The following is a 132,053-nucleotide window of genomic DNA, read 5'->3' as shown; positions in this document are numbered from 1 at the left end:
AAGTAGAGGTTGCAAGGACTCTGACTCCCACTGAGCAGGAAAGTGCTATCAAATTCAATCAAACTCAGTAAATTAATTTTCACTTTCTTGAAGTACTCATCTCTATCGAGACATAAGAAAGGACTAAAATCCCAACAAAATTAAAATCTTCTGATAAAGAAGCAACTCACCATTAGAGAGAGGTATTGCTGGCTCTTCTGAGGAACGCAATGGAAGTCTGTCTGTGTCACTTTCCCCAGGATCACTGCGCCAGTGTGCAAGAATGCATGTTCTTCATAAACAAAGAAATATTACTAGCTGCAAAGAGAAGAAACTGTTCCAGGGTGTACAAATCCCACGCCAACATCCAAAATAATGGCAGATACTGTTCTGATCTTAGCCACCCAAAGTAACCTTTATGCAATTTATTTATTCAACACATATTTCTTGAGCAACTATTAAGGGCCAGACAATTTATTAGGGGATATAATCATGATCTCTGCCCTGAAAAAGCTTCACCATCCGTATCTCTGGAATAGAAATGTTTTTGGAGTAGAACCGAAGTTAACATAATGTTGATTTCAGCTTCTGTATTCACTGGCACAGCCATCGGTACCATCCAGTTCGGGGAGCTGGAACAATTGACAGTAGCTGTCATCTTTGCCAAGTCTACATTTTTGGCCTGATAACTCGAAACTCAGCGTATGACAATAACATAAACCAATGAGATCATCGGCCGTAAGACTAAGTTGTTTGGACTTCTCTGTTAAATTCTTATGGTCAACTAGATAATTTTTCCAGAATCAGAATTTTTATTGTAAAAAAAAAAAAGATGTCCTTTTCTTCTCTTCCCTCACCATATCCATGTAAGGGAAAGAAAAAGTGCCCAGAGAGTCAATGAGACATTCACAAAACCATGGCCTTCCGCTGCCCCTTTAGCCAGAAATCCAGGTAGGAGAGTCTTGCTCTTGCCATTCTGCATACCCTACCTCTCTGCCTTAGAGGCTTTAGGCTTTGGGGCCTTCCTAACTTTTTTTTTTAATATATCTTTATTGATTTCAGAGAGAGGAAAGGAGAGGGCGAGAGAGAGAGAGAAACATCAATGATGAGATGTTTCTATCAATGATGGGGCCTCCTGCACGCCCCCCAACTGAGGATCGAGCCCACAACCCGGGCATGTGCCCTGACCAAGAATCGAACCCCGATCGCCTGGATCCTAAGCAGGCGCTCAACTGCTGAGCCGCGCCCAGCCGGGCCTTCCTACCTTTTTAAAAATATATATATATATTTATGTTTTTACTGATTTTTTAGAGAGAGGGAGAGAAACATCTATGTGAAAGAGAAACATCCATCTGCTGCCTCCTGTATGCCCCCTACTGGGGATCGAGCCCAGAACCCTGGCATGTGTCCCCGCTGGGAATCAAACCAGCGACCTTTTGGTACACAGGATGACGCTCAGCCAACTGAGCCACACAAGCCAGGCTGGCCTTCCTACGTCGGGACCAGCCAGGCTCCTTCTCAAACTCCTGTCGTTGGGACCATACCTTCTGTGGCAAACCGATGACTCAAATATCTGCAGATTACAATCTATGTACAAGCCGTATTTTTGCTAAACAGTTACACTCGGCTGCTCTTTTTCACTAAAGACGAGGGCATAATGATTTGCAAAGGCAGTTAGTGTTTGCCCAGTCCCCAGGCTCATCAGCAGAGAAGCTCTGAAGCATGAAGGCTCACACCCTTACTTTAGGCTTTCACAGTGAAAGAAAAACCAAACGGTATACACAGGGGAGAAAGGTCATAATTGTGCACGTGTCTTACTATCCCTATCAGCTTGTGGCACCATCCGTATCCTAAATAAGTGTCTTACCAAAAACAAGTGCTGTAAAAACACTTGCTGAAAGAGAAATGGCCCTTGGTTTGACCAAATTTGTTGTTATTTAATAAGGTTTTGCTATTTGTTTCTCCACCTGGAATACTTTGATATTTCTTAGTTATTCTAACACTTCAGATTTTATTCAGCACCTAGTATGTGCCAGTTACTGCATTAAGTGCTGGAGACACAGCAGTGAACACACTAGACATGATTCCTGCCTTGTAATGAGCACAAGGTATTATGCCTGTCGCACGGCTGACTCCTGCTTATGGTTCAACCAGCCTAAGTTCAGCTTAAGTGTCCTCAGAGCCACTTTACCTGGGCAGCCTCTGTGACCTTATCTAGGTTAAATAAGGCACCCCTATTCCCCAGGCCTCTGGCATCTTGCCCACTTATCACATTGGCGACTTCCCCAAAACTAAGATCCTCAAAGGCTATACCCTCAGGGGGAGAACAAGGAGACAACCTGACCTACAGAGGGAAAATGTAAGGACATCTGACTGTCTTCACTTTAACTGTGGCTTGAACAGAAGAAAACAGCTCTCCTCTGAGAATTCCTAAACAGGTTCACAAGTGTATTATGGGGAGCCAGAATTTCACACTACCTGCGTGACCCAGAAGACCCTGAGCTGGAAACTATAAAGGTGATCACTTTAGCGCTCCCAGGCACCCTGTCTACGCAAAAATAATTCCTCTCAGGAAATCCTACAGGTAAGGTTCCAAGAAATATGACCTCATAATAAATTATCACCAAAAACACAAGGAAATAGTGAATGTCAGGATACCTGCAACGACTGCAAGCATTCTAGTTCAGATACAGAATATAAAGAAAGTATGTATGATATTGTGATGTGATATAATAAGAAATATATATTCTGTCTTCGACCTGGGTTCCTAGCGCGGAGCTTCTAAAAGCCTTGTGAATTACTGCGTGATATGGGGTAAGAGGAGTATATTTTGTTATTCATAACAAGTTTATGCTAATGAGGTAACTTAAAGTGTGGCCCTAGATAGCCTCAGGATGGGGCCGATGCCAGAAAAAACAAATGATTTGAGGGTTGTAACTTTCAGCCCCACCCTTGACCTCAGTGAAAGGAGGAGAGCTGAAGGTTAAGCTCTATAAAAACAGCCTCCCATAAGCTAAATAAAAAGGCAAAGAAATGGATTCTTCCCTGAAAGTCCCTAGGTTTTCCCCTAGAGCCCTGATTTTGAGACCTAAATTAGACAGAGTTCTCAGATTCCTTTAATGCTAGTACTTAAGCCTTTATAAAAAAAAAATACTTTAGAGTCCTTAGCTGGATAGCTCAGTTGGTTAGAGCATCGTCCTGATACGCCAGGTTGCAGGTTCGATCCTCGGTGAGGGCACATACAAGAGGCAACCAATGAGTACATAAATAAGTGGACCCAACAGAATGATGTTTCTCTCTCTGTCTTCCTCTGTCTCTCTCTCTCTTTCTCTCCCTTACTCTCTCTCTAAAATCAACAAGTAAAAGAAAAAAATAGACTTTAGAGCAGTTTTAGGTTCACAGCAAAAATGAGGGGAAGGTATAGAGACTCACCATATATTCCCTGTCCCCATATATGAATTTGTGTTGTTTTAAGCCACTAAGTTTGTGGCAGTTAGAGCAATACTAAAAACTAATACAATGACAAATGGCACTTTTAGGAGGAGAAAAAGAGAGGTAGATGATTTAGAAATACATACATATATAATAAAATACCAACAAAAAAAATGAGAGAACAACAATTTAATCCAAAATTCAGTATAATTGTTAGTTCTAGAAGGACATGGGGCACATAGGTGGGACCCCACAGGACAGGACTGCACTAGCTTTTTTTTTTTTTTTTTTTTTTAATATATCTTTATTGATTTCAGGGAAATAAAGGGAAAAGAGAGGTAGAGAGAAACATCAATGATAAGAGTCATTGATCAGCTGCCTCCTGCACACCCCCTGCTGGGGATCCAGCCCGCAAACCCGGGCGTGTGCCCTGACCAGGAATCAAAACCATGACCTCCTGGATCACAGGTCGATGCTCAACCGCTGAACCACGCCGGGCTGGGCTGCACTAACTTTTAAGTTGCCTCTATGGAGCTAGAAAAAGGATCGTTCTCTGGGCAGATGATTAGAAAACGACAGCCCAGGAGGCCCACAGCCTAGCAGCAGACAGTCTTTGTACCCAAGGGAAAGACCCATCCTCCAGGAGGAGATCTCCCTCTGCTTGGCAAGGACCTCTGTGCAGTGCACAACTTGCACCGCGGAGCTGGCCCTTCAAGGGCCTTCGGAAGTTTTGTAATACTCTGCTTCTCAAGCTGGGTGGACACACGGATCCGTTTTCCATAATTATCCTTCAAGCTGTATTACGTACTCTTATATAGATATTACTCACAATTTTAAGTGTTAAAATATTTAACAGTGGTGAAATGTAGTACCATTGCAGCCCATGGAGACCTTTGCCAGTACTTTGGAGCCATTTCCCTCTGTGGACAATCTAAATATCAGCGAGTTCTGAAGGATATTAGAGTGATGATTTTTTTTCTTAACTCCATGTAATCTCTTTTCAGAGTTGGGGCAAGTAACCCTTGAACAGGAAAACAGGATTCCCCTTTTTTTCAGCCCATCCTATCTTTTTTATTTATTTATTTTTTAATCCTTACTGAGAATATTTTTTCCATTGCTTTTCAGAGAGAGTGGAAGGGGGAAGAGAGGGAGAGAAAAACATCAATGTGAGAGAGACACATCAAATGGTTGCCTCCTGCAATCGAGGCACGTGCCAACACTCTAACCACTGAGCCAAACCGGCTAGGGCAGCCCATCCCTAGCTTAAATAAGAGGTTGTGTCTGCAGACAGTAGTGTGGTGAAGGCCTAGGGGAAGGGCTACAGGGAGGAGGGGATCAATGAGGAGAAAAGAGAACATTTGTAATACCTTCAACAATAAAGATAATTTTTTTTAAAAAAGAGGTTGTTTTCTCACCCAGATATTATACACAGTGATAGGAGCTGAACGTGCAAACTCCAGAGAAGTTGGTGGGCCCCTGTAATCCAAGAAAGCTCCCTGAGACCTAAAGTGGAATTTCATTATTAGGAATATGACATTTCTGATAAAATCGGATATGCTGACTCAAGAGGAAAGAAAGAGACAAAGAAATGGACAGATAAACTTGGAAGATTCTCTGCCAGCCCAGGAGTCTTAGATTCTGAGATATTGCAACTCTTAAGTTAACTTTGACTCTTCCAAAGAAGCCCAGGACCTTTCTTTCATTTTATTTTTTTAACAGAGCACCTTGGGTAGGACAGCAGGCTACTGAAACACCCCTCTCTTGCTCCCATGCAGTCCTGCCATCCTCAGAAGGGTCACTTGAGTTCACTGGTCCAACAATCCAAGCCCCAAACCATGAAGAGGAAGTTTTGCTCCTTACATATGAGCTCTTCCCACCCTTCCAGACCTAAGAAGTGCTTGGCTGTACCCAACTGTGATGTTGGATCTAAACAAGTACTCAGAGAGGGGCTGAGAGATGTCTAATTCACATGACCACCCTTTAAAAAAAATTTTTTTTTCAAATACAGTAAGTCCTCACTTAACATCATCAATAGGTTCTTTAAGCAAAATTATGTATAATGAAACCAATTTTACCATAGACTAATAATTGACATAAACAAGAGTTAAATTCCTATGGCTATTTCTGCTCACAAAAATATCACCAAACTTCTAAATAAAGACCCAAAACACTTCTAATATTAAATACTGAAATAAATGTGAGCTATACATACATTTAAGAAAGACTAACAAAAACAAGTAAGATCATTGTTTTCCAACCTGCTGTTCCAGTTTAAGGTCACAAATGGTCAGAGCCCATCACAGCAGATCAGGGTGCAAGGTGGGAAACCCACCTTGGACAGGACACCCTTCCGTTGCAGGGCCACTCACACCCAGACACGCACTCAATCAGATGGGAACAATGTAGACATGCCAGTTCACCTCATGTGCTCATCTTTGGGATGTGGAAGGAAACTGGAGAGCCCAGAGAAAAACCATGCAGACATGGGGACATCTGCAAGCTCCACACATGCAGTGGAATCCATTTTTTTCTCATCAACATTATAATAAAATGACATTGAACAAAATGATGTTATTTGAGGACCTGCTATACGAAATAATATATAGTCATCAGGAAAATTTTAAAAAATGTAGAAGACTAAAGAGTAAAAAGCAAAATTCTCTCTTTACTCTGTAGTCTTACTCCCTTCCCTAAAACTGAACCTTATGAGATATATCTTCCCAGATATATCACACAATTATAAAATGCACACTCACACAATTATTTTTCTTAACATAAGAAAAGATCATACTACAATGTTCTATAATATGCTTTTTACACATAATATTCCATAGAAATATGTCCATATTAGTAAATTCAGGTTGTTACTAGTTTTCTATATGAAAAACAGTAGTGCGATAAGTGCTTGTACACCCATGTATATTTGTGTTTAACAGGTTCCAAGAAACAAAAGGACCGAGTTAAAGAGTAACACATCTAAAATTTAATAGGTACTACCAAACTTAGCTCAGAAGAGGCTTTGTGAACACTGTAGGAGAATGACTGTTTGCTTAAACTTTCACCAACCGTGGATATTATGTATATTTTCACTTTTTGTAGCTTTGATGAGCAAAAACAATAGTACACATTATTTAACTTGTATTTTCCTAATTACAAGTGAGATGGTTTATGTGCTTCCCAGTCAGCTGTATTTCTTATTCAGTGAATTACCTATCCATTGCCATTGCCTATTTTTCTGCTTACAACTTCCTCATTTTGATCATAAGAGCGACTACTCTATATTGAGCACTTGGTTGTGTGCTAGCCACCGCTCTAGGTGCTTTAAAATATTTTTTTTCTTTAAACAACCCATTTTGTACATGAGAAACATGAGAAACACATGGAGATGAAATTCAGGCCCTAGTCTTTTTTACTGGCCCTTCTACTCTAAAGGCTGCACTTTCTCCACTGTATCACTGCACCAAAAACCTTCATTTTACTCAGACGCGGAAACCCCAAACGGAAGTGACTTACCAAAGGCGCACAGTCTCGTAGCTACATGCCCATCTCAGCCTGGACCACTGGAAGGCTTTTTACCACCCTGGTCTTACCAGAAAACAAAGTTGAAAACTGCCAAAAGACTGTTCGGGCAAATTTATCAGTCTTGACTGCCTATAATATGTGTCCTTAGAGATAAAGAACCAACCGCAGGACAAGGGTCGAAGATAAAATAAAAACACCAAAAAACATGGAGACCTTGGCCCCATTCCTTCCATATCACAGTCAAAGCAGAGAGTTGATGGCCAGACAAGTCAGCACTAGAGACTCGTGTGGTTTCCAGTCACCTCCCAGCACACACCGGCCTTGATAAATTTGTTTTTTTTAAATTCTGAGGCTGGACAAACTATCAATCACAGGTATGAATAGCAAATAGTTCGAAGTTCTGTTCTTTAAAATATCAACATGCTTATCTTATAACCCTTTTATTAACCCAGAATGAAAAGTGTCCTTAAGAATTTCACCCCTGTTTTTCTCAAATGTGATTAACCTAATTAGAGGTACAGGAAATGTAACTTTCTGATTTTATTGTTCATATTGATCATAATCTTCTAAAGAAAAAGAGGGTGGGTAAATTACGTCTGAGAAGCTGCCAAACTTCCCTCCTTCCAAAAGCATTAATTAAACGCCTATGTAATAAGTTGATAACAGTTTAAAGTGGGGTATGTGGAGGTACATTAAACAAGTCTTTCTACCTTTGTATAATTAAACCTTTCCAATAATATATATTTTTTTTAAAGACCTCTGTGCCAGGCACTGGAGGTCCAGCAAAGAGAACATAGTTCCTATTCTCCTGAGGAGCAAAGATCTCTTCCACTATTCTGTCAACATGTTGCAAAGTACTTTCACATGTGTCACGAGTCACCCTATAAACGCATTATGATCGCAAATTCAACCTGGAAGCCTCGTACTTTTCATTCTTTTCTTCCTGGTCTTTCTTTGTTCTCTGTGATAAATCTGACCTAGGGAGGGCCAGAACTCTAACTGGCAAGATTGTGGTTGTGGGGCTGGGAGCGGCGGGTGAGGCCAGGATGGGGAGACCTTTAGTCTATGGACAGCGTTAGTTTCAGGATGCTCCAGACAATCTTATCAGAATCTTAAATACCATCTCCACCCTTTTAAATACTTAGGGTGAGCCTTTCACTCACAAAATCTTCCTTTAAATTCAGGGTGATTCTCCTATTTCAAGACAGTTAAACTGGGTCACAGAAAAAGAGCCACTTTTCCAGGTTTGGATAGCAAAATGGAGTAAAATTTCATTCCCTTCACCTCCCAGAATCTCACTCTGTGAAGCTCAATGGTGAAGTTAAGAGGACTGATGGTTACAACTAAATTATGTTGGAAAAATCAGATCGATGAGTGCTCCACAGAGCTGCCCTACTAAGTAACTCATTTACCTTTAGAATTCTGTCAGCCTCAGCTCTCAGAGTCCACAGGATATGTTCTGCTTCAATTCTCTTTCAGAAGTTTCTACCTCCTGATTTTCCCCATGTGATTGTAGGGTCCTACTCATGTGTACAAATGTCCATTTCTTAAGGCCATGAAAAATTTCTCCAGAGAGGTCAGCCATACTAGCTATACCCTCTTGCTTCTTTGTTTTCTAATTCTTGGAGGTGTTTTGCAAACATTTTTTTGAATATGTTTTCATTAATTTGAGAGAGAGAGAGAGAAAAGCATCAATGTGAGAGAGAAATATTCATCAGTCCAGGAATCAAACCAGTGACCTTTTGGTCATATGGAGCAACGCTAAACCAACTCAGCCGCACCGGCCAGAGCTGTTGTTTAATTCTTAAGTGTGAGTAAAGGAGTTTATGCCCAAAGACTAGCCTGGTTGTCAGAGACAAGCACTTTTCTATTATCCCCACCTCACCCACAATTACTTCACCTTTCAGCCTCAGTTTCCCTATTTGCACACAACCTAGAATTGGATGCTTCCTTCCTCCCAGGAAACTTAGACAGATTTTGATGTATAAGCAGTGCCAAGGATTCGCCAGCTTCTTTCAGAGGCACAGCTGAGCAATTGTTTGTCAAAAGATCTGCACCAGCCACTACAGCACAGACACACAATATTCCAGAACTGAGGTGGGCAAAAGTAAAAGGCAATGGCCAGACGTGAGATGGCTGGAAGGGAGCCCCAGTTTCCCTAATCATCACTCCTTCTGCTTTGTGGGGAAGCTGTCGAGGCGCTTGCCTGACTCAGCCACACCACTGCTCCCAGGTTAAGAAGTGAAACACTGCTGGGCCCCAAGGTCGCAGGACGGCAAACACTGCGGGATTATATTTGTCCTGGGACTGGCTGGCTTTTCTCTCAGCTCCTCAAAGTTCAGTGCCTGCCTCATCTCACACATGTTCTCCATGCTGAGAATCCTAGTCGCCGACAAAGGGATTGGGACAAAAGACCAGACTGGGAAACACCCCTACAGCCCAAGTAGAAGAGCTGGCTCAAGCTGCAGGGCACCTAATTGCGCCAGAAGGGGAACCTGAGGTTTTCCGCTCTGGCTCGTAAGCACTTCTCCCAGCACAGCCTGTTCTCAGCACCGCCCTGCACCAGCCCTGCAAGATTCGGTGAAGCCCAGCGAATGGCCCGAGGAAAAAGCTCCCATTATCCCTAAGACAAGCCCACCCCGCTTTCCAGCCTCTGCGGGAGCACCAAGGAACCAGAGCAGCGGCCAATGGCGCGCGGGGAAAGAGCATTACCTCACCAGGCTGAGGCCCCATTGGCCGGCACTACCCTGGGCCCGCCTTGCGCCGAGTCAATCACCGCTCGGCTCCTCCCCTCCCCTGCTGCTCCTTATTTTCAAATTTAAAATAGGGAGGGATGGGGAACAATAGGCCTTTTCCTAACATTTTTCTTAAGCACATACAGTTATATAATGGTTCATGAGACGGTTTAGGTCTCCTCTTCCAAAAAATTATTATTTGGTGACTTTTAGACGAAAAAGGAGATGTTTGTAGCAAACCGTTAAGGGGGACTCAAGAGGAGGAGGCAGTCAGCCTTGCTCTCAACCTGCAGTGGAACTGTCAGAGGGACAAACACCAAAAAGAACGTTAAAAATCCAAACACTTTGGATCTCCTGGGTGGTAGGTCGATGCTCACCTGCTGAGCCAGGCTAGCTCGGCTGGAGACTCCTCTTGATTCAAGCTTGGCTCCCACCACTTCCAGAAATATGCTATAAGAAATAGCTCAGTGTTCCCTTGTGGAAGGTTCCTTAATAATTTTTAACATTTGTTGAGCACCTACTGTGTGCCAGGTACCTTCCATATATCAGAGATTCCCAAACTGTCTTTGTTCACAGAGCCTACGTCTCAGTAAGTTTTCCGCCATTCCCTCAGGCCTAAGAAATACCTAACAGCTCCATGTATTAAATAATTAGATCCAAACCACTTAAAGCAGTTTATTATATATGCTAACAGTTAAGTAGCTGTTTGGAAAAAATGTTAACTGTACATTAAAAGAAAAATATTAGTTGTATTTTATCCTGAAATAACCATGATTACTTCTTAATGGGGTGTGTGCACCTACGGCAGGCTGCTCAGCTGCTTCATCGGACTGCGCACTGTCCCCCTCATTTCGTGTTCCATGTTGATTTTCACACGGTTCTTGCTTTTTATCACACTGAAAACCAGTGTGAAGATACGCCATAGGCATCAAGGAATGCAGCACACTCAAGCGTGGAGCCCGGCCGGGCGTGGCTCAGTGGTTGGGCATCGGCCTAGGATCCAGGAGATCACGGTTTGATTCCCCATCAGGGCACATGCCCGGTCGGGGGCATGCAGGAGGTAGTCAATCAATGATGACTCTCTCATCACTGATGTTTCTATCTCTCTCTCTCTCCCTTTCCCTTCCTCTCTGAAATCATTAAATATATATATATATATATATATATATATATATATATATATATATATTTTTTTTTTTTTTTTTTTTTTAATGTGGAAACTGTGACCTACCTCTAGTACCCAACAGATGTCACTGAGTTTCCCTCAAAAATTTGAAATATCCCATGTTGGTACCCATGTGAGTTCACTGCAGAGCCTTAGGGCAACCCAACACAGTTTAGGAACCATGGACACACACTGTTTCCTTTCCTCTTTACAACAAATCTGCTTTGTAGGTATTACTCCAGTTTTATAGATCTGAGAATTAAGGCTGGGATGATTAAATAATTTACAAAGTTCACAAAGCTAGTAGGTCGTGCTGCTGGGATCTAAACCTAGGTCTGCCCGACTCAGCATCCACATGCTCTCTCTGTTAGCCACACTATCTTTATCACCACCTTTGCAGGATATTTGAATCACAGACCATCAGAGCTGGAAGGGATCTCAGGGGTGATCTAGTCCCAGCACTGTGTTCAGGGTTTTATGTTAATTATTTTATTTTAGTATAATATTTTTAAAATAATTAATTCTAAAATATAACATAGAAAATGGCATAAAGCATATATATACATGTGTGTGTGTATTACAATAGTTCTTCAGCAAACACCCATGTACCCATCACTCAGATCAGGAAACAAAACATTGCCAGCACCTCAGAAGCTCCTCCCCTGTCACAGCACCCCACTCCTTTTTAGAGGTGACTTCTGTCCTGACTTTTATAATCATTATTTCTTCATTTATAATTTTATCAACTGTTGCCATAGCCATAAACAATATATGGCTTAGACAATAGACAGCGTCCCTCAGGGCCCAGCCTCCTGCTCCAGGCACCCCTGTTGCTCAGAGGCTTTACTCAAACTAACCTTCACATCTTCCTGGCAGATCCTCTACTTCCTGGGTCTCTCATCCAGTTGCTTCTTGAGAAAACAGTACATGGGAAGTAAAAAGAAAAAAGTCAAAACTGTGTATCTTTATTTTATCTTCAAATTTGATGGCTAGTTTGGCTCAGAATAGAATTCTAGGTAGAAACCAGTTTCCATGGGGTTTTGTAAGGTGTTTCTCCACTGCCTTCCATCTTCTAATGGCACTTTTGAGAATTTCGATATTTCTTACTCCTTTCCCTTTGTGGATGTCCTGTTTTTCCCCTCTGGAAGCTTTCAGGATCTTTGCCCTTTTTTTTTTTTTTTTGTTAATCCCCACCTGAGGATATTTTTTTCCACAGCTCTTTAGAGAGAGTGAAAGGAGGGAGGGGGAGAGAGAGACATGCGTTGGTTGCCTCCCACATGAGCCCCAACTGGGGCTGGGGATCAAACCTACAGCAGAGATATGTGTTCCTGACCGGGAATGAACCTGTGACTCTTCTGTGCACAGGCTGATGCTCTAACCACTGAGAAACACCGGCCAGGGCATGCAGGATCTTTTCCCTATACCGGGTTCCGGAGCTGGGGAGTGATGGATGCTGTGCTGCACTACCTAGATCCCCCTTCAGGACAGGACTTACTGCCCAGCTTCTGGGAATGCTGCTATGACCCTCAGCTGTCAGCCCTCTTTGGCGAATGCCTCAGCTGAAGAAAACTTCCAGGACCAGCCTATACCCAACAACTGACAACATGGGGGTCTAAAGGCCCAGCTCCCTCACCTCAACTGGCAGCGATTCTGAAGGCCCCTCCAACTCTAGAGCTCCCTGTGGGTGGTCACCTGAGGTCTTCACTGGGCCTGCATCACAGCCCAATATCTTCCTCCACCCAATCTGGTTTCCTTCTTCTTCCTTCCACAGGTGTTGATCCCAAAGCACTCTCTTGTAAGCGTCCTGCCTGCAACTCTCCATCTCAGAGTTTGCTTCCCAGAGAACCCAACTTGCAGCTACAACATGCTTTGCTGTGAGTCTTGTTTGCATTCACCATGCTGAATAGTCAAATCGGTAGGCCCCATATAAATGCCACTGTTCACCTCCACTGCGAGTATGGTGGCCTTATGCCCTTTTTATAGATGCACAAACTCACGCTATGCAAACAAAATGACTTGTACAGAAAAGTCAAACAGGTAGTAAGTGGTTGAAATGGGATTTGAAACCAGGTCTGTCTTAGGGCATAATCAGTGCAGTGTTCATTTCTGGAGTTTGAGCTACACACACTGAGTCCCAGGCTTTCCGAGGAAGGAAAGAAGAGCAGACATCAGAGGGAGTAGAAACACAGGAGCCAAGGACACAGCATGAACACAGTTATCCGTATTCTCTCAGTCCAAGCCATTTTGTTCCGTGGGAGGATGCTGATCCTGCCTGCTGCAATCAGTGGGCATTGTGCCTCCAGATACCCTGGCATCCACTCCACTGAATGCTGAATGTTTCTGCACAAGAGGTTCTGATAAATACTGGGACAGAAACAGGTGGAAAAAAAGAAAGAAGGAAAGAGGAAAGAAAGAAGAAAGAAATAAAGAAATAAAGAAATAAAGAAATAAAGAAATAAAGAAATAAAGAAATAAAGAAAGGAGGGAGGGAGGGAGGGAGGGAGGGAGGGAGGGAGGGAGGGAGGGAGGGAGGGAGGAAGGGAGGAAGGAAGGAAGGAAGGAAGGAAGGAAGGAAGGAAGGAAGGAAGGAAGGAAGGAAGGAAGGAAGGAAGGAAGGAAGAGAAAGAGAGAGAGAGAGGAGAAATGGATTCTGTCTAGTGCTTTTCATTTCTGATAAAGATTTGGTATTTAATTTTATTGCTAGCAAAGCTCATGTCACATTGGGAAGATGTCTTCTCTCTGGGCCTCAATTTTTCCTTTGTACAAATTAAAGGGTTAAAATAGATAAATCCCATGGGCTTTAAAAAATTCATGAATAACCACATATTGCTTTGGCATATACTTTCATTCTATAAATATTTATTAAACGCCTGCTATGAGTGAGGCACAGTCCTAGGCACTGAGATATATAAATGAACAAAACAAATGAAAATGCCGGGCTGCAGGGCCTCACGTGGAGCTAGAACATTTACGCAGTGTTTCCCTTGTGCCGAGCGAAGGGCTGAGCACTTACACATACCGACTCATTTAGCCCTCATGATATCTCCGTGGGGTACGTACCATCAACATCATCCCCACTTTACAGATGGAGACACATGAAGTTATACTAAACAGTTACAGACCTGAGGTGTGAACCCAGCTGGGCAGTCTGACTTCAGGGTCTAGGCTCTTATGTTATGCCACTGCTAACTCTGGAAAAGCCCAATGGACCTACATTCAAAATTAATTGGTTTTGGGTTTTTTTGTTTTTTGCTTGTTTTTTAAAAAATATATCTTTATTGATTTCAGATAGAGGAAAGGAGAGGGAGAGAGAGATAGAAACATCAATGATGAGAGGATCACTGATCGGTTGCCTCCTGCATGCCCCCGACTGGGGATCGAGCCCGCAACCCGGGCATGTGCCCTGACCAGGAATCAAACCCCGATCCCCTGGATCCTAGGTTGACGCTCAACAGCTGAGCCACACCCGGCTGGGCCAAAATTAATTGGTTTTGAATTTCTTGCCAAAAGATGATGAACTTATAAAGCTGGCATAAAAGGCCAATTTCGAAACAGTATGCACTTAGAAAATTTTCAGCAGAGAGAAACATCTTCTATTCGATATTAATACAAATTGATAGACAGGAAATCATTCTTTTAGTAGCCAAGTAAAATTCTAAATAGAAATTATAGCCACATAAAATTCCAATATGATTGTATATGCTATAATTTAATTTTTTAAAAACCCTCACTCAATGATATGTTTTTATTGATTTTTAGAGAGAGAGGAAGGTAGGGGGAGATTGAGAGAAAGAGAGAGAGAGAGAGAGAAACATTGCAGTGAGAGAGAAACATCGACCAGTTGCCTCCCCTATCTACCCGACCGGGGATCAAACTCACAACCTTTTGGGACAACACTCCAACCAGCTGAGCCACTGGCCAAGCAGTATGTGCTATAATTTCAGTGAATATAGTACCAGCTCAGAGCTCTGAGAAATTTATTTTTCATGACTACGTTTCTTATTTTTGGTTTACATATTCCTTGAAACAATAACAATTAGAAACAGTCATCTTCACGTTATTTTGTAGGTGACAACTAATAATTATGATACACTATTTGCTGATATTAACTAAGAAAGGATGGTCTGGCCTGGCCGGCGTGGCTCAGGGGTTGAGCATGACCTAGGATCCAGGAGATCCCCATTCGACTCTCTGTCAGGGCACATGCCCAGGTTTCAGGCTCGATCCCGAGTTGTGAAAGTGCAGGAGGCAGCTAATCTATGATTCTCTCTCATCATTGATGTCTCTGTCTCTCTTTCTCCCTCTCCCTTCCTCTCTCTAAAAAAATCAATATATTTAAAAAGAAAGAAAAGAAGGGTGCGCTATTATAAGAACTTTCCGTCCCTGAGCCTTTGAATGCGCCCTCTGGTGGTAAGATTGGTTCTGCCCAAGCTCAGGGCAAGCTCCAGGAGAAAGTCTGGATGTCGGCAGCCTGGGCAAATTTCCAGATTGTTCACTTAGGACTGGAAGAGCTCTTTGATATCATCTTGTCCAGGTACCCTACTTTACAACTGTGGAGGAAATTCAGGCTCAGAAGGAAAGGGAGTTAATGACAGATGCTGAGCTAGAGTCCAGGCCTCCTGATGGGATGATCAACTGTCCCAGTTTTTCCAGAATGTGGGATTTACGGTGTTAAAATTGGGCAAGTCCAGGGAAAAATAGGATGCCTCTTGGTTCTGGCTTCCCACTGCTTTTTAAAAATATCTTCAGGAAGCTGCATCATTTCCTGCTGGTCCCAATTTCAGGAAGAACCTTTATCTGTTCCCTTTGCCTTTCCTTTCGAGTTTTACATAGAATTTTAAATTTTTATTATTTTTTATTTTTATTTTATTTTTTATTTATTTTTTAATATTTTTATTGATTTCAGAGAGAGGAAAGGAGGGGGAGAGAGAGATAGAAACTTCAATGATGAGAGAGTCATTGATCGAGCCCGCAACCCGGGCTCGAACCGGGACTCGAACCCTGATCTCCAGGATCCTAGGTCGATGCTCAACCACTGAGCCACGCCCGGCTGGCTATTTTTTATTTTTTTAAATCCTCACCCGAGGATACTTTCTCATTGATTTCAGAGAGGAGAGGAGAGGGAGAGAGAGAGAAACATCTACCGGTTGCCTTCCATATACACCCCAACCAGGAATGGAACGCGCAACCTGGGTATGTGCCCTGACTGCGAATTGAACCTTCCACCTTTTGGGGTGCGGGGCAGTGCTCCTGCAGGCCAGGACACACACAGAATTTTTTAAACTGTATTCTCCTGCCTATTGCTCATTTCTCTTCATTCTCTCTCCCTTGTTTTCTCTGGGAAAGATGAGTTTGCAGGCCAAGCAGGGTTATAGTCATTCAGGAATTAATAGGAAGTGATTTCATCTCTAGAAAGCCAAGAATTCCGACTTATGATCGAAATGATATCCAGAGAGTGAAGCAGTGTCCCTCACATCAAATGGAAGGTAAGAGCTGGCCTCTGAGTATGTAGATAACTCCAGAAAGGTGTGATTTTAGAGGCAGGGATGGCTCTGACGGCCTTCTCTACGCCAAATACCTCTTCTTCCTACTGATTCAAGCCAATAATTCCATCATCAGAGTTTCTTTTGAAATGCAAATTCCCCTTGCAAAGGTTAATGAATCAGCCATCAGTCTCTCCAAAAGAATGGCTTCCTCACAAACTGACCACTTCCCTGACTTTCCAATGCATTCTTCCTAGCCTGTGTGTACACAGCTCAGGCTCACATGTTCATGCAGTTGTTGGAGACTCAGCTCTTCAACAGTCTGCATTTCCTCTGCATACTTTCCCTTCTATGACCCCCACAGGCTGGGGACATCTCTCCATCCGTTATAGGGCCACATGAGAGCAATATTGCACAGGATAAAGTATAAACTGCTCTGCTTACTTGTGGCCATCTGTCTGATTTGCTAAAGGATATGCTCTGGAGGACAGGGTCTTGGTCTCTTGGTTGACAGGTATAGTTCCAGCACCTAACCTCGTACCTGGTACACATGGGTGCTTAAATATATAGACAGATGTTGATCAACTAACTGATTCAGCTCCCTCTACACACATTTATCACCTAAAACTTCCTGGCTAGAACCCTCCGCTCACAAACTTTAACAACTCCCTGACTTTGCACCTATACTCAATGGTCAGAATTGTCTATTGCACCTTGGTTCTTGTGCTTTTTCCTCTGGAAACTTCCTTCCTTCATCTCCACTCCCTAATCTGTCCATCCTTCAAGTCCTGTTTCTCCCAGGAGCCTTCCTGAGTATGCCAGGCGACATGACCCCTTTTGCCACACAGATACTATATCATCCCTCAGCTGGCACTCCACCGCTCAGCTTAAATTGCCTGAGGTTCTGCGCTGCTTGGTTCTGCAGCCTGGCTCTCTGTTATCCCCCTACCTCCTTTGCTGGTGTTGCCTCACTGAGGATCTGTCTTTGGCCCTCTGCTCTTTTCTCTCAATTCCTTCTCTCTGGTGCCTCCTACAGTCTCACAGCTTCCACTGTTTCCTCTCCACAGTAGATTCCCAAATCCAGACCTTTAGAATTCTGTTCTTTCTCCCCAGCTCCTGAGCCAAATTTCCAACTACCAATCAAACATTCCCATTGGGCTCTCTGCCGTCATCTTTCTCACTAAATGAAGCTCTGACTTTCCAGGTGATACCATCACCTTTCTCCCCAGTCACACAGAATAGAAATGCTGAGGTTGAGCTGCAGATTGGGGACAAGGGAGAAAGGTACCAAGACCGTCAATTCTTCTTGAGAGAGAACTCTCAACCTCTCCCCCACCCCCCATCCACTGTCCACACAGCAGCCAGAGTGATCTTTTATTTTTTTATTATTATTATTTTTTAAATGCATTTATTTTTAATTTTTTTTCTTTTATTTTTCTTTTATATCTTTATTGATTTCAGAGAGAGGAAAGGAGAGGGAGAGAGAGAGACAGAAACATCAATGATGAGAGAGTCATTGATCAAGCCCACAACCCGGGCATGTGCCCTGACCGGGAATAGAACCCTGATCACCTGGATCCGAGGTCGACGCTCAACCACTGAGCCATGCCCAGCCGGGCCAGAGTGATCTTTTAAAAATGGGAGTCCGCCCTGCCTGCGTGGCTCAGCGGTTGAACATCAACCTAGGATCCAGGAGATCGAGATTGGATTCCTGGTCAGGGCACATGCCCCGTTTTCGGGCTCAATCCCCAGCAGGGGGTGTGCAGGAGGCACCTGATCAATGACTCTCTCATCATTGATGTTTCTCACTCCCTCTCCCTTCCTCTTTCTGAAATCAATAAAGACATATATTTTTTAAAATAAAATAAAATAAATAAAAATGAGTGAGTCCGATTCCCCCCACTCCCCACACATACACTTAGAGCCCTGCAATGACTTGTCACTGGCTCTAGAATGAAGGGCCGGCGTGATCTGGCTCCTGCTGCTTCCCTCAGCTTTCTCAGCTCTCTCCCTCCTGGACTCCATCAAGATCTCAGAGCATTTGCCCTTGGGGTTCCTCTGCTAGGGAGCCTTCTCCTCCTACTCTCTTCATGGTTGACTTGTCTTTAAAAACCTGCTTCACTTTGAACCTAACTCCAAAGTATTTTGAGAAATATCAGAAGGGCTACTTTTTATCTCCCACATACAAGGTTATACTTGAGGTTGTACCTAAAGTGACCCGTGTCCTTCTCTCTACCCTGTCCCTGTTTGTCCTTCAAAGCCCAGCCAATACCTCCTCCTCCCTGAGGCTGAGGCCACCAAAATCACTCCCTGCCATGAATCCCACAGAGCTTAGGGTCAGATTCATATTCAGTACTTATCAGATCCTCTCCTTATTTCAGTGTTGTCAGTTTTAAAAAATGTTTCATGTATATTGTTCCATTTTCGAGATATAAAATTTCTTCTAAGAGCAAGAACCATTCTTTATATCCTGAATTGCAGGAAGCCCACTATATTTGACTTAACATTTGTTCAGCCCTTTAAAGTACTTAAAACACTCTTTTTAAGTTATTGATTTTAGAGAGAGACATTGATCTGTGTTCTACCCATCCATGCATTCATTGGTTGACTCTTGTATGTGCCCTGACCGGGGCTCAAACCCACAACCTTGGCGTATTTCGACGACACTCCAACCAACTGAACTTCCTGGCCAGGGCCTGTCACTTTTCTTATCAAACCTTATAGAATTATTAACTCTTATGAGAATGTCTTATTTTGATTTAATATAAAAATTAAGAGAAAACAAGTTATATTGATATGTAGTGTCACAGAAATATGTCCATGATATAAAAGTTTAAAAACCAAATTGAGGGATAACAGCACAATTTTGTCTTTAAAATCACATATACAGGCAAAAAAAAAAAAAAAATCCACACTAAACTGTTCATAATGGATACTTACAAAGGAGTGGGGTGAGGAAGACTCACATTTTTTACATTACATGTTTCTGTGTTAATTTTTTTTGGTAACAAGCGTGAATCACATATTTTTCTAAAAGATCATTTGTGCACATCAAGTATTTGTTGTTTGGTTTGATAACTCTCTCAATTATGTCTTATGTCCATAAGTTTTTCAAGGACAAAATCATCTTAGAAGTGTTACTCTATGCCCACCACAGTGCCAACTCTGAGCCGGCTACCCATCAGGAAGGCGCTCAGTCAAGGCTGAAACTGCAGCGCTGAATCCCACGCCGTCCACAAAGAGCCGGTGGTAGCACTCACTGCCACCAGGTGGCAGGTCTCTATCAGAAGTGCCCTTCCCGTGAATTGTCTCATTACCCTCACACCCCCTCTAAACTTTTCGTAGTACTTTATTTCACTGTACTATTATTATAAATTGTTTATAGCTTCCTCTCTCACACCAGACTGAGAACTCCTTCAGGATAAAACATAAACTAAGGATAATTTATCCTAGACCCATAAGTGTTGGGTACTGACCTGAACTCAATAGGTAAATATTTTTAGAATGAATAAATGGATGCATATTTCTCTGAAAACTAATAAAATCCCACAATTACCTCTGTGCTTTCTATCCCAACAATCAATCAAGAAACAATGGGGAATTTCTGTGCACTACCAGTGTCCAGAGATGGGAGTTTAGAATGGTGAAAGAATAAAAGATATAATTAAGGGGTTTTCTCCAGCTGAAATCTCTCCTTGGAGGAGCCCCTCCAAACCTTCTTAAGCTAATGGTGAAGAGGTAGCTTCTGCCATAGGGGCACCTCAGTCCGATGGGAGAAAGTGCTATCCTTGGAGAGAGCCTCGAGTAGTTGGGATTGACAAGGCCTGGCCCTAGGGAGCTTCCAGACTGATGAAGGAAACACACCTTCGAACATGAAACAAATCTAGTCATGGCTTGCAGACTTATCTCCCGTAATGTACCCCAGCCCTCCAGCCCACGAGTTCAACAGACCACCAGCTGCTCCCGTTTTCTACACTGGAGGGCCTCCTCTCCTCCCCATACCAGGAAAGCTGGATCTGAAAGGGAAACAAGTATTCCCCTCTTCCTTCTCTGGGCATACTGTTGAGGAACTTTGCAAGTCATTGAGGCTAAATTGAGGGCCAAAGGGAGGGTCAGGAGCTCAAGCAGCTGTGGCATTTGGACTAGGAGTCAAGTATCCCCAGGGGGTAGGAAGAGACAAGCTTCCATGGAGGAGGGGTGGAGACCAGAGATTGAAAATTCCTGAGCTCTGCTCAATGTCACAACTCAGTAGAATATGCATGGAGGCTCATTCTCCCCCTTCCCACCCTCCTTATCTAATTAGCAGAGTAGTGTAAAAAGTCAGAAATCCTATCTCTTTCTCTTCTGGCATTCTCCAGCCATTCTCCACCCTCCCACTCCACACCCACCCCTACCCCCAATTGCTCTGCAGTCTAAGCAGCCCCTATAGGCTCAGAGCCCTGGAAGGAGCCTGGAAAAGAAAAGTGGGGGAACAAGGGATTTGGGGAGTTCAGTAAAAGTGCACGTTTGAAAAGTATTGGCCTGGGATGCGCACCATCATCATCATCAGGGTGACCAACCATCCTGGTTTGCCCAAGACTGTCCTGGTTTAAGCACCTAGAGTCCCACACCACAGGAAACCTCTCAGTCCTAGGGAAACCAGGATGGGCTCTCTTGGCCCAAACTCACTGTGTAACCCTGAGTAAGTCCCCTCTCTGGACTTCAGTTACTTCCTTGAAAAATGGGACCCTCTAGCTGAGACACCCTATGGTTCTGTGAGTGGCCTCTAGATCTCCTGAAGCTGGGCACAGCAAGGCTGACTCTGGCTTACTCGTTATTGATTACAGCCCCCAGTCCTTCCTTAGGACTCCTGGAATCCCAACATTTTGGAACACTGAAGGTGGAAGGGAACATCAGGATTATCTGAGAATACCTCCTTTCTAGCTCCATGAGTACCTTTTGAGAGGTACATGCATTTATTCATTGTATTCTACTTACCTCTGTCTACCCTACATTATAGTAGACACATACCTTACCTCCTACTTGAGTCTAAACTCCTTGAGGGCAGGTAGCAAGAACTATGTCTCAGCAAGGACTAAAGCCTTATACATGATTGTGATAGTGTTGTAATTAACCTAGTTATTAATGACAGGGAAGAAACAAAGGGAAGATAGACACATGCCTGGTAAAGTTGGGGGGCCTAGCGAAGGTGCTTGGCTGTCAGTCACACCTGGGAAGGGGTCATTGGCCAGAATAGGCGTGGCCACAGCAAAGGCACAAAATTTGGGATATTTAATCCCCTAGACACAGGAGTTTACTCTCTTGGTTTCTCTTGGTTGCTCTTGGTGTGTTGCACATGACTCCTGGCTTGCAGGGCTCTCTTGCTCCTGCTCCCCTGGATGCGCCCACATGGCCTATGGCCAAGTGGGCCCCTATACACAACGGACTAATGGACTAGCTAGCCTGATGCTGAATCGGACCTGGCTGCAACATGAAACGGAAACTCTGGACACTGGCTTTGCTTTTAGCTCTACTGAAGGGATATAATTCCACAGAAATTACACTTTCTACCATAGCTCATCCTCCCATGGGGGCCTCTGGAAATGCTTTCTCCAGCATTACCCCAAGAACCCCCACTCCCACTCACAACGGGGAAAGACCACCCACACTTTTCTTCGATATCATTTGGAACAAAAAAAATATTTTGTGTTAAAGTCCACAAAATGTTTTGCATTTTACCTTTTGGTGGCCTACAGGGAAGACCCAGGGCTCCAATGGTGTTCTGGGAGGTGGCTTCTGGCTTAGAGAACCGATTGTTAAATTTTCAGGAATTTTGCAAACTGGTTATTAAATACAGTCATTATTAAAAATTAAATTGTAGTGGCGGGGGCTGGGTGGAGGGAGGCAAAGGGGTAAAATGGGGGACATCTGTAATACCGTCAACAATTTTAAAAAGCTGGAAAAAATTAAATTGTATAAACTTACAATTAAACAAATTATATTAAAAACAAAGATAACAAGTACTCAAAATTCATCACTTTCTAATTATTTTACATTTTACTTTATCTGTACTCGAGGCTAGTTGCATCTATTGTTTCTACTATATGATAGAAATACTACATAGTGATGTGCTATTGTTCATCTCTTCCCAAGTCCATGTTGGTAGTTTAAAATCAGCCACAGTGAGAGTGTACCATGAAAATCAGCAAACACTACCAATCACGGCTTCTGTAACACCAAAGCCGGTGGTTAAACATCTACCACCACACCACTGGTTCAGAGACACTATTTTGTCTGTCTTGTCATAGGCCCCCTCTATCTCTACTGCCATCTTCCGCTCTAGTCTTCATTCCAGATTTCCATTCCAGAAAGAGAGAAACCAAGAGTTGGATCATCACTTAAAAACTAATGAGATAATAGAGCTGGGGTTAAGGAAATGAAGGCACAGGTTGGCTGCAAATGATTTGTAGACTCTAGAGTGAAGTGCCTGTCTCTGGCTCTCCTCTCCTTCCAGGAAGCCCTCTGTCCACAATGAAGAACTTTGACATTCAGCACAGAGGTCTCATGTAGACAGAGCCCTAAAGGACCTGAAGAAGGCATCGGTTGTCCTCCAGGTGTCTATCTTACAGGTCTATCTTGGTGGCCAACTGAAGGATTCACGGATAACTGAGATGATTCCCATGCTGACAGTTAGAAAAGACAATACTTCCCCCTTCCTGGAAATCTTAAAATCAGCATTAAAGCAAGCAAGAGAGCAGAGAAAATCTTTAGAGGTCGTTCAACATTCAACATTTTCCCTACTCTCTCGTTTTTACGGATGAAGAGACTGAGTCCACACAGTAGTTAATAGCTTGCCCAAAGTCACACAAGAGATTAGTGGCCAAAGCCCAGGGCTCCCAACACCTGAAGCACAGGCCTTTCCTTAACATCTTAAATTCCTTTTAAAGAATTCATATGATCTCTAGAGAATCAGAGCAGGAGCGAGCAAGCACAAAGTTTGAGCACAAAAAGCACACTAACTTCCCCTCTGCTTCCTAGGAAATAAAGGAGTATCTTTATAGAACACTAGCTGAATGCTGGGGGGTAAGGGGGGACAAAGAAAAATAAGACCCAGTCGATCAAACACGGGAAGTGAATTTGGAGTCACCCCTAAAACTCTTTCAAGGAGTGTGAGGGGACCCCCTCAGAGCTACTGCTAACCCTGAGCTGACCCCACAGTGAGGGGCATGGAAATCAACCCTGCTGTCTTAAGAAGTGAGAGTTAGACACTAGAATCTCGATTGGGAATAGTAGGAAACTGGGGGAAGGGCACCAAGGCAAACTCAGGGGGCTTTTCCCAAGTGACGCAAGTCTCCCAACCTCTTCACCCCAAGGAGAGAAGCCCACAAGCAAGCAGAGGAAGAGCTTGCTGGGCCGAGGCACAGCTTTAGTCCATTAAGGACATCTGGCATTTTGTGATATTTGTACCCATCCTTCTAAACCAAAAAAAAAAAAAAAGAATACATAAAAACAGGAGTTCAAATTTCTTATTAGAGTCAACATATCTAAAATTACTCCATCAAATAACTATAAAAATTCCTAAACGCTTTTATTTCTGTACTTACCTTCTCAGAAGGATAACAGCTTGCAGACCGACACCAATCCTAACCCATACTTTGAGTGCATTGCCCTAAAAAGGTCTGAGGGCCCTGGTCAAGCAGCTCAGCTGTTTATAGAGTGTCATCCTGATACACCAGGATTGCAGGTTCGATCCCTAGTCAGGGGACATACAAGAATCAATCAGTGAGTCCTGGCCAGGGTGGCTCAGGTGGTTGGAGCACCGTCCCATACACTAAAAGGTGGCAGGTTTGATTCCTGATCAGGGCACATACCCAGGTTGAGGGTTTGACCCCCAGTCAGGGCATGTACAAGAAGCAACTGATGGATGTTGCACATCATTGTTTCCCTCTATCCCTCCCTCTCTCTCTCAAATCAATAAGAAAAAATCATGTTCTCAGGTGAGGGTTTAAAAAATGACTAAAAGAAAGAAAGAATCAATCAATGAATGCACAAATAAGTGGAGCAACGGGTCAATGTTTCTCTGTCTCTAAAATCAATCAATGAATAAAATTTTAAAATTAAATTAAATTAAAAGCCAGCTAATGCAATGTTCTGGAAAAGAACATAATAAGTGTAGAAATGGATCCAAATTTTAAAAATAAAAAGGCCTGGGGACTCCCCGAGACTCCTTTGGTGAGGGGATGTCTGAGCTGCTTTTCTTACCCAGTCAGGTCTGGGAGCTGGGGAGTGGTCTGGGTGTCCACAGTCATGGGGCAAGGAGTCAGGACTGTGACTTCTTATTTGTATTTCTTCTGAATCTCTCTAGTCTGCCTTCCCCAGCCTTAGGAAAGTGCTTCACCAACCAAGGAAAAACTACCCTTCACTGTAATCCCCAGTTCTACCTAATGGTGCCTCCAGTCCTTATTAGAGGGGCCAAAATCTTTCATTCATTCATTCATTCATTCATTCATTCATTCATTCATTCATCCAGACATCTTCTTAAGCACTAAGAATACAAAGTGAATCTAAAAGACAGATTCCTGACTAAGGGGCTGATGTCCATGAAACAAAGTGGTATCAGAAAGAAAGCCATCAGTCTTTTCAAATACAGCCCTGGGTGGTCCAAAGGTTGATTCCCACACATACAAACAGCTAACAGACTGGAGATCTAACCCTCAAATACAAAATGACAGACCTGTTGAGAATGAAAGAAATTCACCAGAGCTTACTTTGGTAGAATGTGCTAGAAGGGACTGTCGCAAAGATGATCTCTGCAGAGTTTCTGCTTCCTGGTCCCACAATTCCATGACTTTACAGTCACTAAGGGAGAAGGTAGGAATAGTGTATCCCCTCATTTGGGTAAAGCACAAAATTATTAACACCTTAGAGAGGAAGGCAGGGCAAGCGGTAGGGTCTTATTGACAGATAAGGGCACTGTAGCTCCAAGGGATAGGTGACCTACCTTCAGGGTTAGGAACCTCGCCTGCTCCAGGCTACAAGATTCTGAGAAATGAGCCCTCAAGCAGGAAGAGACATAAGTGACTTACAGAAGAAAGATACTTCCAGGGTATGGAAAGACTATCAGCAGGGAGGGAAGGGCTGGAGGGGCTAGAGGGGCGGGGTGGGGTGGAGCAGGGCGGGGTGGGGCGGCGCTTTCCTTGAGGCTTTGGGCTGAGTCCCTCCTCCCTGGTCCCCCATTGGGTCAGTGGTTCCAGCAGCTCTGCCAGTGAGGGACAAATGGGAAGAGCTGTTGATTTCCCCCCCTTGGTCATTCAGAATTTCCCCACATATATACTGAGAAAGACCCTGCCCTCTCTTCACTTTTTCTCTGGACTTGTCCCTGGGTTGAATCTGGTCCCCTAGGTGTGGGCAGGGCCATGGGGGACCTGTTCATGCTCAGGGTGGCTATGGGCATATGCTATGCCACCTTCAGTGCCTCTGCCTGGTAAGTCCTCTCCCCCACCCCTCACTCTCTGCCAGGGAAGCTCCCTTCTCTCAGCCCTGTTCACCAATGCCTCAATTTTTCTCCGTTTGGTAGGTCAGTGAACAATTTCCTGATAACAGGTCCCAAGGTAGGACGGCCTCTGGCTTCTGTTTTTACCCATTCAGCTCCCTACGTGAACTCTTGTGGGGAAGGAAAAGAGGGGAGGGGAGAGAGTGCCCAGAAGACCTTCACCCAGAGGAACCCATGACTGCTCCTTAATGGAGAGCTAACCCGTTTGAGTCCTGCCTGCCCCCCACACCCCAGATGACCTGATCTGAGCCAGGGCTGAAGCTCATGGCCCTTTTCTCTTTGCAAGGCCTATCTGACCTACACTACCAGTGTGGCCCTGGGTGCCCAGAGTGGCATTGAAGAGTGTAAGTTCCAATTTGCTTGGGAACGCTGGAACTGCCCTGAAAATGCTCTCCAGCTCTCTACTCACAACAGGCTGAGAGGTGGTAAGTTTGCGCACCTGTACAAGGAGGTATGTGTGCATGGAGGTGGGCTGGCAGTGTGTGTGTGTGCATAGCATATATGTGCACAGTGGAATGAAAAAGTTATCCATGATCTGCTGACCTGCCACTTCCTGGCTGTGTGACCTTGAGCGAGTCACTTACCCTCTCTCAACCCCAATTTTGTTATTTTGTCATAAGGCCAGCTCTGTTCAGCTGATCAGGAGTACTGTAAGGTTTGAATGAGGTGAATACAAAGATATTTCTATACAAATGTATAAATTACTCTATTTTTTTAATGCATGCCTATATTTGTGTGTTTGTACACACTTATTTTACACTGATTTGAATGAAATAAAAATGGGGGGAAAGCGCCTGAGGGAGTTTCCCATCTTCCCAGTTGTCATAAAATCCCAACAGCAGAGAAGCTGAGAGGTCACATTGAGCTGTGCTTCCGGTGGGGGGGTGTATGCGTGTGTGTGTACCTGTGCAGCTGTTTGTAACTGTGCGTAGTAGTTTGCGGCATTTACATAGGAACTATAAAGAGTTGCCTGAGAAGAGTTGGAGAAAGAAGTAAAGAAGATGAAGACAGAAAGAAATATCTCCTGGGGGGTACACAGAAAGAATGGGGAGTGTATGGAAATGAAATGGGACAGTATTTATAGAGTTAATAAGATACAAGCTCAGTAAGTGGTAGCCACGATCATTATGATTATTACATGGCTCTAGTTTCACGTCAGAAAGAAGAAAAGGTCCTTCTGTTTTTCCTAAGACAGCCTCATGGCCCTGAGTCCTCACTGCCCGAGGACCAAAAGCAGTGGCTAATGCTCAGAGGCCTAGGCTGGACTTCAGGAGAGAATAGCCCTGGTCCCAACACCACAGCTGGTGAGGAAAGTGGCCTTGGTCTCAGCACCCTTTTATATCTGGGTTTTACTTTCCCTGTCTGTGGCATGGGGATGCTCATTCCTGCCTGAATGAAGTATAGATGAAGTAGAAGGGCATCCTCTTAAACCCAAAGCAGGCAGGGGACAAGAGAGAGAAACAGCATTGCTTTTCCAAAGCCTCTGATTTGGGTCATCAGAGTCCAAGTTTCCAGTCCCTTTTCTCTCTCCAAAGCCACCAGGGAGACTTCATTCATTCATGCTATCAGCTCTGCGGGAGTCACTCACACAATCACCAAGAACTGTAGCATGGGTGACTTTGAAAACTGCGGCTGTGATGAGTCAAAAAATGGAAAAACAGGTAAGCTGGGCTCTCTCGTGAGAGGTGAGGGGTGCAAGCTAAAGCCTTCCAGGGAAAGTCTGAGGGACACAGCTCCAGCTCCCTCAAAACCTGAGACTCCAACAGCAACTTTGTGGGTGGGATCTCTTGGACCTAGACTCTCCTGAGAGTTGAGCCTGGGTCCATGATTCCAGGAACAGCATGTAGCACAGAGCTCTAAAACTAATCTATGATGAAGAAGCCAAAGAGAGTTTAAAGCTGACCCTTCTATGTCAGGTTTAGAATGGCTCATCCATAATCCAGAGCACTCAATTATTTGTCACCTAAGAAACTCAGATTTGTCACTAATGAGGGAAGAGGTGACTCTAACAAGACTATTGTAGGATAAAAGTGGAGAATTCCAGAATGTATGACCATCGATGAACCTTTGAGGTCATCTAGGCCATCCTCAGTATGCCTAATTTTACTGTGGGTATGGAGACTAATTGCCTAGATCTGGGAAGTACCTGGAGGGTGGACAGTTGGCTTTGGGAACAGAACTTCCTCCCACCTGCCTCAAGTACCTCCATTTTCCTGTCTCACCTTCAGCTACAGCGTCACATGCTTCTAGGCTCTTGGAGGTGGCTTGGCTGTGTCTGCCAAGATGACCAGGACTCTTCTCCTGAAACTTAGTAGGAAACTGTATGCAGAACTTATTCTTTTCTCATGTGTAGGAGGCCATGGCTGGATCTGGGGAGGCTGCAGTGACAATGTGGAATTCGGGGAAAGGATCTCCAAACTCTTTGTGGACAGCCTGGAGAAGGGAAAGGATGCCAGAGCCCTGATGAATCTTCACAACAACAGGGCAGGCAGGCTGGTGGGTATAGGAGTTGGCCAGTCAGCCGTCAGGCTTGGTATTGGCAACAGCTTCATATCTGTACAGCCCTTCACAACTTACCAAGAGCTGTCTCCTATCCATGTTTCACCCTCACACCACCCAGCAGGACTGGGATGGCTACCCCCATTCTCTCACCGATACCAAGGCCCTTAAACTCTTGAACATTTTAACTGATAAGATCTGAAGTAGGACCCAGGAAAAAATATTTTTTATGGGCTCCCCCAAGTAATTCCGAGGCTCTTCTATAATTTGACCTTCTCTGTCCAGAGCAATTCTCTCATCTCTCTCCCTCTCTCTCTCTGAAGGCAGTGAGAGCCACCATGAAAAAGACTTGCAAATGCCACGGCATCTCAGGGAGCTGTAGCATCCAGACATGCTGGCTGCAGCTGGCTGACCTCCGGGAGATAGGAGACTATCTAAAGGCCAAGTATGACCGGGCACTGAAAATTGAGATGGATAAGCGGCAGCTAAGGGCTGGGAACAGCGCCGAGGGCCGCTGGGCACCCAATGAAGCCTTCCTTCCTAGTGCGGAGGCTGAGCTGATGTTTTTAGAGGACTCACCAGATTACTGTATCCGCAATTCCAGCCTGGGCGTCCATGGCACAGAGGGTCGCGAATGTCTGCAGAACAGCCACAACACATCCAGGTGGGAACAACAGAGCTGCAGGCGCCTGTGCACCGAGTGTGGCCTGCGGGTGGAAGAGAGGAGAACTGAGGCCATCAGCAGCTGTAACTGCAAATTCCAGTGGTGCTGTGTCGTCAAGTGTGACCAGTGTAGGCATGTGGTGAACAAGTACTATTGCTCACGCTCCCCGGGCAGTACTTGGTCCCGAGGCAGGGGCAGCACCCGATAACAGTCCACACGAACTTGCTTAAGTGAATGATAATGGAGGGGGACACAGCTTCTTTCTTGGAGAGAGTAGATTGGAAAACAATTGGAAAATCACAGGATTGGTCTATGGTCCTCTTGCTATCTGCTACACATGGGACAATTAAGGCTCAAGATTATACAACATACTCTTGACAGAGCTGAAATTGGAGCCTGGGCCTCCTAATTTGGACAGACCCCATTTCATCTTCCTACAAGTGACTTCCCGGTCTTCGTGTCCGTACTTTTGCAGCTTCTTTGGTTTGGGATCCATGTCCACATAGGCCTTCAAAGTACTTTTCCCTGTTAAGTTTCAGGCCACCTCCAACCTAGCTGTGCTGCTGAGAATCAGAGGGGATGGAAGCAAAAAATGAAAGAGTTCTGTCTGGACTCCTGAAGGAGCAACCGTAGCCTACTGTGGCTAGCTCCAAAAAGACCAGCTAAAAGTTCATGCAGATGAGTGGGGCAGAGACCATATACCTTCCTAGTGGGAGGCTTTTAGGGTGTTGAATTTTTCACCTGAGTATGCACTTTTGAGAAATTCTTCCCACCCAACCCTGGGGAAACCAGGACCCAACATAACCTGAGGACTTTTCCAGTTCAGAAACCATCTCTGGAGCTATGGAGAAGTAATAATGATCCCAGTAAGTGGACAGGTGACTACAGCTTATCCAGACAACCGCCAGCCCCCTAGAGAAAGGCCCCCCCAAAGAGCTGTATAATGACTCTGTTTTGTTATTTTCCCAGATTGGGAACTCAACTTTATTTTGCAATAAATGCTTCTAGAATATATATCCAGCTGAGACCTTTTATTTCTCTCTTTGGAAAACTCAGGATCAGGCCCGGCTGGGCGTGGCTCAGTGGTTGAGCGTCAGCCTCCCAGGCGATCTGGGTTCGATTCCCGGTCAGGGCATATGCCCCGGTTGCGGGCTCCATCCCCAGTCGGGGGTGTGCAGGAGGCTTCTCATCGTTGATGTTTCTCTCTCTCTCCCTTCCTCTCTCTGAAATCAATAAAGATATATTAAAAAAGAAAAGAAAACTCAGGATCAGAAAGGGAATGATGTGTTCCAATTATGCACAAGGCTAAGGAAGAAACTAGAACTATCCAATCACCTTGTTATCAGTGTTTGATAATAATAAATAAATAATAAATAATAAAACTGAGACTGAGGACCTAGCCAAGAGAAAAACAACCCAGACTCCCAGATTTAAAAGGTGTTATTTTAATGCAATCTAAGCAACTTGAGGAACAAGGAAGCCCTTTGAACTTGGACTATATTCAAAGTGTGTTTACTCTCTTAACTTGGGCTTCCTGGGGTGTCTGTACACCAAGGACCTGGGCCCCAGGGCAAGGGACTAGGAAAGTTGTGGATTCTACATTCCTCATTTGCACTTCTACATCTTCCCTTGGCAATCTTTGGGGGAGGAGGGGTTTCCCTAAAAGAGCCACTGGTCTCCTAAATATGAGCATCTCAGCCTTGGGGGAGTCTCTCCTCTCTGCAAAGGCCAAGCGTAAGTTATTGTTTAAAATGCCAACAGGCTGTTGAGCCACCGTTGTCATACCAGCCAGGGGTGAAAGCAATTTAGCTACCGAGGGATTGAATGTTCTGAGGACATTCTCCACAATAGCTTAGTTCTTTTTTCAGGCTCATTTGCTTTTGCTTTTTTGTTGAATGATTCCAATCGTAAATAAAGCTTTTAATAATTCTGTGGGAAAATAAATAAATAAATGAATAAAATGCCAACAGGAAATAATGAAGTTGTTTTTTTTTTTTTGAGTGAAAAGGAAGGTGAAATGTTCATTAAGGAAGTTGGCATCTCAGGAGAAACCATAAGCAGGTGCCTTGAGAGTCCACTCTGGTGCATTTAAAACTACCACAGATGCCAGAGACCAGAGACAAGAAGTCCATAAAAATTTACCCTACGTCAAGAAAAGGAGAAACATTTCCTCTACCTCCCTTTTTCTAAGGAAGGTCAAAAACTATAGTTAGCTACAGAGAAAGGAAGTGGCATGTGTGTGTTTGTAGAGGAGTGGAAGGGGGATTGGAAGAGATACTAGCTAAGCACAAAATTGTGGTGAAGCAATAGGCAACCAAAAGATTATTTCCCCATGACTCAGAGAAAAACAAAGCAAAATTATCTGGTCTTGAGGTTAAACCTTCAATAAACATAGATGCCAAAGTACCCGTCATGAAGCCTGAGCTGTGATGCTGTGTAGGAAAGTGAACAACCTGGATTTTCTCCCTTTATTCCGAACTAAATCTCCATCCAAAGAACCAGATACCAGATGCTTTGACATTTTCCTCTTGCTGACATTCCCAAATGATCTTAGGCGGGATTTTCAGAAACAAAACCACCCCTGCTACGCTGTACAAGCTGTCATTCTGTGTTTTCTGTGGGTTTATATCTGAGGTTTTCACTCATGAAACCCAGAGTAATTGGAAATTCCATGAAAAGTTTGTCAACTTCCCCCAAAAGCGCACAGTCCCACTCCTCCCAAGCCTCTTCCATCCTCATTCATCTTACCCTCGTGGCAATCAATCACATCGACCAATCTTCCCACATAGACCCTGGGCCAGAAACGAAAGGAATTCGAATTTCGCTACATCCATCACCTTCCTGTCAGGGATTTATCCCAAGGCATTGCAGTGTCATTCAGATTCATTAGTTACCGCCCTACACCCCTTCCCTTTTGGCTCATCCTTAACAAGCTGGCTATCATTAAGGTGACGAACAGTGAAACCCCCATGTTCAACAGGTTCAGGACCCATGACAGGAAGACTGGCCACCATCTGGTGACGGATTTGAAATGCTGCAGAAAACGGAATCAACTCAGTGGTGGAGACCTATCCCTGAGCCTATTCTCCTATCTCAGGAAACCCAGGCACTGTGCTTCACATCACCTGCAGAATAGGAGCCTGTACTTTCTCGGTCTAAGTTAAAGAGGAAAATATGTGTATGCTTGTCAGGCCCCTCCAGAGGCTGTCCGCCCTTGCCCCCTCCCCTTCTTCCTTTGTCCCATCTGACTCTTGCTGTGAGTAGAATGAGAGACTCCTAGGAAAATCCCGAGGTCTTTCCTGGCGTTTCCTATCGCCCCCTGCCAATCGCCTCAGGGCTTGCTGGTGGATTATCATACAGGTAAGGGTTAAAAGGGAGTAACTGAACACCTACTAAGTGCCACGTGCTTAATATATATTATCTCCTTTAGTCCTCACAACTATCCAATTAAAATGTTACAGTTATTCCCCTCTAACTACTGAGGAAACTGGCTCAGAGAAGTTAAGCACCCAATGTAAAATTAAACACAGGGAGAGGGATTTGAATTCAGACCTGCTGCCAACACTGCGTATGACTCCACTGACACTCTGGGAGCCCAGATAACCTTAACTGTCTTGACAGCTTTGTAGAGTGACTGCCATTCATATGCAGTGAAAGGTGTCCTCTTCCTCCCTCTTCTGCAAATAGAAGAGTCACGTTTCCCAGCCCTTCTCCAGAAGGAAGAAACCTAACTTTTGACTTGCAAAGGCCTTCCTTAGAATGATAAAGCAGATAGCCTGACTCCTGCTGACTTGGGAGGGCAGAATCCTGGTTCTCAGAGGATACTCAATGAAAAAGGCTAACCATTACGGTCTATATTGGAGGTCAAAGTTTCAAAAGGAATGTCAAAGGAGGGGTGTTTGTTTTAGAGAATAAAGGAAGAAAAAACAGGATCCAGAGAAAGACAAATTTCTAGCCTCAGATCACAAACTACTTATAATTCGTGGTCACAAAAGACAGTGACTTAGAGCCCAGATAAAGATGTTTGGGTTGGGAGAAAATGAAATGAAAGCAAGGACCAGAGCAAAGACTTCCTGAAGAGGTTAAAGACATTTGGGTAGGACTCGAGCTCTAAACCACCTAATTCTGGGGCATTCCCTACCACAGGAGGAAAGCTGGGTTTAGAGGAGGAAAGTACCCCACTCAGTATCACCAAGTGAAATAACTGAGGACATAATACTAGACTCAGGGGCCTGAACACTCTCCATGACTGGTGCTCTGTCCACCCTGTCAGGCTGCCCTTTTCATCAGGAAAGGGATGCACTGGGACCAATGGGAAGCATTAAGGAAATTAGGCCAGGGCTATAGGAAGCTTCAGACTCTACTTGGCCACTGAGGGAATAGGGAAGCTTTGGGTAATGAAAGAGAGGATGTGGGTCGGAGGTGGGTGGGATGTGGGTATGGGAAACGTTCAGTGGTACACCAGGAACTCAGCGATCCTGAGAGCTCTTGTCATTTCTTCACCAAGAACCTCCTTTTTTTTCTTTTAGGGGATCCAGCCTGCAACCTAGGTACACGCATGCGCCCTTGGTCAGAATCAAACCTGGGACCCTTCAGTCCATGGGCCGACCCTCTAACCACTGAGCCAAAAATGGCTAGGGCACCAAGAACCTCTTGCAGTCTATGCCAGATCACTTGATTCCATCACCCGGTCCTTAACAGGAGGGTTCCTAAGTCAAGGCTGAAGGAAGAGAAGCACATTGCACATGTTCTGAAAGGCTGTCAGAAAGACTGTCGGGGAAAAGGAAGCCAGTCCTTCCCGACTTGGGAGCGCTTATTAGGATATTTGCTGCATGTCTAACTGCAGTCAGCATTGCTATATTTTTAAGCCTAACAAATCTTCTAGGACCTCTCATGGGTTCAGGCCTTCAAACACTTCTTTTCTCCAAGCTAAGTAACTCTAATTACTCCACTTTTTCACTAGTTCTCTCTCATATTCTCTTTCTTAGACTGTCTTCAATGCACCTACTTTGAGTTTCTATACGGAGTTAAGTGGGGTGTGTACGCTTCTCAAGCCTCCACTGCCATCACCTCTTTGCCCTCAAGTGTCTGAAGAATCTACCTACGCTTGACTGTCATAGAATTTTGATTGCCCTATCAGGCTCCAGTTGCATTTCTCCCTTTTCAGGTTCATTTCTAACCTGTAAGAATTTTTATGAGTTTACTTGAGCCAAATTGACAACAATTGCTGGGAAGCAAAACCTCAATGGATTGAGAAAAATGCTCTAGAGAATGGCAGTTTTGTGCCTTATTTTATAGATTACAATCAAAGGAGAAGGCATACGAAGGGTTCCGTGAAGTTCATTAGTGATAGATGCGGAGGCTGTGCCCTGAGGGGCCTGGAGGAGGACAGTACTCTGACATTTCAAAGGTACGTTATCAGGTAAGTTACCTTAGATGCAACAAGTCAACAGACAGGCTCAGTTAAAGTAAAGAATGACCTTTGTCAAGGAACATACCATCCTAGGATATGACTACTTGCCATCACTCGCTTTTAGTTAAGAAGTTTTCACTTCAGACCATCTATGTGGTTACTTTTGGTCTGTCATGCAGGCTTCCCCTGAGCTTGTTAGGTTTAGAATGCAGCTCCTTTTTCTTCCACACTTTCCCCTTATGGTCATAAATCAATCCAAAGGACGAATTGGTGACCAACCTTTTGGTTGGATAATGTGATCCCACGGTGCTAGGAAGGCTCACTCCTAGGAAGTCTTAGTGTCAGCATATGTCTTACTGAACAATGGACCATAGGGATGGGACAAGACCATAACCTTGGGTGGAATTCAAAGCCGAAGTTTTCTCAAAAATGAAAAGCAGGTAAATGGGAGGCAGTGAGGTCTTATGGGCCTTCACTAAGAAAAACACTTTGGGTCATTCTAACCTATAAGCTATCATGCTCCAATTATTGTTGTTTGTCTCACGTTTCTATATTTTGTATCTAGTATAATATTTACTTATAGTTTGAGGGCATACTATACACCTCTTCAGTTTTCATAATCTGACCATGAGATGAGTTCCCATTTACTATGGTCCATCTACTTCCCATTGGAAGCAGCACTCAAGTGCTGTTATTAATCTGGTTCCCATTAATTATGCAATTGGAAGCTGTAACCTTAAGGTTTCATTAGGGCCGAGGCCATAAGAACACAATGCTATAATACATTTACCATCTAAAATTCGAGGGGCCAGCTCTGCTGGTGTGGTTCAGCGCCGGAGCACTGACCCATGAACCTGGCGGTCACAGTTGGATTCCTGGTCAGGGCACATGCTCAGGTTGTGGGGTTGCAGGCTTGATCGTGCAGAAGGCAGCCAATAGATAATTCTCTCTCATCATTGATGTTTCTCTCTCTCCCTCTCCCTTCCCCTCTCTGAAATCAATAAAAACATATTTTTAAAAAATGTTTAAAAATAAATAAAAGCCCTGGCTGGTTTGGCTCAGTGGCTAGAGAGTCAGCCTGTGGCTGAAGGGTCCCAGGTTCGATTCCAGCCAAGGGCACGTACCTCAGTTGCAGGCTCGATCCTCAGCCCCACTGGGGGGTGTGCAGGAGGCAACCAATCGATGTCTCTCTCTCACATTGATGTTTCTCTCTCTCTCTCTCTCTAAAAAGCAATGGAAAAATATCCTCTGGTGAGGATTTAAAAATAAAACAAAAAAAATGTGTCATAATAAATAAATAAATAAATAAATAAATAAATAAATAAATATAAAATAAAATAAAATTCCAGAGGCCAGAAGGACAGTGAGTTTTATAAGTAAATTTCCTGTGCTTCAGCAGCAGTTATAGAGGGACATGTCTTTATAGCCATTTCAGCTTCCATCTGAATTAATATAGTTAGGAGTCCTTGTTGGGGTAAGTGCAGTCCCATAATTATGTTCTGGTGTTTATAGATACAATTTATTTCTTTTTTCTTCTTTTGTTTTTTCCATCTATATCTTCTCCCACCTACACCCACCCCTGCCCATAAAATTCCTTTCTTAATATTCCTTGTCCACTAACTTTCTACAACTTCCCTGTTCTTCTTAATGTGTCTCTTTTTACTCATTCAGAAATAACCAACTTATTAGGGCTAATTACTTCCTTTTAACTTCTCTTAATACACACAACCCTTTCCTTCCTTTTGCAATAGCATTTCTTCTAAATTTCAAAGTAGACTTTGGGTGGGGAGCAGATGTGGGGTGCAGGGGATCAAAGGGGTGGGAAATAGGGACATCTGTAATACTTTCAACAATAAAGATAAATTAAAAAAAATAAATTTCAAAAGAGAAAACATAAAAAGAGTATTATTGATAATACAATAGTTATCTTATGTACCTTCAGCAATTAACTATTGGGTTATACACACAAGGTTTGAGAAAGCTTAAAGAACAAGTATAATTATTATTATTATTATTAATATTAGCAGACAGGTAAAGACAATCAAACAAATAAAGTTCAACATTAATTTATAGGTATACAGGCCTTGTCAATAACTTAAGGTAGCTATCTATCTCTGATGTAGGAGGGCTTCTCATCTTTGAGAAGTCTTTGATCTCCGCTGTAGGTGGAGGCAAGTATCAGAGACAGGGGCAGATGTCCATTCACAGGCATCTGATAAGGTCCTTTCCAATAATGTTGGAGGGAGTCTTTATTTTATTGTTATTATTATTATTAATCCTCACCCGAGGATATTTCTTTTCCATTGCTTTTCAGAGAGAGTAGAAGGGAAGGGGAGAGAAACATCATTGTGAGAGAGACACATCGATTGGTTGCCTCTTGCATGCCTGAACCTTGGCTGGAATTGAACCCGGGACTCTCCAGTCTGCAGACCGACGCTCTAACCACTGAACCAAATTGGCTAGGGCAAGAAATTCTTTAATTAATGTCTTTTTCAATGGACAAAATTCTCCTGGTTGTAAGTTGTGGTCTTTGGAGTCTTAGTCTCCCGGGAACACACTGTGAAATCAGTGTTACTAATTTATCAGTCCCTATAAGCTGGTTTTTAAGTCCTTGATAATAATGCAGAATTTCATCCAGCTGGTGTGCCTCAGTGGTTGAGCATCAACCTATGATCCAGGAGATCAAGGTTTGATTCTTGGTCAGGGCACATGCCCAAGTTGCAGGTTAGATCCCCAGTAGGGGGCGTGCAGGAGGCAGCCAGTCAATGACTCTCATCCTTGATGCTTCTATCTCTCTCCCTCTCCCTTCCTCTCTCTGAAATCAGTAAAAACATATTTTTTTAAATCTCTTAGATACTTTAAAATAATAATAATAGTGATGATGATGCAGAATTTCTCCTTTTAGTAAGGTTGGTTGATATGCCCCTTCATCCAGATTCATAGGGCAGCTGGTGACTATTTCATAGGAAAAAAGCTTTGTCTACCAAAAGAGGTACATTTCAGGTTGACGATCAGTATATGGAGAGCTTTTGGCCAAGCGAGATTAAAAGCTTCTGAAAATCTACTTAGTTGAGTTTTAATTATACCATTTGTATGTTCCACCAGTCCAGAGAACTGGGGTACAACAAAAATACTATAGAATAGGCAAAATATTACAAATGGATTTACCCAGTAAAATGAGTCCCTCAGTCACCGTAACTCAGAGGGAATTTCCCAATTGGGACTTAATTTTTTTCTTTTTTCTTTTCTTTTTTTTTTTTTTAATATATCTTTATTGATTTCAGAGAGAGGAAAGGAGAGAAAGAAAGAGAGGTAGAAACATCAATGATGAGAGGGTCATTGATCGGCTGCCTCCTGCACGCCCCTGACTGGGGACCGAGCCCGCAACCCAGGCATGTGCCCTGACCGGGAATCGAACCCCGATTGCCTGGATCCTAGGTCTAGGTCGATGCTCAACCGCTGAGCCATGCCCGGCACGGCAAGACTTAATTTTTTTCTAATAACTTACCTACCTGCAAGGGAATGCCCCAATCCATACAAATCATAGCTAACACATATTTGTATTCTTGAGATGGTGGCATAAAACCCAATTACCATACCTCAAATGGATCTAAAGGAAGTGGGAAATGTCCTGGGGACCCATGGAATGATTTTCCAAGGTTGTATTTAGACAGATAGAACATCTAGCTATACACTTTATGAGCTACAGTAGCAATACTATTGTTTACTCCATGAAATCACCTTTTAGGACTCTAATGTTTTAGCTCATATACATGTTAAAGTATAGGCAATTAAGCCCTATAAGTAAAATTGGTTTCTGATTGGGTCCAAGCCATATCTGTTCTCCTGAGAATAAGATTTCCCCTTTTTGTTGCCATATCCTCTTTTAATCTGCAGCTGTCCATTGAAACTATAAAAGAAAGTTTTTTTAAGTAATTCAATAGGAAGTAAGAAGCATTCTCAGATCTGGATAATTTGGCTGTTTAATGTTGCCTGTCTAGCTGCAGCATGGGCTAAATAATTTTCCTTGGCCTCCATAATGGCAGCTTTATAGTGTCCTGGAATCTTTAGAATTGCCAACTGTTTCAATTTTTGTATGACATCTAATAACTCTGCAACCTATTTTCCATTCTTTATGGGCTGCTCTGAAAAAATCAAGAGGCCTTGCTACTTCAAAAACATTCTAGAGCCTCACCAAAGGCATAGCTATTATCAGTGTAAATTTTGGCTATTTGGTCTTTGACCAATTGACAAGCCCAAGTTAGAACAATTAATTTGGCTTGTTGGGCAGATCTTTAGAATCTTCAGTTATGTCCACCATGGAGATAATTGCATATCCAGCTCTGTAACATTCCTGTTCATCTTTCAAAGATGCATCTGTAAACCAAATTAAGTCAGCATTATCAATAGGAATTTCTAGTAAACTAGGAAAAAGAAAGTGGTCAGTAAGCAAAACACAATCGTGGATGTCTTCATCCTGCAAAGAAAGTAGCAAAGTTGCTGGGTTAAAACTGCTATGTGGGCCTGGCCTGGTAGCTCAGCTGATTAGAGCATCCTTCCGATATGCCAAGGTTGCAGATTCATCTCTGGTCAGGGCACATACAAGAATCAACCAAAGGGAATTCCATGATAGGTGGAACCACAAATTGATCTCTTTCTCTTTCCCTCTCTCTCTCTCTTTCCCTTCCTCTCTCTTTCTAGAAATAATAATAATAAAAACAACAAAAAACTGTTACATCAAGTTCAAGTAATATTAGGTGCAGAAGGCAAGAGCGAGTTGACTGACAGAAGTGTTGAATGTGATGAGATTTCAGTGGAGATTCAATAGAATGAGGAACATAAACAAAGGAAAGCCCACAGTTACCTTTTCTGTTTGTTTGCATAACACAGCTATAGCAGAGATGGCTATCATGCAGGGAGGGAGCTCTTTGGCTACTGAGTCTAGTTGCTGACTATAATAGCCTCTAGGTCTATGATGATCTCTATGTTTCTGAGTTAAAACTTCTAAAAGTATTTCCTTTATTTATTTATTTTAATATATGTTTAGTGATTTTTAGAGAGAAAGGAAGGGAGAGGGATAGAGAGATAGAAACATCAATGAAAGAAACATCATCAGTTGGTTGCCTCCTCCACACCCCTACTGGGGATTGAGCTCATAACCCGGGCATGTGCCCTGACCCGGAATCAAACGGTGACCGTCTGGTTCATGGGTCAACCCTCAATTACTGAGCGACACCAGACCGGGCATCCTTTATTTTTAAGTATAAGAAGTTAAAAAGGTTATAATTAAGGTGTCCCAGAGTGGGAGCTTTAGTTAATTCTTTAGAGATTTTATAGCTTGGTTCCCTTCTGGGTTCCATTGAATTGGATCAGGTCAATTTGATTTTAATAAGACATATTGAGGATGGGCCATTAATAAAATTTGGAATCCAGTTGTGACAATATCCAGTCAAACCCAGAAACCCTTCAAGGTTTGTTGTTGTTTTTCAGGTTCTCAGAAAGCAATTCCAAAGTTAAAAACCAGCCACCCATTTTTCCTCCTGCCCCGCCACAGCCTGGGTTCTCTCAACCTTTAAAGTGCCTTTGGTTCCACCTTGAGGACTTTTTAAAAACAGCTCAAATAAAATCATGGCTTCTTACCTTAAAACAGGGAAGTCCAGAAATGCAAGCCAACCTACCCAAGTTCACCCAATGCAAAATGAGGAGCTGGTGGGGCACAATGGGCCCCTGCTGGCACCTAGCACGGGTCCAGGTCTTGCAAGTGGGCCCCGGGTGGGCTTCTTTGGAGTCCTGCCACAGTTGCCAAGTAAATGCCAATATAAGAAACGTCCAAACCTAAGAATTTTTATGAGTTTATTTGAGCCAAATTGACGACAATTGCCGGAAAGCAAACTCTCAACGGACTGAGAAACTGCTCCAGAGAATGGCAATTTTGCACCTTATTTTATACATTACAGTCAAAGGGGGAGGCAGAAGAAGGGTTACATGAAATGCATTCGTGATAGATTAGGGAGGCAGGAGAAAGCAAAGCAGGGAAACCTCTGGGACTGGATAACGAGTAAAATGAAGAAGTTGGCCTGGCCAGTTTGGCTCAGTGGTTAGAGCATCGGCCCGTGGACTGAAGGGTCCTGGTTCGATTTCCGCCAAGGGCACGGAGCTTGGTTGCAGGCTTGATCCCTGGCCCGGGTCAGGGTGCATTCAAGAGACAACCAATCAATGTCTTTTTCTCTCACATTGATGTTTCTCTTTCTCTCTCTTCGAAAAGCAATGGAAAAAATATCCTCAGGTGAGGATTAAAAATTTTTTTTAATTAAAAAATTTAATTTAATTTAATTTTTAAAGAGAGTAAAATGAAGGGACAAATACTTCTTCTACATTGATGAGTATAGGACAGTGAACAATTAACATTGACAGCACATAGAGATGGTGTTCGGGAAACAAGATAGCAATGGGGGGTCCATGGACGCCCGTTCTGTGTGGAGATTGTGCCCTGAGGGGTCTGGACGACGACAGCACTCTGCCATTTCAAAGGTATGTTGTCACTTATGTTGCCTTAGATGCTGACAGGCTCAGTTAAGGCAAAGATTGACCTTTGTCAAGGAAGATACTGGCCTAGGACATGACTACCTGCCATGACTTGCTTTTACTTAAGAAGTTTTCATTTCAGACCATCTATGTGGTTATTGAGTATGTAAGGCCATCATGCAGGCCTCCCCTGAGCTTGTCAGGTTTCGTATGTGGCCCCTTTTTTGCCCACGCTACCCCCCCAACCCCCCTTTTCAGCCCAGCAGTCTTGATTCTCAGCTCCACTATCTGGGACCTCAGTCATCAAGGTCCTCCTGTGCTAGGGGCTTGAGGTGCTGTGGGGGCAAGAATATGAACCTGACAGTCAGGACACTCTTTCTTCTCTGCTCTCACCTGTGGAGAAGTTACATACTCTGAAATTCCAGTTTTATTTCTCCGCTGCTGACTCCCAAATCCCCATCCCTATGCAGGCTCTAAGCACCACACCCCTCATGTTTCGCTGGCCATTTCTACTCAAGTGACAGAACTGATTTTCTCTTATGACTTCTCTGCCTCCACCAGTGGTTTAACGAAGCTTTCAGCAACTGAGGCTTACTTCTGAGTCATCCCTGATTCCTCCCGCTGCTCTACTTTTCATATTTAGTCATTTCTTTGATTTGTTCTGCAAACCTATCCCCTCCCTCCATTACCTCTGCCTCCACTCTGAACTGACTACTGTACCTTATACCTGAATTTCGCACTAACTCAATAACTGGTATTTTGCCTCTCAACTCTCCACCTAACAGTGTTACCATACTTATCTGACTAATCTTGAAATGTCCTGGAGAATAAAATCCTAATTCTTTGGCCAGACATTTAAAGTGTCCTAAGCTTGATACTATCCTACAGTAAACATTAAAAAATGTTGTTCTATCAATATATGTTCTCATAAAAATTCAAACAATTTAGAAGAAAACAGACCAAAAAGTGAATCATCATCTTCATTCCACCCTTCCTGCAGCCCACTAGCCTTTCCAGAGGTAACTGCTCCTTGCTTGCTCTTCCGACTTTATTTCTTGCTGCCTCGGCTCCAGGCAGACCAGGTTACGACAGTTCCTTGCATACACCATTCCCACATAACTTCTGGAACCCACTTGAGACAGTTTCCCTCTCTGAAACATCTTTGCCCTACCTACCGCCTCTCCAGCTCCAAACACCTCCTCCTTGAGGTCTATCTACTACTCCTTGACATTGCCTCTCTTTTGTTTGATAGAATACAACTATCACTGCCTTTGATCTCTAGGCATTATGCATTTTTCTGTCTCAACAATAGGGCTGACAGGTCTCCTCCTTGGAGGTAGGGCCACGTTACCCCTCTTGGTGCCTCTGCAAGCCTCTTACAACACTCTGCAGGTGGTGGATGATTAGTGGTCTCCTGACATTAAAGTCTTGCCCAAAGGTGGTGTGAGTGTACAAGTCATGAAATCTCAGAGAAGAAGGAAGCCTTAGAAATCATCTCCTACAATCTTCTCACCTTACAGAAGAGGGAAAACAATTTGCCCAAGGTCATTTGACTAGTTAAAGGTTAAGTTGAGGACAGATTTCAGGTTTCCTAATTCCAAGTTCAAGCAACCCCTAGGTCCTCTGCTTTGGGGGCTCCATACTACTCTTAGGACCAGCCAGCTGGGCAGTAACTCAGACAGGTACCTGATGGGGGAGGGCTTGGATGTGTTATATTAATAAAAAAAAATTTTAAAAAGGAAGAAAAGAGAAGAATATATGAGGTTCCCAAACACACCATTACCATTTAAGCCCTAGGCAAAGGAAAAGGTCTGCGCATTCCCCCAACTACACTACTCTTCACTGCATGTATCCATTTTTCCCTTCCTTGATGTACACCTTAACTTGGCTTCACCTGAAAAAAATGTTGTAGGGCACAAAGTCAGAGTCACCTTGACTTCTGATATCTCTGGAAACCCAGTGTTCTTTCTATTACTTCATGGTTTATGCCTGTTGTCCAAGTAGAACTGTAATTGTGCCTCCTTCCATTGTGAAAGTTGATAGCTATATGGTCCCCCTATTTATAACCTAATTCATCATCCATATATATAATAAATATTTATTGAGAATCTGCTCAATAAATAGGCATAGAGATATATAGGCATAGATAGCTCTAATGTAAGGGGTGAGGAAGTTCATGACATACATAAGGTTTCTGCCCTCATGAAGGACATATACAATGAACAAGTAAAAAAATAAGTTATTGCCTGCCCGGGCGTAGCTCAGCGGTTGAGCGTCAACCTAGGATCCAGGCAATCCGGGTTCGATTCCAGGTCAGGGCACATGCCCAGGTTTCGGGCTCAGTTCCCAGTTGGGGGCGTGCAGGAGGCAGCCGATCAATGACTCTCTCATCACTGATGTTTCTCTCTCTCTCTCTCTCTCTCCCCTTCTCCCTTTCTCTCTCTGAAATCAATAAAGATATATTTTAAAAAATAATAATAAAATAAATTGTTGCCTGGCTGGACGTCGCTCAGTGGTTGAGCATCGACCTAAGATCTAGGAGATCACGGTTTGATTCCTGGGCAGGGCATATGCCCAGGTTGCGGGCTCAATCCCCAGTCGAGGGCGTGCAGGAGGCAGCCGATCAATGACTCTCATCATTGATGTTTCCATCTCTCTCTCCCTCTCCCTTTCTCTCTCTGAAATCAATAAAGATATATATATATATATGTATTTTAAATTATTACAGACTGAGTTAAGTGTCATGACAAAATAAGTGGGGTTCTTATAATAAGGCAGCAGCATCTTTTTTTGTTTGTTTTTAATCCTCCCTCGAGGATATTTTTTCCATTGCACTTCAGAGAGAGAGGGGGAGGGGGAGAGAGAGAGAGAGAGAGAGAGAGAGAGAGAGAGAAACACCAATGTGAGAGAGACACAGCAATTGGTTGCCTCCCACACCCTCCCTGACCGGGGCCTGGGATTGAGCCTGCAACTGAGCTACATGCCCTTGGCTGGAATAAAACCCAGGACCCTTCAGTCTGAGGGTCAGTCCTCTAATCACTGAGCCAAACAGGCTAGGGCAGCAATATCTTTAGAAAAAGTAGTCAGAGGCTCTCTGTAAAGTTGACATTTAAGCTGATACCCAAAGGATGAACAGAAACCAGTTACAAGAGCTGCAGGGAAGCATATTCCAGAGAGAAGCATTAATAAGCAATAAGACCCAAAGCAGAAAAGAGCTTGGAAAATTCCAGGAAATGATCAAAGTCTGATGTCACTGGAGCATGGTTTGCAAGTGGTGGCATGAGATGAACTTAGAAAATAAAGCAGGGCCAGGTTATGCAAGATCCAGTAGGTCACAGTAAAAAGTCAGAATTTTGTTGTAGAGAAATGGGAAGCAATTAAAGGATTTTAAACAGAGTGGTGATAGGATCCTATTTATTTGTAAGAAAACTCATACTGGCTGCTTTATGGAAAATGGACTGGAGAGAGGCAAGTGTGGAGACCTGAAGACAAAGATGCTATTGTATTAGGCCAGGCAAGAGCTGATGGTGGCTTAGACTAAGGTAGAGACAGTGAATGGAGAGAAGAGGAAAGATGAACAGTATGTATGTATAAAGTAGGTGGAACCAATAAAATTTGTTGATGGATTGGATGTGGTGGTTGAGAGGAGGGGGATCTAGGGTGACTTCCAGTTCCTAGCTTTAGTAACTGAATGGCAGGTGGTACCATTTATGGACATAGGCAAAATGAGAGAGGACCAGGGTAGGAACAATGGAAAGAAGGGAATCAAGAGTTCCATTTTAAGCATATTAATCTGGAAATTTTTCTGGGACATGCAAGTGAAGATATCAAGCAGGCACTTGGTTATAAAGTTTGGGAAAGCTGGATAACAAATTAGAGAAGAGCTTTGAGATGGAGATGCAAATTTAGGAGTCACTAATATAGAGATAATTTCTGAAGCCATGGTAGTAAATGAAATTCCCTAAGAAGAGTAGGGAGTAAAAGGAAGAGGGCACAGGTCCAAGGCTTTAGAAACACCGCACCTCTCTCATTAATATCCACAAGTGCCCAATGAGGAAGCTGAGCAACTGAACCTCAGTTTGATTGTGGGAATCGATAGGTACAGACTTCTGGCAGGTAGGGAAATAGATGAGCTAAGTGTTGGGTGGGGCGCTCCACCATTCTATTCATTCAATGAATGCCTTCGATGGGTCAGGGACTATGCTAGGTTCCTGCTGGGGACATAAAGATGAAGGGACATAGGCCTCCCAATCAAGAAGGAAAACACGCCTGTGCCCATAAGTATGTGGTGTGATAAACGTTCTGATGAAGGTAGGTATACAGGGGCAGTGGTAACACAGGGATCAAAGCAACCAGTGTCTGTCTGGCCCAGAGCTGAAGCGAAGCTCATCCAAGTAGTGAGAGGAGCTGAACATTACAATGGTGCTCTGAAGCCAGAATGGCTCCTCTCCACACACACTCTTGTTTGTTTGTTTCTGTTTTGTTTAAACAGAACTAGAATTACTGTAAAACCATGACAGATTGGTGGGGATAAAAATGAAGGCTTTGGTTTTCTGGCCATTGACAATAGAGAACTACCCTTTCCAATGAGCCTCAATCAGGGATGGGGTGGGAATGGGGGTTAGAGGAAACCATAGAAGAGAGTGGTTTACTGCTGTTCACACACATACAAAAAAGGCAATAAAATACTTTGTCCTGAGCTGCATAAGGGTCCTATGCAGTCAGTATGATAAACTATTATGTAACATGAGGAGGAAATGGAAGTTTCATTTCCTTGCCTTTGTGGCACCCCTTGAGTTGGGTTGATGACACTATTCAGTCAGCCAGCATGAGGCCTGCCTTACCAATTTTGTTTTGCAAAACAAAGCCAGTCACGGTCAAACTCAGTTGGTCAATTCCATAGATTAACAGGGTAGCAAGACAGCTGGGATAGCTCTGGCTGGGAAACGATGGGGTTAATCCTAGGCCAGCTTGGCAGGGAGCTGCATAAGATCTTTCAGGCCCCTGGCACCCTCCCTCCCACTCCTCGTGAGCTTCCCACACTCACCAGTGTCCTGGGATTGACTCTATTTTATTTCCAGAGTTCGAAGGACAGGGCTGGGCTGAGGGTATGGATGCATTTCCCCATGGTGCCATACACTCCTCCTTCTCAGCCTGATTTCTTTAGACCCAGTATATGGTGTTGTAGAAAAATCTGGCAGGAATCTATAGAAACACAAACTGGAAAGAATAAATTTTCTTTAGAAAATAACAATAATACAAACTTTTCCTTAAACCCTGGGCTCCAGTAGGTATACCTACACAACCCACAGCCTAAAGAAAACAGTGTGGATGGAAATATTGTTAAAGCTCTACTGAATTGCTAAGGATTTTTTTGTTGCCTCTATGGCTAAGATATTAGAAAACTGATTTTCTTGGCAGATGATCCAAGTCCATTCTGATTCCTCTCCATGCCCAGAAAGGTCTGAGTGACTTGGGAAGGTGCTTACCTGTCAATCACACCTGGGAACAGGTAATTGGCCAGAATAGGTGTGGCTACTGCAAGGGCTTGAAACCTGAATATTTCAGTTTCTGAACAAAGGGAGTTTGCCCCCTCTTGCCTCTCCTGCTTGTCTGCGCTCCAGTGACTGCTGTTGCAGGGGCATGCTCCCTTGTGCCCATGTGGCTCACGGCCATGTGGGACCCGCACAATGGACTGATGGATTTTAATTAGCCTGAAAGCTGAACTGGACCCAGCTGCAACATGGAACGAAAGCTCTGGACACTGGCCCTCCTTTTGGCTCTATTGGAAACCCAGCTGCACCTTTTCTAGGACTGGTTTAAGGGGCATGGGACTTTACAACTCAAGGGATATAACTCCACGCCAATAAAAACCATTCATTCTCCCGTGCAAGTCTTAGAAAATTCATTTTATAAAGATGTTGTAAAAACCCCACTCCGATGACCAATGGAGAAGTTCGATTCTCTGGTAACAGTATTAGATATTTACAATTATTTCCCCCAAATTTTAAAATTATATTCTGAGACTCTAAGTTTCTCTATCCTGACAGGCCTGGCCTTCAAATGATGTTCCATGCCAACTGCCATACAGAATAAATTAGAACTACTTTTGGTTTCTAGAAACAAAGCCTGTAAAATAGCAACAGTCAAATGTTCCTCATGTACATATAGTCTTATGATTAGGTTTCACTAATTTGAACTTTGTGCTGAAGGAAGCTTATTTGTATATTTTAAAAGGGTTTACTATTTTATTAACCCCACAAATAAGACTGCAGGTTGAGTGGTGTTTTGTTTGTTTTTTAAATATATCTTTATTGATTTGAGAGAGAGAGGAAGGGAGAGGGAGAGAGCGATAGAAACATCAATGATGAGAGTCATTGATCGGCTGCCTCCTTCACGCCCCCTGCTGAGGATGGAGCCCAAAACCCAGGCCTGTGCTCTGACTGGGAATGAACCACGGTGCTCAACCGCTGAGCCACGCCCGGCCAGGTGCAGGGTGAAGTTTTAACTGCTTCTCAAAGGGCTCCTGGCACAGTGAGTAGCATTCTGGATGTGAGCCAGGGACCTGGATCATCAGCCATTAGTTTGATGTGTGACTTGGGCATGTCTCAGCTACCCTGAGCCTTATTTGCTTCAAGTATAAATAAAAGGCTTGAATTAGGTGGTTTAAAATTAATTGGCAAAGCTTTTTTTTTAAAGTAGATGGGCAAGAGCAAGTAGTGATTAGGTGTAAAAGGCATCAATGCCTTTAGTAATACGGAGAATGAAAGGGATTTGGTGGAGCTTTCTAGTGATGAGGGAAGAGAACCTGTGGTTATTAGCCACAAAAAGCAGTAGCATAAACCGAGAAAAGCTCCCAGTTTACTCCCTTAATTTATACACAATAAATCCATGAAGTAAATAAACTCAATTTCTACACTACACTTAGTTGGCCCTATGAGGAAAGGGCCAACTTTCCCATGTCTGTGAAAAGTTTCCCATGTCCGTGAAAAAGCACCATGGAAATCATGGAAAGGCTTTAGGGCCAAGTATAATTAGTTGGAAACCCTGGCTCTAGCCCTAGCTGGTGTTGTTGAGTGGTTAGGGCATCGGCCCGTGCACCAAAGGGTTGCAGGTTCGATCCCTGGCCCAGGGTTCGCGGACGCAACCAATCAATGTGTCTCTCTCGAATCCATGTTTCTCTCTCTCCCTCCCTCCCTCCCTCCCTCCCTCCCTCCTTCCTTCCCTCCCTCCCTCCCTCCCTCCCTCCCTCCCTCCCTCCCTCCCTCCCTCCCTCCCTCTCCCTGTAAAAAAAAAAAAGCAATGGGAAAAATATCCTTGGCTGAGGGTTAACAAAACAAAACAAAAAACCCTGGCTCTAATAATTCCTAGATATAAGCTCTACATCAAGCCACTTTAACCCCAAGGTTGCTTTGAGAATTAAGTAAGATAGCAGGTGAAAGTGCCTAACATAGTGCTTGGCACATAATAGATAATAACAGATAGTAATACTTCCATTAGTTATGGGAATATAACCCATATGTAAATAAGTTAAAAACAACTTATTGAGGTAAACAATTATAGCTAACATTGACCGAGAGCTTACTCTGTGCCACCGGACACTGTCAGGTACCCTTATGTTCATCATCACATTTAACTCTCCCAACCACCCCATGAGGTAGGCACTATCATTATACCCAGTTTATAGAGAAAGAAACAGAATGAGTAAGGTTATGTAACTTTTCCCTGGTCACAGAGCCAGGAAGTCAGAGTTATGATATAAAACTGCTTTGCTGTTTCCAAAGCCCATTTCACCATATCGTCCACTACATTATGCCAAAGGAGTATATTATTAAGCCCTGAAGAAGTCAGAAATTAAGCACGAGGAATTCATAGGCACAAGAGATAGGCATGTATTAGAGCAAAAATACAGGAAATGATCTTCTAGGCTAGGGATAGTATAAACATAAAAGAGTAGGAAAGTCTTCCAGTGTTTGTGATGTGGGGAGGAGTAAGGAAAGAATGACTTTAGCAAGTGTGCAGAGGTAGAAATGAGCAAGGTGTGCATAGACCACTCGAGCTACAGCAGTGTCCGTAAAAGCAGGTTCTGCGGAGGTAAGTTTGGAAAGATAAGCACTGGCCATTCTGTGGGAGTCCTGAAAGCCAGGCTAACAAATACAAAATATTTTTTCACCATATTAGCTATACACTAGATACTCAGTAAGTATTTGTTGATTGTCACAAAGTAGAGAATTAATTTCAAACCTAGGTACCAAATGGAAGTAGGAAACCTGTTTTTGATACAGGCATTGTCCATTCAACTTGAGTCCCCTGGCCAACCAGAACATGAAGAAAGCATGCTAGCACACTCTGCGATGCGTTTCATAATTTTAAAATCTTTATAGCAGCTTATGTGGTCAAGCATACCGAACTTACCTGAAAGTAATATAATATTGTATGTCAACTATACTTAATCAAAAAATTGAACTAGTACAGTTTACGATTAATAAATGCAAACAAAAATGTAATGGTCTTAGAAAAAAAGATAAAGGGAAATGATCACGAAGAGGGCAGAAAAAGGTGAAGAGACTTGCAAAATAATAGAGCTGTAAAGAGGAAGAAAAGTATTATGAAAAGATGCAAGGGCATGGAATCCAGTGAAAAGGCCAGCTCGATGGCTCAGAAGAGCCCAGGGTCAAGCCTCAGAGGAGGAGCAGAGAGGAGGGCCTATAGGAAGGTGAAACAAAGGGTTTGGCTTCCTACATACAATGAAGTGTCCAGGTTGGGGCCTACCGTATTAGCAACAGAAGAGGGGTGTAACAATGTGATTTCACCAAGAGGAAAATGCCCTAAAAATATTACATTTTTACTTGATTTAGCAGATTGTTTTTCACCACAAAGATCACAGTGGTTTCAAATACTCCGTTTTCTCAAACATCCCTGAGAGGCATGAAGGAACTCATGGTGGTTTGCCATTTATGTGTTGAACCTGTGACTCTGAAAGGTGCAAACGAGTTAAACTGGACTCGAACTTGGGAATCCCATTAAATACAGTATTTTCCTTTCATTGAACTTTTGAAAGAATGAAGCTTTAAAGTCAAAAATTTCATGTGGGATGTTTAGTCTGTAGCCAGTCATCGGATGGTGAAAAGTTTGGCATGACCAATTCTTCACCGTCCATTTGCTAAATGACACATTATAAAAACAAGCACCACCAAAAAGGATGTGCTTCTTTCCAAAGCTTCACCTTCTCTGTAGGCTGATTGTTTTATACTGGTCCTTGTCTAACCATTTTATGGGGCAAGAGGCTCTAAACCACATATATATGTTAAAGACTCCTTGAAACGTTCTCACACTGGCAAGGACCAGAAACACTAGATAAAGTCTAGAAAGGTTGTCATTCTGGCCCCAACATAAAGGCCACCCAGAAGGACCAGGATCTTACAATCCTGATTAAGATTTATTAGCCCCCAGATGCTTATTCTTATAAAATAGCCTAACTCTCTCCAACCCACAATTTAAACATTTGTGCCCAGATCCTATTAGAAGAGTTGAGAGTGCTGATTAAGTAAGCTCAGTACATATGCTCCAAAATAAAAGAGCTGAACATTGAAAGAGATCCACACTGATGACAGTTTAAAGAAGGATCCAGAAATTGTAGTTTAGGTTAACATATTGTTGGTAGTTTGTGTCTTTCAAGGGCTTTGTCTATTTCATCTAATTTGTCAAAATTATTGGCATAAAGTTGTTGATAATATTTCCTTATTGTGCTTTTAATATCTGTAAAATCTGTAATGATTTGACAATATTGGGTTGAATGAGCTGAATTGGTTTGAGGAAAAAAAGGGAGTGGGGCATTTGAGGCTGCTTTGATAGACCACATGAAGCCATAATTTTCCAAGGAGCATTCCCCCCACCTCAGCCAAGAAATGCAGATGAGGCTAGTAAAAAAGGGGGGAATTTTTTTTTTTTTTTTTTTTATGATTCTAGCGACAGGGCTGTTGGTTTGATTAGCTTCCCATTTGTCTGCAAGCTGCTTTCTCCTCCCATTCCTTGCTCCCTGTCATCACCGCGCAGCTGCTGACCAGGAAGCCTGAGGAAGGGGCTCCCCCTGGAGCTGATGGCAGTGGCACTTTGGAAAGTGCTGGCAGGGGGTGGGCTATAAAAAACAATTTGGTCTGGCAACAAAAGTCATCAATCACAGCAGTGTCATCAACTCTCGATTTGGATGAGGGAGAGTACTTTCTGGGTCACCTGGAAAGCAGGAAAGGAAGAGACAAGATCATTTTACTTAGTCATCTCCCCTTTCCAATGGTCTAAAGGGTCTAGTTAAGTTAGTAGGAAAGCTATGCATGACGACTCCACAAGGATCTTTTTCTTCAGTCATGTGCTTTGGTGAGGTGAGAGAAAGCTATCTCATTTACAGTCTCTGTGTGAAGATGCCAGAAACCACTGGACTCTACCTTTAGTTAGTAAACTTCTCTGTAAGCCTGGGAGTTTCTGAGATTTAATTAACTTTTGGGAAGTAATTATGGATCTTCAGTGAAAGGTGCAAAGGAATGTCATTAGTGAGGGGACTAACAAAAATAAAGAACCCTGGAGAAGCGCCTGAAGTCACAGAAATAGTAAGAGAATTGAGCCATCTCTGAATCAAAAATCAAAGCTTAATCTAAATACTTCTTATAGGGAACTGCATAAGACAAACTGCAGTATTTCTGAGCTGGGAAAGTATTTCTCAGAAGTTATCTGACTCTTTCAAATCAAGCTAATCTGTGGCACACTTAAACCAGGGTAGACAGACTATGGCCCCGGGTTCTCTTCTTCAAACATGACTCTACCCTTCAGAACCCCCAAACAGAAGCTGAGGTACATACGCCCGGCTTAATCATATTCTGTATTTCTTTCTTTTTTTCTTTTTTTATATATCTTTATTGATTTCAGAGAGAGGGCAGCAGAGGGAGAGGGAGATAGAAACACCAATGATGAGAGACTCATTGGGGATCAAGCCCGCAACCGGGGCATGTGCCCTCACTGGGAATCAAACCTCGATCTCCTGGATCCTAGGTCGATGCTCAACCACTGAGCCATGCCCAGCTTGGCGATATTCTGTATTTCTTAGCTAAGTATAAGAAGACTGACAAGAGGCCTGGGAAGAGGGAGGCTTCACCCCAATCTAAACTTCTAAAGAAGTAAAGAAAAATCTAAATTTCTGCTTAGTTTCAAGTCATAAGAGAGCTGCATACTTGATTTCTTCTTTGAGTTCTTTGAGTACTGGAGAAAGGAGCTAAATAAAGTGATACATCTGCATTAACTAGTATACAACACCCAGTGTGAAAGAAACGCACTAAATCACCAGCATTTAACGACGACAAATGTGTGTACAGTACGGCTTTATGTCAGGAAGTAGTCTTCTCCCCTTTCTTGTTACCTAGTAAGTAAACAAGAAGGCAGTCTTCTCGTTTTCTTATGCACCATATGCTACACTTTTCAGTTCTGACCCATGAAATAATAACCTCAAATGTGTCCAAAATTAAATAATCCTGTGGCTAACTACATTATTTTCCATTTCCATGTATTTTTGTCTGTTCTAATTCCAAAATATATCTCAAATTAGTCTTCTTTCTCTATTTTTCCCTCCATTAAAAAAACAAAACAAAACACAAATGGCAGAGATGACTTCCAGTATGGAATTTTTCTGCTATATACAATGCTACCTCTTTTTGCCATGAGAGGAGGCTCTTGTGGTGAAAGTGGCCTCCCATTGTAAATGGGAAATCCCATTGTAAAAACGATTTGCTTTTTCCTATAAGTTCTTGGCCATTGCTCAAAATATAGCAATCTACTATTTATTGTTAAGATTTCAGTAACACTGGGGGAGGATTAGCACTCTCTTTGACAAGGATGGAAGAGGACTTTGGGCCTGACAACATGAATACTGTTGGTTTTTTGCAGGTTAAGATTTTATAGATCTTCTCAAATCTAGCTTTTGGTTTCATTGATTTTCTCTGTTATTTAGCTGTTCTCATTTTTTGTCTTTATTACTTCCTCCCTTTGTGCTTACTTTGGGTTTAATTTTCTCTTCTTTTTCCTAGTTTATGAAAGTGGAAGCTTAAAACATTAAAAGATTTCAGTTTGTCTTTTCCACACTGAAGCTGAAAGTGTTTTGAAATACAGCAGGCAGGCACACCAGTCTTAGGAGGATTATGTCCAAATATTCATATAAACGTTTTGGCCATAGAGAGCTTAAAGAGAGTCTATTAAAAAAAAAAGTGTTGACAGTCCTTTAGAAATGTACGTCTAGCCCGGTCAGTGTGGCTCAGCAGTTGAGCATTGGCCTATGACCCAGGAGATTGTGGTTCAATTCCTGGTCAGGGCACATGCCAGGGTTGAGGGCTCGGTCCCCAATAGGGGGCGAGCAGGAGGCAGCCTATCGAAGACTCTCATCGTTGATGTTTCTCTCTCTTTCTCTCCCTCTCCCTTCCTCTCTCCGAAATCAATAAAGACATATTAAAAATAAATTTTAAAAAAAAAGTACATCTATTAGGACGTTTATCTTTTTAATCCTTAAAAAAACTACAAAAGCAGTAACACACTATAGAAAAATTTAAAATACAGCTAAGCAAAAATAAGAAAAATAAAACAGCATAATGCCACCATCCAGAGATTATAGATGATAACATTTCAGTGGGTATCCTTCTACATCTTATTACACACACACACCACGTATTTGATCAAAGCAAGAACACACTGTAAACATTCTTCATAGTATGCTTTTTTCACTTAACACTATTTACCTTCCAAGGCAATACATTTTCATCTCATCTAGATTCAAATCTTCCCAGTTGTCTCAAAAATGTCTCCTGCAGCTTGTCTGCCTGAACCAGCATCCAATCTAGAAACAGGTATTGATTCTGATTATATATCTTGTCTCTTTTTAAAATTTATTAATTATTGTATTATTTTCTTTTTTACTGTTGACTCTTTTACAGATGTCCCCCATTTCCCCTTACCTCCCACCACCCTGCCCCCCCCCTCCCCGGGCCTTCACCACATTATTGTCTCTGTCCGTGGGCTATGCATATATGCATACATAGCCTTGGGTTGATCTCTTCTCGCAGTCCCAACCCTCCTCCCCTCTGAGACCTGTCAGTCTGTTCCATTTATCCATGCCTCTGGTCCTAGTGTTACTTTGTTCATCAGCTTATTTTGTTCTTTTTTTTTTTTAATCATCACCAGCGGATATTTTTTCCATTGCTTTTCAGAGAGAGAGAGAGAGAGAGAGGGAGGGAGGGAGGGAGGAAGGGAGAGAAACATTGATGTGAGAGAGGTACATCGATTGGTTGCTTCCCACACTTGCACCAATCAGAGCCGAGCCTGCAACGGAGGTACGTGCCCTTGACCAGAATCAAACCCGGGACCCTTCAGTAGCTGGCTGATGCCCTAACCACTGAGACAAATAGGTAGGGCTATTTTGTTCTTTAGATTCCACGTATAACTGAAACCATGTGATACTTGTCTTTCTCTGACTGCCTTATTTGACTTAGCATAATAATCTCCAGATCCATCCATGCTGTTGCAGAGTAAGAGTTGCTTCTTTTTTATGGCCATGTAGTATCCCATGGTGTAAATGTACCACAGCTTTTTTATCCACTCCTCTACTGATGGGCATTTGGGCTGTTTCCAGATTTTGGTTATTGTAAGTAATGCTGCTGTGAACATAGAGGTGACTAAGTTCTTTCTGATTGGTGTTTTGGGATGCTTAGGATATATTCCCAGAAGGATCGCTGGGTCAAAAGCCAGTTCCATTTTTAATTTTTGTAGGAACCTCCATACTGTTTTCCATAGTGGCTGCCCCAGTCTGCATTCCCACCAGCAGTGTACCAGGGTTCCCCTTTCTCCACACCCTCACCAATCCCTTTTCTCATGATGCCAATTTGTTGAAAAGACCAGGGCAGCTGTCCTGCAGAACATCCTCTTCTGAATTTTTCTGGTTGCTTGTTTATGGTGTCCGTTAAGTGTGGTCACTGTACCTCCTATATTAAGGTAAACTGAAAGTTTGGCCTAATGGTTTGATAATTTTGAGGTATGCATTTTTTTGCTAGGACACATCAGTTTGTATCAAATCAAGAGCTATATGATATGTGTATATCTCCTGTCGTGAAAATTTGACCACTAAAGTTATAGTGATTATAGTCAAATCTTTACACCTTTTTTTTTTTAAAACATATCTTTATTGATTTCAGAGAGAGGAAGGGAGAGGGAGAGAGAGAGAGAGAGATAGAAACATCGATGATGAGAGAGTGTCATTGATCGGCTGCCTCCTGCGCACCCCCTGCTGGGGATCGAGCCCACAACCCGGGCATGTGCCCTGACCGGGAATCGAACTGCAGTCTCCTGGATCCTAGGTAGATGCTCAAATGCTGAGCCACGCCTGGCTGGGCTCTTTACGCTTTCCCCCCCAACTTCATTTATAAATAGTTTGAAAGTACAGCAAAATTGAAAGAATAGTACAATGAACATTCAGGTACCCTAGAATGAACAACTGTTAATATTTTGCTATCTTTACCTATACATGTATAAAAATATTTCTCACTGAACCATTTGAATGTAAGTTGCAAATATCAACAACTTTACCCCTAAATGTTTCAGAATGCATCACATTAACATGATGACATTCTCCTTTTATGGCCATATCATTTTGACCCTATGAAATTGAGCAATTATTCCAAAATATCATCTAATATTGAGTCCATATCTAAATTCCCTTAATTGTCCCCCAAACTTCTTTTAAGATTTTTTAAAACCGCCCAGCAGTGCATGGCTCAGCGGTTGAGTGTCGACCTAGGATCCCAGCGATCAGGGTTCGATTCCCGGTCAGGGCACATGCCTGGGTTTCGGGCTCGATCCCCAGTCGGGGCTGTGCAGGAGGCAGCCGATCAATGACTCTCTCATCATTGATGTCTCTCTCTCTCTCTCCTTCTCCTTTTCTCTCTCTGAAATCAATAAAGATATATTTAATAATAAAAAAAAGATTTTTTAAAACCAAGATTCAATCAAGATCTAATCATTGCATTTGGTTAAGATGTCTCTTTAGTCTCTTTTTTTAAAATGATTTTTTAATTTTTCAATTACAGTTGAAATACATTATTATATTAGTTTCGGGTGTATACTCAGGTGACTAGACATTACATAACTTAGTGATCATCCTGACAAATCTTGCACCCATCTGACACCATACATAGCTATTAGAATATTATTGACTATATTCCCTATTCTGTACTTTACATTCCCATGACTATTCTATAAACAACTAATTTGTATTTTTACTCCCTTCACCCTTTTCACCCACCCCCAATCCCCTCACATCTGTCAATCATCAAAATGGTCTCTGTATCTATGAGTCTGTTTCTGTTCTGCTTGTTCATTTTGTTTTTTAGTTTCAATTGTTGATAGATATGTATTTAATGCCATTTTATTGTTCATATTTTTATCTTTTTTTCTTCTTCTTCTTAAAGAAGATCCTTCAACATTTCATGTAATACTGGTTTGGTGGTGATGAACTCCTTTAGCTTTTTCTTATTATTTTAATCCTCACCTGAGGATATTTTTCTATTGATTTTCAGAGAGAGTGGAAAGGAGAGAGAGAGAGAAAGAGAGAGAGAGAGAGAAAGAGAGAGAGAAACATCAATGTGAGACACATCAATTAGTTGCCTCCCACACGCACTCCAATCTGAGGCTGGGGATCGAGCCTGCAACCAAGGTATGTGCCCTTGGCCGGAATTGAACCCAGGACCTTTCAGTCCACAGGCTGACACTCTAAGCATTGAACAAAACTGCCTAGGGCTCCTTTAGTTTTTTCTTATCTGGGAAGCTCTTTATCTGTCTTTTGCTGGGTAGAGTAATCTTGGTTGTAGGTCCTTGCTCTTCATCACTTTTAATATTTCTTGTCACTCCCTTTAGGCTGCCAAGTTTCTGTTGAGAAATCAACTGACAGTCGTATGGGTGCTCCCTTGTAGGTAACTAATTGCTTTTCTCTTGCTGCTTTTAAGATTCTCTCTGTGTCTTTAACCTTTGGCATTTTAATTATGATGTGTCTTGGTGTGGGCCTCTTTGAGTTCATCTTGTATGGGACTTTCTGTGCATCCTGGACTTTAATGTCTTTTTCCTTCACCAAGTTAAGGAAGTTTGCTGCCATTATTTTTTCAAATAGGTTTTCAATTTCTTGCTTTCTCTCTTTTTCCACATCACTATGATGTGAATGTTGGTATACTTGAAGTTGTCCCAGAGACTCCTTACACTATCCAAAATTTTTTTGGATTTTTTATTTTTGCTGTTCTGATTGGGTGTTTTTTGTTTCCTTACATATCAAATCACTGATTTGATTCTTGGTGTCATCTACTCTACTGTTGATTCTAAATTATTCTTCATTTCTGACTGGCCCTTTTTTATGCTGTTGAGGTTCTCACCGAGTTCATTGAATATCCTTAGTTAAGTGTTTTGAACTCTGCATCTAGTAGATTGCTTGTCTTCATTTTGTTTATTTTTTTCTGGAGTTTTGTTCTGTTCTTTCATTTGGGACATATTTCTTTGTCTCCTCATTTTGGCAGCCTCCCTGTGTCTGTTTCTATGTATTAGGTAAAGTTGGTATGTCTTGGTAGAGAGGCCTAATGCAATAGGTGTTCTGTAGGGTCCAGTGGCACAGCCTCCCAGATCACCCAAGCTGGGGACTTGTGGTACGCCTCCCCAGGTGGGCTGTTTGCACCATTCCCTTGTAGTTGAAGCTTGATTGCTATTGGCACATCAATGGGAGGGATTTATCCCCAGGCTGATCAGCTGCCAGGACTGGCTACAACCAACCACCATTGACCTCCAACCACTGTGGAGGATCAGCTGTGCAGGTGCCTGCCCCACAGAGCAGGACTTACTTCAGTGGGGTTCTGGTGCCCTCCGAGTCTGCCCCTTGAGTGTGTCATTTGTGGAGGTGGTTGGGTGGTGGTGCTTCGATGTGATCTGAAACTGTCATCAGGTGTGCTGGCTCTGTGGCTTCCCAGGAGGTGCAGGCCAAGGTCAGCCACTGCCTGTATTCTGCCTGAGGGCCACCTGGCATGAACTATGAAGCCATCTATAGATGGTTGCTACTTGTGTTGGACTTGGATGTGCCCAGGAGAGTCCAAGCTGTGAACCAAGGCCAGCTGCTGCTAGTGCTGGACCTGGGGCCACATAGTGAGTGGTAGGGGACATGCTGAGGACAGATGCTGCTTGTTTGAGAGATTTTAGGAAAATCTGAAGCATGAGCCAAGACAGGCCATTTGTATAGAAAAGACACCGGAAACAGCTTGGGTGGACCAAAAAGTTAGATGGGGAGGGCCCTCAGGGAGTCACCAGGATGGAGCAAACAGTGGCCAGGTTGATGGAGTCTCAGATATGGCACCAGTCTGATGGCTCTGTCGGGGGACGGCTTATCAAAGAAACAATGACCTCTGCCAGCACTTCTGTGAGAGAAAGCTGCCCTCCAAGCTCTTGCCCTGATGCCAGACAATTCAGTTCCTCTTGTCAATGTAAGAAACATTCAAAACTGTAGAGAATTTTTGTGAGTCTATTTGAGCCAAACTTATGATAACTGCCAGGAAGCAAAATCTCAACAGAGTGAAAAAATGCTCCAGAAAAATGGCAGTTTTGCACCCTATGTTATACATTACAATCAAAAGAGAAGATGTAAGTTGATTATGTGAAATCTATTGGTGATAGATTAGGGAGGCACGAGAAAGCAAAGCAGGGGAACATCTGGGTTTGGATAAAAAGTAAAATTATAGACATATGCTTCTTTTATATAGGTGGGTACAGGATAGTTAACAGTCAACAGTTAACATGATAATAATAACAATGAGGGAATTTGTGGTCTTCACTCTGGTGCAGAGCCTGTGCTTTGAGGGGCCCGAAAAAGGAAACTAGTTTAACATTCCACAGGTATGTTATTGTAGATGCAAAAAGACAATAATTATTTTTTTTTAAATATATCTTTATTGATTTCAGAGAGAGAAAGGGAGAGGGAGAGAGAGAGAAACATCAATGATGAGAGAGTCATTGATTGGCTGCCTCCTGCACGCCCCCAACTAGGGATCAAGCCGCAACCCGGGCATGTGCCCTGACCGGGAATCGAACCCTGATCGCCTGGATCCTAGGTCGATGCTCAACCACTGAGCCACGCCTGGCCGGGCAATAATCTTAAATAATGTAAAGATTGACTTTTGTCAGGGAAGATTCTAGACCAGGACAGGACTATCTGCCATAAACTGCTTTTAGTTAAAAAGTTTTAATTGTAGACCATCCTATGTGGTTAATAATTTATTAATTTCTTTAATAAATAATTTCACAACATTTTTTTAAAACTACTACCTTGTCACCCTGGCTGGTGTGGCTCACTTCGTTGAGCATCATCCCATTTACCGAGAAGTCACTGGTTTGATTCCCAGTCAGGGCACATGCCCCGGTTGCAGGCTTGAGTCCCGGTAGGGGGTGTGCAGGAGGCAGCTGATCAATATTTCTCTCTCTCATTGATGCTGTTCTCTCTCTTCCTCTCCCTTTCTCTCTCCCTAAAATCAATAAAAACATATCAAATAAATAAATAAATAAAATTAGTACCTCGTCACAAAAACATAATTGGGAAACACTAATATAAGGTCTATTTGATAGAGTGACCAATCATTCCATGTTGCCCAGGAGTGAGGGGGTCCTCTGATGTAGGACTTTCAACCAGCAAAATACCATGCAAATAAGAATCAGTGACTGGTCACCCTTGGAGAGCTATTAATAATGTGGAGGAAATAGTTGTATAAATGATTGATTAAAATCATAACCTGGTTCTGCCCATTTTCATTATATCAAGTAATTGTTTATATACTTATACTTTTAAAACTAAACTGTCTGAACTGTACATTTATTATGCATCTAAATATAAGATGCATGCTTGGGAAAATATCATAACTAAAATCCCATGTCTTAACTCCTCCAACTTAAAAAAATAATAATAGAGCAACATCTTACATCAGCCTTCTATTACTTAATGTTACATCATTGTAAAAAATCATACCCTAAACTGACAACCACTGCAATACATGAGCTATATAGAAACAGCACCAGGGCAAGTGAGGCCAAGACAGGTACTGGGTGATTTTGTGCCTCACTGAGGAAAAAGAAAACTAAAAATGGACAAAGGAGATCCTACGAATCCGAGGAGCAAAATGTCATTATATGCATTCTTTGTGCAAACCTGCTGGAGGAACACAAGAAAAAGCACTTATGCCCGGCTGGGCGTGGCTCAGCGGTTGAGCATTGACCTAGGATCCAGGAGATCAGGGTTCGATTCCCGGTCAGGGCACATGCCCTGGTTGCTGGCTAGGCAGCTGATCAGTGACTCATCATTGATGTTTCTATCTCTCTCTCTCTCCCTCCTTTCCTCTCTCTGAAATCAATAAAGATATGTTAGAAAAAACACACACAAAACCCCCCCAAAAAACCACTTAGATGCTTCATTTACCTTCTGAGCTTTCCGAAAAGTGCTAAGAGGTAAAAGACTATGTCTGCTAGAGAAAGGAAACTTTGAAGATATGTCAAAGGCAGACAAGACCCATTATAAAAGAGAAATGAAAACCCATAATCTTTCTAAAGGGTAAACAAAAAAGAAGTTCAAAGATCCCAATGCACCCAAGAGGCCTCCTTAAATCTTTTCATTGTTCTGACTATTGCCCCCAATTCAAAGAACATCCAGTTTATACATGGTGTCCCAAAAAATGTATACACACTGTAACAGCTGAGAGCTCAATTTTGAAAATAAAATGTATTTAATAAACACTGCTTTTATAATTATTCAAAGTGTGTGTATACATTTTTGGGGGACATCCTATGTATTGGTGATGCTGCAAAGAAACTGGGAGACATGTGGACTAACACTGCTGCAGATGACAAGCCATGTTCATAAGGCTGCTAAGCTGAAGGAAAAACATATTCTTGCATAAGGCTATGTGCCTAAAAAGGGAGTCATTAAGGCTGAAAAAAAGCAAGAAAAAGGAGGAAAAGAAGAAAGATGAAGAGACAGAAGAGATAAATAAGTTAGTTCTAATTTTTTGGTCTGTAAAGCACTTAACCTCCCTTTACACAACTCACTCCTTTTAAAGAAAAATAATGAAATGTAAGGCTACGCAAAATTTGTTTTTAAACTGTACAGTATCTTTTTTGGTATAGTTAACATACTACCAAATGAGTTCAATGCTAGCTAGCCCTGTCCTGGTGGTATTTTCAATAGCCACTCACCTTGCGTGTGGTATGGGGGCTGTAAACTGGCACTGAAGTTTAAAGCAGGTTCTTGTTGGTGCACAGGACAAATTAGTTATGTAAGGATGGTAGTTTTTCACCTTTATTTGTCTCTGATGCCTCTTATACGAATTAATTGCTGTTCTGTTAACTGAATACCAGTTTGTAATCCACCCCAAAAAAGTTGCAGTTGTTTTGACATTCTAAATGCCTATAAATAAATACAATTTTGTTATTTTAAAAAAAATCATACTCTAAATCTATATTTTTCCTTAGATAATCTTATCTGCTGCACAAAACACAATTATTCTTTTAAAATGTATCTTTAAGAAATAATTTATTTCACATGTAGTTACTTAAGCCTTTAGGAATTACAGTTTATTTGTTTTGAAGTAGAAGGTTAGAAGCATGCCTCTTACAATGAGACCTTTCGTGACTTGTTCTTTGGAGGAGTTTATTTTACTAAGGCTCTTCTACAGTTGGATGGTGACAAAGTTTAGGTTTGTTGGGATTATTTTTCAGCAGCCAATCGGCTAGCCAAATCTATGGAAAAAAGAAAAAAACCTTAACTTAGTAAACATTTAATATTTTCTTCAATATATAGTATATCAATTTAAAACTTAAACAGTTTTCAAAATCACTCTAAGAATAATGGGGGGAAAATGACCATGAAAAACTGAAACACTAAAGTTTACAGTATGCAAGGCTGTCAGGTACAGATCCAAACTGAAAGGAAGAAGTAAAACTATCTCCACTCACAAAGGACATGATCTATATACAGAAAACCCTAAAGGGTCCACAAGAAAGCTGCTAGAGCTAATAAATGAATTGGGCAAAGTTGTAGGTTACAAGGTCAACACATAAAAATCAGTTGTTTCTATACATTGGTAAGGAACAATCCAAAAAGGAAATTAAGAAATCACTTTCATTTATAATAGCACTGAAAAACAAGTATCTAGGAGTAAATTTAACCAACTTTATAACTGAAAACTATTAAACATAGCTGAAAGAAATTTAAAGACCTAAATAAATAAAGACATCCTGTGTTAATGGATAGAAAGACTTACAGCTGTTAAGATAGCAATACTACCCAAAGTGCTATGCAGATTCAACACAATCTCTAGAAAATTTCCAGGTAATTTTTGCAGAAGTGGAAAAGTCAAAACTCAAATTTACATAGAATTTCAAGGGGACTTTGAATAGCCAAAACAATCGTGAAAAAGAACAAAGTTGGAGTATTTTCTGACTTTGTTCTTTCTAACTTCCAAATCTTCCAGTTTGGATCTGTACCTGACAGCCTTGCATACTGTAAATCCAAGCAGTGTAGTTCTGCCATATAGATAGACCAGTGGAATAGAATTGAGAGTCCAGAAATAATGGATCAACAACTGAAATATAAGAGCTAAAACCATTAAAATCTTAACACATTGTTTGTGGGTAGTTTTTATCGCGCGCTCTACTACCAGTCAACGTAAAACGTATAAATACGTTTCCCGTATACAATGTGTTAAAAGAAAACATAGGAACAAATCATCATGACCGTGGATTTGGCAACAGATTCTTAGATATGACATCAAAAGCATAAGCAATAAAATAAAAAAATAAATCGGCTTTCATCAATATTTTATTTTTATTTTATTTTAAATATGTCTTTATTGATGTCAGAGAAAGGAAAGGAGAGGGAGACATAGAAACATCAATGATAAGAGTGATTGATTGGCTGCCTCCTGCATGCCCCCTGCTGGGGGGATCGAGCCTGCAACCCTGGGCATGCACCCCGACCAGGAATCAAACCTCCATTTCCTGGATCATAGGTAGATGCTCAACCACTGAGCCATGCTGGCCAGGCTGAAGTGGAATCTTAAATCTGTGAGGAAAATATGGATTGTTCAATAAATAATTTTGGTTAACTGGGTAACCAAATGGAAAATAATATGTGGCTGCTTCTCTCATTCCCTATGGCAAAATAAACTCCAGATGATCAAAGATATATGTAAAATAAAGGAGACATAAAAAGTACTAGAAGGCAACATGAGAAAACGTTATTTATAACCTTAGAGCAGAAAATCTTCTTTAAATATGACTAGAAACCTAGAAACCATAAAAGAGCTCCACTAATTCAGCTAAATTATAATTAAAATATATCATGAAAATAGTCAGACAAGTGATAAATTGAAAAAGTCTACTAAACCACAAAAGGTTAAATTTCTAAACATAGAGTTCCTACACAATAAGGATAAGATCTAGGAATTGCTCCCCCGCAAAAAAAAAATTGACAAAGAGCATGAGGAGGAAGTTCATAGGAAAGGAAATGCAAATGTCTTTAAGAAGCATATATGAAGACACACAGACTCACCCATAACAAAACAAATACAAATTAAACTATGAGGTACCATTTTTAACCTATTAGAATGGTAAAAAAATCCCACAAAGCATGAAAAAACATCAGGTACTCTCAATTATTTTTGGTAAGCATATAAAATGGTATGACCACTACAAAAGGTAATTTGGAAATATTTATCCAAGCTAGAAATGTACATATCAAAAACCATCAAAATAACATTCTTTTTGACTCAGTATTTCCATTTGTACAAATTTATTATGAATGAGGATATTCACTATAGCTGTTTGTAACAACAAAAGAGTATAAACACCCTAAACGACCATCTTTATGTGACTAATAAATTGTACAACATTCATACAACAGAATGTCATGAGCTGTTCTTTTAAAATAGGGCAATTTTGTTTGTGGAGCTATCTAATAATTTATTATATATTAAGTAAATAAAGTAAAAAGTTTCAAATAGTATGTTTAGGAGCTAGCATTTGTATGTGTATTTTTAAGTACACATAGATATATATGCTTATACAGGGGTGGGCAAAAGTAGGTTCATAGTTGTAAGCGAAACACAGAGTTTATTCTTGTATTATTATTTATTCTTCTATGATATATTTTTCCATATGAACAACTGTAAGCCTACTTTTGCCCACTCTGTATATGCATAGGTTTCCTTATAAAGGTTATACTAGAGGCTGGTAACAGTGATTTACTTCAAGGAGCACAATCGGAACAGGAATGGCAAGGAGAGTTACTTTTCATTACATACCTTTTTGTGACTTTTGAATTATACTATATTCAAATATTACTTATTACAAATTAATAACAATTAAAAAATAAAGCAAGTTCTTTAAAGGCCAACTTTTAAAATTTTTTTATGTTTTAAATTATAATTCTACTTTGTGATTTCTTTCCAAATGAAATGGTCTCAATGTGTGAAAAGCTCAGATGTTTACTGGTACAGTATTTATAACAGCAAACAACTTTAACAGCAAAAAAGAATGAAAAAGGTAATAAAAGAAAAATTATGTAACTATTTAAATAATCTCTATAAAATATATATTTAAATATAGTGACATTTATGGGGTATATATTTTTATATAGTCATATTAAAAATCTGAGCAAAGGACTGGAAAAATTAGCAATAGCAGCAGCTAATATTTGAGCATTTATGCACCAGATACTTTGACTAAGAATTCTGCATGCATTTATACATTTAATCCTAACAATATTGCTACAACGGATGAAGGTACTAAAATATCTACATTTTACTGATGAGAACAGAGAGACTCAGAGAGAGGTTCGGTTTCTGGAGTCACAGTTGAATCTAGGCAAAATAACTTCAAAAACCATGTTTAAGAAATAGAACCAAGGGTAGCTTTTTCCTCTCTTCTTTACATTTTTCAGTAGTTTTGGGTTTCTTACTAAATAAACATATTTTCACAATGAAAAAGTTGTTAAAGAAATAACTTATCTTTTCTTTTTGAAAGTGACAAAGTTGATAGGAGAGATTAAATCTTTTGTTTTCCAAAGAATAGTAACAGAAGTTAGAGAAACTATTTTGGTAGGGCTTTACTAAAATAACCTACCCTAATTATCTCTGAGAATCTTCAAATGGGTGGGAGTACCTGTAAAGAAGGGACCAGGATAACATTCGGCCCTGGACAACCATCTTAGTTCCTCCTACCCAATCATTCTCCCCCTGACTAAGCAATGTTGAGGCACCTAGAGGTGCAAATAAATGTAAGTTTTCTATTTTAAAAATTTAGATATCATGAGAAACAAAAATGTTGAACAAAATTTAAGTAGATATGCTTTTATTATTTGATTATATAAATTATACAGAAAACAATGCTCAGCAACTGAAGAATGCAATAATTTAAAGTATATTTAGGAATAATGCTCTTAGAGTTAAAACACAGCAAGAAGAGAAGTAAGCCTGGCTGGGCGTGGCTCAGTGGTTGAGTATCGATCTAGGATCCAGGTGATCAGGGTTCGATTCCCAGTCAGGGCACATGCCCGGGCTATGGGCTCTATCCCCAGTTGGGGGGATGCAGGAGGCAGCCAATCAATGACTCTCTCTCAGCATTGATGTTTCTATCTCTCCCTCTCCTTTCCTCTCTGAAATCAATAAAGATATTTTTTTTTTAAAAAAGAAAAGTAATCAAAAGTTATACACACAGAAGTATCTAAACTCTATATAAAAGTTTTAAAAAATGACTCTCAGTACTTACGCTGTTTCAAAGACTACAATGTTTGAGATATGAAAGCTATAGTCAATATTCTCTAGTGTGAATAAAAAGATTTCTTACACAAGGATCTGCTGGTTTTTGCTTACAAAGCTCTGTGAGTCCTTTAAGCAGAGTTGGTGTTACATGTAAATTTAAATAGTCCTTAGCAGCTTGTCCAACTGGAATAGGCTCAACAATCACTGCAAATACAAATGCATCCCCATTAAAGCCAACATAAATGATGAAATATTATACAGTCATTAAAAGGGATACCGTCAAAGAAATTTTCATGGCTTGAGAAATACTTCTAAAGTTTTTTAAGGGAACAGAACTAGATACATAGCATAACAGTTGATTCAAAAACACACAAGCACACATTAAAAAAATAAGACTACGTAAGACTGGCAAGAAACATCAAAATGCTAATAGGAATCATGTGTAAGATTCTGATTATGTTTTCAACTCTATCCTTTTCTGCATTCTCACTTCCATGTTTTTTACAGTAAATGTTATAACACACGTTATGAAAAAGAAAAATATGGTGCTCGTTTCGGCAGCACATATACTAAAATTGGAACGAAACAGAGAAGATTAGCATGGTACCTGCACAAGGATGACATGCAAATTCATGAAGTGTTCCATATTTATTAAAAAAAGAAAGAAAAATATGAAGAACATGTAAAATCAAGGAGATTAATTCATTCCAAAAATTCCTGCCAACAAAATGGCAGGCACTTTGCAAAGTGGTAGATACAACAATGAATAATAGTACATGTAGTTCTTGCTCTCTTGTAGACTACTGAATATATACATAAAACCTATGTCTGTCTATATAAAATGTATTCATATTCCTGCTCTTATTTTTTCAGGCTTTTAAAGAAATTGTTTTAAAACTTGGGGAAATTTTAATCTTTTCAGCCTTATTTGAACACTATGGAGGTGAATCAGACTTGCAATACAACAAAAAATATATTTATACAAGAAAGAATATGTTTTATAAGTCTTAGTAGGTCTTTTGAGGTTGATCTCCATCAAAGTGCCACTTAAAAATTTATTGACTTAAGAGAGGAAGGGGGGAAAAAGAGAGAAACATCAGTTTGTTGTTCCACTCATCCATTCACTCATTGGTTGAGTCTTGTATGTACCCTGACCAAGGATCGAACTCACAATCTTGGTGTATTGGGATGACGCTCTAACCAACTGAGCTACCCAGCCAGGATTCCAGGCCCTATTTTAAAAATAAAAATCTAATTATGTCACTCCCATCCTTAAAATGCTTCATTGGCTCTTCCTTCCATATATAGTCAAGACAGAACTCCATTATCGTGGCCCATAAAACTCTATAACATGTGATTTCTACCTACCTCTCCAACCTCATATTGTTTCTCTTACCAGGATCTTCTTTGTTTATAGTATGTACCATGTTCTTTCCTGCTCATGATTTGAGCACATGCTACTCCTTCTACTAGAACATTCTTCCCTTTACTCTGATTAACCACTACTTATTCCTTGGATCTCAACTAAAAAGTCACTTCCTCAGGCAGACCTTTCTTACAGTCTCTCATCATATTCTATAATTGCCTGTATAGCACTTATCACAATAACTACACAATTATTTGGGTAAATCTTGTTTAATGGCTATCTTTTTTTAAAAAAAAATATATCTTCATTGATTTCAGAGAGAGTAAGGAAGAGGGAGAGAGAGAGAGAGAAACATCAATGACAAGAGTTATTGATCACTGCCTCCTGCACCCCCCCCAACTGGGGATCGAGCCCACAACCTGGGCATGTGCCCTGACAGGGAATCGAACCTCAATCTCCTGGATCCTAGGTCAATGCTCAACTGCTGAGTGACGTCCAGCTAGGCAATAGCTATCTTTTAAACACTAGACTATAAACTCCATGGGAGCACAGACCTCATCTATGTTTTTATAATTTTAAAAAGTTTTATTGAGGTATAATTTACATATGATAAAAAGAGAAATATGGTGCTCACTTTGGCAGCACATATAAATCCACCAATGTATACAACTGATTTTTAATAAACTTAGTTGTACGATCATCACCACAATCATTTTAGAACACTTTGATCACTTGAAAATGTTTCCTTGTGCCCATTTGCAATTTCCCACTCCCACTCCTACCCCTGGAATTACTGAGCTTCTTTCTGTTTCTAAAAATTTGTCTTTTCTATACATTTCATATAAATGGATCATATAATATGTGGTCTTCTGTGCCTGGATTTTTTCACTTGGCATAATGTTTTGAGGTTCATCCATGTTGTAGCATGTATCAGCAATTAGTTCCTTTAATTGAGTAGTATTCCATTGTATAGCTATACTACATTTTGTTAATCCATTGATAGACAGTTGGATTGTTTCCAATTTGGGTTACATTAAATAAAGCTGATATAAAGATGCACATGTGTCTTTACGTAGATGGATATTTTCATTTCTCTTGGGTGGGTAGATTCTGCTAGGAGTGGAATTGCTAACAGAGTTACCTGGTAAGTTAAATATTTTAAGAAACCACCGAACTGTTTTTCAAAAGTGGCTGTGAACCCTGGCTGGGTAGCTCCATTGGTTAGAGCCTTGTACTGATACACCAAGGTTGCGGGTTCAACCCCCAGTCAGGGCACATACAAGAATCAACTGATGAATGCATAAACTAAGTGGAACAACAAATCAATGTTTCTCTCTCTCTACAAATGAATAAATAAAATTTAAAAAATACAAAAGTGGCTCTAACATTTTACAATAATGTATGAGGATCCCAGCATTGCTATATCCTTACCATTGATTACAGCCATTCTAGTGGGTATGACATGGTATCTCATCGTGGTTTTATTTTGCATTTCTCCAATGATTATGTTGAGCACTTTTTCATGTGCATATTAGCCATTCATATGTCTTTTGTGAAATGCTTATTCAAATTTCTTACCCAGTTTTTAACTGGGTTGTCTGTCTTATTATTGAGTTGTAAGAGTTCTTTATAAAGGATGGAGCAAAAGTAGGTTTACAGTTGTGAGTACATGAAACAGAGTTTATTCTTGTATTATTATTTATTAACTATTGTATTATTTTCCACATGAACAGTAAAGCTACTCTTGCCCCACCCTGTATTCCAGATACAAGTTCTTTATCTGATACATGATTTGTAAATATTTTCTCCCAGTCTGTGGCTCATCTTTTCATATTCTTTTTTTTTTAATCCTACCTCAAGGATATTTTTTCCATTGCTTTTCATAGAGTGGAAGAGAGAGAGAGAGAAAGAGAAACATCTATGTGAGAGAGACACATCGATTGATTGCCTCCTGCACTCTCCCTGACCAGGACCAGGGATCAAGCCTGCAACCAAAGTACATGCCCTTGGCCGGAATCTAACCCAGGACCCTTCAGTCCCAGGGCTGATGCTCTAACCACTGAGCAAAACCAGCTAGGGCTCTTTTCATATTCTTAATGATGGTTTTTGAAACACAAAAGCTTCTAATTTTGATGTAGTTCCATTTATCAATATTTTCTTTTATGGACCATGCTTTTGATGTCATATATAAGAACTCTTTATTCAACTTAAGGTCATGAAGATTTTCTCCTGTTTTCTTCTAGATGTTTTTAGCTCTTACATTTAGGTCTATGAAACAAGTGTCTAAGTTTTTGTTTGTTTGTTTGCATGTGGACATCCAGTTGCCATCTTGACAATACTGACTCTCCTGATCCATGAACATGGAATGTCTGTTCAGATATTCTTTGATTTCTCTCAGCAATGTTTTGTGCCTTTCAGTGCACAAGAATTGCACTCCTTTAAAAAATGTATTCCTGCCCTGCTGGGCGTGGCTTAGTGGTTGAGCATCAACCTAGGATCCAGGCGATCAGGGTTCGATTTCCGGTCAGGGCACATGCCCGGGTTGCGGACTTGATCAATGACTCTCTCAACATTGATGTTTCTGTCTCTCTCTCCCCCTCTTCTGTTCTCTCTTTGAAATCAATAAAGATATATTTTTTAAAAAATAAAAAATTAAAAATGTATTCCTAAGTATTTTATTATTCTTGATGCTATTGAATGAAATTATTTCCTTAACTTCATTTTTGGATTATTTCTACCTCATCTATTTTTGCTGACCATTTATTATTTGTCTCTGGCACCTAGGGATGGATGAATTCATGAGAAAATAAAAGATTTTTTCATGTTTCTTATGTTGATAAACTTTCATTGCACTTTTTAATGACATTTATAATTTATATGTTGCATGTAAATTTTCATAGACTTTTAAAATAAGATCATTTTGAGAACAGGGACATCTTATTTGACTTTATATTGATTAAGTTGGTAACTCAACAAATTTGTTGAATAAATAGAAGACAGCAAAGATTTACCAGCCATCCCTCTTAAAAGGGAAAGGGAAGAGCACTAATTTTTTCAAGTGTTTGGAATATGTATTTGAATATCTTTATAACTCGCTTTAGTCACTCATAATATAGGGTTGTGCACATAGTTATTGAATGACTGCTAAACAAGATGGAGCTCATACCACAGACTCTGAGAACTTACTCCAAAGAACTCCATATTCCCACAGCAAAAGATCTGCAGTGTGGTAGGTAATTAATCACTTATATTTATCCTACAACTGCTGCTTCTAACTATATCTCTTAAATTCATTAATGGCTAAAATAAAAGGCAATCTAAAATAACAGTTTAGGGATATAACCCTATGAGTAAGAAGAGCTTCCAAATACATCTTCTACTTAAGATAAAGTGAGTTTTTGAGTTTTTATCCTATTTTAGTTAAAAGCTAAAGAGGAAAAGTCTAATTCACTAGTAGGACTAAACCTAAAGTACTACCACATTTAAAAAAATCTGATGTTCATGATATGCTTCAAAATAATATGGTAGCAGAAGAAGTGGGAGCAGGGGTTATAGATGAAATAAGACTGACTACAATTGTTAAAACTGGGTGATGGGCTCATTAGGGCTTTGTTAGAGTATTCTACTTATGTGTATCTTTGAAATTTTACACAATAAACAGTTCTGAAGAAAAAGATACCTTAATACAATGGATATGTGACAGAAATTAGATCAGTAAGAATAAGTATGCAATGTTTCTGTGTGTACAAAATATCTATAAAAGTTTTTGTTTTAAATCAGGACTTTTAAATATCCAAGATAATTTTCAGTTTTCTTTGAATAATCTTCAGTATAAAATACTGAGGAATAAGTCTAAATGAGTTAGAAATAACACGCCAAATAAATAAATAAATTTAAAACTACCTGATGCTTTGCATTTTTTCCTTATAATGAAAATCACCAAATTTCCTTTGTTCTAAAATTATTGAAAACAAACTAAAAACCTCAGTGTTGTCCTCATTGTGCCCACTTCTAAAAGATGTATAACCTCCATAACAGGATGGAAACAAACAAAAAAGGCCGAGAATTATTAATTTCACAATTGCATGTTTGTTAGGCACACAGTAAACTGTTAGAGAAAATGGTAAATCGATCCTAATTTCCAAGGGAGATTCTTTTTTTTCATGTGTAACAAACCACACTGATACATTAGGGATAAATAAAAGGAATTACAACACAGAAGGAGAGAAACCCTAAATATATCTAGTCCAATAAAAAAGTAAGAAAAAAGTAAACTCTTCTCAAAAGATTTCCTAGAGGGCACAATTTAGTTTTGAGAATAATGTTGAGTTTTTCATTCTTGGCTTTAAGTTTTAAGTAACTACAACTTGAAAATATGACAAAATATATTGGAAGAAAAAATATTATCTTTTTCCCCAGTTACATCCCAAAATAAAACAAAAAGCAAACAATAAGGAAATGCAATTGACTAATTACTCATCTGTAACTCACCTTTGGGAAACATGAATCGAATTTCTCTTTCTGCTGCAGCAAAATCATTACTCCCATGAAGTGCATTCCTTAGGTCATCTGTGCCATAAATTGCCCTTAGACTAAAAGCAAGTTAGAGATGATGACCATCCAGCCTGACATCCTTTTTCTTACTTTTCACATATGCATTCTACTTAGATATTTTATAAAAGCTTTGCCACTTCTCACATATGGAGGTTTTAAGCTTGAACTTAAGCTTCAATCTGTCTAGCTGAGGGTCAAATATCTTTAAATCTTCAGAGGGGATACACTGGGAAAATAGGAGTTCTCTGGATGAAAAACAGGTGTTGTTTTGTGAGAAGTGAAAAAGCAATATATATTCAAAAGTGCAAGAACTCAGTGTCTGCTGGTTTCCAGACATTAATGATAATGCTGAAAATCTGGATTTCTGGTCTTGTGTTATCAATATTCTTTTAAAATGTCACACCAATTTCCCATGAAAAATCCTACTTCAGTGGTAGTTTAATTCCAGGATGAGAGAATAAGGCTAATCAACCAAAAAGCAGACATTCCCTGAGGCCTTTTGTGCTATTTGCTATTTGGTATTAAGATAGAGATTTAAGTAGTTAGAATGTAAAATGGACCTCCTTGCCACCCAAAAAACCAAACAACAAAAAAACAGTTAAACTTAGGAAAACTTTCAAATAAAATTCCTATTACAATGAAATCAGGGGGTTTTTCCTTCATTTTCATAGTTGGATTGCATTTTTCCCTAGAAAAGTTACCTGTCTGGGTGTGTCTCCTTAGCTACTAAGCTATTAGTTGGTCCCAAAAGTTCTTTCCAGTAAGAGATGGCTTTATGTCTAGCTAATATCATGGTAACAAGTGGTCCAGAACTCATGTAAGCTGTTAAATTGGGAAAAAACATTTTCCCATACTGTTCCACATAAAAGTTACTACATTGCTCAGGGCTGAGACGTAGTTTTCTTCTCTATAAAAGAAACAAAATCAACAAAAGCATTTAAAATGACAGTTCAAGAATACCTCATTAAGTCATTAATAACCTGAAATTAGTACCAATCTGACTAAAACTTTGAGCTTTATTTTTGTAATATGAAAAAAGGCAAGAAAATTAAATGTAGGTTGTAAATAAAATTGTAAGAATTATTTAACCTACTTAAGAAAAACTATTCCTAATGTTTAACAGTCTCCATCAACATATTCTTTGTTAATGACAAATTCATCATATCTCCTTCTTAAAGTAAAAACATTCCAATCATCAGTATTTTGTTGATGTATACTTTGTATACATTAAAGTAACAAAATTGGACTTTGACTATTCAAATTCATTTTTCCTATTTGTGGCATTTTCCTATTTCTTCAGAAATTTCCCTATATTGTTTTAGGGAGTTGGTCTCATTGTGGTACTTAGAAATAACATGCTGCCCTAGCTGGTTTTGCTCAATGGTTAGAGCGTCAGTCTCTAACCGATGGTTAGAGGGAAGAATTGGAGGGGAGACATGGAAAAGTGGCAGACTGAAGGGTCCCGGGTTCGACTGCCACCAAGGGCACATATCTCTGCTGCAGGCTTGATCCCCTACCTTGGGGCATGCGGGGGAGGCAACCAGTCAATGTCTCTCTCTCTCTCACACTGATGTTTCTCTCCCCCTCTCTTCCCCCTTCTACTGTCTCTGAAAAGCAATGGAAAAAATATCCTTGGGTGAGGATTAAAAAAAATAACATGCAGTGGTTTCAAGATGGCAGTGGAGTAGGTGGGTCTTTCTTGCACCTCCTCCCAGAACCAAACTGGAAATAAAATTAAATTGGGGAACATTCATCCGTGTTTACCAACTGAAGACCTGCTGAAGAGACTTTTTTTTTTTTTAATATATCTTTATTGATTTCAGAGAGAGGAAGGGAGAGGGAGAGAGAGAGAGAAACGTCAATTAAGTGTTTGCAGTAACTGAAAAAAAATACCAACAGTCTCAAAGTTCATTGATAGGGAACCAAGTAAATAAATTGTGGGTCATCCACACAGGGGGATATTACTCAAAAGTCAGGAAGAATGAGCTAGATTCAGATGTAATGATCTGAAATGCGATCTGAGGAACTTTGTAAAGGTGGTCAAGGAAAGGGGATTGTCCTATTTTAAGGTGGGGGAGGGGAATGTTTGTGAATGCATAGAAAATCCTGGAAGAACAAAAAGTGTTCAGTGTTTGCCTCTCTCTGGAGACTGGGTCTTGGAGTGGAAAAGGAGGTAAAATAATTTCACTTCTCATTTTACATATTTTGAAATGTGAAAAAACTTTTTAAAACTATTGCATATAACTTTTATAGTTAGAAGAATAAATCTAAATTTAATGCTAAATACTATGAATCTAAATAGGTTAACACATTTACATAAACATGAAAAACAATGATCAATGAAAGAACACAATCATTGTGCCCAGAAGTTACCTGAACAATGGTGAATCCAGATCTGAGAATAATATCTTGTATCTCCTCCTCTTTGTCAACAATATCTGGTTTGATAATGGCCAGGGTTCTTTCTACATATATCTGAGGTGGGTGCATTGATATTTCCATTGTGGCTTTTCCAGGTAGAATGTAAGAGACTCTTGACAGGTATCAACTGCAATAACACGCATCCCGCCCCCCCAATTAAATGTAATTGTGATTAAGAATGGCATTATTAGGCACTTGCTTTTATTAATTTATAAAGTTAGAAACTGCAATATCTTTTTCTGTAAGCATGTACAGGCATACCTGGGAGATACTGCAGGTTCTGTCTCCAGTATCGCAATAGAGGGAGCAATAATTTTTTTTCCTGGTGTAGGGTGTTGCCTTCAGTTTGTAAAACACGGGATGCCTGTGAAGCGCAGAAAGCGAAGTGCAATAAAATGAGGTATGCCTGCAATATGATTTCTACTCTGGGGTTGTGCTTTGGGCTTTCCTAAACACTTTTTGTAGAATTTATTTTTTCTATCACCATTTATTCCCTCTATGCCCCCTTCCACCTCTACCCACCCCTCCTCCCCGCAATCACCACACTGTTGTCCATGTCCCTGAGGACTGAGCAAAAAAGAAAAAGAGAGAGAGAGAGAATTCCTAAATACTTTCAACAAGGTAGAGGCCACAGGCAATCTGAAGGCCTGGGACTGGCGAGGCCCTCGGTGGCAGCAACAGGAGAGTGGGTGGGCAACTCTCAGGGTGAGCGACCCCGGCCGGCCAGGATGACTACACATAGGGTCAGGCCTGGTTGGAAAGTAGGATTCCCAGGTTCCTTGCACCTCTCCCAGCTGCATCCACCATTCCTACACGGGTCTGGGAATTTACCTCCGCGCTACTCCTCCAGTGCGTCCACAGCTTGTTGCTAGGAGACCCGAAGCCCAGGTTAGGGACGGTGGCTGCAGAGGGCCAATCCCAGCTGCTTGCTTCAAAGCCCTGGGAGAGCTCCTCTTAACCAAGAAAGGGAGCCAGCCGCCAGCATTTTTATTCCCGTTATGAATCTTAGCGCACTAGACGTTTTCTTACATTTTCCTCACAATTTATCTAATTTATCCTCCTACTCATTTGAAGTATGCTTCAATGATCTCCATTTCATAAATGATGATACAAAGTATAAACACTCTCCCTTCATCCCACCCCACCCCCCTTCCATGTCAAATACCTTCTTCATTTCACCAAATGATGCTGCCCCTCTATTCCCAGCTTCTGTAATCATTAAAAGGCAATCTCTCGCCCTGGCCGGTGTTCTCAATGGTTAGTGTTGGCCTGCGCCCCCCCTGGTCAGGCGCATTGGGGAGGCAAACAATGTGTCTCTTTCACATCGATGTTTCTATCTCTTTCTCTCCCCACACCTCTCTCCCTGTCCCCCTCTCCCTTCCACTCTCTGTAAAAATCATTAGAAAAAATATCCTCTGGTGAGAATTAACAATTTTGTGGTGACTCGGTTGACCATCGTCCCCAGCACCATGAGGTTGCCCCTGCCATTACAGGTCAAGGGCAGTTGCTGGGTGTGAGGTAGGGTGCACCATCCTCAGTAGGGGGTGTGCAGGAGGCAGCTCTCACATGGATGTTTCTCACTCCCTCCCCCTTTCCGTCTCTCTAAAAATCAATAAACTACTCTTAAAAAGAAAGGGGAAAAAGCAATCTTTGACTTGTGAATTAACATTTATTTATAGAGCAGTAATAAGAGGTTTAATCCAGTTACCTTTAAATTAAGCCTATGGAACAAAGATATGGGCAACATTTATGGCATTATCCCAAATCTCACTTTTCCCCTTTTTCTTTATATTAAGTCCACAGGCATCTTTAACTCCTTGGCTGTGAGCTAAGGTATTATTCTTATTAAAAAAGACAAGAGAAGTGGTAAACAAGTACTGGGTTAGAGTCTCAATAAGAGGTCCAAATTCCAGAAAAGGTCAGGGAGCAGCTCCAGGTTAACAAAACAGGTTTTCCATCATGCACTGGGTTGGTTGGTTGGTTCTCATTCCAGACTATTTAAGTTTCTTCTTTTGTCTAACCAAATACTCAGCACCTACAGAGTCAAGGCAGATAGCAAGTTATGAATCTTAAAAGCCAGAGGTTTGAATGCATTTTTATTTATTTTTCCACAATGCAATATAACTATCCTTTTTTCTTTAAAATACAATGTTTCCCAGAAAATAAACCCTCAAATGTCATCTTCTGGTTATATCTTATCCCCTATAGATGGGATAGTGTAAACATACATTAATATTAACATTAAAATGGCCAGTGACTCCAGCCTCTGGTTTGCATGGTTAGCCCTCTGGTTTGAGGCTCTGGAAGCAAGAGCTCCCATTACCATTACAGCTTTCTTAAGAGCCCTTCAGTGCTGTCTGCCTTCCTAGACTACTTTACTTCACTATTAAAACTGGTCCTACTGAGGCTCAGGATTTTCCAAACCAGCAGGTAAAAAAAAGTCAATCCTTGAGTCATCTCTAAATATAAACTCTGGAAACACTTCAACATTGTCCACCCTTATTCTCACAGACTTTCTAAAATCTCATTCCAGAGATTACACTCCTTTTTCTTGCAACTGTCTACATACAGTACCTGAATCTGCTCCAGGACTTCCCGCTGCATCTCCACAGCCATATGGTACACATGATGATCAGAGTCATTGTACATCACAGCATTTTGGAACATCAGCATCAGATCCCGCTGGAACTGTGCCATGGTACGAATCCGTCCCTTAGACAGATTCCTTTTCAGGGTAGTTAAGTCCATGGGCCTACAGGTGGCCAAGAGAAACCAGAGGAAATCTAACCTTCATGTGGAAAATCTGGTGACATAACATGCTCTCTTGGAGAACTAATCAGCTTTTTTTTTTTAATTGATTTTTAGAGAAAGAGGAAGGGAGAGGGAGAAAAAGAATCATGGATTCGAAAGTGAAACACTGATCTGCTGCCCCCTACCGGGGATGGAGCCCAAAACCCAGGCATGTATCCTGACAGGGAACTGAACTGTCAACCCTTTGGTGCATGGGACCATGCCCAACCCACTGAGCCACACCAGCCGGGGCAGTAACCAGCTCTTAATGAAAACGGTAGTAAATATAACAATCCTCATCAGATAATAAAATAACAACAGCAGTTAACGTTTGACTGCTACTACTTAAAACAGGCCAAGTGCTATGTTAGGTACTTTCTATATTAACTCAGTTAAACCTCCCAATAAACGTATAATAAGGTAGGTACCATTATTATAACCAACTGGCAATGAGCAAACTGAGATCTGAAGAGGTTAAGTACTTGCTCAAAGTCACACAGATTGGATTCCAATTCAGAGGCAGCCTGATTTCAGAACCTATAGGTCCAGCCACTATACTATGGTAGGAGGAATGCTGGCCCCAGGTACCAAAGTTGTAAAGAACTCTAATGATCAGTTTGTCATATGGTAGTTATTGACTGATTGTTTACAATGTGTCGTCATATGTTAAGTATTTAATCTACTATTATTATTGCATAATCAAAAGCTAAGAATTTTTTCCTCCTTTCATGGAGATGAAAAGAGAATCAAGTGACTATTAAGACAAATAAATTATTAATGGGACACAGAGAGTGGGTATATATAAGAGAAGGAACAGCAGTATAAAAAGAGGACTGAAGTGAGAGGTAAGAATCTGGGGTTTAGTTCCAGCTCTGCTATTCATTGTTGATCACAGGCAAGTCAAGACCACCTCTGAGACTTAGTTTCCTTATCTATAGAATGAAGGAGTCTGTCTCCAAAGGTACTTCCCTGATCTTTCATACTCCATTAACACACTGGTTTCTGATAGCATTTTAGATGAAACATGCTATAAAAATCTAAAATACTGCAATCAACCAATATTTGTAACATCTTTGCCTGAGCATACCTATAACTGTTAGAATGAATACAGTGTTCCTTTTAAAATTTTGCTCCAAAAGAACAATGTCAAAAACTACTGAACGCTAACGTAAGATCATAATAAATGGATCATATTACCTAAAATTTAACAATGAAAAAAAAGCCTATTTGTTCCCTCATTCCTTCTCAAATAAGGACTGATCTCACCATAACTTTATAAACTTGTTCACTTGCAAAGTATATCTTAAGCTTGTAAGTAATATAAATGAAATAAATAATCTAATAGATGGAAAATAAAGTATGAAGAGACAGATATAAAAGCAACCAACCTTTCTTGACCCCTTTTCCACTGACCTTTTCACCACATCCTTGTATCCTGGTGCCTGCCTTTCTGACACAGGCTTCAGAAATGGACTGCTGAACCTGTTAGGGGCCAAATCCAGAATGGGTGATGAAACCATGGAAAGTCACTCTAAATGAGAAGAGTGGCTATGAATACCAAGAGTGGCTTGGAGACCTACCTGTGACTAGCAATCATCTTCCATACTGGCAGGAGAGTCTTCTTAAATAGTAAGTGATCCTGAACAGGGTCACTTTGGCTTAGATCAGACCTATGGGATAAAAAAATGACAGAAAAGAAACAGTAACTTCACAAATGGCATTCTGTCTCCCCTAGGTGGTAATGAGGTTTTCTCAAATAGTGCTCCTACTTAATATCTGAAGGAATATAAAACCATAAGAATGAAAACATGTTTAATGCTTCCATAAGGGACCACAAACTCTATAAATATTGTTTTACTAATCACTATTACCCAATGAAGTAGTTACCGTCTCATGAAGTATACTACAAATCTACAATTGCCCGTGCCTTTTGGTCTCTTTGCTGATTTGCAGTTTAGCACCTGTGACTCTAAAATACTGGTCTATGAAAGTAGTCTTTGTTCACTGATGTTTCCCAAGTGTCTGGCACATAGTTAGTGCTCAATTAAGTATTTGATAACTGAATCTGGTCCATTTTTATGTAGAAATATGCCACATTGTTAAGTACCTCTCCCATGTTTCCACATAAGTAAATACCTGGTTTCACATCCCAAAGAATTCTCACATTTCATCTGATTGCTGCACAACTTAAATATATTTCCAGCCTGGCCAGGCGTGGCTCAGCAATTGAGTGTCGACCTAGTATCTAGGAGATCGAGGTTCGATTCCTGGTCAGGGCACATGCCCGGGTTGCAGGCTCAATCCCTGGTGGGGGATGTGTGGGAGGCAGCCAATCAATGACTTTCTCATTATTGATGTTTCTATCTCTCTCTCTCTCTCCCTCCCTCTCCCTTCCTCTCTGAAATCAATAAAGATGCATTTAAAAATAAACATATTTCCTTTTCACTCTCTATATAGTAATCCTTAAAATACCTAACAAAAATTTATTTATTCTCATGGCCATTCCTTCTCTGGACTAAACTAATTTACTTAGTTTTTCTTCAGAGATGCAACTGTTCAATGTTTTATTTCTTTTTTTTAATATGATAGCTAACAGCAGTCACTTTTTTAAAAATATGCCTTTATTGATTTCAGAGAGAGGCAGGGAGAGGGAGAGAGAGAGTTGAAACATCAATGATGAGTCATCATTGATCTGCTGCTTCCTGCAGGCCCCCGACTGGGGACTGAGCCCTCAAACTGGGCATGTGCCCTGACCGGGAATCGAACCGCGATCTCCTGGATCCTAGGTCGATGCTCAATCACTGAGCCACAACTCAGCTGGGCTCAATGATTTTTCTTTTTTCTTCTTTTCTTTTCTTTTCTATTCTTTTTTTCTTTTCTTCTTTTCTCTTCTCTTTTCTTTTCTTTCTTTTTCTTTCTTTCCTTTCTTTCTTTCTCTCTCTCTCTCTTTTTTTTTTTTTTTAAGAGAGAGAGAAACACCTATCTGTTGTTCCACTTACTTATGCATTCATTGGTTGCCTCTTGCATGTGCCCTGGCCGAGGATTGAACTGGCAACCTTAACGTATAGGGACAATACTCTAACCAACTGAGCTACCCGGCCAGGGCTATTTCTTTTTATAATTTTCCAGGTTGGCAAGTTTTCTATTTATTCCAAAGTTAAACATCATGTTACACTTCCCACTTTATCCACTGTATTATTTTCTCTAAATGAGTTCTCTTCACACCTGTTTTCACACCCTCATTTTGCTTTATGTAACTTATTGTATGCATCCATTTGAGTACAATTAACATCTCATGTTATCTTTCTCCAATTTGAGCAGCTTCACATAACTATTCATTTTCATGATACAATAATATCTTACCTTTATCTAAATTATATACCACAAAAATCAACTTATCCTTAAACACAGAACCCTATCAGAACAAGGCATTTAAAGACCTGTAAACAAGCCTCTACCTGTGTTTCTGATCAGTCAACCAGAATGAATAACTCCTCCTTGGTACTGGTGCAATTTTATTCACACATCCACACAACAGATATTTATTAAGTTTCCATTATAAGAAAGGTACTGCACTAGGTTCTATAACCTCACAATCAACTGCCTTTGCAATATTTCAAGAAACAACCCCTTGCTTATCTTTATTTCCATTTATTTAGAAATGCATGCCAAGCACTACAAGTAAAAGTGTGGGAGTGGGAAGGAGCTGCAGACTGGTAGTGATGTTCCAAAGGCTCTACTTCTCTTTACTCCTAAGAGTCAGTGTAGACTAAGGGTGAAGCCAGAAAAGAGGGGCCTGAAGAATGTCTCTCTCTCAAAGTAGTTTTAAGCTTCCCAATGATATAGCACAAAAACTCATCTTTCTAGCTCCCCTTAAACTATCTGACCAAGCAAACTCAATTACTAGTATCTATTGCTTTCTAATAAAGATTTCATGTTTAACCTAAACCCTAAGATGAGTATAGAGTATGCCATGCAGGACACTGAAATGTCTTGAGATAAAATGTTCCAGAGTAGAGATTTCCTGGTATTTAGATAGTTATCACATGCCATCTGCCTGGTATGATAGTAGTTATCAAACTTACACAGGGAGTTACAGAAAAGCAAAGGAAGCAATTCTTCAACAACCTACGTTTTAAGCTGTATTCTTCTTCTTCTTTAATATATTTTTATTTTTATTTTTTTAAATAGATTTTTCAGAGAGAGGAAGGGGAAGGGAGAGAAACATAGAAACATCAATGATGAGCAAGGTTCATTGATCGGCTGCCACCTGCAGGCCCCTTGCTGGGGATGGAGCTGGCAACCCGGGCATGTGCTCTGACCAGGAATTGAACCTCGATCTCCTGGATCATAGGTCGATGCTCAACTGCTGAGCCATGCTGGCCAGGCATAAGCTCTATTCTGCTTGTATAATAAAAATTTGAAATCTTCTATTTAAAAAATATATATGCATGGTTCAGTTGTATACCTTAAATTTAAAAAGGCTAAAATAATTATTGGTTTGCCTTTCCAAAGACATATGGGTGGATCAGGAATGCAGTGAAGAAAAACACACACACAGTTCATGTTATCTTCTCTCAATAGATAGATAAAAGACCAAGCCTAGAAAAGGAACTATTTATTTACTATCATAACAAAACTAACTTTGTTTCTCTGATTTAGAAAAAATGCACTTTACTGAAAAAAAATCTAAAATATGCTCTTTCACCCCATAATTATTTATAAAAACATGAGACAATTATATAAACAATTTCCTAAGGTTTGTGAAAAAGGAACAAGGGAGATCATAACTTCAAAATATTTTTTACTTCAAGTTCATAGGAGCTTACTATTTTTAAATTTTTATCTATTTATTGATTGATTTGAGAGAGATCGATCAATTTGTTGTTCCACATATTTATGCATTCATTGGTTGATTCTTGTATGTGCCCTGACCAAGGATCAAACCCACAACCTTTGTTTATCAGGACAGTGCTCTAACCAATGGAGCTACCCGGCTAGGGCCTGTCTTACTTAATATTTTTAAAAGAAGTATAGTTTGTATAACATTAGATATGAGGGGCAATCTGAATTAGCAATGCTTCCTTGATAAAAATCGTACTTAGAGAGAAGTGTGATTTATGAAAGAGATTCTTAATGTTGATAAAACAGACTTGTCTTATAGGAGGAAAACATATAGACTTCTATTTATACAGTGAAATTATATTTAATTCTATTTCTAGTGCATTCCAACTTTAATTTCCTTTTTTTTAATTTACAGAAATAATGCACGTTCATGCTAACAATTCAAATAGGCATAAACAGAAGTAAAAGCATACATCTTAACAACCTTGGATAAACATCTATACTTACAGCTTTGAGGAAGTAGCATGGTTGAAAAGGATATCCACCAGAGGAGCCTCCTGAATGCTAGAGCCATCATCACACTCACCTGAGGAGGGCTGGTCTTCCATCTCTGACACATACCCTTCACCCTGGTCCTCCTCTTTGGATTCTTGCTGAACCTCTCCCTGAGAATGCCAGGAAACAAAGGAAACTTTAGAAAGAGATTTACTATGTGCAAGGTAATTTTAATGTTTTTTTATTGCTGAGAGAGAGGGAGAGATCGATTTATTGTTTTACTTATGTATGCATTCATTGGTTGTTTCTTGTATGTGCCCTAACCAGGAATTGAATCCACAACATTGGAGTATTGGGTTAACATTCTACCCAACTGAGCTACATGGCCAGGACCTCTGCATGTAATTTTACATGCATGGAGTAAATGAAAGCTGACCTTAAGGTGGGAAAAGGCCAATTATAAAAAGCTATAAAAAAAATTAGAGAAATGTGACTTAACTAGACCTAAGTCAATGAATTCTTGTTAACAATTTTGCTGGAGAACTTTGACTCTGTACTCCAGGGAAAAAATGCAAAAAGGCAATATACTCAGTTCTAGATGGATGCTGTTTTCTTTTAAAATTTTCATTATCATTTGTGGCCCTGGAGCTAACTAGTCTAGCTGGTCATATAATATTAATGATATTATAAATTCTGAATTTTACCAATTGCTTACTATGAGCTAGGCCCTATGCTAAATGCTTTCTATGAATTCTCATTTAATCTCACAACAAAACTATAAGGTAGAGAACTAATTCCATTTACAACAGAGAAAACTGTGGTTCTAAACTGTTCACTAACATGCTTAAGGTCACACGGCTAATTGGTGCTAAAATCAAGATTTGGGCCCAGGTGGTTTAACCCTATGGAGTTAGCCTATGTGCTTTCACCACTCTGCTCTGCCTCCCTGTGCAGAGGACCAGACAGCTGGCTTAAGTTATTCACTTACCTCTTCACTATCTGTGGGTAGTCCCTGAGCTGCACAAATATCTGAGAGAGCTGAAGCCACCTCTGGCCTTCCATTTTCTCCCAGTGACTTCTCAGCTACCAATGGTTCTACCTTAGCTGAAAGCTCTTCAGGCTCTCTGCAGGGTTGCTCTTCTCCTTCAGTAGCTTCAATTTCCCTTTCCTTTTGTCTGGTATCAGATGAAGGGCAGCAGCCTTTACTTGATTCTTTGCTGCTAATGCACAATGGCTCCATTAAATAAGCTACCTGCAATCATAGTCTATTGTTAGATGCATAGGAACACCAATGGAAATCATCTACGTATCAATAATGCCACATGATTACATTTCCACTGTGACTAAGCCTGAGATGGCAAATAGGTTAATTAACTCCATCAATCATTTAATATTTATTAAATATCTTATATACACAGGCACTGTAATAGTTGTTAGGGTCCTACCAGTAAACAAGATACATATTGCTCTCGCCTCTTCAAAGAGCTTATGGTCTACATTTTCATCTCAAGTGTCAACTCTGATCAATTGGGGTTGGCTAGCAAACTGCTGAAAATTTTGTCTGCCACAGACAGAAGTGGCAACATTTGGATTCTTGCTGATCTTGACCTAGGTTCACCTGAATATGTATAGTTGCTGCATAAGTATAAACTCTGTCCAATTCTGTTTATTTCTGGTCCTCAGCCTTTAACCAGGGTAATAACAATACTATAAAAATACTGCCTTAAAGTCAAAACATTATAAGCTTCAAGGAGAGTCTGGGCAAGTATGACCTTTCATGACTGAAAGAATGAATTGCAAGGATACTTTTATGGGGCAGTCCTGCATACAGGAAGTTCACTTACTTTGACTCAGGGTCCTAATGACTGGGATTTTAGAATAGTCAATCAAAAAGTACACATTTGGAGCATATTTTGTGTTAGCACCAAGTGCTTAAGACACAGCAATGAACTTAGTCCCTGCCACTGTGCTTATATTTTAGTAAAGAATATTAAGAATGGTAAAAATATATACTGGTAAGCATTCTCTTACAGAGTTGAGACTCTTCCAACTTTGGGAATGACTCCCCATTACCTCAGAGAGAAAGTGGAGGTGGTTCTGGTGGCTGACTTGCTCTGCCTCTTCCTGAGATTCCTCACTGCCTCCGTCCCCCATAAGCAGCTCACTAGATTCTGTCCCTGGGCTGCTTTCCTCTAGTTCCTCAGTCCCTGGCTCCTCAGTTTCCCTCCAGCTGCCCACATCAAGATCCAGACTGGAGTCCCATGAGCTGAAGAGGGACCTGCAGTTGTTGCTCAACTCAGAGTCATTGGGATAGTCTTGTTCAGAATCCAACCAAACCCACTCACGCCCCATCTGTAAATACACAGAAAAAAAATGCATTAAATTCGCTCAAATCAATATTCCTAAGGCATTTGCACCTCCCAAGTTCAGTAGAAAGGGATCAAAAATTTCCTTCTACTCATCATTAGGAACAGTAAAAAGATAGCTGAAGTGAGACACCAGGAGACAAAATGACCTCTCTCACTGGGAATAAAGAAAAAGTTCCATGTCAAACAATATAATAAAGATATAACCAAATAAGTATTTTTTCCTTGGACTTCCTCATACTCCAAAAGAGAAAGAACTGGAGCATAAGTACAGCAAAGGAAATATAGTCAATAATACTGTAATAAATACGGTACTAGGTGGGTACTGGAAATATCAGGGGGAACACTGCAAGTATGATTGTCAAACCACTATGATGTACACCTGAAACTAATACAAAATAATAGATTGTAAACTGTAATTGAAAAATTAAAATAAAGAACTGGACCATAGTTAGCCAGACAGAACTCCTCTATCCCAAATCACTCTTAAAAATCAACTGCAAAGGCAATAAATTTCAGGGTTAAGTGTTATTTTCCTCAGTGTATAGACATTAACCTATCAATCATTAAATCCTCAAAGCACACTTTATCTGTGGTATCCTTCTGGTCATATCCAACTCACTTCTCAGAATGAGAACTGCAACATCAAGTTTTAAAAATACCTTCCTTTCCTTTTCATTAGAGTACTACGCTATCCTGATTCTTACCCCTTAGTCTTCTCCCTTTACAATTTTCAATAAACCCTTGCTATCTATGTGCTTGCTTGGTCCTCTGCTTCCTCATTAATAAAAAACAACATATATACTTTGAGGTTTCAACTCTGATGTCTTTTCAGGTGGCTCCCAAATCTCTTTATTTCTGATATGCACTCTGGTCTCAGTCTCCATGTACCCACAGGTCAATTCCCTTTTGGTGTCCTACCATCTGTTTCAACTGAGCATTTCAAAAACTACAATCACTTACCTTCCTGATTATTTCCAAAATCACTTGCTCTCCCCAATTTCATCATCCCCATGAACACTTGTTTTCTTGACCCTGTTTTAACTCCTCTCCTGTATTTGGTAAGCATGTCTACTTCCCAATTTTCTTCCACAATATTTCTCAATGCCCATCCTTTGCTCCTCAGTAAATGCTATAGCCCCCTGTTCAGTTTCTGTCCTTAATCCAGTCTGCTCTCAACAATGTTCATGGCTTTACTATAACTATCCCTTCAATATAAATTTCTCAATCTGCCAAAGTCCTCCATAAATTGAGCCCTATTTTGTTCCCGTGGCCTGGCACCTGTACTTCATTATTCCTTAGTATGATGCCTGTTCTAATTACATGTCTCCTTATTGCCCCCACCTTCAACATCATCCCAAAATCTAGGTCCCTTTAATTGACTTCTTTGTCCACATTTTTCCGATTTTTACAGCTTCATTGCTTATATTACATGCATGCTCGTGCATTGCTTCGGGGATATACTGCCAGTTATTTTCCTGGATTGATTAAACACCTTTCCATCACCTCATAAAGAAGTATTCTTTTACTTTGTTAACATCCTAACAAGCTTTTAGTTTTATTTAAACCAAAAAGATCTGACTTCTAATTATCTTTCTTAAACCCAACTTTTCAAGACTCAAAGTACTAAGCAATACCCTATTAATCTCCATTTCTTTATAATAAAAGGCTCATAACTGCTTTCCAATGCATTAATGTTTATTTAGTAAGAGAAGCTGGAATAAACTCAGGTGATAAATTTGACAACTTTTAAACTCAGTTTAGCCTTCAAACATCAATGTTATGAATTCTAAAAAACTTAGAATCCTACATGTAGAAATAGATAAGGAAACAGTAATACGCTATCCTACAAATACCTTCTGCAAAGATAGTTTTAAGTACAAATGAATGAAATAAAGGTCAGCACTACCTATATCCATGCTCTAATCTTAGGATGATGCCATGAACAAAACTTAAAACCCGTTTTTCCAAACATTCAAAAAGCTGAATGAGTCCTTAATGCAACACTTTAAAACATTAATTATAAATTCAACCCAGGTTATTTACTTTCTCTGAGCTGTAGTAGAATAATTCATTTCATAAGACCACCTTCCCTCTCTAACAAATGACCTAAGTTATCATGCAGAAGAAATCACAGGTTTCATACACACACATACACACGCACACAGAACACACCAAAGACTAGAGTTTTCTTTCAGAGTTTATTGTGAACACACACACTTCACAGATTTTTTTTTAAAGTCTGTACACTTCACAAGACAGTACAAATTAGCTACAATCTGCTAGTTACACATCAGGACATTAACAAAGCCCATGATTTCTGCCCTAAAACAGGCAATTGTGCTACTCCAACTCTCTGAGAAATTTTCCCAGCTCATGTCACATGGCCCAGGCACCTTCTCTTCTGTAACTCCCACTTCTGGAACTGGGCCCACAAGCCCAAGCTCTATCTTGTTTACTTCTTTTTCAGGTTCAGCTCAATGAGGGTTCTTTGAGACTTCACTTTTTCATCTTCATATCCGCTTCAATGGCACAGCGGCGCCCCCTGGTGCCCCCATCCTAAATGACAGGCAGACAAAGAAAGGCAGTATGAGTGAAGATGGTTAAAAGGTAAGATAAAGTACAAGAATGCTGGGGGTTTGGTTTCTTGGGGGAGAGGGGAATCAGCAGAAAAATCCAGGAAATGAGAAGCATATATGTCTTCCCATAGAGTGTGGTAAAAATCACTGGTAGCAGTTTGTGAGAGAATATACAGTACAGAGTATCTTGCTCCTGCCGACCAGAGAGGTTGCTGGAGTTCATCTGGGGTCCCACAAAATGACTTTTTGTCATCCCACCCAGCCCCCGAATTATGTGCAAAGGAACAGGAAGAGTAAAAGAAAGGTGGGAGAGTCAGAAAGGGCAGTGGATAGTGAGATTCTTGGCTAACATACCTGTCCAGCTGTTTGTTGGTCCCTATAAGAAAGGCCTTTCCTGCAGACTGACCCTGGCACTAGTTCCCTAGCACCTCCTGACAGTTGTTTTCCATGAGATCAGGACAATCAGAAGGCTTCTTTCCATCTGCTGCTCTCTCCCTGCAGCCCAGATCCTTCCTCTTGTGCAATACACTGCTGTCTTCAATAGATAAAAGATCCTATTAACCAGCCTTGTAACAGCCAGCCAATTGCTTGGGGATCCAGAGTCACTGTTGCAGGCCAATAAAAAGAATGGAGATTACAGTGTTCTGTCTGTGGTACAGGCTGAGGCCTGTAGGCAAGATGAATGAACACTTTTGCTTGGCCAAGCCATTTTTACATTTCTAACATGCAAGAACTTTAAAATTTTTAGAGCTCATGAACACAAGTTGCCTTTGAGGCAACAGTAAAAATAGAAATACCATCTTGCATTTGTATAACACTTTAATTTTTTTCCCATACCTATTATTTCATTTTATATCCTCACAACATCCCTGTGAGGTAGGCTGGACAGGTACTTCATTATATTAGCTCCATCAGTCAGATGAGGAAAACAAGGCTCCAAGAAATAATCCAGTCAATTTAAGATCATGTTGTTTTTCTATCTACCCTGATGCCCTTTCCATTACATCATGTCTCAGTGCCCCAAAAGGAATAACACAGAGTCAAAGGTGTTTGATTCATGGAGGAAGGAACAAGTCTTTAGATTAGCTTTACTAAGCGTATCTCTAATTCCACAAGCCACTACTGTCTACAGTGGTCAGTTATTGAGATATCTTATATTTTACTGAATGTCTGTGCATCAGGCATCAGTCTTGCAACTTCATATTAAGGGAAAAGATAAAAACTCTGTGCTGAGTATCCAGTACGAGGAACACTTTTTAAAAGCCGGCCAGCAGCTGCTGCTCTGAATAATCTTGTTTGTAAGAAAAGAATTGGCAAAAGGTGGAGTCAAGAAATGAGGAGCGGGTACATCCTAGATCCTTACCAATACCTCATTTCACACCAGTGAACTCATAAAAAGGTCCCTACCCAGCCCACACACACACACATGCAGAAAGACAGGAATGCAGAAAAAGAGACAGTTTCTTATTCAATGACTTGAATAAACAGAAGTTTGACACATTGATACAGTCTGCATGTTGGATTTCCCTCTGCCACCCACCCCCAGCGGGAGCAGAGAATCTTTGTGGCAACACCACCCCTTGCAGCCATTCAATACTTACAAAGAGAGAGAGAAGGAAGGCAGGAGAGCCCATGGGGACACTGTCCTGTTAGAGGACAAACAAACACTGATCAGGTTCCACAGAAACTCTCAGCCATAAGCACCCCAAACCTCAGGACAGAGACATAAGCACCACACACACAAAGACAAAATTTAAAAACTCAAGAACAAGAAGAAAGAGATGCAAAAGCAAACTGGCCATTATGCCTCTGGAACAGGAACTCATGGTCTGCAATTGCTGCGAGCTGTCATTTCCCCCACCTTGCTGAGCACCGAGTCCTCTCCCAGAGAAATTAGTAATTTGCTCATTCAGCTCTTAATTTCTCCCATGTGACTGGGCCTTCCAGTCACAGCAAGTTTCTTCTGTTTGGATGGGAGCCACCAACCACCAATCTAAGATTTGTATGTATACCACTGGAATATAGAAGCCCAACAATACCAAGCAGTACCAGAAGATTCTTTGGATGCTTCAGACTTCTACCACTGGAACAATGGCAAACAGGCTCTTTCGTGGTCTCCTCACCTTCTCTGAGGCATCCTGTTTGCGGGTAGAATCTCTCCCTCGAAGACTTTTAGCACTGATCCCAGACTCAGATGTTTGCATAATCAACTGTGTGGCCAGGAATTGCTGTAGAGAGAAGAAACACAGTTGGCCCCAGAGATCTGATCCAGTAGGGAAGAATTAGACACCTTAGCCCTAACCCGCTGCTCAGTGGTTAGAGCATCGGCCTGTGGACTGAAGGGTCCTGGGTTCGATTCCAGCCATAGGGCATATACCTCGGTTGCAGGCTCGATCCCAGCCCCAGCTGGGGTGAGTGCGGGAGGCAACCAGTCGATGTGTCTCTCACATCAATGTCTCTCTCTTTCTCCCCCTTCCACGCTCTCTGAAAAGCAATGGAAAAAATATCCTCGGGTGAGGATTGAAAAATAAAAATTAAAAAAAAATAAAGACACTTAGACTTTGTAAATAGAATTTCATATAATACCCTTCTGCAATCAGCATTCAAATATAGTGGTACCTCAGTTTTCAAATGTAATCCGTTCCAGAAGACTGTTCGAGTTCTCAAACATTCAAAAGTCGAAGGATCAACAGCTGACAGCTAGGCCTCAGGATCTTGCACTCAGTGGAAGCTGTGTGGCATGTTCGACTTCCAAGGCATGTTTGAAAACCAGAGCATTTACTTCCGGGTTTATGGCGTTCATAAATTGAAATGTTCGTCAACAGAGACGTTCAAAACCTGAGGTACCACTGTACTTGACTGATTATAAGTTTAGCACACCCTTTTAAAATATGTCTTTATTGATTTTAGAGTGGGGGGGAGGGAGGGAGGGGGAGAGAGGGAGAGAGGGAGAGAGGGAGAGAGGGAGTGGGGGGAGAGAGAGAGAGAGAGAGAGAGAGAAAAAAAGAAACATCAATGATGAGAGAGAGTCATTGACTGGCTGCCTCCTGCATGCCCCCTACTGGGGATCAAGCCCGAAACCCAGGCATGTGCCCTGACTGGGAATCAAACCACGGTCTCCCGGATCGTAGGTTGATGCTCAACCACTGAGTCACGCCAGCTGGGCTAGAACACTCAGTTTCAATTTTTGTTGTGCATTCTCAAGAATCTGAAAATGTCAAATGGCTCTAATTTTTTTGCTATAACAAAGGTTCAAAATCTCTATACTCCGAGAAAGAGAACAAAACTAGATGAACCAAAGATCATCAAGCAATTTAAGTAATTTGGCAGACTCTGCAGAGAGAGACCACATCCCTTAAAGCTAATGCAATTATAGGTTAGAAATAGATTATCTGTAATGAAAAAGGGAGAAAGAGCTATTTGTTGAATTGTCTACTATATATATATATGTATATATATATATACACACACACACACACACACACACACACACCCCTAACATAATCAAAACTATACACTCATCATTTTATAAGAATTTTATTTAAAAACTTCAGGAAAGCCCTAGACGGTTTGCTCATTGGTTAGAGAGTCGGCCCAAGGACTGAAGGATCCTGGGTTCAATTCTGACCAAGAGCACGTACCTGGGTCGCAGGCATAATCCCCCGCCCAGGTTGAGACATGCACTCGGGAAGCAACCAATTGATGTGTCTCTCACCATTGATGTTTCTCTCTCTCTCCCTCCCTCCCACTATTCTCTCACACTTCGTTTACCAAACCAACATGAAAAAAATAACATGAATCCAGCAAGAATAAAAAAAATTTTTTTTGTTAATTCTCACCCGAGGGTATTTTTTCCATTGATTTTCAGAGTGGAAGGAAGGGAGCAAGGGGGAGAGAAAGAGAGAGAAACATCAATGTGAGAGAGACACATGGATTGGCTGCCTCCTGAACTCACCCCCAAGGGCCAGGAATTGAACCTGCAACCCAGGTAACGTGCCCTTGACTGGGAATCAAACCCGAGACCCTTTGGTGCACGAATGGTGCTCTAACCACTGAGCAACACTAGCCAGGGCAAGAATAAAATTTTATGTTCCTGTGTCCCTGATAGCTCTCCCAAGTAAAAAAACAGCACCCCTTCCTGACTTCAATGTGAATCATTCCCTTGAGTATTTTCATTTCATCCTTGATAAAACACTGAGGGTCCTCAAAGTACCTGGATCTGCTCCAGGACATCTCGCTGCATCTCTACTGCCATGTGATAGACATCATGATCCGAGCTATTATACATTACAGCATTCTGGAACATCAACATAATGTCACGCTGAAATTCAGCTGTGCTGCGGATCAGTCCATTTTCAATGTTTTTCTTAATAGTTGACAAATCCATTGGCCTAAAAAACAAGACAAAACAAACGGGGGTGAACGGCAGCAGAGAGAAAAGGACTCAAATGGAGCCCTGAATGTATTACCACTACATACACACACACGCCCTCACCCAAGGATATTTTTTCCATTGCTTTTCAGAAAGTGGAGGAGGGGAGAGGGAGGGAGGAACATCAATGTGAGAGAGGCACATCAGTTGGTTGCCTCCTGCATGCGCCCCGACCAGGACTGGGGAGGAGCCTGCAACCAAGGTACATGCCCTTGGCCCTTCAGTCTGCAGGCTGACACTCCAACCACCGAGCCAAATTAGCCAGGGCTATTACCACCATATATATCTTCTCACACATCCCTTCAATCCCAGATTCCAGGACCTAAATGCCAACCCCTCACCCTGAAATATGCACTGAACCCAAAAACCAGTCAGTCTGTATAATAAGCATTGAGAAAGGTAATAAAACGGTTTAATTCTTTTAGACTATCATTGGTGATCCAGCTGCTTAAGTAATTAGTTTAGCGGTTGGTCACCTTTACTCATATCAAAAACATTTGTTTTAAACTTACTGTCTAAAGCAAAAATCCACTAAGAATGGACAACTTGCAATGCAGGGAAGTTGGCATGCCGAATGGATTAAGGCTTACCTCTGCACAATGCTGTGGTAGCCAGGTGCTATGTCATCTGTAACAGGCTGCAGAAAGACATTGGCATACCTGTCCAAAGAGAATAAGGTGCAATTACTGGTTTACCCTCTGGAAGCACGAGTGAGAGAACTTGATCTAAGTGGCTGAAGGTTTAAGAGCCAATGCCTCCAGTCCCAAATAAGCCTACTCAATTTTTTTTCTAGCCACCAACCATGAGGAGGAGCAGGAGAAAATGTTCCTACTACTGGTAAAGCCCCCACTCACCTATGATTAGCTGCAGCTCTCCATACAAGCATGATGGCTTTCTTCCAGATTTTCTGTGCCTGAATAGCTTCCTGATCCTCACTACAGACAGAGCTAAAATAAAAGAAACACAGAAGTTCCACTAGGCATAAAAAAATAAAATAAAATTTAAAAGTCCTAATTACTTCTTGTCAATTACAGGCATACCTTGTTTTATTGCGCTTTGCTTTACTGAGCTTCACAGATGTTACATTTTTTAGAAACTGAAGGCAAAACCCTCCACCAGCAAAAAGATTATGACTCGCTTTACTGCGATACTCAGTTTATTGTGGTGGTCTGGAACCAAAACCGCAGTATCTCCGAGGTATGCCTGTATTTGTTCCAGGCCAAGAAAGGGAAGATGAAAAAGTAAGATTAAAGAAAAGATCCTCTCCTACTTCTCACCTTCACTGCCTTGACCTCAAAGGAAGAATCTTAGATACTCACAACTGTGAAGAAGCAGGACTGCTGGGAATGGAGTCTGCCAGTGTGTGCGACTGCAGCGTAGCATTGTGTATACTAAAGCCATCATCACTCTCGCTCACAGGGGGTTCATTATCCATTTCTGACAAATAGCCTTCTCCTTGATCTTCTTCCTTAGGCTCCTCAAGGCTGGCTGCTTCACTGACTCCATCTTCCTCCTCATCCTCACCTGGGGCATCCTTAGACACAGTGTGCTCATTAGCAAATGCAAGCAAAATTATCATGCAAAGCATCATTAAACATGATCTGCCTTTGGGTTAGATCAATTCTAGAAAATGACCTCACACTGCTTCCTGACTAAGCCCTCTAACACTTAGACTACCATCTACCTACAGACACTGACTGATCAAGTAATTTAGAACCTGGGCAAAGCCAGGATCTTTTTAAAAGGAAGAAAAAAAAAGCTACTTACTTAAGACTAAGCTAAGAGGCGTTCCTTCTTTCCCCTTGCTCTTGAGAGGAACTCTGACCCTGGGTACAAAGTTATCAAAAATAGTTTTTATTTTGTGTCTCATCTGATGGAGCAAGCTCACATCGTTTTAAGTCTGTTTGTTACTACTACTTTAGTAATTCTAAAAAGAAAACTCTGGTTAATTTTCTCTAGGTAGTGTAATTTAATATATGTTCTATGTTCTCCCTGGCTCTAGTATCCCCTCATTTAAAATCACCTTGGACATATCAAAAGCTTCTTTGTGCATCATATGCAAAGAAAGGTCTGTGTGATGTTCACTAACTTTCAGATGGGATGCACATGTTGCCATAGTACTCCCATATACCTAACTGTCCACTGAAGCTTTTCCCCATGCAACTCCTTAATCAGTCTCATCTCAGAGAATAAAAATACAAGTTTACTGAAATTCATTAAAAAGGTAGTGCTATAGGGAAATCTAGTCACACACCAAGAGGAATAAAGAAAAGTCTGAAATACCTTTATCTGGCTTCCAAAAATAGTCCCTGATTCTTCTTTCAATGAGTCTGCAGAGGAGAGAAAGACTACCTGAAGATTTTTCCGCCTTAGCCTTCCCCTTCTTATGGACAATAATTCCCTGCAGCTCTCCTTTCCATGCTGACCTATTCTACCTCTTCTACTTGCCCACAACCCACAATCCCTCAGAAGCCAAAGAAAATGATTTCAAGTTAGTTACAGAATACATATTTCCTGGCCAAATTATTTACCTGACATTTCAAATTTGTGCTGAGTCTCTGCCTCTAAAGAATCTTCAATGGGATTTGAGCCATGTGATGGAGATAGCATGCTTTCGGGGGATGCCTGAAGACCAAAAAGAACAAACACCCTAAGTATTGGTAAATCACTACTGCCTACACAATTTTATTCTTCAATGATAATGAGGTTATAGAAGCAATTCTAAGGCCTATCCATGTAATTTGATTCTGATATATACTTTAACAAAAATAGAATAAATATATATGTATAGAACTGATCACACCTTTATGCTTTAGACACATCAAACATGTTAGAACTCAGGAATGTAAAAAACCAGAGGCCTAAACTTTCACTTGTTTTGTTAATCCTTACCCAAGGATATTTTTTCCATTGATATTCAGAGAGGAAGGGAGGAAGGGAGGGGGAGAGAAAGAGAGAAACAGCGATGTGAGAGAGACACAATGATTGGCTGCCTCCTGCACGTGCCTAAACCTGCAACCCAGGTATGTGCCCTGGACCAGGAATCGAACCTGTGACCCTTCAGTCCATGGGCCAACACTGAGCCAGGGCCTAAACTTTCACTTCTTACCTAAGGTATAACCCTCCATTCTCCCAGGCCCTTATCTTAAATACCTCTGCCTTTACAGTTGTAAGTGATGTCTCATCGCCTTTCCCAATGGCAACATCTACTTCAGCAATCTCTCCAGTTGCAGTACTTCTGGGTTCCTCATCTAAGTCCTGACTCCTGAGTTCTGGTGGCTCCATACATGTGGGTGGAACAACTCCAGTGACTATTTCAGCCCCTGAAATGCCTTGTTCTGGTTCTGCAGGTTCCATTTTGATCTCAACACTGGATTCCCTGATGTCTACCAGTTCATGGATTCCTTTGTTTTCGGATTCCTCAAAGTCCAACCTCTCTTGCTTGACTGTCAACTCTGGTGCAGAGAGAGGTACTGGCTTGTCCCGTTCCTGCTGCATAGGGTGCTCCCATGGGCCAGGCAGAGACTGAGGATCATCATTCTCTTCACAGAACGACAATGCTGCTTCCACTGCTGCCACATCCAGCACTTCAGGATGATCATCTACCTGTCCCACAAAACATAAACTGTTGAGGTTGCAGAAAGAAGCCTAATTACCTCAATTTCTTAGCACCAAATGAGATGGCATAAATCTGCAGCTTCTCTCTCCATCTTCTCCACATAGTAGAAGCTACCAATGGACAGGCACCTGTCCTGTGCAAACCAGTAACATCGGGATGGCTGGGGAGATGACCAGTACGTCAGCACCAAAGGGCTCTGGGACTACAGAGGTGGGTAGAAGCAGGAAAGCTGTTTATGTAATTGTTACAAGAAGCAAGGAGAGGCTGAGGAGAAAAAGCATGTAAGACCCATGAGAGATTCTTTTGGGATTTGCTAAATAGCTACCTTGTCCTCAATGATGGCAATGATGTCTCCAACAGTCTCAAAGTCCAGCTCTTCACCTGTGTAAGACACAGCAATATCCATCTTCTCAGCCAGATCTAAATCTTCTTTCCCATCTATGCTGGGAGCCTTTGAACCTCCAGAAGCCTCTGCTACCCCTGATCGGAAACACTCTTCTTTGATAGAATTGATGATCATGGAGATTTCACTGCTATCCATGGAAACAGTCACAGTATGTGGATCCCCCACAGCCTCCATGGGAACACAGGTGTCAGGCTGACTCACTGAATAACAGGAAGAGAAAAGCATCTCAGAAACTTGTTTAGAACCAAGTGACCACCTGGAGATCACACCAAGGATGTAGACAGAGGTCAAGAACCCATACACTAAAGCTCAGAAAAAGTTATCTTATATCTGCCTATGTTTTCTTCTCCCCAGTTTTATCTAGAAAGTAAGGTGAGAACATATTCTCAAGCCCGCTCCTATGCGTACACTTGGCCTTTCCCCCCAACAGATAAATGCCCACCCACCTCTTCTCACATTCTTGTTTTTCTAAGGATAAAGATGGCAAATGTCCATGGAGAACAGAACAAAAGCATCTGAATTGGAGCTGATGTTCCTGATAACCTTTCTCTAACTGAAGCTCAAGATGAAATTTTTTATCTAGCGGCTGCTCAGGGCGTGGGTCAGGGACGCACCTGGAGCTACACTCTCAGGAGTGGAGACAGCCGGAGCAGAGGATGGTGCTGGTAGCGCAGGCATCATGACAATGGTAGCCTGGGACACAGACTCTACAGGGGGTGGCACAAGTTTAACTGGAGGCTCACTGGCAACAGTAGTGAAGGAAGCAAGAGGTGTGGTGAACTGTGTAGGACCAGCTTCTAAAAGCCGGGAAAGAGTGGGAGCACCTAACAGACAAAGAGGTATACAAAATGAGGTAAGAAGGAAGCATGTGAACAGGGAGCAATAGCCACTTTAAGACGCAACCAAGAAAACTTTTAGTCTCAAAGGATGAAAGCAACTCCAGCTGAATAAGCTCATCACTTATACCCTTACTTTCTCCAAACTTAAGATCTTCTGCCAAGTTAAGAATGACCCAAAGCACTAGAACACACAACATATATGAAAATGGGTGGTAATTTTTCCTCAGAAAAAAATTAAACGTAACAATAAACAACCAGTACGAATAAATGTCACTTTTGCTGAACTTAAGTGTGGAATAAACCACCAAAATTCAACACCAAATGCCTGTATCTAATGTCTGTTTGATACTTTGTAAAGGGCTTTTTTCTCCCTTACATTTTCTACTTCATTAAATTCTCACTACATTTTTATATATACATTGCAATTAATAAAAGAGGAAACTGAGGCTCGAGAGTTAAGTTACCGCCCAGACAGCATGGCTCAGTGGTTGAGCACTAGATGGAGGTGATGGTTTACAACAATCTTAAATGTACTAAATGCCACTTAATTGTACCCTTTAAGGTGGTTAATTTTATGTTGCATGAATTTTATTTCAGTGAAAGTTTTCCAACCTAAAAATTTTAATTAAAAAATGTGGCTGCGCTCAGCCAGCATGGCTCAGTGGTTGAGCATTGACCTATAATCCAGGAGATCAAGGTTAGATTCCTGGTCAAGGCACATGCCTGGGTTGCAGGCTTGATCCTCAGTAGGGGGTGTGCAGGAGGTAGCCAATCAATGACTCATCACTGACGTTTCTCTCTCTCTCTCTCTCCCCTCCCCTCTCTGAAATCAACAGACCAAAAAAAGAAGTTACCTACCAAGGTCACAAAACACAAAACCAAAGGAGGTGTGGTAGGCCTGAAACTCAAGTCCAGTTCCCTGGATGTAAATCTCAACCCCCTATTCTATAAACTCAGGTATCCGATTTGCAAGCTCCAGAGAAACATCTTCACTATCAACTTCTCTATTCCTCTCATTAATATCTATGCTGTGGTCACCAGGGTAACCAATATTTTGAAGATGAAATAGATTTAAAGTCTGGGGCACTACAGGGTTTAATAGGTAAATAGCTCTAAGGCTGAGCTTTAAATCTAGGGTTAACAATTGCTTAGTAACAAAGGCTGGAAATCAAGGACCATCAATGACAAGTTCAACATCTCTAAAGCAAAGTAGATAATGGAAAAGTGGTGACTTACCTGAGGCAGCAGGGGAGGCTGCAACAGTGTTGGGTGTTTGCTGCATCTCCCCACCATGTATCATGGGAAGGACCCCGCCTACCTCCAGGAGGACACCTGTACTGTTCAGGTGGCCAGAAGCCACAGCCATTTCACTCTCATTGACCTACCAGGGAAGAATAAAGGTGAAGGCTACACTCAAGCTTACCTTTATTACCACTTCCCAAAAAAACTCCAGCAGTTGACCAAACTTTACAAAACTAAAAGTTAACATCCAAAGAGAATTTCAGACCCAAGGGAAACTCTGTAATTTTCAAAACTTATTTAACAAGAGTTCTCTGGAGAAGAGAACCAAAATAATTATGGTTTCAAATACCTCAGGACCCAAGAAAACTATCAACTTACTGTGTTGGGTATTTTTTTTTCTTAATTAACATTTAACTAGGAAATCTCTTCCTCTTTTGAACCTTTTTTTTCCGTATTTTAGGTCCCAGGCACTCCCTTCCAAAGTACTAAATCACCACAGCTCTCAAACACCCACAGAAGTCTCCATACCAGTCTGGGGCTAGTAGGCAGGAGGCTGCCCTTCTTCAAGAGCTCTGACAGCAGAGGGGAGGGGGGTGGAGTTGCTTTCTGTCCAAGCATCTTTTTCTGGGGTGAATCATCTGTTACTGGGGTCATGGGGGCTTCTAAGGGTGCAGAGCCTGGAGGAAGGGTGTCAGGAATCCCAGGAAACGAGGTGACTGGGGTACTCGGCAAAGTCCCAGGGGTTACCTAAGAGACAACAGAGAACCTTTATCTGACTTCTCAAACTCTGAAAGGTTCCCTATTAATCTGGGTGGGTTAGTGTGTCTAACTATTACTTTATTAGTCCTGAGTGGAACTGCCCAGAAACCCTCCACCTTCCTGCTCTCAGCCACAACTTTCTTCCCAACAAATTTTTCTCTTACATCTACTCAAACCCACAATGACCCAACCCCATTCCACCCAACCTACCTTTTACAAACTCCTTACCCACTACCAATATTATATTTACAAAATAATTGTCTCTTATTTCAGCGGAATTTCATAGGACTAATACACTTACAAACAATTCCTTGACATAGTCTTTTACCTATCTCTCAAAAGGTCAAAAGCCTCCATTTTTAGGTCCATCCTTATCTTAGAGCACAGAACAAGGTAAACTAAGTCTTCAGTATTCAGACCAAGAGAGGAAGTTGCCTCCAGGCCAAAAGTGGTTTCCTCATCACTCAGCTCTCTGCTGGCTTATTGCCCCTTTCCTGATTCATTCCTGCAAATAGAAATATACTCACCCCAGAGGTGGCCTCTTCCATAGTGGTTGCAGTCAAGTCCCCAAGTGGATAATCGCTTCCAGGGGAGGCAGAATCTATAGGAGATCGAACCATCACAGTAGGCAACCTCCGAGGGGGTGTTTTTACTGCTTGACGAGCTAGAACATATAAGAGAACAATTTCTAAGTCTTCAAGATTAAGTAAATGAATCTAGACACTACTTGGCCATTATAAAGGACTAATAGGGATATTGCATTACTAAAACAGCATTATGAGTTTGGATTAGAAAGCTTTCTTTAACACTTCTGGGAAATAAGAAAGCTTACCTAAGAGAAATCCTTACATTAAGCAAACATTTTTTTCTTAATTAAAAAAACTTTTTTGGGGGTGGGTGGAGGGGGAGAGAATAATCAAAGAATTTACATGCATATATGCACAACCCAAGGACACGGACAATGGTGGGGAGAGGGACTGGGGAAGGGGGTGGGGCGGGGTGGAACGGGTCATTGAGGAGAAAAAGGGACATCTGTAATACTTTAAACAAAATAAAAATTAACAACAAAAAATTTTTTTAATGTTTTTATTGATTTTAGAGAGGAAGGGAAAGGGAGAGATAGAAACATCAATAAGCTGCCTCTTCCATGCCCCCCACCAGGGATTGAGCCCACAACCTGGGCATTTGCCCTGACTAGGAATCAAACTAGCAACCCTCTTGGTGCATGGGTGGATGCTCAACCACTGAAACACACTGGCCAGACACATTAAGCTAACATTTAAACTATTCAATTACCCCAAAGATCCTTGGAGTAGGAAAGTGGTTTAAATATCCCTCAATATCCTCCTCAAAAGCTTGTTAAGGTTCTACTTTTAACAAGAGGAAAAGACCTCATTGGCTCAGAGCATGTATTCTTAGAGTTGCAAATGCTTAAGTTCCTCTCCTTATCCAGTGACTGGATTGGTTATTCTCAATCTTTTTATAGGCCTTTGACTTCTAAAACCTTAATTATGTTCAATGTCTTTATTATCAAGCCTTTGTATCCTAAAAGGACATAAGATCTAGTGAGATCTGAGCAGAGCTAATTTTCTAAGAGTTCCTCTCTGGAAACAAAGGAATGTTTTTATTTTGGTAAAAGAAAAGATGACAAAGGAAAGTGTGCAAGTAAATCAGAATCAGTGGATTCTACATTACAAAATAGTTATCAGCTGCCATTAACATGCAATACTGTATAATCAATTGCTAAATACTGATTAGGCTCAGCTTACCTTGATATGCAGCATCTGTAGCCTTCCTCTTTACTTCAGCCTCCTCTTCCTCCAATTTCTTTTTCCTAAAGAGTAAATGAAAGGTTAGATCCTAGCCAGCTCCAGCTCCTCCACAGTTCAAAATGCCTCACAAGGAAATTTTTGCCAGGCTAGTAGTTTCTGGAGTAAGGCCCTAAAAAGGAACCCTTAATCAGCAAAACAGCGAAATTTGAGTGTACTGCCTACTAGTTCTTCACCCACACAAACTAAAGCCACTTTTAAGTTAAAACTAAGTTATGGCCCTAGTCGGTTTGGCTCAGTGGTTAGAGCATCGGCCCTCGGACTGAAGGGTACCAGGTTCGATTCTAGCCAAGGGCACGTACCTTGGTTGCAGGCTCAACCCCCTGCCCCGGTCAGGTAGTGTGGGGAAGGTAACCAACTGATGTGTCTCTCCCATACTAGTGTTCTCTCTCTCCCTCCCTCCCTTCCACTCTCTCTGAAAAGCAATGGAAAAAATATCCAAATATCCTTGGGTGAGGATAAAAAAAAACACAAAAAACTAAGTTATTTTCTCATGTTGAAATGTCTATCTCATTACCTTCTAGGACCCACCCCCTCAACCCTCCGCCCTCCAGTACCAGGCCACTCTGTAGCTTTCCCCTTCCAAAATCTCTCAAGTCTAAAGGAATGACAGATAGAGGAAATAAGCCAGATTACTTGAGGAGAAAAGAGGGTAAAAAGAGATAAAGGAGTATAGACAGAATAATAATATAACCCACATTGCAATGTCATTGCAAAGTTCATCCAGCCTGCTGTCCATGTGCCCAGCTTGAATTAGTTCTGCATCTCTTTTCAGTCGTCTGTAGGAAGAAAGAGAGGTAAGTAGACTGGGCTTTTTCATCTGCTACTTAAAATATTCTGACCAGCACTAGAAGTTAGCCCCTTTTGTGTCTCCAACCATTTGGCATCTCTCTGGTAAGTACCTATATTTTTCCTGGGTTTCCTTTATCACTTTCTTTAGTTCTTCAACTCGTTCAGCGGTCAGTTTCCGAACAATGACATCTTCAACAGTTTCTACCACTTCTCCCTTTTCACCTCGTTTCCGTCTGTGGAAAATTAAAACACGAATACATTTGAATAAGAGAACATTTGTTCCCACTCCCACTTGCTTTTTTTGAGCCTAACCACAGAAAACTTTTCCTATACTTTTATCACCCAGTTATATAAATAGATATATACCAGGCTTCCTCAGTAAACACTCTCCATTCAAGAGATTTAGCTTGAATGCCTGGCTTTATACTCACTTTGGGGTCTCAGTGGTTTCTAGAAGCTCGGAGTACTGAGAAGCACAGTGCTATGGGAAAAAAGTGAAAATATGATAAACAAGCTGGTAAAGGAATGACCTTTCAAAGTTTCAACATATTAAACTAAGGTTTAGAGAGGGGAGACATGAGTGTTTCTATGAAAGCAAATTATTTAGCATGAAATCAGTTCAAGATAATCAATACTAAAACACTGAAATGGAAGTCTTCTGGCCTGAAGTTTGAGTATTTGAAAAAGACAACCTAAAAGGCAATATTTATAGCTAATATCTACTGAATAGTTACCATATGCAAGGCACTCTGCTAAATGCTTTATAGTATTACCTCAACTGAATCTTCAAAACAATTCTGAAGCAACTTTTATGTCTATCTTACAAATGAGAAAACTAAGGATCATTGTACAAAGTTTTTAAGTGGAGTCATATTAAACCCAGATCTATTTAATTCCCAAGCTTGGGCTCTTAACTGTTATACCACGCTGACAATAAAAGTTTGTAAAATGAACATACATGGATGGATTAGCAAACAGCAGATAAAGAAAAGGTATTCTCAACTACTCTCTCCCCTCATGGTATGAAAGCCGTGTGATTAAAAGGCACGGAACCCACTTCACATCTCAAAGACTGCTCTAAAATAGCACTTGGCCCCGCCAGGCATGGCTCAGCAGTTGAGCATCAACCTAGGATCCAGGAGATCATGGTTCAATGCCTGGGTTGCGGGCTCTATCCCCAGTGGGGGACATGCAGGAGGCAACCGATCAATGACTCTCTCTCATCATTGATATTTCTACCTCTCTCTCTCCCTCTCCCTTCCTCTCTCTTAAATCAATAAAGATACATTTAAAAAAATTAAAATAAAAAACAAAATAAAATAAATAAAATAATAAAATTAATAAAATAATTAAATAAATAAATAAAATAAAATAAAATATAAAATAAAATAAATAAAATAAAATAAAATAAAATAGCACTTGCTTGGGAACTTACTTTTTGAGAGAACCAGTCTGGAGGACGGCCGGGTTCTGCAAATGGCTTGATTGCTCTACTAACTGATACCCTACAAAATGAGAAAAGTCTTATTACACACCAAATAAAAGAAAAAGAAAGAGAAAAAAAAAAGAGGAAAAGTATGCTGAGAGTTGAATGTTTGGAGTACAAACCTTGGAATAAAAAACTGCCACTGGAAAGTATAATATATGACTATAGAAAATGACATGGCTTGAAAGTCATTTAAAAGGAGTCTTCCTAGGTGATATATTTCTTGGGTGAAGTGAAGGTATTAGAACCTAATAAAGTATCATTACGGTTCATTTGGGGAAATATTTTTATGTTGAATTTGGTTTCTTCAGAAAGATTTGCCTTTTGAAAAGCAACCTGTAATATATTACAGGTCCCCAAATGTTCTTTTGACCCACTAATATAAATATAGCTCCTAAAAATGTAACATGATAATTTGCCTGGCCAATATGGCTCAATGGTTGGGTGTTGGCCCATGAACCAAGAGTTCATAGGTTCAATTCTGGGTCAAGGCACATGCCTGGGTTGCGGGCTTGATCCCCAGTAGGGGACATGCAGGAGGCAGCCAATAGATGTTTCTCTCTCATCGATGTTTCTACCTCTCTATCCCTCTCCCTTTCTCTAAAAAATCAATAAAAACATATTTTTTTAAAAAAGAAAATAATTTAACAAAAGAAATAAGCACCAAGAAGAAAGTACCATGTAGATTTGATTAGACTGGTGAACAGTTAAGATTTTTCCTAAATGCCTGCAAGAGGATATTTAACTTATGGCACTTCAACTCTATAAAATATTAAACAGTCCATAAAAATAACTATGAAATATATGTGGTGATATGGAATATACTCATAACAATAATATTAACTAAAAAAGATGACACAATTTTCTGCCATGATGCAATTACACAACCTTTTAAAAAGTTGTAGGTATAAAGACAAAGAAACAGGCAAAATGAAAACAGTTGGACTGGAATGGGATCAAAAGAAAGTATAAAGGAGCTTCAACTATGTCTGTTTATTTCTTTTCGAGAACATGACAAGCCTGGCTGGTATGGCTCGGCGGCTGAGTGTCAACCCACGAACCAGACTGTTCAATTCCTGGTTAGGGCAAATGCCCAGGTTTTGGCCTTGGACCCCAGTAGGGGGCATACAGGAGACAACCAATCGATGTTTCTCTCTCCCCCTTCCTCTCTCTGAAATCAATAAAAATATTTTAAGAACGAAAACATGACAAAATATTAAGATTTGGCCCAACCAGAGTGACTCAGTTGGTTGAGCATTGTCCTGCGCACTGAAAAGTTTCTGGTTCGATTCCCAGCTTGGGTTGCGGGTTCAGTCCCAGGTCAGGACGCATACGGAGGGCAACCAATCAGTGTTTCTCTCATTCTCTACCCCTTTCTCTCTCTCTAAATATCAACAAAAAAAATATTTTAAAAAATATATTAAGATTTGTTATGTCCAGGTACTGAGTACACAGGCAATTTATATTTATTATTCTCCACACTTCTCTATGAAGTAGAAATATTTCATAAATTTAAAAAGGTTTTAAATTTTGTTTTGGGATAATAGTATCACAGAACTCTTTTAAAGAAAAAGTTTAACATTGTTGTATGGATAGCTATAACCAAAAACAAAGTTTGATCCATAATTTACAACTTATACTAAGAAAAGTCCTAAGACCAAATATTTAAATGTTTAAAAAGTTTAACCATAAAAGTACTAGAAGTCATAGGAGAATTATTTTATATCTCAAACTAGGGAAAAACTTTCCATTATGACACAAAATCCAGAAGCTATAAAGGAAAATTACTAATAGCCCTAGCTGGGTTCGCTCAGTGGCTAGAGCATCAGCCTTTGGACTGAACGGTCCCAGATTTGAGTCCAGCCAAGGGCACTCAGTTGCACGCTCGATCCCCAGCCCTGGTCAGGGTAAGTGTAGGAGGCAACCAATGGATGTGTATCTCTCTCACATTGGTATTTCTCTCTCTCTTCCCCTTCCATTCTCTCTGAAAAGTAATGGAAAAAATAACCTCTGGTGAGGATTAAATAAAAATAATAATAATAATAGAAAAGTACTGACACTTGATACAGTATGAATCTTGAAAGTATTATGCTAACCAAAAAAAATCCAGTCACAGAAGACCACAAATTATTATTTCACTTATATGAAATGTCCAGAATAGGCAATCTATTGAAACAGAAAGTAAATGACAGATTGGATGAGGTGGAAAGATTGTAGAGTCGCTGACAGTTGCACAACTTTGTGAATATACTAAATTCTGTGAACACACTGGGTTAATTTTATGGTATGTAAATTACATCTCAATAAAGCTGTTAAAAGAGAAATACTGCCTACAGTTCAGTATGACTAACTACAGTAATCCACTAATGTAAAAAAAAATTTTAAAAATCCAACAATTTCAAAGACCCAAGAAACCAGACATTCTAGATACCTTACCAATTTTGATCTCCACTCCTCATGACGGAAGACGCTAAGCACAGCTTCTCTCGAATGGACCATGGTTCTGTGGGGCCACTACTCAACAGCTTGTGTTCTGAAAGGAGAGGTTTAGGAGCAACCACTTAGATACTCGGTCTATGCCCCAAGAGGAGGTCTAGAAGCTAACACAAAACATCCCCATTTGGGTCAGTGGTTAGAGCTTTGGCCCGGGACTACAGGGTCTCAGATTCGATTCTGGCCAAGGGCACATATCTCGGTTGCAGGCGCTGAGGCGACTGCCCTGCCTCCAATAGATGTTTCTCTCTCCCTAAATGGGAAAAATATCCCCCAGCGGGGATGAAAAAAACACACATACCAACTCATAAGGACAAAGTGAGCGACGATCACCAAATCTTGATTTTTTTTTTTTTCCCCCACCTCGCTAGTAAAAATATCGCCACTGGGTGGGTGGTACCTATTCACTGCATGCCAAATACACTCAGTAGTTGGCAAAATACTGCATTTCTTCATGACTACTCTTTATAAAAATAAAAAAGATTGTGTCAGATTAGGATAAAGCAGTTCTCCCGAAAAACCGTTTTAAGAATACACACTTTATCCCAGTATGAACTCCACGGCTTATTTCCCAGGATTCCGAGCAGCCAGCCTCCCCCCAAGCCCCGCCTCCTTCTTAGCATAAACTTGTTTACTGAGTTCAGTAACCCTCACCCCCCTTGAGTTGCCGGACCTAAAAGACCTTTTCAGTCCACGAAACGGAGGGAAATGGCTGAGGTGCAAGAAACGCAATTTCCCCAGTGGCAGAAAACGCTCCCGGTTAAAATATCCCATTTCTCTGTACGGGCCCACAAACGTTAGAGTGTGACTGGCTCTGAGATGCGGGCCACTCGATATGGCTCACAACTCGTCCCGAGTCTCTAGAGCCCCTTTATCGCTCACCCCACACAGCTCCCAAATACACACGGATTCGCCGAGCTGCTTCTCTCAAATCTCCGCAGCCTCCTTAAGACACAAGGCCCTACACTTCTCGACCCCCAAACACTGGCCTTCAACGACGACGCCGAGCCACAAAGTCTCTGAAGACCCTGGGCTCTCAGGAAAATCATTGCTCCTACTCCCTAAGTGCCTGGTCTCGGCCCTACAAAAGATTTCCACGCAAAAGCAGCGGAGATACTTACTGCCTGTCCCTGTCGCCATCTTGGCCCCCGTCTTCTACCCTCGCGCGAAGACCGCCTAGTAGGGCCGAATCCCGGGAACTCTGGGAAATAGTTCGCGGTTTCTCCTGGGAAGTGTAGTCTCCCACCCGAAGACGACCAAGCGTCCTACTCCAGTTGGGCTCCTGAGAAGAAAGGAGCAGAAGGACAAAGGATGGCGGCTGAAACCTTAGGATTTCCTTTAGGGTTCTTGGAAAAGAAATGCTTAGGGTTGAAGAAAAAGTGTTAAGCGGGAAGAATTCCACGTTACTCCACTCGAAACTCCGACAGTTGGTAACCCGGACGCACATTAGAGTGGAAAGGTCAACCCGTAACAAACCGTCTCCCATTCTTACCCGCCCCCTTTCTTTGCGCTGATTGGTAGCTACAGGCTTCTTTATCTGATTGGCGGAACGGAGGCAGCGCGTAATTTAAAACATTGTATCAGTAACAAAGGTGGACCTAGTGGGCGGAGTTGTGCTCAATAAAGGCCGAAGTCAGGGTTCGGCCGCGGGGGTGTGAATGGGCCGGGACCAGAGGAGGAACCAGTGTCGCGTATTCGAGTGAGTATGCGGTTGTGCTGGAGCCCATCTTGGGTACCAGCTATTTCCCTCGCGAAATAGGCTGTCAAAAAACGGAGCTGCTGCCATCACTTTTTTCTTAATACCTCTGTCCGCACTGTGGGCCTGGGAGCGAGGTTGGAGAAGGTGCCTAGAGCTACTAACACCACCTTCACATCACCGGTGGGCTAGTCACCTTACTTGGAGCGTGACCGTCTGCTTTTTGAGCCTGGTATCTGTTCGTTGCAGTACGAGGTCGGAAATGCCGCCTCAAACTGGATTAAATTATTAATTCCTCTCATCCCTTTTCTGCTGGTAGTTAAAAGGGGAGTAGGGATTCAGGCAGCGATACCAAGGTGTCCTGGGGCAAGGGAATTGTTTTTTACCTAGAATTTGCAGCCCTTTCTATCCTTAAGGCTCTCCTCCCTACTCACTTTAGTCTCTTTTTAGACCTAAGCTGCCTGAGCCGTTATGTCTCGAGGGATCCTTTCTCCACCAGCCGGATTGCTGTCCGATGAGGAGGTGGTAGTCTCCCCCATGTTTGAGTCCACAGCTGCAGATTTGGGGTCTGTGGTTCGAAAGGACCTGCTGTCAGACTGCTCTGTCATATCCACCTCCCTAGAGGACAAGCAGCAGGTAAAGGAGTTGGAGAGTGGTGGGAGCAGAAAGTGGTATCCTTAGCCTACAGAGTAGTATGAGGTCGAAGACCAGCAATCCTCAGGGTCTGAGAGTTCAGTTCAAAATTAAGAGCATGACAAGTAAAAAAATGTAGCTGTGTGTCTGTAAGAACTATTGTTTGCATTGCATTAATGAAATACCCTTAAGTGCATACTATCAGTTAAGCCTTTGAGGAAGGATAATAGTTATCTCTCCCTGGCCGGGAAGCCCAGAAGGCCTTAAAGAATTTGCACAAGATCATACTGCCATTAATAGGTGGAATGTCACAATAGTATGGGGAAGGCCTGGGGGTGGGGTGGACACGGGGTGGAGGAGATCAGTGGGGGGGGGGGGGACATCTGTAATACTTTCAACAATAAAGATAAATTAAAAAAAAACACAAAATAGATGGAATGCACATTCAGGTTTTAATATCAACCATAGCTTCTATTTATGGAGACTTTTTTCCTGCTAGTCTGGGGTTTCTCATTGACATTTTTTGTTTGTGGCAGCCATATATATAACGATGTATATTTATGACAAAAAATAGCCTCTGATTTCTGGCCAAATGGGCAATAATGTTGGGGGAAGGCTGGTTCTTAACACAGGGTCAGTCCCTGATTTATCAGTGTCATGAAGCCTCTCTGTTTACCTCCAGAAACCTACTCGGTGGGCAGAAGGCCCTGTATTCTAAGCGGCTGGCGGGCTCTCATTGACATTTGGGACCAGATAATTCTTTGTTATATGAGTCTGTCCTGTGCATTGTAAGATGTTTAGCAGCTTTCCTGGCCTCTACCCACTAAATGTTAGTAGCATCTTCCCACTCATGACAACCCAGAAACGTGTCCTGACATTGCTATGTGTTCTTTGGGACGGAAATTGCCCTGGTTGAGAACAACTCTACTCAGAAGTCTCCTCTTTTATAGAGAAAGTTTTATCAGAGCAGGAGCCTTGATAATGCCTCTTAGAGTTCATGGGCCTACTCTGATATCTTTTGAAAGAATGAAGTGGGCCCTATATTATTAACCCCATTCTAGATGAGGAAGGTGAGGCAAATAATTTAAAGAATGTGTTCAAAGTCTCATAGTTACTAAATGATGGAATTGGGACTCAAATTCAGGTGTGTCTGCCTCCAAGGTGCTTAACTACTGTGTTTTACTATAATATCACATGCTGATTTTCATGACAGTCAACCAGTTCTAACTCTAGGTGTGATAAGCCAGGTTCGCAGGATACTGAAGAGACAGGGAAGGTGATAAAGTACTAAAGAAGTCTATGCGAATTGGAATGATTATGGAACCAAAGAGTAGCTGCAGAGAGATACTTGAGGTGGAATGAGGGTAATGTTAGCATTATTCCCAGGAACTGTGCTATGCTTGCCCATCTGCTCAGAGATAACTGCTGAGATTAATCTGTAGTTCTGGCCTGGAATTCTGCCACAGGTTCCATCTGAGGACAGTACGGAGAAGGTGAAAGTATACCTGAGGGTCAGGCCCTTGCTACCTTCAGAGTTGGAACGGCAGGAGGATCAGGTGAGTTTCTGAGGAGGGAGGATTCAGTGTGGAATGATGCAGTACAGAAGAGGTTCTCAGAATGTTTCCTTCTGTGTCAACTGTGTTTTCCCCCTTCTTAGGATTGTATCCGTATTGAGAATGTGGAGACCCTTGTCCTACAGGCACCCAAAGACTCATTTGCCCAGAAGAGCAATGAGCGGGGAATTGGCCAAGCCATCCACAGGTTCACCTTTTCCCAGGTATGGAGGTGCTGGTCTGTGAACAAGGGACCAACATGTAGGAGCAACTTGATTCCCTCTTTAGAGGGAAAGCTTTCTACCTGACTGTGAATTTCTTATAGAGGGTTGGGGAAAAGTACTTTTACAATTTGTGATTATGTGAAACACAGAGTTTAGTCTTGTATAATTATTTATTAATTACTATATTATTTTCTATACGAACAACTGTAAACCTACTTTTGCCTTACCCTGCATATGCATGTCTACAGTTTTGGGAACCCTTATTATGAGCTAGTCAGTGTGTCAAGTACTTTGTACATTAATTCCCAACAACTCTTTTATAATTATCATTATTGTTCCTATTTTCCTGACGAGGATACTGTGGCTCACTGAATGTATGTTGCTGAAGCTAGTCAGTGGTAGAGTTAGAACTTGAATCTAGATCCATCCATCTCCACCAAAGACCATACTTGTGACCATTATGTTAACCCATTATGTGTACAGCATTGGACTTTGTGGATAGCATTCCTTAGGTATTTGTTAATTTGGATGAAAGATGGACTGGCAGAGAGTGGTTGAGCCTTCAGTGTTTAGGGAGCAGCTGGCAGCACAGCAGGAAGAAGTTGCTTGAGTACTGTCCAGAGCCAGCCACCCAGGAGAAGATGTATCTGCTAGCTCTGCACAGGAGGCAAGTGGGAGATGAAAGATGGGCCTCTGAGAAACTGGATCTGTCCCTAGATCTTTGGGCCAGAAGTGGGACAAGCATCCTTCTTCAACCTGACTGTGAAGGAGATGGTAAAAGATGTACTCAAAGGACAGAACTGGCTTATCTATACATATGGAGTCACCAACTCAGGGAAAACCCACACAATTCAAGGTGAGTAGTAGGCCTCACAGAATTTCTGATGGCCTATAATGGAGTTGTCTTTGCCTTTTGATGCTCTCCATTGAAGGAGAAAGGCATTTGCCTCCGTTATCCATCTTTTACAACCCTCCAGGTACCATCAAAGATGGAGGGATCCTGCCCCGGTCCCTGGCTCTGATCTTCAATAGTCTCCAAGGCCAACTTCATCCCACACCTGATCTGAAGCCCTTGCTCTCTAATGAGGTAATCTGGCTTGACAGCAAGCAGATCCGACAGGAGGAAATGAAGAAACTGGCCCTGCTAAATGGAGGCCTCCAAGAGGTGAAGTGTTAGTGTCTACAGAGATGGGGATAGGGGGACAAATCTCTGGAAAGTTTTATACTTATTTTCTCCCTGGGCCCCTCCAGGAGGAGCTGTCTACCTCCTTGAAGAGGAGTGTCTACATTGAAAATCGGATAGGTACCAGCACCAGCTTTGACAGTGGCATTGCTGGGCTTTCCTCCACCAGCCAGTTTACTAGCAGCAGCCAGCTAGATGGTAAGTACTGTGACTGGGCTCAGTGCTAAGTAACAGTAAGAATCCACTCTCTGCTTTCAATACCTGCCAGGGGTACAGACCAGAGGTTGCAACCTGAGCTCTGCCTTCTGAGGACCCTGCAGGCCAAAGGGGAGATGGACTACTCAAGGGCTGATGTCCTGTACATGTGCTTCTTCCCCAGAAACAAGTCACCGATGGGCACAGCCAGACACTGCTCCCATAAGTGTACCTGCAGACATTCGCTTCTCCATCTGGATCTCCTTCTTTGAGATCTACAATGAACTGCTTTATGACCTGTTAGAACCACCTAGCCACCAGCGCAAGAGGCAGATTCTGCGGCTGTGTGAGGATCAGAATGGCAATCCCTACGTGAAAGGTATGGGAAAGCAGGGAGGCTGGCATGAACCCTGGAGGGAACTTGGACAGAGACTAGGAAAAGAGTTAGGTACTCCCACCTTATGTATGCCCTTCTCTTGGCCTCAGATCTCAATTGGATTCATGTTCAGGATGCTGAGGAGGCCTTGAAACTCCTGAAAGTGGGTCGTAAAAACCAGAGCTTTGCCAGCACGCACCTGAACCAGAACTCCAGCCGCAGGTTAGTGGGTTGTGAGAGCCAACCTTTCACTGTGTTCCAGGACATATTAGTCCTCCACCTGGTCATGGAAGATGTGCAGTGAGTTTTTTCTTTTTCTTAACTTCTAGTCACAGCATCTTCTCCATTCGGATCCTGCACCTTCAAGGAGAAGGGGATATAATCCCCAAGATCAGCGAGTAAGATTTTCCATTTAGAAATTTGGACTTCTTGGCCATAAATGGGGGGGGGGGGGGGGCGGCGGCGATGGAGGTCCTCGGAGGAATTACTTCTGTTAGATTCTTGTTCTTCCTTGGGTAGAGAGATTCTTGGTGGGTTTTCCCCTCCTCACAACTATATGAAGGGCTGGAAGTTCACAGCATATGGGGTCCTTATGTCAGATCCTGACCATCTTTCAAGGTTGTCACTCTGTGATCTGGCTGGCTCAGAACGCTGCAAAGATCAGAAGAGTGGTGAGAGGCTGAAGGAAGCAGGAAACATTAACACTTCTCTGCACACCCTGGGCCGCTGTATTGCTGCACTGCGTCAAAATCAACAGAACCGGTGAGCTTTTGACTGCAAGCCATGGGCTGGAATGGCTCAGAGCTCTGCAATCTACTAAGAAACTTCCTGGTCACCACTGGGGATGGAGTTCTGCTCACAGCTCTATTCTTCTGATTCTCTGCCAGGTCAAAGCAGAACCTGGTTCCCTTCCGTGACAGCAAGTTGACTCGAGTGTTCCAAGGCTTCTTCACAGGCCGAGGCCGCTCCTGCATGATTGTCAATGTGAATCCTTGTGCATCTACCTATGATGAGACCCTTCATGCAGCCAAGTTCTCGGCCATTGCCAGCCAGGTGAGAAGTTGGTACCTTTGCAGTTGTAACTTTAAGGAAGCCACTAGGAACTAGTAATGGATTCAATTAATATTTTCCCCCTCCCTGCTAGCTTGTGCATGCTCCACCTGTACAATTGGGATTCCCATCGCTACATTCATTCATCAAGGAACACAGTCTGCAGACATCTTCAGGCTTAGAGACAGGAACTAAGACAGACCCAGGCCTTGATGATGCCATTGAAAATGAAGCTGATATCTCCATGTATGGCAAGGAGGTGAGAATACAAGAAAGTTTTACAGCAGCTTCATGGCTACACATTTTCCATTCTGCATTGAAGATGGGCCTGTGCCTTTTAGAGGACATGGCCACCTGATGACTTCTGACCCGTGTGTCCCTCTTAGGACCTCCTACAGGTGGTGGAAGCCATGAAAGCACTGCTTTTGAAAGAACGGCAGGAAAAGTTGCAGCTGGAGATGCAACTCCGCGATGAAATTTGCAATGAGATGGTGGAGCAGATGCAACAGCGTGAACAGTGGTGCAGGTAGGAGCTGAGTAGCCCTCTTCGTCTGTCACCTGGACCAGAGGGTGGGAAGTAGGGACTCAGATGGAGTTGTGCCTCAAGATCTGTCCTCCAAGCTTACTCCTCAGAATCTTCGCTCACTTCTCTTTTCTCCTCTTTCGGACAGTGAACATTTGGACATCCAAAAGGAACTGTTAGAGGAAACATATGAAGAGAAACTAAAGATCCTCAAGGAGTCACTGACAAATTTTTACCAAGAGGAGCTTCAGGTGAGTTGCCCCGAACCAGCCCCAACTGGCTAGCTTGCTTGAGGTAAACAGATTTTATAAACTCTGGTAGGGGTGGGAATATGTAACTCACTTTTCTCTAGAATCTTTAGTGCTTTGTATGTGCCATTCTGTTTGGTGAATTGATTAAAGGTCTGGTTGGCCAGGAACTGGTATATGTGCTAACAAACAGGCTTTGAGGCTTAAGTATCAGGGAAGATTTTGTTTGTTATGCAGTCATCTGTTCCTGCAGTATTTGACTATGGATGGAATTGTGCCCTCTGCTTCCCTTAGGAGCGCGATGAGAAGATTAAAGAGCTAGAAGCTCTCTTGCAGGAAGCCAGACAACAACCAATGACCCATCAACAATCAGGGTCTGAATTGTCCTTACGGCGGTCACAAAGATTGGCAGCTTCTTCCACCCAGCAGCTCCAGGAGGTTAAAGCTAAACTGGACCAGTGCAGAGCAGAGCTAAATTCTACCACTGAAGGTGAGAGGGCAGGAAGAATAATAGTGGCCCAAGAAAGAACTATTCTCCAAACTTTGGCCTTCTGGCGCCAGCTCCAACATAATTTTCTCCACTTGGACCTACATTCCCCAAACTTTTCACTCTAGGATGCACATGGACTCACTTTTTATATTTGCTGAAAGCTACTGTTAACTCAGAGTAAATCCAAGGTTAAAAAGCCTACATATTGAAATTTCTTGTTTCCTTCCCTCAGAGCTGCAGAAATACCAGAAAATGTTAGAACCGCCACCCTCAGCCAAGCCCTTCACCACTGATGTGGACAAGAAGTTAGAGGAGGGTCAGAAGGTAATTATCTTCCTCTGTTACCAAAGCTCTTACCTAAGGCAATTTTCAACACTGTATCCCTGGTTCACATAAGGATAAGACGTTTTTTGTGCACTGTCCTGGCGAGTGGCTACTTCATTCAGCAGACCAGCCTTTCTAATTTTACTTCTCTTCAAGTGGCTATCTGGCTCCTCCAGATCATTATCCTGGTTGGGCCTGGCCACAATTTGTTACTATTACTCCTTTTTCAGAATATAAGGTTGCTGCGGACAGAGCTTCAGAAACTTGGTGAGTCTCTCCAGTCAGCAGAAAGAGCCTGTTGCCACAGCACTGGGGCAGGAAAACTTCGCCAAGCCTTGACCACTTGTGATGACATCCTAATCAAACAGGTTAGGACAGCCTAAATATCCCCTTTTCTCCCATCAGCCCACTCCAGGGTTATGTGAGAAGGGAAATGAGGAGAAGAGAAAGGTAAAGATTTTTAGGCTAATCATATAATAGTGAGGGAAATTTCTCTTCCTTGCAAAATAAAAATAACCATTCACTAAGTATAAGGTACTGTGCTAATTTACAGGCATTTTCTCTGTTGTAACAACCCTAGGGAGGTAGATAGTATCACATTTCATCCAAGATGCTTAGATTGTAAGAAACCATTATTTTATGTACCACTAAGACAAAACACTAACAATTAAGCTATGACATTTGTCATTAGCAAATGCATCCTGATTCTAGATATTAATGTAAACAAAATCTTAGACTAAACATAGCACTTAGACTAAACATAGGCACTGAGGAGGTTAAGTAAACTTATTCAAGGCATATCACCTTATGTGTTAGAAAATGACATTTTTATCCAGTGCTGTTTGTTTGGGTCTTAAAGAAAATAACCCCTGCCCGGCCAGGCGTGGCTCGGCGGTTGAGCATCGGCCTAGGATCCAGGAGATCGTGGTTCAATTCCCGGTCAGGGCACATGTCCGGGTTGGGGGCTCGATCCCCAGCCTGGGGCGTGCAGGAGGCAGCCGATCAATGACTCTCTCATCATTGATGTTTCTATCTCCCTCTCTCCGAAATCAATAAAGACATATTTTTTAAAAAAAAGAAAAAAAAAAGAACCCCTGTTCAATTATAAGCTCTGACCTTAAAGAGTTAACCTTTATCAAAACAGTTTTAACTAGTAGTGAATGGCATGTATCACTTTACCCTTCTCGTTTCTCTCATATACTAGACGTAAAAGTTTTCTATGACTTTATTGATCTTCCTTAGGATCAGACCCTGGCTGAGCTGCAGAATAACATGATGTTAGTAAAACTGGACCTTCGGAAGAAGGCGGCGTGCATTGCAGAGCAGTATCATACTGTGCTAAAACTCCAAGGCCAGGCCTCTTCTACCAAAAAGCGACTTGGTGCCAACCAGGAAAACCAGCAACCAAACCAACAGCCCCCAGGGAAGAAACCATTTCTTCGAAACTTACTTCCCCGAACACCCACCTGCCAAAGTTCAACAGATTGCAGCCCTTATGCTCGGATCCTGCGCTCACGACGGTCCCCTTTACTCAAATCTGGGCCATTTGGCAAAAAATACTGAGGTTGTGGGGAAGGAGAGAGAGAGCAGTCCTTGTCCTAAGGTGGGTCAGCTACTCAGTGTAAGAAATGGGTCTCTTTTAAGCTTCACCATATACTTGGAACTCTATACAAAATGCAATATTCGGACACTAATTTCCCCCCTTTTGTAATATAATCACCTATGTAACCTCATGCTTTTTTACTTATATGGTTTCTATGCACACAAAAATGCTATATTAAATAAAGATATTGTTCACAATTTTTTATTTGAATTTCAAATTTAGCAAAACCATTCAAATTTTAAAAGGGCAGAAAAACTGAAAATTAACATCACTCAGGCCCACAGAAACCTTGCCCAGGAATGGCAGTAGACACCTAAAGAAAGCTTGGTAAGAAATAATTCAAGGGACATTAGATATTCTAAACCTTCGTTACTATAACACGAAGCACCACATATTAGGAGGTGAATGGGTAACAAACTTGTTCTGGAAACATGAACACAAAAAGGCAGGTCCTGAGTTCAGAATAATCCATATCATCTACTGTACAAATTCATTACAGCATACAGAGTCATAACAACATACTACCTCCTACTGAAGACACATGCACAGGCCTGAAACCCTCTAAAACCACACTAACAATGATTCCCTTTACCTTGTCTAATCAGATAAAGCCTGAAAAAAATTCTGTTGGAGATAGAGGGAGGAAAAATAATTACATCAAAAATGTTAAAACAGACCAGCTTGAAATGAGTTTATTCTTGTCTATAATAACAAAAGTTATTCCCAAATGTCCATGAAATTATCTGTAATTTGCTTTAATGGGGGATATAGATAACTCTGTAGACATCTTTTGCCCTTAGTGGGGCCTTCATGCCCAGTGAGATTATTTTTGCTCTTTTTTTTAAATCCTCACCTGAGGATATTTTTCCATTGTTCAGAAAGAGTGGAAGGGAGAGAGAAACATCGATTGGTTGCCTTCTGCACTCACCCCGACCAGGGGCCGGGGATCAAGCCTGCAACCAAAGGTACGTGTCCTTGGCCAGAATCAAACCCTGGACCCTTCAGTCCCTGGGCTGACACTCTAACCACCGAGCAAAACCGGCTAGGGCTGCCCCTTCTTTTATTCAACTTCCAATTTGAAATCTAGTAGACTCTTCAAACCATGTTTTGGAAGAATGTTTCCCTAGAGTAAGAACAAATGTATAGTTCCATTTGAACCTAATCTGACATCAGAACAGTCATGCTCAGCAAATTCAAGAATGACAAATTCATGTCTATCCAGTGCCCCTACTGTCAGCAAAGGGTAGAGTCACAGACTTTTCTGCCTTCCTCACCTCTCTCAGGAAATCACTCCCAGCAGCATTAAAACTTTGTTCGTGTAGCCTTGCCTGTGCTAAAGTGCTATTACAGGGTTGTTTTGGGATGGGACGGGTAGGGAGAATCTGGGAAGGCCAAGATCTGTAGTTACTCTCTGAACATCAGGAAGATAGAAGTGCTTCTAACTGGCAAAAGACAATGTCTATTTCCTGCCAGGATTTTTCTGTCAGTCTACTCTGAAGGTGATTCTATAAATTCTCCCCAAGGAGCTGTTTCCATCTGTACACACAAGAAGAGCTAAGGTCCTTGGAAAAACAGACATGGCCATTTTTTGACATGGAGGTAAAGCTTAAAATGGGTCAGGCAATGTGCTATCTTGAAAATCAACTATGGTGTGACTGAAGATAGGTTGAGCGGAGAAACTCTGCGTGTAGGAGTGTTGTTAGCAGACAGTGATGCAGGGAGGAAAAAGGGAGCAGGCATCTCGGTGGAAGGAGTCTCTCCTTGGTTCCGAAGCTGCAGGATTTGCCGGAGCAAAGCTTTACCTTCTTCCCGGGTCTGAAACAAAGGCAACTATTTCAAAATATGTCCAAGGATATTTTCTTTTTTCTTTTCTTTTTTTTTTTAAATATACCTTTATTGATTTCAGAGAGCGGAAAGGAGGGGGAGAGAGAGAGACAGAAACATCAATGATGAGACAGTCATTGAACGAGCCCGCAACCCGGGCATGTGCCCTGACCAGGAATCGAACCCCGATCGCCTGGATCCTAGGACGACACTCAACGGCCGAGCCACACCCGGCCGGGCTGTCCAAGGATATTTTCAAAAACACATTCTAAAATACTCATATGTAAGTTCCACAAATCAAGGTAGCCTTTCCAATTACCTTTTTATCCACTTTCCACCCCCAGATCATGGTAAAGATCATAGGTTTGAATCTAAAATACAAACTCTTTGTTAAAGAACTATACTTACATCATTGAATGCGCAACACTTTTGGGCACAAGTTGAAGCTTCATCCCACAGCTTGCACCTAAAATAGTACTGGGCCAGATAGCGGAAAGCTGTGCTCTCCTCCAAGTGTTCCACTATTTCCTAGATAAGGAAAGTAGGAATGACTGAGGTGATAACAATAAATAAGATCAGCAACCCAGTTCTCATATCAAGACACATACCCCACATGTATAGATATCTTGGATATATTTGATGTAACACTGTGCAGCCTGTTCTGATTCAGTCAACTGTTCATGAAGCCTACAAAAGAAATTGGTCGTTAAGTATGTATTAGCTCTCAAAGCCAAACTAATGATAACAAGTAAAAGCACACGAATAAGACCAAAAAATGACAGTACAAAGGCAAGTACAGATTTCGACATAAATGGCACCCTGGGACCCAGAATAGTATTAGTGCCCAGATGTGACAGTTATTTTATCAAAGCTTAGAATCATTACTCTGCTACTGGTAATGGAGAGTTAGCAAATACTTAAGCTGAGTAACACACTTTTGCAAAAACTCTCTGCTAATACCTTGAGTAAGATTTTAAAAAGATACCAAGTAATTCAGATTTTTTTCTAATAAACCAGAGAATAACTGGCAGGAATAAAATTGCATGTAAGAACCTCTTTGCCTTCTATTGCTGAGTTACTCCTTATTTTCCTAGTCCTTATTAGGAGATCAGTACTTAGTTTTCCTAGACTGCTCTGACATAAAAATTTCATTTCTTTTGATTCATTCTCCATCCCTTGCCTAATAGGAAAGCAATCCCCCCTTTATTTTTATTTTTTTAATATATCTTTATTGATTTCAGAGAGAGGAAAGGAGAGGGAGAGAGAGAGATAGAAACATCAACGATGAGAGAGCCATTGATCGAGCCCACAATCCAGGCATGTGCCCTGACCGGGAATCAAACCCTGATCGCCTGGATCCTAGGTTGACGCTCAACCGCTGAGCCGTGCCTGGCTGGAGAGCAATCTCCCCTTTAAAGAGAAGTAGCACTTCTATCAAGTCAAGTGGTTACATTTCCAGACCAGTACTCATACACCCTGCTACACCCCCACACTCATGTAGGATGATGGATAGGAGGCTATAGAGCATGCAGGACCCACCATACCAGAGAAGCCAAGCGAAATATCAACAGCGTTTTACTCCTTTCACTCACTTTGCGAGTTTCACCAGAGCCATTTTCTCCACATCTCCCACAGCATAAGCTCTCCAATAACACTGTCAAAAAAATAAACTAGTCACTGACTATTGCCCATGTGCCATGATTAATCACATAAAGACTCAAGTCCTGCATGCCTCCCAGAACTTCAGATTTGCAGGATGCAAGGCATTTTTACGAAATCTGATATGCCCAGGCTACATATTGACATTCCCACTGATGATGTCACCTCAGCTTTGCTTTTTTAGCCTATGTACCTCTAAATATTCAGACTTCACTATGTAGAGATATCAGTGTGAAGTTAAAGAGCACAGATAGCCCAACCCTTCATCCAAGCAGCAGATTTCCGTTCAACTTTTCCAGAACTCAATTTCAGATACCTTTTTGGCTTCCACAAGTTGATTGAGTTTCTCATAACATTCTCCTAAAGCAACCAGCATACGAGAATCATTGGGCCTAAAAGAAAATAGGAGTAGCAGTCTAAGCAAAGACTTATAGATAACTAAACTCTGCAAGTTTTTCTCCCTTGAGGAACCACCACCACTACTGCAGTGGTCCTCCCTTATTTGAGGTTTCATTTTCCACAGTTTCAGTTACTGCAGTGAACTGTAGTTGGAATATATTACATGGAAAATTCCAGAAATAAACAAGTCATGAGTTTGAAATTGCACACCATTCTGAGTAGCATGATGAAAGCTCACGCCATCCTGCTCCTTCCCACCTGGGACATGAATCATCCCTTTGTCCAGTATATCCATGTTGTATACACTCACTACCAGCTACTTAGTCACTTAATAGCATCAAAAGAGAAAGAAAAGTATAAGTCCTTCCCACAACAAACATTGTGACGTGGCCAGACTTACCGAAGCTGATGGGCCCGTCTATAATAATAAAGGCAGTAAAACGGCATCTTAAGGATTTCATAGGTTTGCCCAAGGCCGTACCAGGCTCTGTAGTCCCGCTTATTGACCTCAATGGCATGTCTAAGAAATGGAAGAGAGACTGGTAAGACAGTAGAATCAAAGTTAGCAACTTGCAGGCTCAGTAGAGGCTCCTAACGTCACGGTAATCTGCTTCACCTAACCCCACAACTAGGAACTCACCTGTAAGCCTGAATAGCAGCAGATGTGTTCTTCATTTCCATGTACTCATGTCCCATCAGTGTCCAGGCCCCAAGATACCGAGGATTCAATTTCAAGGCTCTCTGGAAATACAAGGCTGCTTTCTCGTGCTGAGAACGCAAACTATAATAATTGCCTGATTGAAAAACAAACAAAAAATATGAATTAGAAACATAAAAATAAAAGTCTACTCAAATAGACAGCATTCCACAGAGTGGGCATGAACCCATAACCCATTCCCTCAAAGTCCTTGCAGAAAGCCAAATTGTACACAAGGGAAATATCATTGCTCCCTTGGGAAATACGTATCATTTATCACACATTCCATTTAAAAAAAAAAAAAAGGTTCCCTAACTCTGCAAGTTTTTCTTCATTTTATTTCATCTGAATATAGCATTTATACACATATTTTCTTAAAGGGTAGGAAATTTCTAGAGTAATCATTAGATTGGTGGTTTTCCAACTATATTCCTAGGGTTCTAAGAGGTACCTCAAGGGTGAAAAAGGTAGAGCTCTGGGCTTCCCTCTCCCTCAGGAATCAAAGCAGTTATATCATCATTGGTCTTGAAAAGAGCAAGTCAGCCCTGGCTGGGTAGTTCAGTTTTTTAGAGCATCATCCCGATACGCCAAGGTTGTGGGTTCAATCCCTGGTCAGGGCAAATACAAGAATCAACCAATATGCCCGGCCAGGCGTGGCTCAGCGGTTGAGCGTTGACCTGGGATCCAGGCAATTGGGGTTCGATTCCGGGTAAGGGCCCATGCCCAGGTTGTGGGCTCAGTCAATGACTCTCTCATCATTGATGTTTCTATCTCTCTTTCTCCCTCTCTTTTCCTCTCTCTGAAATCAATAAAGATATATTAAAAAAAAAAAAAATCAACCAATAAATGCATAAATAAGTGGAACAACAGATCCATGCTTCTCTCTCTCTCTCAAATCAATAAAATAAAATTTTTTAAAAGAGCAAGTCAGGCCCAGCTGGGCAAGGCTGAGCGGTTGAGTGTCAACCCAGGATCCAGGCGATCGGGGTTCGATTCCCAGTCAGGGCACATGCCCAGGTTGTGGGCTCAATCCCCAATCGGGGGCGTGCAGGAGGCAGCCAATCCATGACTCTGTCATCATTGATGTTTCTATCTCTCTATCTCTCTCCTTTCCTCTCTATGAAATCAATAAAGATAAATTTTTAAAAATAAATAAATAAAAGAGCAAGTCAGCCCTGGTCAGTGTGGCTCAGTTGATTGGAGCATCGTCCTGTTCACTGCAAGGTTGCAGGGTAGACTCTCAGTCAGGGTAGATATGGAAGGTAACTGATCGATGAACCCCCCCATTCCTTTCTCTCTAAAAAATCAATAAACACATCCTCGGGTGAGGATTAAAAAAAAAAACAACAGCGTGGTATTGGCAGAAAAACAGACACACAGACCAATGCAACAGAATTGAGGGCCCAGAAATAAAACCACATATATATGGGCAAGTAATTTTTGACAAAGGAGCCAAAAACATACAATGGAGAAAAGGAAGCCTCTTCAATAAATGGTGCTGGGAAAATTGGAAGGCCACATGAAAAGGAATGAAACTAGATTACAGTTTGTCCCCGTGTACAAAAATTGATTCAAAATGAATCAAAGACCTAAACATAAGACCTGAATCAATAAATCACATAGAAGAAGACTTGGGTAGTTTGGTTCCAGAGTCTAAATCTTAACTTTGTTGTACTGTACTATATGCTCATACATACATACATATACACCTGCCTCTCGGAGACTGGAACTTCAGAAAAGATGCAGAAGGAAGCAATCAATTCACATCAAGACAAAGCAGAAGCAATGACTAAACAACTAAGAGATTCTTGTCATCACTCTATTCTTAAGTTGTTGAATTCTCCCAGGTCTTCAGTTTCCTTTTTCCTTCCACCCTTCTTTCTCCTTTCACTTCCTCTGAACATGCTATAATATGAAAGCTGAAGTATATTCTGTCATGTTTTAATGTTCCTTATTCTCAAAATTTAAGGTAGGTGGCATGAATTCAACAAACATTTATTGATCATATCTCAGGAACTTTGCCTTAAGAATAAAATCCAAACTTTTAGCAAGACAAAAGTTTCTTCAAGATCTGGCCCCTTTTTGTACATTCCCACCTCCCACACTGCGCTTCAGGATGTGGAACTATTTCCAGACAATGTCTTTCACCCTTCACTGCCTCTGCACTGCAATGCCCTTCCCAAGTCAATCCTTCGCCCTCAGGAACTCTTTCACTCCTACCTATTCTTCAGGCATCACCGTCCCTAATCTCAGGCTGGATTAGATGCCTTTCCTAGATACTCTCTTAGCATCCTATGTTTACATCAATCGAAACACTCAGCCCACTGTATTATAGTTGTTTTCTTATTGGCCTTCCTAAATAGGCAATTAGGGAAGGTACTGCAGTACAAAACACAGTGCCTGGCACTCAGAAGATATTTGAAGATGTTTTCTGAACAAATTGGAGTTCCATCCTGACCTTAATGGACTTTATTCATAATGTTTTGATATTGAAAAGATCATTTGTTCCTACTCTTACCTATGTTCCCATACGACTTATTACATTTTTTTAACGCTTATTTCCCAGGCCAGACTACAACTTCCTCAAGGGTTGCAAATATTTATTGAATGATTCATGAATTGAAATTCTATCAGTTTATTAACAACATCCTAACCTAGAGAGGTACAAATGCATGATCTTGATGCAGTGTCACCAAAGACCCAGCAACAGGTATTTCCCTTTCATCTCCAGGAAACCTAGGCTTTCAACCATAACCAACCAAGCTTACTTTTATCCAGGAGTGGCCATTCATCTATTTATGCCAACTGAGTGGCCAAATACATAGGACCATGGTTCTTAAACAGGGATGGTTCTGACCCCAAGATACTTGGCAGTATCTGCAAAATATTTTTTATCTAAGGGAAGGGAGCAGTGGGTAGAGGGAAGGGAGCAGTGGGTAGAGGCTAGGGATACTGCTAATACCCTACAATGCACAGGACAGCGCCCCACAAAAAGCTGTTAGCCCAAAATATCATTAGTGCCAAGAATGAGATACCCTAATACCAAGAAACAGGTACTCTCATCTCTTTTCTTAAGATTAGAAATTCTTACAGTTTTAGTAATACTAAAGTTTAAAATACATACACTTTGATCCAGTTTTTCACTGCTTATTACACAGAAATAATTGCATAAACATGCAAAAATAAATGTACGCATGCGAAGATGTTTCCTGAAGTATTTTTTATATTAAACAAAATGATGGCACATCTATATAATAAAATACTAAATAGGCATCAAAATAATAAAAATCTAGACATACTAACATGTTAAAAGTGGAAAAGATATATTAAGTTAAAAAAGCAGAAGTTACAGCCCGGCCAGAGTGGCTCAGTTGGTTGAGCGTTGTCCTATCCAATGAATGGTTGCCAGTTCAATTCCTGGTCAGGGCACACACCTAGGTTGCCCTGGTCAGGGCACGAACAGAAGACAACTGGCAGATGTTTCTCTCTCTCTTTTCCTCTCCCTAAGCATGTCCTGGGGTGAGGATTAAAAAAAAAAAAGGAAGTTACAAAGCAGTGTATGCAATGATGTAGTTTTTGCAAGCAAACTGTACACACACATTTTTTTATTTTTTGTTAATCCTCACCCAAGGATACTTTTCCCATTGATTTTTAGAAAGAAAAAAGATAACTTAATATATCTTTTCCATTTTTAGAAAGTGGAAGGAAGGAGAGGGAGGGAGGGAGGGAGGGAGGGAGAGGAGGAGAGGGGGAGAGGGGGAGAGAGAGAGAGAGAGATCATGGGCTGATGCTCTAACCATTGAACCATACTGCGCGCGCACACACACATTTTTAGTATTCACACAAAAAACATTCTGGACTCTTGTTCACCAAACAATCTTGGTGATGGGATTACAGTAAGCTTTCACATTCTACTGTACATAATTTTGTTACCTTTGACACTTTTATATTGTTGTTATTTTTATATTTGTATTATTTTGTATAAAGATAAATCTTAAAAGAAAAAGAATAATGACTTACCAATTACACAGCAAGTTTCCACACGATATTTATCAATCTCACAGAGGTTGTGAGCCAGATAACTCAACTCAGATTTCATGCTCTGGAAGAAAAGGATGGTCTAAGCATGAAAAATTAATCGCTTAAATTATTTTTCTTGTAGCTAATGCAACTTGGGTGATAATCCAACCCAGATGAAAGCACAAAAGAGCTTAATCAAGTCCAAGTAAAGGAGCAGCTCACCCTGACATAAAGAAGGTTGGAAAATGTGTCCATATTCTCAATCCTGTAAGGGTCTTGTTTCCTTAACTCATTAAAAATAGAGAGGGCTTTATCAATATCTGCAGAAAGAAGATAGGTCAGAAAACAACACAGTGATACTTTCAGGGTTTGATGGATTTCATTGTCCTTATCACTTACCTCTGATATTGTGATAGGCAACTGCAATTTGGGAAACAATATACGAGCTCTTAGAGAAGCCCACATCAATGAGATTCTGATACTTTTGCAGGGCCTCCTCTATCAACTGCAACTCTGTGTATATATGAGCCAGAAAAAACTCTTTCATCCAGGTGTCTGGCAAAGACAGGAACTTCAGCTGGCAGCAGGAGAGAGAAGGACATACTTAATATACTTTGACCTCTCTTCCAAAAGAACATTGAGGAACTATTTTTATTGACTAAAGCAGCGATTTTCAACCAGTGTGCTGCAAGAATTTTTAAAACATGCAACAACTGACTATTTAGTCAGGGGCACTGACCTCTTTTCCCTTAGAGTGTCAAATAAAAAATGACAGCAATCAGCACAACAGACGCCCAGTGTAAATGAATCAAAAGTATATCTTTTTTCCCCCATCAGATTGGCAAAAAATATTTTGGTGTGCTGCAGAATTTTAGTAATTAGTTTATGTGTGCCATGAGATGAAAAAGGTTGAAAATCGCTTGTCTAAAGGACTTATCACCAAAGTTTTATTACAGCACCTAATAATGAACACAGGGCAATTCAATTATACTAGGATTTATAAGCACAACAAGGAGGAAAGGCCCAGTTGAGGAAGGCTTCAAAGAATAGATAGGATTTGAGGTGTCTTGGAGGGCAGGTAGATTCGAATATAAGAAAAGGAGAGGAAGAGGAAAAAAAAGAGTGTTTTAGGCAAGGACAACATAAATAGAGGAAAAACAGTTGTGATAAGCGTGGTCAAAGAGCTTAGGGAAACTAGCTTGTTTGAGGGGAAGCTCTGTCCTGGGAAGTGGTGGAAAAATAAGACAGAACTGGTAGGGTGAGTCCTATAGTGCAATAGGAAATGGTATGCAACAGGAAACCACTGCAGTTTTTTGCAAGAGAATGACATGATGATATGGGTGTTTTAAGAATAAGTTTGAAAACGGTATGGAGGACAGCTTGGAAATGGGAATGTAAAGATGAGAAAGCTAGGTAGAAAGTATTTATTATTTATAAAAATCCAAATTGGAGATAATAACCAAGATAGCAAAGGAAGCCAAAAGAAAGGGATGCATACAAGAAGGAAACTCCAGCAATGTCTGGTGAATGAATAAAGGAGATATGAGAAAGGGAAGAGACAAATATGACTCTGAGGCATTAGGGCTGGGTATCTAGAGAAATAGTGAGGCTAATGAGAGAATTTGGTAGGTAAGATGAGAGATCTGGTTTTGTGTATTTTGAATTCAGAGATAAAACAAACTTTCAATGCAAGTCTGGTAGGCAGTTAGAGATAGGTGAATAGAAGTGAACCAAGATAAGATTTCAGGCACAGACTTAGTAGCATACATCATTATTGGGAGAAATCAATCAGCCTTTGGCTCCTTAGAGCAAACAAAAGGAAATGTGTTGTCATTTCCATGAACTACTGTTATCCTCTAAAAATGACTAATAAAATTATTGCAATTTATAAAGCAATTTCATATACCTTATTTCCTGAATTAATGAATCTCTGTATCTTCACAGAGTCCTATGAGCTTGGCAAAGAGTTAAAATATGATTCTTGATATCAAAGGAACCTTGCCTATAGCATCTTTGGAATTAGGAGTGAAACTATAACAGTATGTAGTCTATAAAACAAGTTATAGTAAAACTTGAATGTGAACACATGAATATAAAAATATTCATATTCTAATACAACTGGATGCAAATCCAACAGCAACTACCAAACAAGAGCTAGATGTTCGTCTTTCAAATGAACACCTGAAAACAGAAAGCCCAACAGTGAAAGAGACCAGAGAAGGTGCAAAAAGCTAGCTATAATCGCAGGCTTAGCAAACCTCTCTTCCCCAACCCCATTATTACAGAATTACATAAAACTTGAAGCACAGGGTTTTTCACACAGCTCATCTCAATTTACCATCTCTTTGTCTGTAATCAAGTTACAGAGTTCTAGCCAGGCTCCCCAATGCAAAGGCAAAACATGAGTAGCCTCCACAAATACATCAATGGCCTCTTTCACCAAGTCCAGTTTTCGAAGCACAACACCATACCTAACAAAGAAGGAAACAATCACAGAAGTTAATGTTCTATAACAGCTCTCTTCTACTCAGGAGAATATGTTATAGAAAGTTCCAAATTACTTTAATACTTACAGATAAAGGCCAAATCCATCAAGTTCCCGAGCCTGGTGCTTTTTGCTGAGCTCCACTCTCAATTCTCTAAGAGCCTCATTTTTTACTTGTCCTTTTTCCAGAGGGCCTAGGAAAGAAACAAAGTCTCTGATCTAAGAGAAGACAGCTTCCCTTTGGCATCAAACAGCTACACCTGAAACTTCTAGCAAGCACTCACAAGTGGTAGGTCAATGATATCTTACACAACTTGTTTATTTTTTTTCCAAAAATCACAACTGATAACTGGTCTGCAGTCATATTTTGTTAGGCTCACACAGGTTTTTAAAGTTCTGAATTAGTATCAACGTTTAAAAATCAGAAGCCTCAACTAAAAATCTGAATTTCTAGCTTCAGGTTGCAGGGAAGGGGGTAGGGCCAACGGAAGAAAGCCCTGACAACAGGAGGCCACAAGGCAGCCCTCAGCTGGAGCTGGGTGACAGTCAGCCAGCTGTACTATCTAATTTGCAGCAGGCCTCCTCAGATCACTTCACATATTTATACTACCTGCCTGGCTCTTATAGGCAACAATCCCTGCTTTAATCCAAAAGGTAAGAAAAATAAACTCATACCTAGGCTATCAACTGTTTCATCATCCTTCTTCTTTTCTCCAGACTGTAAGAGAAAATCCACACATAGGTCCTTTTACCAGTTTATTCTGAACCTGTTCTAAAGCTAGAAGCTTGATTCTACCTAAAGGGCCCCAAACCAACCAAAATGGCCTCTACTATTGGTCACTAATTTTAAGTAACTATTCAGGGGCTCCCACTGGTCAAATCTGGAATAATTTGAGCACCAAATAATTAAGTACAAGAATTATAAACAATTAACGATAAAAGAATTCTTGATTCCATACTGATATTAGATAAATGGAAAGGGTAAGAAAGGCTCTTGCTTAGAGTAGAATGCCAAATGGTGAGTAGTAAATGAGAGAGTGCTAGAGGGGAAAACCATCATTTTGGAACATCATAGTAAAAAATACATCAGGCAAGAATTAACAATGAATTTCTTGACTAATGGATATTTAGGTTGTTGACATTTGGGGAGTATTATAAAAAATATTTCAATGAACAGCCCTGTCCTTGTGCACATATTGAGGTACTTGCATTGGACAAGTTACTTAAAGTAGAATTGTTTGGTCACAGTATTTCAAATTAACATAATCTGCCAAAACTGTCTTCCAAAACGACTGCATGAACTTTTACTCCTAAAACAGGGGCCTATGGCCCCGCACCTTTATCAATAATGAATATTATCAACATTTTTAATATTTCATAGTCTTTTTTTTTTTTACTTTATATCTTCTTTATTATTGTCAAGTATTTATAAAGTACCTTCACCAAGTACGCTATTACTATGCTATTTAAAGATTTAACTTTTTCCACTTGGTTCTAAATATGTATACTTCACTGAAAGTAGAATGTCTTAAAATGGCTCTCACCAGATATCTGGAATACATGTACAGGAAATAGGCTTTCTTGCTATTGCAGCCATGCAGGAAATGTGCTGCCCGATCATACTCTTTTACATCAAAGTAGGCCTTGGCCAGGGTGTAAGCATCCATATCCTGGGCATCCTCCTAGAAAAGACAAGTTTTTGTAAGTGGTTGGGAGCAGGGCAACAAAAGTTCAAATCCATAATGTATATTCATTAATTTCAAGGTGTAAGAAAAACAGTTTTTCCATCCTTCTCCTCCTCCCAAAACCTAAATTATGTGTCATATATATATATATATATATATACCCACACACACACACACATATATTATTATTATTATTATTATTATTATAAAGTAAGGTCACATAACTTTTTTTTCTTCAAAATAAAAAGTTAGGGGGGAAAAATAAAAATTTGTAAAAAGTAAACCAACACACTCAGGAACTTGTATTATTTCTGCAAATGTAGTAGAAGTTGCATAGGCTTTAGTATTAAGGACCATATTCAAATCCTAACTCCAATTTCCTGTCTTCATGACATTAGTAGGAAAGTTATTTAGCTTCTCTGAGTATTCACTTCTTCATCTGTAAAATGGAGCCAATAATATAGATTTGACATGAGTAAAAAAGTGAAAAAGTCTTGGAAAATGTATGGCATTAATATTTGACAATCCCTTCCTTCTCCAGGCTTTTAAATTCCTACATAAATGCAATACACTGTGCAATTACTTATACTTTTTTGTACTCCAAGAACGTTTTGACATGTTAGTATTGCAAAAAGCAGAGAATACAGCTATAATTCTCTATGTAAAAAAAAAATGAAATAATGCATATTGAAGTTAAAAACATACAATCTGGCCCATTCCGCATGGTTCCGTGGTTGAGCATTGACTTATGATCCAGGAGATCACAGTTCGATTCCCGGTCAGGGCACATGCCCAGTTGTGGGTTTGATCCCCAGCAGGGAGCATGCAGGAGGCAGCCAATCAATGACCCGCATCACTGATGTTTCTCTCTCTCGCCCTCTCCCTTCCTCTCTCTGAAATCAATAAATATATATATATATATAAAACAATTTTAAAATAAAAAAACATACAATCTGCCCCCCAAATTCTAGGAATAAATTGATTAAAACTTTAATAATTTCAATCTCCTCATCCTTTTTACCCCAAATATTACCAGCACACAAAAAAGGAACCAAAACATATTCAGTGTTTTCTTCACTGGATAAACATGTTAAAATGTGGCTATTCAGCTTAGGATTCTGGTGGCCCTTTTCACACCCACTTACCACTTGCTTATTTCTTACCCTGCCCCCTCTCGCCTGCATTATACCTTTTTTAAAAATATGAGGGTTTTTTGTTTTTGTTTTAAATATATCTTTATTGATTTCAGAGAGAGGAAGGGAGAGAGAAACATCAATGATGAGAGTCATTGATCAGCTGCCTCCTGCACGCCCCCTGCTGGGGATCGAGCCCACAACCCGGGCATGTGCCCTGACGGAATCAACCCTTTCAGTGCAACCGAGCCACACAGGCCAGCGCTGCATTGTACCTTTTAAAGTAAAGAATATTCATTGTTTTTAAGTGGAGGTAAAGGGGAATCAAGTAACAAAATGGATTACGCTGAAAAGCATTCAGAGTACACAGACTATGTAAACGTATGTACTATAGATGACACGTAAACATACTCCAATCTCATTTAATTCCCTCAATATCCCCATAAAGTAAATACTATTACCCGCATTTCACAGATGAGGGAACTATGGTTCACGAGGTTAAGTTGCCGAAAGTCACTAGTGTGTGTGTGGCTGAGTTTCGAACCCAGAACTGTGTGACTACAAAGCCGGTTTCGCACTGTTGTAAAAACCTTTGATTCTGCTCATCCTTATGAGTATCGTCTAGGCTGGGCTACAAAACCCAAAAAGTTGAAATCTTAAGCCAGGATTGCTTACTTATTCTCTGCAGCTTAAGTAAAAGCACCACCAGATCTTTCGAAGCTCAACACAACAACACAGATAAAATCGCTTAAAACACGCAGCTTTTTAAATGCTTGAATCCCCTCTACAAATATCCTTGCTAAGAAAGCAGTCCCCTCCAGTGACAGGTCACTCACTACCTCTCGGGTGGACGGGGCGCGCTCGCTGTGAAGTCCTTACCTCTGTAAGAGGCGGCGGCGGCTGCAGCTCGGCCAGAGGCAACGGCGGGAGGGAGAAGGCCAACTCCGCCGACCTGGAACACCCCGCAAACTGATCAGCTTCCACGAGCCCCCCAAGGCCAAGCAAGCATCCAAGCCCGCTCCCTTCCCACCCCGACATCTCACCATTTGCTACTGTGCAGCAAGCCCCGCTCCCGGGTGAGGCCGGCGATAAGTAGCAGCTGCTTTTTAATTTCCCGCAAATTTGAGAAATCGCCACTCGCTGACAAGATCGGTACCACGGGTGCCGTCAGGGCCACAGGGACTACAGAGGAGCTCGCGGCCATTTTTTCTGTCTCAGCCACTCCAGCCAATCACCAGCGACAATACTAGCTGTGCGCCGGAGCCCAAAAAGCTTGCCTGTGATTGGTGAGCTCTTGCTCCCGAAAAGGCAATCAGAGGCCTCACTTCTCTTAACGTCACCAATGGGCCGGGAAAGAAGCGACAATGACATTCCCGATTGGCCAAGAGCTTCTGGGGCGGGAAAATTAGAAGTAGGTAAGTGGGGGAGAAACAGCCGCGATCTCTGGGCGTGGCAGAGAGAAATAAGGGACTGGGAAAGGTGCGCGGGGAAGCTGGGGGTGGGAGTCGGAGCAAGAAAGAGGGCAGAAGAGGGAGTGCCTGCACCTTTGGGGTGATGGGATTGGCGAGGAAGAGTGTTGTTTGTGAGCAGATCCTGATAACCAAGTGATGCATGTGTCTAGCGAATCCTTTCTGAACAACTAACATCTTTGTCTCCCCTACTCGGTGAATAAAACCCCTTGCAAAACTCCGGGGTGACATGTTGTCTTTCCTATCTAGCCGCGCTGCTGGTGGTTTAGACTCTATGCACCAGACCGGTCTTCTTTTTTTGCTAGCCATGGCCTAATAAACCTTTTTTTTTTTATTTGAGAGAAAGAAACATCGATTTTGTTGTTCCACGCATTGATGCATCCATTGGTTGAGTCTTGTATGTGCCCTGACCTATCAGGGCGACACTCTAAACAACTGAGCTACCCGGACAGGGCATAAACCCTTTCTTTTAAACTCTTTCAGCCTTGGAAGTTTGTTTTGTGTGTGTGCGTGTGTGTTAAATTTTTTATTCATTGATTTTTGAGAGAGAGAAACATTGACCTGTTGTTCCACCCATTCATACATTCATCAGAGGTTGACTCCTGCATGTGACCTGACTGGGGCTGGAACCAGTAACCTTGGCAAATCAGGAAGACGGTCCAACCAACTGAGCTACCTGGCCAGGACAGAAGTTAATTTTTTTTTTTAAAAAAAAAATGTCTTTATTGATTTCAGAGAGAGGAAGGGACAGGAGAGAGAGAGAGAGATAGAAACATCAATGGTGAGAGTCATTGATCGGCTGCCTCCTGCACGCCCCCTACTGGGGATTGAGCCCGAAACCTGGGCATGTGCCCTGACCAGAATGGAACCTAGATCTCCTGGATCCTAGGTCCATGCTCAGCTGCTGAGCCACCCCAGCCGGGCAGGAAGTTAAATTTTTTTATTTAACAATGGCATTATAGGGTAATGAAATAATACTGTTTGACTTGTTTAGAACTCTTACATTTTGCTCCTTCAAATATCAAATTGTTTATTTTTATAATTGTATGTAATTTTATTATTTTTATTTTTTAAATAAGAAAATAGAGATGATTTCAAGATGCTTTTGACAAGCACTGCTCTACAAACATTTTGGGTGTAGCCAGTCTTTACCCCCAAGAAATGAAAAGTTAAATTGAATATAATTGTCACACAATTTGTTTTTACAATTTTTAAAAATCATAGTTGTTCTGCCCAGCCGGGCATAGCTCAGTGGTTGAGGGTCGACCTAGGATCCAGGCGATCGGGGTTCGATTCAGGGTCAGGGCACATGCCTGGGTTGTAGGCTCGATCCCCAGTCGGGGGTGTGCAGGAGGCAGCCAATCAATGACTCTCTCATCATTGATGTTTCTCTCTCCCTCCCTCTCCTTTCCTCTCTGAAATTAATAAAGATATATTTTTTTAAAAAAGAATAATCATAGTTGTTCTG

General features: G+C 41.3%; 6 protein-coding genes, 1 non-coding gene and 1 pseudogene across 18 annotated transcripts; 4 read left to right on the top strand and 4 right to left on the bottom strand.

Annotated features, from left to right (window-relative positions):
• Positions 1 to 25,711: 25,711 nt before the first annotated feature.
• Positions 25,712 to 29,543, top strand: WNT8A (Wnt family member 8A). The gene is made up of 7 exons (XM_087815891.1): positions 25,712 to 25,779; positions 25,873 to 25,906; positions 26,135 to 26,273; positions 27,384 to 27,509; positions 28,202 to 28,344; positions 28,671 to 29,205; positions 29,491 to 29,543. Exons 1-7 carry the CDS (start codon positions 25,712 to 25,714, stop codon positions 29,541 to 29,543), a joined length of 1,098 nt encoding a protein of 365 aa, XP_087672017.1.
• A 23,242-nt stretch (positions 29,544 to 52,785) lies between these two features.
• LOC148093211 (U6atac minor spliceosomal RNA) lies at positions 52,786 to 52,893 on the top strand (annotated as a pseudogene).
• Positions 52,894 to 61,558: 8,665 nt separating this feature from the next.
• On the bottom strand, positions 61,559 to 74,500 carry NME5 (NME/NM23 family member 5). The gene is made up of 6 exons (XM_016203736.2): positions 74,406 to 74,500; positions 74,097 to 74,271; positions 72,425 to 72,630; positions 71,661 to 71,761; positions 65,889 to 66,007; positions 61,559 to 61,781 (listed from the first exon to the last, which is right to left on the bottom strand). The coding sequence occupies exons 2-6, from the start codon at positions 74,223 to 74,225 to the stop codon at positions 61,701 to 61,703; spliced, it is 636 nt and encodes a 211-aa protein (XP_016059222.1). The 5' UTR covers positions 74,226 to 74,271; positions 74,406 to 74,500; the 3' UTR covers positions 61,559 to 61,700.
• Positions 66,349 to 66,455, top strand: LOC148093210 (U6 spliceosomal RNA). Its single transcript, XR_015714443.1, has one exon. It is a non-coding gene; the product is annotated as a U6 spliceosomal RNA (small nuclear RNA).
• Positions 74,501 to 76,030: 1,530 nt separating the features above from the next.
• Positions 76,031 to 85,611, bottom strand: LOC148093209 (bromodomain-containing protein 8-like). The gene is given in 9 exon segments (XM_087816353.1): positions 76,031 to 76,179; positions 76,719 to 76,896; positions 78,348 to 78,416; positions 78,515 to 78,604; positions 82,287 to 82,444; positions 83,263 to 83,526; positions 84,348 to 84,647; positions 84,649 to 84,709; positions 84,711 to 85,611. Coding segments are annotated over 9 exon segments (1,200 nt in total). The 5' UTR covers positions 84,740 to 85,611; the 3' UTR covers positions 76,031 to 76,128.
• Positions 85,612 to 86,822: 1,211 nt separating this feature from the next.
• BRD8 (bromodomain containing 8) lies at positions 86,823 to 106,321 on the bottom strand. Of its 8 annotated transcripts, none has more exons than XM_016203761.2 (22): positions 106,238 to 106,319; positions 105,060 to 105,156; positions 102,573 to 102,642; positions 101,569 to 101,618; positions 101,248 to 101,370; positions 101,044 to 101,124; positions 100,286 to 100,350; positions 99,044 to 99,180; positions 98,286 to 98,504; positions 97,752 to 97,896; positions 96,291 to 96,500; positions 95,596 to 95,876; positions 94,805 to 95,257; positions 94,183 to 94,276; positions 93,935 to 93,981; positions 92,971 to 93,185; positions 92,506 to 92,598; positions 92,242 to 92,310; positions 91,433 to 91,610; positions 89,343 to 89,447; positions 88,821 to 88,865; positions 86,823 to 87,199 (listed from the first exon to the last, which is right to left on the bottom strand). In XM_016203761.2, exons 1-22 carry the CDS (start codon positions 106,254 to 106,256, stop codon positions 87,140 to 87,142), a joined length of 2,856 nt encoding a protein of 951 aa, XP_016059247.1. In that variant the 5' UTR covers positions 106,257 to 106,319; the 3' UTR covers positions 86,823 to 87,139. The 8 variants fall into 8 exon arrangements, 7 of the variants coding, with proteins under 7 accessions (XP_016059247.1, XP_016059251.1, XP_016059248.1 ...); XR_015714389.1 differs by having other exon boundaries at positions 87,156 to 87,199; positions 89,269 to 89,447; positions 106,238 to 106,318; XM_016203765.2 differs by lacking the exon at positions 98,286 to 98,504 and having other exon boundaries at positions 105,055 to 105,156.
• A 405-nt stretch (positions 106,322 to 106,726) lies between these two features.
• KIF20A (kinesin family member 20A) lies at positions 106,727 to 115,411 on the top strand. 4 transcript variants are annotated; one of them, XM_016203766.2, is made up of 19 exons: positions 106,727 to 106,815; positions 107,263 to 107,448; positions 108,912 to 109,001; positions 109,103 to 109,222; positions 109,940 to 110,078; positions 110,200 to 110,387; positions 110,474 to 110,603; positions 110,785 to 110,979; positions 111,087 to 111,198; positions 111,306 to 111,374; positions 111,595 to 111,738; positions 111,864 to 112,029; positions 112,121 to 112,285; positions 112,413 to 112,552; positions 112,698 to 112,800; positions 113,092 to 113,287; positions 113,520 to 113,611; positions 113,842 to 113,979; positions 114,854 to 115,411. In XM_016203766.2, the coding sequence occupies exons 2-19, from the start codon at positions 107,284 to 107,286 to the stop codon at positions 115,172 to 115,174; spliced, it is 2,673 nt and encodes an 890-aa protein (XP_016059252.2). In that variant the 5' UTR covers positions 106,727 to 106,815; positions 107,263 to 107,283; the 3' UTR covers positions 115,175 to 115,411. The 4 variants fall into 4 exon arrangements, with proteins under 4 accessions (XP_016059252.2, XP_016059255.2, XP_016059254.2 ...); XM_016203769.2 differs by having other exon boundaries at positions 106,744 to 106,815; positions 107,252 to 107,448; XM_016203768.2 differs by lacking the exon at positions 106,727 to 106,815 and adding an exon at positions 106,849 to 107,067.
• Positions 112,621 to 130,320, bottom strand: CDC23 (cell division cycle 23). 2 transcript variants are annotated; one of them, XM_087816350.1, is made up of 16 exons: positions 130,160 to 130,320; positions 129,996 to 130,068; positions 127,843 to 127,980; positions 126,974 to 127,016; positions 126,387 to 126,492; positions 126,152 to 126,284; positions 124,213 to 124,390; positions 124,036 to 124,133; positions 123,814 to 123,895; positions 119,737 to 119,890; positions 119,497 to 119,616; positions 119,014 to 119,089; positions 118,631 to 118,692; positions 117,647 to 117,725; positions 117,447 to 117,566; positions 112,621 to 112,722 (listed from the first exon to the last, which is right to left on the bottom strand). In XM_087816350.1, exons 1-16 carry the CDS (start codon positions 130,318 to 130,320, stop codon positions 112,669 to 112,671), a joined length of 1,677 nt encoding a protein of 558 aa, XP_087672476.1. In that variant the 3' UTR covers positions 112,621 to 112,668. The 2 variants fall into 2 exon arrangements, with proteins under 2 accessions (XP_087672476.1, XP_016059257.1); XM_016203771.2 differs by lacking the exon at positions 112,621 to 112,722 and adding an exon at positions 115,400 to 117,029.
• Between the last annotated feature and the right edge of the window lie 1,733 nt (positions 130,321 to 132,053).

The sequence above is a fragment of the Miniopterus natalensis genome, chromosome 4, assembly GCF_054644295.1.
Source record: "Miniopterus natalensis isolate mMinNat1 chromosome 4, mMinNat1.hap1, whole genome shotgun sequence".
Taxonomy (NCBI): Eukaryota; Metazoa; Chordata; class Mammalia; order Chiroptera; family Miniopteridae; genus Miniopterus; species Miniopterus natalensis.
This window is presented reverse-complemented; position numbering and strand designations above follow the sequence as displayed.

What these genes read in the sequence shown, in the direction of transcription:
- KIF20A (XM_016203766.2), top strand. Translation starts at nt 107,284, where the DNA reads ATGTCTCGAGGGATCCTTTCTCCACCAGCCGGATTGCTGTCCGATGAG. An exon ending in TAGCAGCAGCCAGCTAGATG is followed by an intron (nt 110,604 to 110,784) that starts GTAAGTACTGTG and finishes CTTCTTCCCCAG; the next exon opens with AAACAAGTCACCGATGGGCA. An exon ending in TTTACCAAGAGGAGCTTCAG is followed by an intron (nt 112,801 to 113,091) that starts GTGAGTTGCCCC and finishes TGCTTCCCTTAG; the next exon opens with GAGCGCGATGAGAAGATTAA.
- WNT8A (XM_087815891.1), top strand. Translation starts at nt 25,712, where the DNA reads ATGGGGGACCTGTTCATGCTCAGGGTGGCTATGGGCATATGCTATGCC. An exon ending in ACAACAGGGCAGGCAGGCTG is followed by an intron (nt 28,345 to 28,670) that starts GTGGGTATAGGA and finishes CTCTCTCTGAAG; the next exon opens with GCAGTGAGAGCCACCATGAA. An exon ending in TACTTGGTCCCGAGGCAGGG is followed by an intron (nt 29,206 to 29,490) that starts GCAGCACCCGAT and finishes TTTTGCAGCTTC; the next exon opens with TTTGGTTTGGGATCCATGTC.
- NME5 (XM_016203736.2), bottom strand. Translation starts at nt 74,225, where the DNA reads ATGGAAATATCAATGCACCCACCTCAGATATATGTAGAAAGAACCCTG. An exon ending in AAGGAGACACACCCAGACAG is followed by an intron (nt 71,762 to 72,424) that starts GTAACTTTTCTA and finishes ACTTGCTTTTAG; the next exon opens with TCTAAGGGCAATTTATGGCA. An exon ending in AAAAACCAGCAGATCCTTGT is followed by an intron (nt 61,782 to 65,888) that starts GTAAGAAATCTT and finishes TTTTTTCCATAG; the next exon opens with ATTTGGCTAGCCGATTGGCT.
- BRD8 (XM_016203760.2), bottom strand. An exon ending in TTGCCATCATTGAGGACAAG is followed by an intron (nt 95,258 to 95,595) that starts GTAGCTATTTAG and finishes TTTGTGGGACAG; the next exon opens with GTAGATGATCATCCTGAAGT. An exon ending in TACCACAGCATTGTGCAGAG is followed by an intron (nt 91,611 to 92,241) that starts GTAAGCCTTAAT and finishes CTTGTTTTTTAG; the next exon opens with GCCAATGGATTTGTCAACTA.
- CDC23 (XM_016203771.2), bottom strand. Translation starts at nt 130,320, where the DNA reads ATGGCCGCGAGCTCCTCTGTAGTCCCTGTGGCCCTGACGGCACCCGTG. An exon ending in GGAAACTTGCTGTGTAATTG is followed by an intron (nt 119,891 to 123,813) that starts GTAAGTCATTAT and finishes TTTTTCAATCAG; the next exon opens with GCAATTATTATAGTTTGCGT. An exon ending in GCTCTGGTGAAACTCGCAAA is followed by an intron (nt 117,726 to 118,630) that starts GTGAGTGAAAGG and finishes TTTCTTTTGTAG; the next exon opens with GCTTCATGAACAGTTGACTG.